The sequence below is a fragment of the Mesoplodon bidens genome, assembly GCF_964165515.1.
Source record: "Mesoplodon bidens genome assembly, chromosome: 1".
NCBI lineage: Eukaryota > Metazoa > Chordata > Mammalia > Artiodactyla > Ziphiidae > Mesoplodon > Mesoplodon bidens.
In genome coordinates, this window is record NC_138176.1 from 150,942,592 (window position 1) to 151,064,487 (window position 121,896).

At 36.8% G+C, this 121,896-nt stretch overlaps 2 protein-coding genes across 2 annotated transcripts; one reads left to right on the forward strand and one right to left on the reverse strand.

The window, feature by feature from the left end:
* Window positions 1-22,931: 22,931 nt before the first annotated feature.
* Window positions 22,932-102,444, reverse strand: DTHD1 (death domain containing 1; the record flags this gene model as incomplete). The annotated part of the gene is given in 13 exon segments (XM_081242069.1): window positions 22,932-23,293; window positions 28,338-28,395; window positions 64,222-64,466; window positions 71,421-71,466; window positions 71,468-71,644; window positions 71,648-71,711; window positions 73,415-73,579; window positions 91,268-91,512; window positions 92,586-92,765; window positions 95,384-95,714; window positions 99,605-99,947; window positions 99,950-100,219; window positions 102,174-102,444. Coding segments are annotated over 13 exon segments (2,757 nt in total).
* On the forward strand, window positions 82,752-83,898 carry LOC308621479 (zinc finger protein 740-like). The gene has a single exon (XM_081242079.1). The coding sequence runs from the start codon at window positions 83,171-83,173 to the stop codon at window positions 83,747-83,749; it is 579 nt and encodes a 192-aa protein (XP_081098205.1). The 5' UTR covers window positions 82,752-83,170; the 3' UTR covers window positions 83,750-83,898.
* Window positions 102,445-121,896: the final 19,452 nt, after the last annotated feature.

Here is a 121,896-nt window from a genome sequence, read left to right on the forward strand (position 1 = left end):
GAGATTAAGAGATTCACCTGCCTTGATCTCAGTATAAAGCAATACAAGTGATCACAGAAAAAACTCCCTGTGACAATTTTGTGATTATCGATTATCAAAATGTTAGTCACTCCAAAGGAAAATATAGCAATAATCTGGGCTTCTCAACACTTGAGATAAATTAGTGATGTAAAATTAAAGAAAAGCACAAAGAAGCATTCATCTTCATACAAATTGCTGGTATGAATAAATGCTCCATATCCATTTTGAACATTGTCATAGAGGACCCCAAGGGAATTGAATAAGCATATATGTTTTGCCCTAATGAAGTTTCCAATCAGAAAGAAAGTTATATTGTTGAGCTGTGAAAACATAAAATACCATTAAGGAACTGAGTAAAAAAATAAACCCAGGACTGAGAAATTCAGAATTTTAAAAAATAACTTGACAAAGCAATCTACAGATTCAAAGCAATCCCTGTCAAACTACCAATGACATTTTTCACAGAAGTAGAACAAAAAATTTCACAATTTATATGGAAACACAAAAGACCCTGAATAGCCAGAGCAATCTTGAGAAAGAAAAACAGAGCTGGAGGAATCAGGCTTCCTGACTTCAGACTATACTACAAAGCTACAGTAATCAAGACAATATGGTACTGTCACAAAGACAGAAATGTGGATCAGTGGTACAGGATAGAAAGCCCAGAGATAAACCCACACACATATGGTCACCTTATTAAAGGAGGCAAGAATATACAATGGAGAAAAGACAGCCTCTTCAATAAGTGGTGCTGGGAAAACTGGGCAACTACATGTAAAATAATGAAATTAGAGCAGTCCCTAACACCATACATAAAAATAAACTCCAAATGGATTAAAGACCTAAATGTAAGGCCAGACACTATAAAACTCTTAGAGAAAACATAGGCAGAACACTGTATGACATCAATCACAGCAAGATCCTTTTTGACCCACCTCCTAGAGAAATGGAAATTAAAACAAAAATAAACAAATGGGACCTAATGTAACTTAAAAGGTTTTGCACAGCAAAGGAAACCATAAACAAGACCAAAAGACAACCCTCAGAATGGGAGAAAATATTTGCAAATGAAGCAACGGACAAAGAATTAATCTCCAAAATATATAAGCAGCTCATGCAGCTCAATATCAAAAAAACAAACAACCCAATCCAATAACGGGCCAAAGACCTAAATGGACATTTGTCCAAAGAAGATATAGAGTTTGCCAACAAACACATGAAAGGATGCTCAGCATCACTAATCATTGGAGAAATGCAAATCAAAACTACAATGAGGTATCACCTCACACCAGTCAGAATGGCCATCATCAAAAAATCTACAAACAATAAATACTAGAGAGGGTATGGAGAAATGGGAACCCTCTTGCACTGTTGGTAGGAATGTAAATTGGTAGAGCCACTATGGAGAACATTATGGAGGTTCCTTGAAAAACTAAAAATAGAACTACCATACAACCCAGCAATCCCACTATGGGGCATATACCCTGAGAAAACCATAATTCAAAAAGAGTCATGTACCACAATGTTCATTGCAGCACTATTTTCAATAGCCAGGACTTGGAAACAACCTAAGTGTCCATTGACAGATGAATGGATAAAGAAGGTGTGGCACATATATACAATGGAATATTACTCAGCCATAAGAAGAAACAGAACTGAGTTATTTGTAGTGAGGTGGATGGGCCTAGAGTCTGTCATACAGAGTGAAGTAAGTCAGAAAGAGAAAAACAAATGCCGTATGCTAACACATATATGGAATCTAAAAAAAAAAAAAATTGGTTCTGAAGAACCTAGGGGCAGAACAGGAATAAATACGTAGATGTAGAGAATGGACTTGATTACACGGGGAGGGGGAAGGGTAAGCTGGGACGAAGTGAGAGACTAGCACTGACATATATACACTACCAAATGTAAAATAAATAGCTAGTGGGAAGCAGCCGCATAGCACAGGGAGATCAGCTCATGGTTTGTGACCACCTGCTACCTAGAGGGGTGGGGTAGGGAGGATGGGAGGGAGATGCAAGAGGGAGGGGCTATGAGAATATATGTATACCTATAGCTGATTCACTTTGTTATACAGCAGCAGCTAACACAACAACGTAAAACAATTATACCCCAGTAAAGATGTTTAAAAAAGCAAAAAAATAAAAATTAAGTAAATAAATTGACAAGTAACATGGCATAATAGTCACTTAACTGTTTTAAATGCAGCATTTCCCAAACCTGTTATTTCCATACGATCTTCAAATGTTTTTAATCATTTCTGCATACTACTTGTATAATTATTTAAATGAGATTTAAAATTAAATTATTGAAGTATACATTTTATTTTAGAAGAGTTTTAGATTTTTAAGAAAATTGTGAAGATAGTACAAAGAGTTCCCATATACCCCACATCCAATTTCCCCTATTTTTAACAGCATACATTACTATGATGCATTTGTTACAATTAATGAACCAATACTGTTATATTAATATTAACTGAAGGCCATGGTTTATTTGGAATTCCTTAGTTTTAACTTAATTTCTCCTTCATGTTCCAGGATCCCATCCAGGTTACCACATTATGTTTAGTCATCATATCCCCTTAACTTCCACTGTTGTGATAACAGTGACACTTCAGAGGAATATTGGTCATATATTTTGTAGAGTGTATCTCAACTTAGATTTGTCTGATGTTTCTCTTATGAGGAGTTACCGATTTTTGTGAGGAAGACCACAGTGGCAAAGTACCCATTCTGCTTGTTACTACATTGTTGCTAGTCTGATGGTAGAAGGAAGCAGGATCCACCATTGCCTTGATTCAGGTTCGGTCTTAGGTAGGCTCTGTATCACTGCATCTCAGCTCTTTTAGTGATCCTTCCCCTCCCTCAGTGGTAAAAGATATCTTATGGCCTGGGCCCGGGAGATTTCCTGCCCCTACCAAGATGTAGAGAGCTTTTTTCCTTTTCCATTTTCCAAGCCACAGTGAGTCTTGACCTGTGACCTGGATGTGGCAGGATTTGCTGCCTATCCCTCAGTAGCTCAAGGCTTTTTTTTTCCCATGGGGAGAAGCATCCAGGTGGACCTTCTGTCTTTCCCCTAGTAGTGGCCCTTCCCCTTTTCCACACCTGGACCATGAGGGAAGCTTCCTCTCTGTTCTTACCTCCTCCCAGTCTTTCTGTGGGCATCCAGTGGAGAGCTGTGGAGAAGAGCCTCTGGGTGGGTGCAAATTCCCCTTGCATCTTCAGCTCTGAGGGGTTCTATACTCTCATACTCCACTTTTAGCAGCTTTTCACTAAAATTTTTAGCTGAATTTCTCCTACCAACATGCAAGAAATCCCCATCTTCCACATGTGATCTTTCCCATGAGTCAGTGCATAAGGCCTGTATCTCCTTGAAAGTACCTGTCTTTCCTTTGCATTCAGGCTAGTTGGTGGACTTGCAACTTCGTCTCTGAGGGATTCAAGAAAATGTAGTTAATCTTTCTGTTTCTGGTTGTTAGGGTATAAGCAATGCCTTTCTCAGACTTTTATATCCTGAGCAGAAGCCAGAAGTTCCCAATGCATTTTAAAATGAATGCATAATAATTTTAGTGTTCATCCATATCCACCTGGAATCACCTAGTTTACTGCCAGCATTGTTAAGTATCAGAATTTGAAATATGCTACTATACTGATAGGTAAATGGACTGGATATCAAGAAACTTGGATCTACTCTTGCTTTGCCAATAATTAGGTGCATAGCCTATGGAAAGTTATTAAAATACCCTAAACTTTAATCTTGTCATTTGCAAAATGAAGGTGTCACATAGATCCCTAAGAGCCTTTCCAATTCCAACTTCTGTTATATTTCATATTTTTGTAAGTAAACTTATATTTTTCACTTGCTTTTAATTGTGTGCACATTGTTTATTGAATAGAGAACTGAAATTAGAACTCAGAGAGACAAACTTTCCCTAGGAGCAAACTACTTCCTGGCAGCAAGTTGGATACTTGATAAATTGCACCGAATGTTAATTGTTACTTTAATAAGTGAAGATATTAAATAGCCCACAAAAACTTCCTCTGCTTTACTAGCTGAGACCATTAATTTAAAAAATTGACTAAATATTGGCAAAATGTAGACAACAATAACTCCATAAATTGAAAAATTATAAAAAAGTGAGTTTTCTCTAAATAACTCCCATAGAATTATACCCCAGATTTCTAAGAGTTTATAATTCACTTGAAAGATTAAATTATCAAGAATCTGAATATTTTCATAAAATGTTATATGTATTTGTGTTCACTTTAGTGTTCATCATTTTATCCTAAATGAAGTATCCAAATAAATACTACTTCCAACTATCCAAAAAAAACCTTAAGTGTTATGTTTATCTGTCAAGATTTCTATTTGTCTTGACTTAAGATATAAATAAGAATTACTTGTTGAATATTTACTACAGTAGAAAAGCACAAGATTTAATATAATTTATAATAGAGGAAAATATATGCTAGCATATTTATTCTTTGGTTGTCTCCAGTAGCAATATTGAATTTTTTCTTTTTTTAATTGAAATGTAGTTGATTTACAATGTTGAGTTGGTTTCAGGTGCATAGCAAAGTGGTACTGATATATATCTATATATATATATATATATAGATAGATAGATAGATAGATAGATATAGACATATATATATTACTTTTTTAGATTCTTTTCCATTATAGGTTATTATAAGATATTGAAGACACTTCCCTGTGCTATACAGTAGGTCCTTGTTGGTTATCTATTTTATATATAGTAGTGTATATATTTTAATCCCAAACTCCTAATTTATCATTCCCCACCACTTTCCCCTTTGGTAACCATAAGTTTGCTTTCTATGTCTGTGAGTCTATATCTGTTTTGTAAAGTTCATTTTTATCATTTTTTTAGATTCCACCTATAAGCGACATCATATTATATTTGTCTTTCTCGGACTTACTTCACTTAGTATGATAATCTCTAGGTCCATCCATGTTGCTACAAATGGCATTATTTCATTCTTTATTTTTTATGGCTGAGTAGTATTCCATTTTGTGTGTGTGTGTGTGTGTGTGTGTGTGTGTGTGTGTGTGTATCTTCACATACACATCTTCTATTGATAGACATTTAGGTTGCTTGCATGTCTTAGCTATTGTAAATAGTGCTGCTGTGAACATTGGGGTGCATGTATCTTTTCAAATTATAGTTTTATGTGGATATATGCCCATGAGTGGGATTGTGGTATCATATGGTAGCTCTATTTTTAGTTTTTTTAAGGAACCTCCATACTGTTCTCCATAGTGGCTGCACTAATTTACATTCCCACCAACAGTGCAGGAGGGTTCCCTTTTCTCCACACCCTCTCCAGCATTTATTATTTGTAGATATGTTTAGTGATGGCTATTCTGATTGGTGTGAGGTGATACTTCACTGTTCTTTTGATTTGAAAATCAAAGCAATATTGAATTTTTAATCTACATTGAGTCTCTTCTTATTCTCAAACTTTATCTGATAAATGTTGGCATAGAATTTATGTGAATGTCTAATATTACATTAGAAATATTTTTTATTATGTAGCTAAAATACAGGTTTTAATCTGACCATCCCACTGACCTATCATACTGAGTATTCCCTGATTCTTGTGAGAGAGCAGTGCTCCTGACTGACCTACATGATGGTTTCCAGGTGAAATGTGAGGCACAGTTCCCTCAGTGTCTGAAAGCAAGACTCAGATTCCAGGTGAACCTCCCAGATGTGCTGGTCCCAAATCCCTACCCTTCTCCTTTGCGGTGTTGTGTCAAACCCAGTCACATTTGTTGAGTGCACGCTATGCACAAAATATCAAAAGTGATGATATAGTGAGCCTTAAATATAAGTGAGACAGTTTCTCCTTTTAATATGCTTGCAGTGTCAAGAAAAACAAAGGAAGACAGTACCCAACACTGCAAGGATGAGTGTCAAACCCAATAAAGAAAGCTCTTTAGTTTCAAATATCATACCATATATTTTTACAGTGCTTCATAGCGATGATTCTAAAACCTAACTGATAGTCAGAAAGACATAAGGGACCTATAGAATCAGGACAACCAGCTTTGATCCCAGGAATCTGAATTTTTAGAAAACTCAACAATGACTCTGATAGTCAGCCAGGATTGGCAGCCACTCTTTTAGAGTTCAGCAAAGTGAGGAACATTTTGTTTAACCAATTTTTTTTCTTCTGGTAAAATGACCACATTGGTATTGAGTGAAATGCCTTAATTAATGCTTAAGTGTAGAAAGAAGGTAAGGTTCTCACCCAAGGCTGAGGTTGATGGTACCAGAGCTTTAAGGGAGAAGAGATGATGTTCATCATAAAGATGGAGGGGTGTGTTGATCACTCTGTTCCTTGTCACCGTGAGTGTCCCAGAGCCTGGTACCCTCCTGGTCATGAGGCTCTATTGAGGATGGTCCAAATACTATGAGGTGGAGGTTTTATCATTCATTTTGGGTGAGAATCTTTCTCTTCAGAAACATGTGAAAGAATCTAGGACAGTCAGAGCTCTGTATCCTCCAGTTCCACATTCATGAATTCAACTAACAGTGACTCAAAAATATTCAGAAAAAAAATTCCAGAGAGTTTCAGAAAGGAAAACTTGAATTTACCATGCATAGACAGCTATTTATGTAGCATGTACATTGTAATTACAACTCTTTACATAACATTTACGTTGTATTAGGTATTATAAGTAATTTAGAGATAATTTGAAGTATATGGGAAGATGTTTATAGGTTATTCACAAATACTACACAATTTTATAAAAGGACCTCAGTGAGTTTTGGTATCCATGAACCAACTGGTATCCTGGAACCAATCCCTCAGGAACACTGAGGGATGACTCTATGCTACAACCATGGGTGAAGCCAGCCTGTGTATAGGACAACTCATTGACAACAATGGGTTTGAGAGAATCACTGAGAATTAGTATAAAAACTCCAAAGCCCTCCCTTTATAGGAGAGGATGCTCTAAATTTTTCCCAACTTGTACACTTAACTGACATATTCATTCTATTATCTTAACTACTTTGAGTTAAATTTTGCCTTTCTTGTACCCTAAACCAACTTAACCAGTTTATTTATTAAATATTTACTGAGCGCCAATTTTGTGTTACATATTATTCTCAACACTTGCAAAATATTAAAGAACAAAATAAAGAACCTGTCTGCATTTTGGTGACTAATTGCCCATATGTATACCATAGGTTACTATTAACTGGAAATAACTAGTTGCTTCTTTGGCGGTGGGGCTGCTATAGTGTTTGCATGTAGCCAATAAATCTAGTTCTTCGATTAGTGTGATCATTCATTCAGTAATGATTTATGGAAGCCCTATGAACTAATCATAGTAATTAATCTATAACCGTATTAATTAATCCATATTAATGTATTTTTTGGGTAATGAGCTTTCTTTCCTAAATAATAGACTATTTTAACACAGTTCAAACGCCTCTGCTTCCAGGAGGAACTTAAAATGAGAATGAAGAGGTTTACATATTTCAACTTCCTACGGAAGATTGCCTGCTGTGTATAAGAGAACAGACATTATTTTCACTCTCATCCAGGAGTTAGATTTGCGATGTTTACCCAAAACATGATTTTGAACGGGATATATGTTATATTAAATGCTACTCTTTTCCCACTGGCTGGCATTTCCTTCAGGCCCCCATTAGGTCATCTTTCTCTCTACTTTCTATCAAAGCTCCCTCTAAGGGAAGGCTTATAAATACATGTTGCCCTGGGGGAAGACTGTAGCCAAGGCCTCTTTTGCTTGGTCAGCATCGGAATGAAGTCCAGTCTAGCTGACACTCTCATATTCTCCGACACCATGAGAGCTTTGCACATCTACATTTTTTAAAAATAAATTTATTTATTTATTTTTGGCTGCGTTGGGTCTCCATTGCTGTGCGCGGGCTTTCTCTAGTTGCGGCGAGTGGGGGCTACTCTTCGTTGCAGTGCGCGGGCTTCTCATTGTGGTGGCTTTTCTTGTGGCAGAGCACAGGCTCTAGTCACACAGGCTTCAGTAGTTGTGGCACTTGGGCTCAGTAGTTGTGGCTCGCGGGCTCTAGAGCGCAGGCTCAGTAGTTATGGCGCCCGGACTTAGTTGCTCCGCGGCATGTGGGATCTTCCCGGACCAGGGATCGAACCGGTGTCCCCTGCATTGGCAGGTGGATTCTTAACCACTGCACCACCAGGTAAGTCCCTGATATTTTAATAATTATATTCTATGGGCTATAAATTGTTTAAGACAGAAAACCTTTTGGTTCATAATCCCATTCCACTTTTTAAAATGGAAGACATCAAAGTGTTTTTTTCTTGTTGGTTATATCTGGCTATAGTTACCATATTATAATTAAAACAAAGTTCATGAAATATTTATTAATTCATTTAAAAATACAATTATAAGTCCATTGTATGTTAACAGAAATAACATTTTCTTTAAAAATACTATATTTTCCAAAACAGAAAAATAATAGGGAAGAGTGGCATGGTTTAAATTTTTGCAATTTAAACAATTTACATTATGTAGTCTCTGGGAAACTCCACTGTATATTAATATAAGAATGAGAATGAAAAAGGCAAATAACATGTTAGTTATATTGCTGAGAGTTTTGACCTCATCTTCTGAGACCCTCTGACAGAGTTTCAGGGACCCCACCACTACCACCACATTTTGAGAACTGTTGCCCTAAGCGATAGTTAAGATAAAAGAAATATCAGTGTCATTTCACTGTAGTGTCATCTACAAAAGTAAAAATAACATGGGAAAGGTTAAATTTAATGTATAGTTTCACTTGTCCGGTCATGTAGCTTGATGTTTACCTGCTCGGGTTCAAAGATGAGAGAAAGGCTTCCCCCAGCACCTTCTGTTCTGTTGCTATCAGATCTTTGAACGGCGTTGGTACAATCAGAATGGTCCTGGTAGGTGAAATATGACTTGATCTCAAAGTCTTTATTATACCCATCCTTTAGGAAGAGAGTTCACGTCTCCTGTCATGAAGCCTCGGGCAGATAGGGGAAGCCTATGACTTCTATTCAGACTGGTGTTTTCCAGTTTAAAATTAAATACATAAAATTACAAAGGAAAAATTATATTGAAGTTAAGGCATCAATATATTTTTAACTGAGATAGAATAGTCTCTGTTCTTTTAGTAACTCATAAAATAACAAAAACTAATGAAGTAAAAATAACCAATGTCATGTCAAAATAGCGATATGCATAAACCTTATCTTAAGAAACTGAAATCTGAAACAATTTGAAATAATTGGAAGGTGATAATAAAATATCCCTGATTTCTATTGTGACAAGGCCAGGTGCTACTACTATTTCTGTGACGTATTGCCTATATTCAGCATTGGTTAGTAAAAACACAAATATAATTTTTTTTCAAATATAATTTTTAACCCATCTTTTTTCATGAACTGTCTGAATTCTATCCATAGATACCTTTGAGATCTATGAACTCTAAGTTAATGAATATTCTTTTAGGGAGCAGTGTTTCTCAAAATGTGATCCTCAGACCAGCAAATCACAATTACCTGGAAACTTGTTAGAAATACAGATTCATGTGTCCTACCCCAGACGTACTGAATCATTTACCGGGGTCGGGGCCCAGCAATCTGTGTTTCAACAGATGCTGATGCACACCAGTGTTTGGGAACCACTGCCCTAGCAGTCCATTCTACTCAGGAACAAAGTATGTCCTACCTTAAGGAAAGGGCAGGCAAGCAAGGCACATAGTCAAGAATTGGAGCAAAATGGGACCCTCTTTGAGGTCATGCAAACTTCCTTGTATCAAAAGGTGCAACAAGAAACATAGAACACTGGAAAAATAGAAGAAGATTTGGGAACCGTCTATTCCAGGAGTGTTATATTGTTTCGTGTTAAATGATAACTCAATGTTAGAAAGTATATTGAAAACCACTGAGTTTAAGAATGAGGATTTTGGTTGAACTTGAATGAACGATTGTATGAATTGTGTCACGATAAACTATGTGTTATGGATACATGTAGAGATGAGAGAATAACAACCCTCAAGTAGTAAATATGCTATCTCAAATATATCCAGTCCTTTCAACTTTAAGTGAAAAAAAATGAGACAAAGATATTAAGGGACTTGCCAAAAGTCAACAGTGAGTGAATTTCAGAGCCTTAACTAGAGATTCAGGACATCTGACCCATAATCTAATACTGTTACTTTCACATATGTCATAAGGCAGTAGATTGACAGCCCATACTGTGCAATTTTTACATATTCTAACCCAGACTGTTCTCCAAAAGGCAGAGTTGCTCCTCTGCAAGATTTTATAAACTAGGTAAATATAACTCCTTATTGTATTCTATTCAGTGACTAGAAGTGGCAGGTTAACTTCTTTATACATTATTCAAAACAGTGCAAGGCCCAAACAGACAAGACATGCATGAACTATTCTCTTCTAGAAAGACAACTTGAGACATTAATTGAAGCAATGTTACCGAATCCAAAGGTAATTACATTCCCAAATACATAAGAAGAACAAAGAAGAGGGGGATTGTTTTCTTGAATAGAGATACATAATTCAGTGTAATGAGTTAAAAATGAAAGAAAAGGAAATTGAACCTGGATGAAGGGCATCCTGACAGCAAATACTAATGAATAATGGAGCACACTTCAAGAGAGACACAAAGAAGATCCATTACTTAGGAAGCTTACACTACTTTCTCATGGCAAGATTTCCTTTCATAAAACTGTAGGATGGAAAACCAGTTTACTGCTTTTATGCCTTATTTTTGTATTTGGAGTAATATTTTACATAGATCTTGGAATGGGGTAGGGAGTCTCTTAAAATGAAGGTCATTTATTTTCCACGTATTTAGTTTAATGATATTTCATATAGATACATATTATGAATAGGGAAAATTGAAACTATTCATGAAGCTTTTGTTACAGAAGAATAGTAAGGTTAAATAAGAAAGGATCTTGAACAAAAATTACAGGGATTTGTCCAAAAAATTTCAAATTGCCAGTGAATATTTAACCCATGCTCGATAAATAAGAAGAAAAAACATAACTGAAGAGAAGTCAAGGTTATGGTAGAAAATACATACATTGACATAAAAGACAATAGTAATGAAAGTGCCCTTATACTTGTTCATACTATTCTCTGGGGAAAAGCTTTTGCACAGACTCCTGAGTCTCACATAAGGAAATAATGAAGAATTCTAGTCCAACTGCTGCAGAGACTTGTGTAGTCATAAGAAAGTTTTAAAAATGGAAATGTCTAAATTAAATTTTCACAGCCCTGAAAAATATCTCACATTCAAAGTTATATATTACGGTTGGACCACTACTGCCACAAACTTTTACCTAGAGTCAACGAATAACTCAGTGTATCTGGAAAAATTAATAAAATTCATAGAATAACTTTGAAAAGAAGGGACTTGAGAGGTCATGAAATCATAGAAAATATAATCATAAGCTCTGATTTAGAGGACAGCTTAGAGATCCTCTATTATATTCATTTCTCATTGCTTTTTCTTTTTCCTTATTTTGCCTTGTTCTTTATTGAACATATTTCTAAACCCTACTGTTATATTTTCCTACCTTTTCAAGCAAATAATTCTGAACATAAATTATAGTTTGATTAATGATGACTCAAAGTTATTAGCCTAAAGGAGAATTCATTAGTTTTCTCTTGCTGTGTAGCAAATTATCACAAACTTAATGACTTGAAAAATACCTATTTATATATTTATAGTTTCCATGGGTCTGGCACAGTTTAGCTAGTCCTTCACTCAAGCTTGGTCTCAGAAGCCTGAATTCAAGATGTTGGCCAGCTCTGTCCTCATTTGGAGGTATCACTAGGGAAAGATACACTTCCAAGCTTCATCAGGCTGTTGATAGAATTCATTTCCTTGTGGTTATAGGACTGATGCCCCATTGTCTTGCTAGCTGTCATCAGGGACTGCTTTCTTCTCCTAGAAGCTACACTTAGATCTTTGCCATGTGGCCCTCTTTATCTCAGGAATTGAGAACCTTCCTTATTTTGAATTCCTTTCATGCTTCAATTCTCTCTGACTTCTTCTGAGATCAGCTCATATGACTAGGTCAGGCCCAATTGAATAATCTCCTTATTTTAAAGTCAACTGTGCCATGTAACATAACCTAATTCTTGAGTTAAATCCTTAATATTCATAGTGCTGGGGATTATTCAGGTTATGTATGATAAGAGAGTGAGAAATCTTGGGGGTCATCTTAGAATTCCATCAACCACAGAGTCAGATAGAGAGGGATTTAAAGCCTAACTTCACCACCCAGTAATATAATAGGTGCTTAACAAATACTTCTTGATTGGGAATTCCCTGGTGGTCTGGTGGTTAGGACTCTGTGCTTCCGTTGCAGGAGCACTGGGTTCGATCCCTGGTCAGGGAACTAAGATCCTGCAAGCTGCACAGCATAGACCAAAACAACAACAACAACAAAACCAATACTTCTTCATTGAATAATGAGTTAGTGAATAAATGAACAAATGAAAAAGGGAATGTGTAAATGAATTAACATTTCAAGACCTCTTTCATCATCTAGGAAAGAAAAATAATAGCATTTAATTGAAGGATACTTATGAGAATAAAATGAAATGACATGTAAAAAGCTCTTGGCACACCGTCATCATTCAATAAATTGGTATCTATTACTAGTCTTTCTTCAGTGCCATAGCATTTGGACTTGTCCTACCTATAATGACTTTCACTTCCCCCCATTTACTAGAGCAGTCTGCTGTTAACACCAGCGATTCCAATCTTTGCATTTTTGCTGCCCTTCTCATCACTTTTTCTTCTTTATGCTTTCCTTATAAAGCCCATGGCTCCACTCCTTTTCTTAAAGTCTGATAGCATTGATAACCAATCATACTTTTTTCTTCCTTATGCTTGGTAAATTAATTGCATCAATCAGGAAACCAAGGAGTTACAATGAAATATATTTTTCTCACATACTTTTTATGCTGTGTGTCACAAATAGGCTATGAATCTCTTCCATACTCCAGGATCCAGGCTGATAGAACATTCTTAATTGAGACATTGCTGATCTCAAAGCAGAGAGAAAAGAAACATGATGGAACCACTCGATGGCTCATGTAGCTTCTGCTCAAATATAATACTCATATTTCACTGGGTGCTCTAAATCACATGACCAAGAGTAACAACCATGGGGCAGGAATGCATTGCTTTCCCACAAAGAGAAGTGGCAAATGTTTTAATACAATCAATCACATTTTAGTATAGTTATCCTTATATATTGACTGTTTTCAGCTCTGCTTATTTTTGCTTAATGTTCAGGGGCTGCTCTATTGCCATCACACTGTTGTTGGTTTATGTGTTTTGTGATGCTTTGTGGAGGGGTAATATTCACCTTTTTTTTCCAGAATTTAATCTCAGAAATACATTATTTTAAAATCACAACTAAAAATATTCTGAAAAATATCATATGATTATTTTTAAATAATAATCTTAATTCAGAAATCCACTTTGAATGTATGTAAGCCAATTTTACTTACTGGCAAACCATAACAACACTTTATTCAGAACATTTTAAAAGCTAGAAGGTAATTATTTAGAAATCAAATCAGTTAAATCTGTTTACTTTCTTAGAAAGTGAAGTGAGTCAAAAATACATTTATTCCATAATACGTTCAATAGTTTATACTTTTAATTTTTATTTCGAGATAATTTCAGGGAAATTGTACACAATATTTCCTATGGTCAGTAATAGACTGCAGTCTTATTTCCATTGCTTTGACTGAAGAAACATAAGATACCATGTAATAGAAAGGCCTCTAAAAATGCAGGAGTTTCTATATACTTTGTTTCTTTATATCAAATGAGAAGTAGACATTTCAGAACATTAGAGCAGAATTTAGCCAGAAAATGATGTACGATTACACTAACAATATATTGGCCATAAGTGAGGTTATGCCCCAAAATAACTTATAAAAAAATTTGTAAGCATCATGCAAAACAATCCCTTGACAACATAAAGGGATTTCTCTGTAGTGTTGAATGTTTCCTTAATGTTATCTGAGACACAGAGGCCCTCTTGTGGTGGCATCTAGGCATTTGCAGTGACTATTTTTTTAAGTTTCAACTTGTCTGGCACAGACATGGCCTTTCAGGTGGAGCAAGGCCTGGGTCACTTTCAATTTTTGAGGCCCTCAACATATATAAAAATGGACAAAAAGATGTCTACAAAGAATATAATATAGTGCATTTAAAATTTTTAGCACACCTAATACAATGAAATATAAATTTGCTCTTTAAAATTAGACAAAAGTTCAAAAATACTAATTCACAGTGTACAGTTGGGTGTGTAATCTATTAATGGGACCAAATTTAAAGGCATAGAATAATCAGCTTCCAGGGGAGTCAGTTCATCTTTGTGATTTGGGCACTACTGTTCTCATTAAGACAGATTACTAAAACTCTGTATTTAGTTCCTCTGGGTCAGATGTTCCTCCTTCCCAGTTGTCCCAGTTCCCTGCCTCAGCTCTTTATGCCACCCTGCCTAGTCTTGTGAACAAATGAATTGTCTCAAAAGAAGACTATAAACTAAGAGAAAAAAAATCTTTTATATTCAGCACAGCACAGAACCTGCTCTGTTTTTTTTTTTTTTTGCTTTCCTTCCTGTGTTACTCTTGGGTCCATGCTAATCATGAAAAGTAACAATAAAGTGCTTTGGGCAGGAAGTAAATAGAGTAGGCAACATCCTTCAATTTCTACATATGTAAACATCACTTGAGGTATTCACTGAGAATACAGATTCCTCAGGTCTACTGCCAAAGTTGCTGTCTTAGGGGGCTGAGCTGTGGTCCTGTGAAACTGAATTTTAACAGCCATTCCGGATTTTTTCAGATCCATTTGGCCAGAAGAATGATTCTTAGCCTTGGCTGCAGAATCAACTGTGGGGGATGGGGGGGCGTGCTATAAGATTCTGATTTCCGGGCTTCCCTGGTGGCGCAGTGGTTGAGAGTCCGCCTGCCGATGCAGGGGACAGGGGTTCGTGCCCCGGTCCAGGAAGATCCCACATGCCGCGGAGCGGCTGGGCCCGTGAGCCATGGCCGCTGAGCCTGTGCGTCCAGAGCCTGTGCTCTGCAACGGGAGAGGCCACAACAGTGAGAGGCCCGCGTACCGCCAAAAAAAAAAAAAAAAAAAAAAAAAAGATTCTGATTTCCGGGACTCACTCAAGATTACTTCAATCAGGATTTCTCAGGGTGGGTCCAGGAACCTCCTGCTGATTCTAACATGCAGCCATTGAAAAACTACTGGATTAGAGCACAGAAACATGGGTGTCGGAGCCCAAACAGCCTAGGACTACCAGGCACACACTTAAAGTTCAACAAAGTTGGGTTGATTGACTCATTGCAATGAGGGAGTTTACACACCAAAGGAACAGTGGTGTCTCAGTGAACAAAGGCAAAGACAGAGTTATTTTAGGTCATAGGCATAGGATGGAGCTGAGTGTTTTGACCGGCTCAAAGCAAAGCAGAGCTTGTGTAAAGGGATCAACATCAGGTCTGCACTGCAAAGTGGGCCTAGTGTTCTGTTTCCTTGGAAACACTAACATTAAGACAGATGTGCAGTGTTGTATCCAGAAATCCTTTATTTGATGCTCTGCATCCAGGTTGTCAATCAAGACTGCTTTTCTTTGTCAAAGTGACTTAAATCCTCCAGGCAAGAGAGGGATATTTCTTTCTTATGGATATGATTTCAAACAGTGAAGTTTCTGATAGTCTGTGATTTTGGAGAACAAAGTTTCTCAGCGTGTAAGAAAGCAGCAGACACTCAAAGAAAGGGACACTACAGCTGTGGTGTGTTTGGGGGAGAAAAATCGGATCCTGGTAACTTTGCAGCAGGTTTCATCTGTGTCTGTTATTCCAACCTGATGAATGACAGAGCAGATGTTTAGAGTCCAAGCTAAATTTTACCTTTTCAGACAGAATATCTGCCCACACCGTGTTGCTTCCAGAAGGAAGATGGAACAGGAAAAGAGGGTCCAAGCATGTCAGTATAGAGATGTCATTCATGCATTAATTCAACAAAGACTTATTGAGTCCCTACAATATGCTGTGACATGACAGGGTAATGGAAATTCAGTGATGAACAAAACTCAGTCTCTGCCCTCAAGAAACTTACAGGCTGGTTGGAGAAAAACACAGATAAATAGGCAACTACAACAGGGTAATAGAAGTGCTATAACTAGACTTAAGAATAGGGTGCCAAGGACAATTAACCGAGTCTTGGTTATTCAGGAAACTGGAAAAACGTTGCCCGAGGTTATGGAAGAGATAGGGCTATGGACAGGAGAGGGGCGAGGGAGTCAGGGGCAGAGTGTTGGAAACAGAGGAAAAAGGACTTTGTAAACAGAATCATCTGGGCTCTGATCCAGGCTCTACCACTGACTGGGTATCACTGTAACTCTGAGCTGCAATTTTCTCATCTGTAAAATGAGAATAACAAAACAGAGAAACATTCAGTGAGTGCCAGACAGGGTTCTAAGTAATAGGATTACATCAATGAACAAAAGGAACAAGCTCCTTGACCCTTGCATGACATACACTAAGGTGGTGATTTACAAAAATAAATAACTGTAATTGAAATATGTTATTTAGTATGTGAGGTAATAAATGCAAAGTGAAGAAAATTGAAAGTGCCAATGGAGGACACCAGGGAGAAGGGGCGAGTTGAGGATAAAGGATGTGACGTCTGTCAAAACGCCTTGACGTAGCACAGGGGCATTCTGATGAGGTTAAGGCCCAGAAGCCGGTTTAGCCAAGATACAGGGGAAACCCGAGACCTGCGTCAGCCACTCTTTCGACTTCACTCAATATTTCCCTTTTCTTCTGACCTACTACTCTTCCAAATTCTTCTAGATTCAGGGAGCCTGACTATGTACCTTAGATGAACTTCTCATTCTAAAGCACAGCTCTGGGCTATACCCCAGGGAGAACCCTCATCGGGGATATTTCTGGGCATGTCATCAGACAGCAGTTGACATTTCTTGCAAACACTGATAGCAGTGAGAGTTTAAGCTAGGACCCTCTTTTGCTCAAAAATTTCTAAATTTCCTTTAACTTATTCTTCCCCCTTTTTTTTATGCCCTGCTTCAAGCCAAAGGTTGATTAAGACTGGTTCTCAGCACCCTCTTTCAAGGTTCATGACACCCTATTTTTAAGTCCAGTGACAGTACTTGTACTCTCCTGACCCCCCTCTCCCATGCCTGGATGTATGTGGAAGGAATTTTGTTTCTCATACTTACTAGGGTCGGGCGGAGCTCTGTGTATTTGGTGGGCAGAGCTCAGGGTGCTGAATGGCTTACAATGCATGAGCCAGTTCAGGTCACTTAAAAAATATTCCATTCAGGGCTTCCATGGTGGCGCAGTGGTTGAGAATCTGCCTGCCAATGCAGGGGACACGGGTTTGAGCCCTGGTCTGGGAAGATCCCACATGCCACGGAGCAACTAGCCCCGTGAGCCACAATTACTGAGCCTGCGTGTCTGGAGCCTGTGCTCCACAACAAGAGAGGCCGCGATAGTGAGAGGCCTGCGCACCGTGATGAGGAGTGGCCCCCGCTTGCCGCAACTAGAGCAAGCCCTCACACAGAAACGAAGAGCCAACACAGCCATAAATAAATAAACAAATAAATAAATAAAATTAAAAAAATATATTCCATTCAAAATGCCAGTAACACCCCCACTGAGAAACACTGGGTTAGGAAAATAGAACTTTCCTTGCAAATTTTAGCTATTTCAAAAGTTGCATCATGATGCCCTCAAAGTCTACCTCACTTGCTTATTAAGGTATTTCTATTTTACTCTAAAATACTTCAGAATATACAATGTGATATTGTGTATGCATTCATTTAGGTTACATTTTTTAGGAATAATCAATTGTTCCAGTCATGAATTTATACCCCAGATATGGTAAGCATCTGATCAAGATAACTATGATGTAACATCACAGGTTTTGTTCCTTAGAATAATAAATGTTAGAAGTATTTTAATTTATAAAATGCGGTACTTAATGATTAGCAAAATGATGGTTGTAATGGGTTTTCATTAGTGAAATTGATATTAATAGAGCTATGTAGATCAGCTCTAAATGGTAGAAGCATTCTTACCCCTTTATGGTATAAAACAGGCATGTCGGTAATGATGCCCAAGGCTTTATTGCTAAATGGTCCTGTTTGGCAGCTGCTATTTTGAAGCACTCTTGATGTGCCTGAATAGCCAAGTTGTGGTAATGTGGCTCTACTTATTTTTATTTTTTATTATTTTTTATTATTTATTATTTTTTATTTTTTGCTTTATAACAAATTTAATCAGTTATACATATACATATGTTCCCATATCCCCTCCCTTTTGCGTCTCCCTCCCACCCTCCCTATCCCACCCCTCCAGGCAGTCACAAAGCACCGAGCTGATCTCCCTGTGCTATGCGGCTGCTTCCCACTAGCTATCTACCTTACGTTTGGTAGTGTATATATGTCCATGCCGCTCTTTCACTTTGTCACAGCTTACCCTTCCCCCTCCCCATATCCTCAAGTCCATTCTCTAGTAGGTCTGTGTCTTTATTCCTGTCTTACCCTATGTTCTTCATGACATTTTTTTTTCTTAAATTCCATATATATGTGTCAGCATAGAGTATTTGTCTTTCTCTTTCTGACTTACTTCACTCTGTATGACAGACTCTAGGTCCATCCACCTCATTACAAATAGCTCAATTTCATTTCTTTTTATGGCTGAGTAATATTCCATTGTATATATGTGCCACATCTTGGTGATTACTGATACCTACTGCAAATAGCACAGTATTTGTGCATCACCAGTTTGTGGTAGGTCAATATGCAATATGATCCTAATCAGTCAGTCTCTTAAACAAGTCTAAGAGAGCATTTTAACTGAGTTGGGACAACTATCAATGATCACAGCCCCTTCCCACCTCCCAGCCCTTCCTCCATCCCCATCCTCAAAACTAATATCTGTTTGTACTGCTGATATGAATTAGAAATACTGTTTTGCAAAATGAGAAGTAAGAATAGAGAAAGTTTAGGCAACATGATATGGTGGGAACCAAACCAACAACCTAACTTTGAGTCCTGTGTCACTCACTTGTGACCTTAAACAAGGCACTCAATCTTTCTAATCTCCAGTTTCCTCTCTTGTAAAACTGGGCTGTGGACCTACCTCATAGGACACTGGGAGAATTAAATAAGTGAATACTTGTAAAGGGCTAAGCCGAAAGAACTTGGTTCATTACAGGCAGTGAACAATATGATGATCTCATTCATTCGATCTCCCTTTACGCAGAAAGCATAACCCAGGGGACTGTCTCTTACTCATTTTTGTACTTCTGGCATTGAACAGATTGCCGATTGCCTGACCCAGTGTTTGCATTCAGTAAATATCTGTTGAATAAATGAATTTAACATTTCTTTTTTTGGAAATTAGCTATATTTGCTAAGTTCTCTGACATCCTGGAATCTGTCCATATGCTATATTACTCCTCCTTTTGATACTTTTTAAAGATGACAATGCCACTAGAATATGCTCTATTCATTAGTAGAAGAAATATTGTAAAATATTTAAACCAATATCTGTTTTTTTTCCAATAGAGCAATTGAAGACAATCCAGGCTTACCTAGGATGTAGAATTTCATGTTATGTGCCTGAAGTTGATTAATTTATGTAATTAATGTACTTAAATATACTGTTTTCCTAAGATTCCTCATAACCTGATGATTAGAATATAAAATGGCAATTTGGCAATGTGTTTCAGGAGCCTTAAAAATGTTCCTAGTAAGTAATCCCATTTCTAAAAATGTATCCTAATGAAATAATAATTTATATACATATGTAGAAAGATGATCATTGCATCGTTATTTTTATGAGAAGAAGGAAGTCATCTGAATATACAACAAGAGGGGAAAGGCTAAATGAACTATGGTAACCAATTGTAGTACTCTTTAAGTATATGTTTGGAAGAAATTAATATATATGTTCACTAAAATGTGTCTGAAGAAAGTTCGTATAAACCCCATTTGTGATAGCTCCAAACTGGAATCTACTGAAATACCTATTTACAGTGAAATGGATGTATAATATATAGTATCTACATATAATGGAATATTATTTATTAATGAGAAGGAGCAAACTATGGCCACATAAACAACATGGATGGATTTCAACAACATATATTTGAATTTGAAAGCCAGACATAAAAGAATATATACTGTATTATTTCACTTCTTAAATTTTCAAAAATAGGTAATACTAAAATTAATTATTCTGTGGCTATGAAGTGAGATATTATACAGCTATTAAAACATTTAAAGACATTGGAAAATGCCCATAATTTAATAAAATTCAATAGTATTTAAATAATAATATATGACCCCTATTCTGGAAAAAAAAAAAACAACATGTAAGTTGCTATTAGAAGTACCAGTCAGGGTCTCAATAGGAAACACATGATACACTCAAATTAGGATAATTAGAGGAGGCTTTGTCTTAAAAGGGTGGGTAGGGTATGGAGGACCACAGGGAACAGTGCAGCAATACGGCTGTCACTACCCCAGACCGGATGGGACATGAACAGAAGTGGTTCCCAATTCCAGGAGAGAGCTGCCCATAGAGGAGAGGGGCAGTGGCCTTTGGGTGAGGGATGCATCCCAGCTTCAGTGAATTCAAGGGAGGAAGAAAGGGGATCATCTAACTCACTCTTCTCCCTCCTCCCCGCCTCCTGCTGGGGCTCCCATTAACCAAGGCCACCCAGAAGCCAGAGCATCACCAATGTGGTCCCTACAGTTCAGCCCACCAGACAGAGAGCAGGATGCACAAGGGTAGAGCATGGATGTGGCACACATGCCACATATGGGACTGATAATTCCTTTGGTTACCAAAGGGAGAGGAGGTGCTGCAGAGATGATCAATTTTTTTTCTTTATATACCTTTATATTATTTTACTGCTGCCATAATACATGCATTTTTTAAAATTCTGGGGAAAAATGTATGTCAGCATGTGTGTGTGAAGGGATATGTGCCTGTGAGTGTATGGATGTAAATGAGTTTGTGTGTGTGTGTGTGTGTGTGAGAGAGAGAGAGAGTGCAGGTGTGTGAGGATGTGTGTGTATGTGAAGGTGTACAGGTAATGTGAGAGGGTGTGTGTGTGTGTGTGTGTGTCGGGGGGTATGCATGTTGACGAGTATATGTGTGCATGTGCTACAGGAGGGTGGTGTGTATGCATGGGTGAAGGCATATGTGAGGGTGTACACGTGAATCTGAGACTGTATGTTGTGTAAGGGTGTCTGTGCGGGGGAGACGTATATGAAGAAGTGTGTCTGTGTGAGGCGGCAGGAGTGCGGTGTGTGTATGTGAGAGTGTATGAATGCAGGTGAGAAGGTACAGGTGGATGAGAGTCTGTCCCTATAAGGGGCAGGAGTGTCTGTAACAGGTCTGTGGGAGGCTATGCGTGCGTCTATATGAGTGAGCGTGCTTGGGGGGTATGAGGACACAGAGAGGGGGTGTGAGGAAATGTGTGAGTGAGTGATGTGATACATCTGAAGAGATTTGCATGTATTTGTGCGTAAGTGTGTGTGCACATAGGTGTGTTTATATACATCTGCATACACAGAAGTAGAAACCTTTCCTTCCAGGAAAAAAGAAAAACTGGAGGAAAATATTTTCATAATAGTAATCTCTAGTGGCGGAATAAGAGGCAAATTTTATTTTCGTGACCTCTTTTTTACTTCGTAGTCAGAAAAACAATGAATATTTTAGTCTGTTTTCTTCATTCCAAGGTTATGTGACAAATATTGTACCTTTCTGGAAACATGTAAAAATGATAAAAATCTTGACTGCTAAAAGGTTTCTTAATAGGAACATGTTTGAAAATTGGAATTTTCTTTTTTAACATATAACAAAATAGATCTCTAAGTCTCTGGTTAATTTAATAGAAGGAAATCCTGCCTTTAAATCTGAGAACCATATACATGTTTAATTTTTCATGTAACTAATGTAAGGCCCATTCATGTCATGCTGTTACAGGAAGCTAAAGTGCTTTAGGGTTTCCGAAGCCTCAAAACATAAACATTAACAGGAATTATCAATGATGGAAGGGCTTAGGTAATTATTATCTTTTTCTTTTAGTTTTTGGTTTTTGACAGGTGGTTTTTTAAAAAAATAATGCTCCTGTAGGGCTTATGTAATAAGGTTTCTGTCAAACTGATTTAGTAGCAGGTTGTTTTCCTAAGTTGGTGCAAAAGGTCCTGAGTTCTTTCACTTACGCTCCATGGTCTCTGCGCTGCCCCATTTTACCAATAATAACATACGAGGTTTTCCCGATTCTAGGCTAAATCTTATTAATAGTTTGTGGGAGTAAATGGCTGAAGTGTTCTTCTATTTTTAATTTATTTCAACCTTAGATGTTTTCTTAAAGTGATTTGCTATCATCAGCATCAGGCGTCTGCAGCCCAATTTATTTTGTATTGTTATCTGTGGGCTCCATGGTATGCACATAATGTGAATCAGTTGCTTGGAGTCCTGGGTAACTAGTTTACTTTTATGTAGAAAACAATAAAAAAAAAAGGGATTCTGTATACCATACCTTTCCTTTACACTTAAAAAGCAACCCCAGCTATTAAAATACACACAGGGCAAACTGTATTACAAATGCTATTAAGTTTGGCTGCAGAACATGTATCACTGAACCATGAGTGAGGATTCAAACCCACAGATGTTTTTTATTGTCTGATTAGTGCTTCTTCATTTGTCTCAATAACACATCTATCAAAAAGATTCACTTCAAACAATACTTGGAAACTGCTAGTAAAATGTTGACAGAAACGGTCTTCAAACCAACTATGACCCTTTTTCTAGGGCAAAAGAAAGAGCAACGGGGCTGAACTCCGCCACATCAGACCACTGCTGGGGTTCAGTGGACACTTTATTTTCCCACTTGAATTTGAGCTCTTCTGAAAGGTCACTCCTGCCGATCTTGCGGAGATGGCGAGCCAGAAGGCGAAGTTTGTCCGTGGAATTTGGGAGTGATCTTTTCCAAAAGCAGAGAAGTTTGTGGGTCTGTTCTGTGAGATCATCAGGGTTCTTCAGTTTGATGAGCTGAACGGTGCTGCGGCGAAGGGGGAGGGATGAGGAGAGACACAGGACGTTTTCTTCTGAGAGCTCGCCTGCCAGCCAGTAGAGCAAGTTGTCCCACAGGGCTTCTGCCAGGCACACGTGGGACACTCAGTGTTAGGACCCTTTCATGGAGGGTGTGCTCATCTAACCCTCCAACTGTTCACAGGAAACTTAATCTCTGGTTTGGCCTCTGAGAAGCAGAAAGATTTGGGACCACCCAGATGGACAGTTGAGAGCCTTTGAACCCCTGCCCTTTCTGGGGTCTTCTTCTGAGGGAACCACCTATTGCAAAGGGTTAGAAATGCTTCTCAAATTTTAACTTCCCTGAGATCCAGTAGGGCTCATTAAAATGGTGTTTAGGCCCCCACTCCAGATAGTCTAATTAAGTAAGACTAGGATAGGGGCAAATCTTGGCATTTTTAACAAGTTCCCGGATGATGCTGACGCTGAGGTCCCCAATCACACTTCGAGTAGCACTATATTAGAAGACATTTTTAGATTCAAAAACTACTTCCCTTAATTTGTACTAACCTGATGCATAAATTATAGCAGCAGCTAGTCAATCCTCATGCCCCAACCCCCAACTACACACACACATACACACACACACACACACACAAACTCACCAAAATTCAATATCCAAAGAGAAATTCTGTGGAAGGTCCATTTCACCAACATTCCCCCTGGCTTCTGGATTATTTAGAGCTACACACATCTCTGAATATATCCTGTAAGTTCAGCATCTCCCTTCCCTTACCCTGTGACTCCTGGCTACCACCTAAACTCAAGATTCCAATTTTCTGTTGTTTGGTTGTTATTTATTTTATTGTGTAGTTCAAATCCATCACTCTCAGCAAACCCCTCAAGCCCTTCTCTCTCCTTGCACACATCAGCCCTAACCTGCATCACAGTCATTTTCTCCCACTCATGCAAAACTCTGCTCCATTTTCCCCAGTTTGGTGTCAGAAAAGAATTCTATGTCTGCCACCTTTTACTCTGTTCTTTCCGTCTACCTACTCACATAACTTGCACCTGCTTTTACACTCTAAATCATGCCACTTTTCTGTGAAAGCTACGCAGGAAATGGAGCCAACACATCCTTCCCCTCCACTGCCACTTTCAAACCAACAGTCTGCTTCCCCCTTGCAATATATTCATTTTAATGTCCATGCTACATGGGTAGGCTTTCCTCTCCCCATCCACATCATCTGTCTTCTGCCATTGGCAGGCAGCAGCAACAGCAACCCTGTTGATAGTCAGTCATACCTCTGACCACATGATTTCTTAATCTTGTCAACATCACTGACCTGTGTGGTGTCTCCATATTAAAAACTGACTTACATGGCCAATCCTTATGTTTCATCAGCAGCCAGAACTATTCCACTTCCATGGCTTCAGCTGCTCTATATTACTGCCCTAAACTTCCACAGCTTCTCTTCCTTTGTTCCTGCTTAATATGTTTCTTGCTCCATCACTAATACAGCAAGTCCTTTGACGCACGCAGTCATTCCATCATCTCTGCCTAATTCCATACTGCCCTAATGATCAGCTGTGTAGGTCAATAATGGTCTTGCATCCACCTTAAAATCTGTTGTCCTCTTTAGCTTTCAATGTTCTCAATTTGTCAATCACCAATTCTGTCTTACTCACATTGCAGTCAAATACAGGGATGCCCAGGGTTATGAAATGATACTGAATGTGATCAACAAGTTCTATGCTTTGTACACAATTTAAGCCTTTAGCAGCTTACAAATCCATTAAAACTCTGTTTCTTGAATTCAATTTAAACTTTTCCAGAGCAATGACATAACACTTTCCTTCCATCCTTAAGCCCCAATCTCACTCTTATTCTGTTTCACTCGGCCAGTGTCAGTCTCTCCTAACTTTCCCCAAAGCCATTTGACCTGAGTTCTCATAACCTCATTTTCATTTCAAAATCACTTTCTTACAGAATCTCACTCCTCCATGTTTGCTGGGTGCCATCCTCACAGTGTTTTTCATCTAATAATTTCCCTTCACAACTCTTCCTTAACCTCCTCATCAGGTTCTTTCCATTCTTCCCACAGGCACTCTCAGGCCTCCCCTTTCCTTGCTTCTGCTGCTGTTTCAAGCTCTCAGGCTATCTCTCCCCATCCTTTTACCATAAAATCTTTTCATGCCTATTGTAAATCTGACGCCTTAAGTCCATCACTATCAACTCACTCCTTAAGCCCTTGCTTTAGAGGTTATATAGCCTCTTTTAAAAACAATTATTTTATTAAAATATAGTTGATTTACAATGTTGTGTTAATTTCTACTGTACTGCAAAGTGATTAAGATATATATATTCTTTTTCATATTCTTTTCCATTATGGTTCATCACAAGATGTTGATATCCTCTTTTAAAACTCTATTAAAGCCTTATTTTCCAATCTTTTTAGAGCCCTCCTAAATACTACTTAGAGCAACTGATTCTCAGTCTACATCTTCTCCGACTTCCACAGAGCATTTTACTCCTTCCCTCGGGCTCCATGGCCTGCCCTGCTCTTCCTCTTCCCTCTCTTTTCCCTTTGCTGACTGTCTTCTTCCTGATTGTGCTGAATTACTGCTTCCTATCTCAGGCCCCTTCTATTTCTGTCCCCTCCCCTCAGTGAATTCACCAACTGCCTTAACTATCTCCTCTACGTGAAATATCCCATATCTACTATATCTTCAGCTTTGACTCTGTTTCCCTAAATCCTGGTACAGGCCTACCTTATTTTCTTGTATTTTGCTTTATTGCCCTTCATGGATACTGTGTTTTTTACAAATTGAAGATTTGTGGCAACCTTGCATCAAGCAAGTCTATGGGCACCATTTTTCCAATGGCATTTGCTCACTTTGTGTCTCTGTGTCACATTTTGGTAATTCTCACAGTATTTCAAACTTTTTCATTATTTTATTTGTTATGGTGATCTGTAATCAGTGATCATTGATGTTACTATTGCAAAAAGATTATGACTCACTGAAGGCTCAGATGATGGTCAGCATTTTTTAGCAATAAAGTATTTTTTTAATTAAGGTATGTACATCGATTTTTAGACAGAATGCTGCTGCACACTTAACAGACTACAGTATAATGTAAACATAATTTTATATGCACTAGGAAACCCAAAAATTCATGTGACTCGTTTTATCATGATATTTACTTTATTGTGGTGGTTTGGAACCAAACCCACAATATCTTCAAGGTATGCCTGTATACCATTTACAATATTCATCTCCTAATTATCTTTACCAGTTTATACTAGAGCCAATTCAAATTCCACATTTCTAATTTTTCTTTATTGGGGTATAGTTGCTTTACAATGTTGTGTTAGTTTCTACTGTACAGCAAAGTGGAGTTCCCTGTGCTATACGGCAGGTTCTCATTAGTTATCTATTTTATACATATTAGTGTATGTATATCAATCCCAATCTCCCAATTCATCCCACCCGCCCACCCTTTTACCCCTTGGTGTCCATACGTTCATTCTTTACATCTGTGTCTCTATTTCTGCCTTGCATTCCTCTGCACCATTTTTCTAGATTCCACATATATGCGTTAATATATGATATTTGTTTTTCTCTCTGACTTACTTCACTCTGTCTGACAGTCTCTGGTCCATCCCACACTTCTAAAATTGAAATCAACTTTTGTCTTTCCCTCTCTCCACCTGATCCTTCACTCTGTTCACTTTCTTAGTGAATGTGACCACTCAGCTGAGTATGCTAACACATGAAAGATTATTCCCATTTCTCAAAGCCTATTTCTTATCACCTGTACTCAAGTTTTACTGGTCCTAACCCTAAACATATCTTAGATATTTCCTCCAGTTTCCAGCCTTACTGACTCAATCTTAATCATGTCCTACCTCTTTTTTTCTGGAGTACTCCAAGAACCAGGGTTCTAACTCATACCCCTGCTATCAGTGTAGACTGACTTTAGTTTCCTACACAACTAATAGAGAGAAGTGTTCAAAGTCTAATCTGATCTTATTCATTCCTTGTTAATACATCTCTTGTAGCCTCCTTCATTGTCTGAACTTCTTAATTTGCATTTAAAACTTTCATAGTTTTGTCCTGCTCTAACCTCATCTACCATCATCCTGCAACAGCTCAGATGGCATTGGTCATGCAAGACCACATTGTATAACAATTTAGGACTTCCTGGTACACTTAGGAAAGATCACTATACTCTTGTGGTTGTTGACAATAATAGTGGGAGTACTTTTATTTGAACATCAAGTTCTTCAATAGTTAACAACATTATAAACTTGCTGGGCTTTCACCTACTGCTATTGTTGTTTTACTGGGTTTCTTTTCTTTGCGTTTCTGGGGTTCGGGCTTTGATATTTTATGTTTTGTTTTTGCTCTGTCACCTGCTCTCTCTTTGAAAATAATTTTATTGCCTCTGAAAGAGTGTATAACTCTAAGGTTTATTTCTAACCTACTCACTTCTAATAATTCAGCAAAGCTTGTATATTTTCTGTACAAGTCCATAAAGATAACCCCTGAATGAAATGTTAAGCCATCAGTGGTGAGACTGACACAGTAGTCAAATGCATTCAGCGATGTCTGTTGAAGACTAATAGATTATCACAGTAGTAACAATTAACATCACAAAATGAATTGTTTCAAAGGCTAAAATAGAATAAAAGTGTCAAATTCTACCCTGAAATATGCATCATTGTTATGTAATTGTATTACTTATAACCACAATCAAATTTTACATGTTTCCTATGTGGTTTCTTACCTCCATATATACCTCTATTTAAAATCTATTTTAAGATTTGAACCCTAATAATCAACATTTCAGGACAAACTGTAGTAGCCTATTTACCAAACAAAGCAATTACTAGTTATCTTAGTTCAATAATACTTAGTAGAATTCATATTTCTTGTAGATTTTAATAAAATTTTAACCACATCTACATTCAAGAATGTTTTTGTTTATATGTGCATGACTTAAAAAGGAAAACTCATTTATTAGGCTGATAATAAATGATTATTTGTTAACTTATTGTTAATTACAAAGTTCTCTATTCTTTCTTACCAAAAGATTCACATAACATATAAAATATAAGAGAAAAATAGCACCATCATAATGAAGACAGAGCAAGTATTCCTTACCTAGAGGATCTGTAGAAATTCTTTTGGTACTCTGTGGACGGTTGATTAATTTTTCATGCTTTAGGGAGAAAGGGACACAGAATAAGCAGAAGAAATCATTAATTTGTGAACAAGCTACATATAAAAGTCCATCTGAACTTCACCCCTATTTGGAAAAAGTCCTGAACTGCATGCCTTGCAAAATTAGGTTGTGTATTTGTGCATGCATGCTCAGCAATTGCTTTCCTAAGATAAGGAAACATATATTAACCCAAATCTTTCAGAGAATTTAAATTTAGGAATGCACAATTAAATATTATTTTAGCATTCACATTAACTCTCAATAAACATTTTCTAAACTAAAATTTAAAACTGTTAATACTAGCTAACAAAGATCAAGTTACCTCTATGCTACAAACACAGTATTTTGTAAAAGCTGTCATGGGCCAGGCATCTTGCCTCAACACTCAGCAACAGGCCTGGTACTTAATGGGTACTCAAACATTAGTTTTTGTGAATAAATGAGTGAATCAGGGTGAAGACATGATGCTAAAAACAATCAAATATTTAAGCAGGTATTATTCTGAAACCAAAACTTTGTCAAGGAGAAATCAAATATATAATCATTACTTTTCTACACTGTCTGCAGTTTGTTCTCATTAATATGGGATCATGAAAACAGCACAGGAGGTAAAGTAAAAACATCTGGGTTTGGAAACCTGTTCAGTGCTCTGGACAATTGATTTACCCCCTCGATCTCAGCTCTGAAATGTGATTTCTTATCATGCACACACACACATCACAAAAGTCTGTACACAAATAGTCAGAGCAACTTTATTTGTAATAGCCAAAAACTGGAAACAACTAAAATGTTCTGCAATAGGTGAATGACTAAACAAACCATGGTACATACACAAGATGGGATACTCTTCAGTAATAAAGAGGATAAATCATTGATAAATGCAACAATTTGCATGGACCTCAGGGTACTGTGCTGAATGAAAAATTGCAGTCTCCAAAGTTCACATATTCTGATTCCATTTATGTCGTTGTTGAAATTACAGAATTATAAAGTTATAGAACAGATTAGTGATTTCCAGGGGTTAGGATAGTGGTAGAAGACCATAAAAAAGTAGCACAGGGGAGGTCTTTGTAGTGCTAGAATAATTGTGTATCTTGAATGCAGTAGTTACACAAATCTACACATCTGATAAAATGTTATAGTACTATACATAAACATTGTATCAATGTTAACTTCCTGGCTTTGATATTTTGCTAAAATTATGTAAGGTGTAACCACTGAGAAAAACTGGGTCAGAATATATAGTGCCTCTCTGTACTATTTGGCAACTTCCTGTAAATCAATAATTATTTCAAAATAAAACAAAAATTTTAAAACATTTACTCATAGCAATGATACCAGAATGATGTAAGTGTTCTATGTTAATGCATAGCACACTGGTTCATAAAAAAACACTCAATACAGGTTTATTAAATCTGAATATAATATTTTGTAGGTATTCTTGTCATACACATTACATAAACATGTATATACAACTTCCATTAAGGCATATGAGCAAGATGGCAGCATAGAAGATCCTGAACCCACCTCTCCCCATGGACACAACATATCTACAACCACATATCAAATAATTCCCTCAGTAAGGGACTAAAATTGGATGAACAATGCCTCCACGACAAAGCGTAAAAGGAAAACATTGAGACAGGTAGGAGAGACAGAGATAAAAGTCTCACCAAGGAAAAATCCAAAACCCAGCCACAGTGATCAATAATCAGGAGAGATCATAAAGTACAGATCTTTTCCCTGAGAAGTGAGGGAATCGAGCTCTACATCCAGTACCCCAAACCCTAGATCCCGCACAGGAGAGATGAGCCCCCAAAACACCTGGCTTTGAAAACCAACAGGAAATATGTCCAGGAAAACAATAGAATTAAATGGAACAAAAAAACCTCTTAAAGGGCTTGTACAAAGCCTTCCTCAACTCAAAATCAAGTTTAAAACACCAGGTTAAAAAACATATGGACCATAGGTAAAGGGGGCTGACTTACCACTCTTTCAGAGAGGAAGCCACCAGTTGGGATGTTCGCTGGGGACTGAGACACTGGTAGGAGCCATTTTTGTGATCTCATGCTATCTTGTGAATGAGGGCACAGGTGGATGCCATTTTGGAATTGTCCCTCTAAACTGTTATTGCTAATGGGGGTACCCCACTGAGAACTCTGCCCATTCCTGCACCTCAGCCAGCCCTCACAGCCAGATGAACAATAGCCCCACCCACCAGTATGCACAGTAGTAGCAGGTGGGCCTTGAAGCTGGTGGGAGGCCAGTTCCACCAACCAGTGCCCTGCAGCAGCAGCAGCTGGGCCCTGCCACAACAGGAAAGGGATATCCCTCGACACTTGGCTCTGGTCGCCACATGGGATTATGTTTCTGAGTCCCACAGGACATTTCCTAAAAAAGACCATCCTTCAAGACTGGGAGAGATGGCTAATCTACCTAATACATAGAAACAAACCCAGAGAATTAGAAAAAATGAGGAGAAAGAGAAATATGTTACAATCAAAAGAACAAGACAAAACATCAGAAAAAGAATTAAATGAAATGGAAATGAGCAATCTACCTAATAAAGAGTTCTGCATAATTGCCATAAAGATGCTCACCAAACTTGGGAGAAGAATGGATGAACACAGTGAGAACTTCAACAGAGACAGAAAATATAATAAAATACTAAACGTAAGTTATAATTGAACTTAAAAATACACTTAAGGGATTCAACAGCAGACTGGATAAGGTAGAAGAACAAATCTCTGACCTGGAACACAAAGCAATAGAAAACTGAGACTGAGCAGGACAATGAAAAAAAAGAAAAAAAAGGAAAGAAAGAAAAGGAATTTTTAAAAGTAAATATACCTTAATATACCTTTAGGAAAACATCAAATGGAAAAACTTTCACATTATCAAGGTCCCAGAAAGAGAAGGAAGAGAGAAAGAGCCAGAAAAATTCTTTAAAGAAACAGTGGCTGAAAACATCCCTAATCTGAGTAAGAAAAGAGACATCAAGGTCCAAGAAGCTCAGAGATTTACAAATAAGATGAACCCAAAGAGACATACATCAAAACACATTACAATTAAAATGGTAAAAGTTAAGGATAAAGAGAGAATCCTAAAAGTAGCAAGAGAAAAACAACTTGTTACATGCAAAATAACCCCCCATAAGTCTATCAGCAGACTTTTCAGCAGAAATTTTACAGGCCTGAAGGGAAAGGCATGACATATTCAAAGTGCTGAAAAAAAATTTTTTTCCAACCAATAATTCTCTATCCAGCAAGCTTATCATTCAAAATCGAAGGAAACATCAATAGTTTCCAGATAAGCAAAAGCTAAATTCCATCACCAGTAAACCAGCCCTGCAACAAATATTAAAGGGACTTCCTTAAGCTGAAAAGAAATGGCACTAATTAATAGTAAGAAAACATACAAAAGTAAAAATCTCATTGGAAAAGGTAAATATATAATAGGGGTAGTGGATCAATCACTCATAAAGCAAGTATGAAGAGTAAAAGACAAAGGTAGAAAATTAAAATTACAATAATTAGTTAAGGAGTACATAAAATAAAAAGATGTAAAATGTGTCATCAAAAATAGAAAATGGGGGTGGGAAGTAAAAGATAAAGATTTGGAATGTGTTCAGATTTGAATAGCTACCAACTTAAAACTGGGTACTATTTACATTGAATGTTCTATGTGAGCCTCCCAATAACCACAGGAAAAAAAATAATAGTGAATACACAAAAGAAAATGAGAAAGAAATCTAAACAAAACACTAAAGAAAACTACCAAAACACAAGGGAAGAGAGAAAGATAAGAAGAACAAAAAAAAAACTATAAAAATAGCCTGAAAACAATTAACAAAATGGCAATAAGTACATACCTATCAATAATTACTTTAAATACAAATAGACCTAATGTTCCAATCAAAAGATATAGAGTGGCAGAATGGATTAAAAAAAAAAAGACCCACCTATACACTGCCTATGAAAGACTCATTTCAGAAGAAAGGACACACAGATGGAAAATGAAGGAGCAGAAAAAGATATTCCATGCAAATTGAAATGAAAAGAAAGTGGGGTAGCTATAGCCATATCAGACAAAATAGACTTTAAAACAAAGACTGCAATAAAAGACAAAGAAGTGCATTACATAATGATAACAGGATCAATCCAGTAAGAAGATATAACATTTATAAATATATATGTACCCTACAGAGAAGTACCAAAATATATAAAACAAATAATAATGGACTTAAAGTGAGAAATTTAAGCAATACAATAATACTAGGGGATTTTAACACCTCACTTACAACAATGAATAAATCATCCAGATAAAAAATCAATAAGGAAATATTGGACTTAAATGACACATTAGACCAGATGAACTTACTAGATATACACAGAACATTCTATCCAAGAGCAGCGGCATACACATTCTTTTCAAGTGCACATGGAACAATCTCCAGGATAGATCATACGCTAGGCCACAAAACAAGTCTTGATAAATTCAGGAAGACTGAAATATTATCGAAGCATCTTCTCTGACCACAATGGCATAAAACTGGAAATCAACTACAAGAAAGAAACTGGAAAACCCACAAAAATGTAAAGATTAAACAACATGCTACCAAACAAACAATGGATTATTAGGAAATCAAAGAAGAAATATGACATACTAAAATCTATGGAAAACCACCAGCAAAAGTGGTTCTAAGAGGGAAATTCTTAGAGATGCAGGCCTACTTCCAGAACAAGAAAAATCCCAAATAAACAATTTAACTTTACACCTAAAGGAACTAGTAAAAGAAGAATAAACAAGTAGAAGGAAGGAAATTAGTAGAAGGAAGGAAATAATAAACATCAATGCAGAAAAAAATGAAATAAAGACAAAAAATAGAAACAATCAATGAAACTAAGAGCTGTTTTTTTGAAAGATAAACAAAATCAACACATCTTTAACTAGACTAACCAAGAAAAAAAGAGAGAGCACTCAAATAAGTGAATTCGGTAATAAAAGATAAGTTACAACTGATACCACAGTAATAAAACAGATCACAAGAGACTATTCTAAACAAATATATGACCAAAAATGGGCAATCTGGAAGAAATGGATAAATTCCTAGAAACATACAATCTCTCAGGGCCGAATTATGAAGAAATAAATCTGAATAGACAAATTACTAGCAAGGAGATTGAAGCAGTAATCAAAAAGTTCCCAACAAACAAAAGTCCAGGACCAGATGGCTGCACAGATGAATTCTACCAAATATTCAAGAAGATTTAATACCTATCCTTCTCAAGCTCTGTCAAAAAATTGAAGAGTTGGGAACATTCCCAAACTTGTTTTACAAAGCCAGCATTACTCTGATATCAAAACCAGTCAAGGACACCAAACACACACACACACACACACACGCACACAGTCCAGACCAAATCACTTGATGAATGTAGATACAAAAATCCTCAACAAAATATTATCAAACTGAATCCAACAATGTATTAAAATAATCATATACCACAACCAAGTGGGATTTATTCCAGGAATGCAAGGATGATTCAATGAATCATTAGCCACAAATTAATGTGAAGAATCACGTTAACAAATGAAGGATAGAAATCATTTGATCATTTCAATGGATGCGGAAAAAGCATTTGACAAAATTCAGCATCCATTTATGATAAAAAAAAACTCTTAACAAAGTAGGTATAGAGGTAACATACCTCAACATAATAAAAGCCATATATGACAAACCCACAGCTAACATCATACTCACTGGTGAAAAGTTGAAAGCTTTTCCTTGAAGAACAGGAATAATACAAAGATTCTCATGATCACCACTGTTATTCAACATATTATTGTAGTCCTAGCCATAGCATTTAGGCAAGAAAAAGAAATAAAAGACATCCAAACCAAAAAAGGAAGAAGTAAAACTATCATATTTTCATGTCCATGGATTGGAACAATTAATATTATTAAAATGTCCATACAATTCAAAGCAATATACAGATTCAGTGAAATCTCCATCAAAATTCCAATGGCACATTTTACAGAACTGGAACAAATAATACTAAAAACTGTATGGAACCTCAAAAGATTTCGAATAGCCAAAATAACCTTGAAAAAAAAGAGCAAAGCTGGAGGTGTCATGCTCCCTGATTTCAAACTATACTACAAAGCTAATCAAGAGAATAGTATGGCCATAAAAACAGACACACAGATAAAGGAAACAGAATTGAGAGCCTAGAAATAAACCCACATAAATATGGACAGTTAATTTATGACAAAGGAGCAAAGAACATACAATGGTGAAAGGATAGTGTATTCAATAAATGGTGTTGATAAAACTGGACAGCCACATGCAAAAAAAAAAGAAAGAAAGAAACTAGACCACTATCTTACATAATACACAAAATTGAACTAAAAATAGATTAAAGACTTGAATGTAAGACCTGAAACCATAATAATCCTAGAGAAAACCATAGGCAATAACCTCCTTGACATCATTCTTATTTATGTTTTTGTGGCTCTGACCCAAAGACAAAGGAAACAAAAGCAAAAATAAACAAATGGGACTATATAAACTAAAACACTTCTGCAAAGTGAAGGAAAGCATCATCAAAATGAAAAGGCAACCTACTGAATTGGAGAAGATATTTGCAAATCATATATCTAATAAGGGGTTAATATCTAACATACATTTAAAAAACTCATACAACTCAATAACAAACAAATGATTTAAAAAAATGGGCAGAGAATCTGAACAGACAGTTTTACAAAGAAGACAGAGATGGCTAACAGGCACATGAAAAGATGTTCAACATTTTTAGGGAAATGCAAATCAAAATGACAATGAGATATTACCTCACACCCATGAGAATGGCTATTATTGAAAAGAGAAGAAATAACAAATGTTAGAGAGAATACAGAGAAAAGAGAACCCTAACTGTTGTGGGACTGTAAATTGGTGCAGCCATTATGGAAAACAGTATGGAGGTTCCTCAGAAAATTAAGAATAGAACTACCATATTTCCACTTCTTGATATTTATCCAAAGAACACGAAAACACAAAATTGAAAAGATAGATGCACCCCTATGTTTATTGCAGCATAGAAACAACATAAGTGTCTATTGATGGATGAATGGATAAAGAAGATGTGGTATATATATACACAATGAAATATTACTCAGCCATAAAAAATAATGAAATCCTGCCATTCGTGACAACATGGATGACCTTGAAGGTATTACGCTAAGTGAAATAGTTCAGGCAGAGAAAGACAAATACCACATGATTTCATTCATATGTCTAATCTCAAAAAACAAAACAAAGGAACAAATAAAATAAACCCAAAACAAACTCATAGATACAGATATCAGAATTGTGGTTTCCAGAGAAGAAGGGGATTGGAGGGTTAGTGAAATGGGTGAAGGAGGTAAACTGTTTGGTGATGGATGGTAACAAGACTTGTAGTGGTGATCACTGTATAGTGTATACACATGTTGAATTATAATGCTGTACACCTGAAATTTATATAATTTTTAAAAAACTTACATTAAGAAGTTTTAATGGGAGGAGGTTAAGAATCAACATAAGAACAATGTAAATTTAAGTATATTGATACTGTAGCACTGTAAAATAAGTGCATAGAATTTTTGAGATATTAACTATGTACTTAATCCTCTCAAAAAATTGAGAAATACCAACTTAAATAGTGCAGCAGATTCTATCATTCCCATCAACAGGCATATGACCTGAATTAAGTCTAGGACAAGAGGTGCACATTGGATTTTTTCTTTTCTTTGTGTAAACAATTTACCCCCCTCAGTCATTCTTTCTTCACAGATGTCTCATAGCACCTTGATGCACTGAGAGTGATTCTAGTGTTTAAGTATAAGTATTTTTTCACATACGTGAAAATTCAAGCCACATTCTTTATCTGGTGCCCAACCACAGAAGCAGTGGATTGTGGATGCACAGGAAATCTTGGGCTCTTTTACACTTCCAGGCACTGTGCTGGTCTCCCATATAGCCTCGTTATTCAGGGATTTTCAGTGCCCCCTTCCTATTCCTTCCCTTCCCTTTTCTTTTTTTTCCCCCATGTTTTTTTTCTGTGCACTATTTTTGCCTTGCATACCACCTTTTAAATTTCACTGGTACTCAGGGTCAGCTCCAAGCCAAACATGGAAGCCTCTGTTTGTCCTGGAGTGTCCCCTCCCACAGATTCTGTGTCTACATGTGGTTCCTTGGATGTCTTCATTGGCAGGACTGGCTTTAATTTTTCCCTACTTTCCTCTCTTCCCTTCTTCCAATCAAAAAGTGCTATTCTGTTGCATCTTCTGAGGATCTACTATTTGCTAAAGGAATGTTTATTATTCCTCTCAGGTAACCTGATTTTATGTTAATATTTTATATTTTATTTTGCTTAATGCAGTTTCTAAAATGTCACTGTCAACATGTTACTGCTCAGGAAGATTGTCTGGCAAATTTAAACCTGGCTCTCAAGTTCTCAGTAATACACATATACCTTGTAAAAGGGTGTAGTGGGGCTTATGTGGCAGTTTTTCTTTCACTGTAAGTCTTTCAAGGGCATCAGTATAAAAGTATAAATAACTCGGATATGTACAGATATGTCTTATTTATGCTGCAAAGCACAACAGAGATCTCATTGACTTAGAAGTGTTTTTAAAAGATTGGAACCAAAGACAGGCACTCACACCTGGAAGGGGTATGTGTCTTAAAGTTTACAGGCCACTGTTTTTTAAGACTCCTTCAATTACTGACTATTCTTTCCATCCTTCTTAAGTACAACCCTGTTATTGAATTCTTAAAACTAAGCAAACCATTTTTTAGTTCAGATCATACATGTACCAGCTTGATCTTTTGTGTGCAACCCAATAAATTGGACTTGGGCACAACCTTTATTTTACCCAACATTGTTTTCCATGGCACATCTTAAAGTTTCCTTTCGTTGTATCTTTACACCACTCCAAGAACCAGCCATGATCAGTCTTGGCTGTACTTGTTAGACTGCCATCTCTTTGAGGGCCAATAATTTATCTTGTTCCTATATTAATTCTTCACCATGCTTTACATGATATTGACATATACACATAGGGTAGTAAAAACTGTTTATATGATACCTTCTCTTGACTTGAATGATCTCCTCCTTCAAATCCTACCATATTTTCAAAGCCATTGGTCAAATTCCACCTCTTTTATCAACTACTCTAGTCCCTGGTTTCTTATTTGTGAATTTATGTGCTGCCACTCAATTTATCTCTTAACTCAATATTGTCTTGTGTTGTCATCAATGCCATTCATATATCCTTATTCGCATATGTTTGTTTTCCCTCCCCAATTAGACTTTCAGTAATTTTTATATCCTTTTATTTTCAATCAAATAAATAATTTTATTAACATAATAATTTTTTTCCTCATCATAAAGTTTTGATCTCAAATAACTGTCAGGTCTGCTACTCAAATGAATTTATAGCTGGACAATTTATGGAACCCTGAAGATACCTGTTCCCTGTCCAGGTTAGTGTCCATTGCAGATAGTTCTCACCTTCCTTCTCCAGCCCCTCAAAGGCCTTTGCAGATATCTCTTTCATTTTATGCCCAGAATCCCCTGAAATGTATCAGGGTATAACATCAACTTGTACAGAATACCAAGACCCCATCTCCTATTCTAGTTTCCCTGTCAAAAAAGCTGAGTTAGGCTATCCAAACAAACTGGCCAGACAGATTATATCAGATAGTGTGTCACACAAAATTTAAATTTTCAACAAAATACATCTTTCCTTCTTTGGTCTCACACAGAAACTAAAGTCCCAAAATACAGAAAATACCATCCTCCACCCCTTCTTCTGATTCATCAACCTTAGCCAAGTCAGCCCCATTCACACTCCCAGTAGGAGTCTGGTCCCCTGTTCAGCTTCTTTAGCAGTTGTTGCATGAAATCATCTTCCAATAATAATGCAGATCCTTTGGCACCTCCAGAGCTAGAGAACTCCATCTGTGAGTCTCATAAGCCACACACACAGACCCAACATTCCAGGGAGCTATCTGGTCACACAAGAAAGAGCAAAGTACCTCAAAATTTAGAAATAACCCAAAGCCCAGGAACAAATGTGATTACAAGATTCCTTACAAGAAGCTTGCAGCTTCTCTTACCACTGCAAGAGCCTTAGGCACTAATTCTCATATGTAAGAGCATTTCCCAAATAAAAGTTACTTCCCCAAACAAAAATTCTTGACAGTTACAACTCATATTGAGGTCATTAACCACAGACCATAGCAGAACCTTAGTGTAAGTGAGGACAGTGTGTAAACAGAGAGAAAAAGAGAAAAAAAAAGACTCTCTTGCTTCAGCTTCTTTAGGTTGTCAGCCAATCTCCATTGCTTGACCAGAATCCATTAGCTATAAACGGCTGACCCTCTTTCAAGACAATTGCTTTTCTTTATCCACTGGACTAGGTCAGCCAACATCTATCTCTGCTATCTTTGCAGTTTCCTTCGCCTTCTCCTCCACCTTTTCACACCTTTCTATCACTCTGCCCTCAATTCCATCATCTGGATTCTGAAGATGACTCAAAGTGCTTTTCTCCAAGGCTTCCACCTGGGTTTTTATTTGGATGAATATATTGTCCATGTCCTACAACTTGTTCCTATTCTGCCTATATGCTCTCCTGTGCACTCTGGTGCAAGACACAATAGTCTCCTGCATCTTGCTGATGACTGGAAACAGGAACTGCTCAAAATATTCCTCAGGCCCCAGCACTTTCACTTTCCCTGGTTCCGTCAGTTCCATGACGTCCAAAAGCTGCATTTCCCCTGCTACTTTAGAATCACAGTGTGGACCTGAGCACAGAGCGGTGGACAAGCAGTTGACCTAGAGGTCTACCAGAGCTCTGAGTGTCATGGCCCCTTTCACCACAACACTGTGCCTCTATTGAAACAAAGCTCCTTTCCAGGGTGCTACATCAGCAAACATTCATGTCCCTGTAAATGCTCTGCTTGACCAGAAAGGCAGTGTATCCAGTCAGCCAGTCCCCAAAGGCCAAGCCAGCTATGGGCCTTCTCACCCCCAACAAGAGTGACTATGTGACCCCAGCCAATCAGATATTTTCTATTTGTCTCATCCTTGTTCTTTTTCTTTATCTTATGAAAGTCTCTTGCCTTCTGCCCCATTTTGTAGTTCTCTGAAAGGAGACTGTCCACTTCATGAAGTCTTAAATAAAGTTTATTTGTATGATGTAAATTGTCTTCTTCAATCATTTTAGCACCTCTTACAGTCATGCCACTGGTAGAACCTATTGTATCATTTTCTGTGTTTTCTTTTATATCAGCACTTCTATTTGCCACAGGGTTACCACACCATACCCTCAATCAATTCCTGATAGCTTCGCAGACTCTCTGTGGATAATTATGAAGATTATTATCACCACAAATTTAAAGTCTGTAGTTTCAGCTGGGCACCAGGGCTGCTCAGCAATATTTTTATGTATCCCTGGAGATTTCTTCCACCATTCCCTACAGAAGACATTGCAACTCTTTACTACTCTTTGCAAGACCTCTACCTCACCCTTGGCTACCACTCCCACCAAGGAGTTTGGTCTTATACTCACTGAGAAAATAAGGCAGTATTCTCAAATCTTAATATTCATAAAAATGAATCTTGAGAAAAAGGCAAAAAAGTAAACCCACATTTTGATAAAATTGGTCTCAGATAAGGCCACATTTATAACATGGGTGATTCTGATAGCGAAGTATTGTGGCTCCACTTAGAAAAGCACAATCAAGTAGGAATTACATCAATTATCAAGTTGCATTCCAAAGGTATCCCAGCAAATGCATGGAAGAATGAAAGAAATATCTTTATCCAAGAAGTTATGAAGATTTTCAATATCATGTCAGCACCAAAGTGAAATTCTGATTTCACTTTAGTCCTGATGCTATAGAGAAACAGTAATAAAAATAATTTCTGATTTATAAATTGCCCCATAGGTGTCATACAGATGACCTAGCTCTGGTGCATTCCTCCTCATGCAGGAACTCCAACTCTGGCAAAGTCCTCTCCAGGTATTTCTGGCAGTCCTATGGGCTTTATTCTCTTGGTATCCACATGTTCCACCAGGTACACCACAATGCTCAGCCAGGAAATGCAGCCATCCACGCTCTTTTTGTGGGCACAACAGTTTCCCTTCCTGTGTCTATCATGGAGTCTATCATGTGCACTATCACGTAGTGCACCATGTTGGTTTCTACCCATACCACAGTTTTGCTCCCAAGGTAACACATAAGCACAGTTGTTCCACATCAGTGGTCACCACAGGTTTGTTCTGCTGCAGCCCCAGCACCGTTCTGCTGGATCCTTCTAGCAGTGATACCATTCTGACCTACTCTATATGAAGCCCATGATCTCTCCTACTTTTCTCCCAAGCAAAGCAACTCTCCATTAGTGGCCACCCTAAGTCCTCTTGGTACGTAAGTTGTATGGTAAAGTGTGATAGAACAAAGGGAGTATTTTTGTTTGTTTGTTTGTTTTTAGTAAATTTATTTATTTATTTTTGGCTGCATTGGGTCTTCGTTGCTGCGTGCGTGCTTTTCTCTATTTGCCTCGAGCAGGGGCTACTTTTAGTTGCGGTGTGCGGGCTCCTCATTGTGGTGGCTTCTCTTGTTGTGGAGCACAGGCTCTAGGTATGTGGTCTTCAGTAGTTGTGGCATGCAGGCTCAGTAGCTGTGGCTCACAGGCTCTAGAGTGCAGGCTCAGTAGTTGTGGCACACAGGCTTAGTTGCTCCATGACATGTGGAATCTTCCTGGACCAGGGCTTGAACCCATGTCCCCTGTGTTGGCAGGCAGATTCTTAACCACTGCACCACCAGGGCAGTGGTTTCCCATTCTGCACTTCATAATATGTGTGATATCATTGTTTCCCAATGGACAGTGGGAAACAATGATATTCTTGACACCTAGAGCAATATCCTATCTCTTTTTCTCTTTTACTGAAGTATAGTTGATTTACAATATGGTATTAATTTCAGGTGTACAGCACAGTTATTCAGTTATATATATATATATATATATATATATATATATATATATATATATATATATATATGGAGAGAGAGAGAGAGAAGAGTTCCCTGTGCTATACAGTAGGTCCTTGTTGTTAATATATTTTATATATAGTAATGTATATATGTTAATCCCAACCTCCTAATTTATCCCTCCCCCCATCTTTCCCTTTGGTAGCTATAAGTTTGTTTTTTATGTTTGTGGGTCTATTTCTGTTTTATAAAATAAGTTCATTTGTATTTTTTTTAATTCCACATATAAGCAATATCATATGATATTTGTCTTTCTCTGTCTGGCTTACTTCACTTAGTATGATAATCTCTAGGGCCATTCATGTTGCTGCAAATGGCATTATTTCATTCCTTTTTATGGTTAAGTAATATTCCACTTGGGCATATATTCATAGAAAATTATAATTTAAAAAGATACATGCACCCCAATGTTCATTGAAGCACTATTTACAATAGCCAAGACATGCAAGCAACCTAAATGTCCATTGACAGATGAATGGCAATATCCTATTTTAAATTGTAACTTGGGTGGTCACTAATTTCAGGGGCACCTACAAGAATATACTATTGCTATTTGATGGATATAGAAATAATAAGTGGTAGAGTTTTCTTCTTTAATTTCTACCTGCCTACTGGCTCTTGGACTCTCTACTGAAGAACCAGTTTTTGTGTAAGGTAACATGCTAAGAACTTTCTGATACTTGAAGCACCACCTAACATGGGTGCTTCACAGCCTTACAGCTAAATGTCATTGTAACATATCCAACAACAACAAAAAAATGTGATGCTAGCATTAACATTTTTATCATTTGCCCTAAGGCACTTATCCATGAAGAGATTTTTCACAGGTGATTACTATAATATCGTGTGGCAACAGCTCCTCCATCCAGCCTTAACCCCCATACTCCTCCCACCTCCACGCACTTATTGTAGATTTTTCTGATAAATAGCTCATTTATTTTGTAGTTAGAAGATATAGAAGTGAGAGTGGTATGAATAATAAACCAAGGGAATATACATAATTAGTATATTTCCATGTATCTTTACCACCGATTTTACCAGAAGACTTTACAATACCATAGCCAACCAAGTACCAGTTTTCACTGCTTACTCTGCTCTGTATTTATTTCATATAGAGGCCTCTTCACCTAAGTAATAGTTGACATTTGCTTAACTTGAGTTCATTTATTGAATCATCATAATAAACTGTAGAGTCTCAAATTTATAATGTATGACTCCTATAAGATTCTTAGTGGGTTTACATTGTAAATACATTAGAATATTGATCAAAGAAGTAATCTGATACAAAAGATTAATGTCAGCATAAAAACTCTGTGCTTCAGTTATGGGTCCAACATAATACAAATCAAACAAGAGCTTATATCAGTGTTGGGTGAGGACATACTGGCATGAAGAAGTGGGCTAGACTTTCGGTTTCCAGTCTAACATGTGAGAGGTAAGAAGTTGCCACTCTGTCCTAAAAAGTAAAAAAGCGGAACAAACTGAAAAATCAACAACTCTCTTTAAATCTATCAGAGAAGTAAGGTCACAGGGCAAACCTCTGCGCCAAATTCGAAGAGACTGATAGGCAGATACAGAGAATCCCAACTTAACGGAACAGAAACCCACAAGCAGAAACCACCATGGGAACTAGGGCCAGAGTAAGGAAACCTGAACCAAAAGTGGTAAATTGCTAGAGGCTCAGTATGGATAAGTCCAAGAATTGTAAACTCCAGGGGGACCCCATCATGGGATAATTTCCACACTTTTGTGAATTTTAACTCCAGGAGCTTAATCGGGTTCTCATAGTGAACACCTGAGAAAAATCCCCTTGTGCTTCCTGCAGGGAGAAAGGAGAGGAAGCATTCTGAAATATCCCCGAACACTCTGTTCTTCTGAGCCAGGCCTGCCCTCTGAAGAAACTATTTAACCAAAGCCTAATCTTTTGGTGTTTTATCAGAGCCTAACTGACCTGGGGAAGGGAAATACCCAACTTCAGGCCCCTCTAGCCATCCTGTCCTGCCAAAGCTGGGGGTGGGGAGGAGACTGAGACTGAGAATCAGGGAGACTGAAGTTCACAGGCTCACTGAAGACTGAGACATAGTCACAGGCCTATAGAACACTTCCCTGCCCTCACACTTACCACCACATCACAGAAGGGCTATTTACAGCAGTTCTTTTTGCCCAGTACATCGCATTCAGCTATCAAGAAAAACAATTACAAGACATACCAAATGGAAAAAAACACAGTTTGAAGAGACAGAGCAAGTGTCAAAACCAGTCTCAGATATAGCAGGGATGTTAGAATTATCAGATAAGAATTTTTTTAAACTATCATTAATATGCTAAGGGCTCTAGTGGAAAAAGTGGACAGCATACAAGAACAGATGTGCAATGTAAGCAGAGAGATGGAAATTATAAGAAAGAACCAAAGAGATATACTAGAGATCAAAAGCACCATAAGAGACATGAAGACTGTCTTTAAAAGGATTATTAGTACATGTACATAGCTGAGGAAAGAATTTGAGCTTGAGGATATCTCCAGAAACCCCAAAACTGAAAAGCAAAGAGAAAAACACAACATCCAAAAACTATGAAACAACTATGAAAACATATGGATAATAGGAATTCTAGAAGAAGAAAAAGAGAAAGAAACAGAAGTATTTGAAACAATAATGAGTGAGGGTTTCCCCCAAATTAATGTCAGACACCAAACCACAGAGCCAGGAAGCTCAGAGAATACCAGGCAGGGTAGATGCCAACAAATGAGCTAAATGTGTAACTGTATTATTTCATTCCAAACCCTTAACAGTAGTCTGAAGAATTGTCATCCCCATTTCACAGATGTAACTTCTCCAAGGTAACATGGAACTAATCTTGAAATCCAGGTCTGGCTAAAGCCCTGACTTAAATCATAAATATTATTGCCTCCAGATAATGATATCAGCTGCTATTTTAACTACTTACCATGTACCAGTAATTATTCTAATAAATGAGAATATATAATCTTGGTAGAGTCTAATACATCTATAACCTTGTGAGGTAATTGTTATACTTACTTTACAACTGAGAAAACTGAAGTTTATTTTTTTAATTGAAGTATAGCTGATTTACAATGTTGTGTTAATTTCAGCTGTACAGCCAAGTGACTCAGTTATACATATATATATATTCTTTTTTCATTTTTTTTCCATTATGGTTTATCATAGAATGTTGAATATAGTTCCCTGTGCTATATAGTAGGATCTTGTTGTTTATCCATTCTATATATACCAGTTTCCACCTGCTAATCCCAAACTCCCAATCCAACACTCTCCCAACCCCATCCCCCTTGGCAACCACTAGTCTGTTCTCCATGTCCATAAGTCTGGTTCTGTTTTGTAGACATGTTCATTTGTGTCATATTTTGGGTTCCACATATAAGTGATATCATATGGTATTTGCCTTTCTCTTTCTGAGTTACTTCACTTAGCATGATCACTTTTAGTTGTATCCATGTTGCTGCAAATGGCATTATTTCAATCTTTTTTATGGCTGAGTAGTATTCCATTGTATACATGTACCACATCTACTTTATGCATTCATCTGTCGATGAACATTTAGATTGTCTCCATGTCCTTGCTATCATGAATAGTGCTGCTATGAACAAAAGAGTGCATGTATCTTTTTGAATTATAGTTTTGTCTGGGTATATGCCCAGGAATGGGATTGCTGGATCATATGGTAATTCTATTTTTAGTTTTCTGAGGAACCTCCGTACTGTTGTTCATAGTGGCTGCACCAACTTACATTCCCACCAACAGTGTAGGAAGGTTCCCTAGAAAACTGAAGTTTAGAGAGATAAAATAGTTTGACTAAAAACATACACACTAAGTGGCAGATGTAATATTTAGCTAACATTTATAAGACTGTGGATCCTTTATTTATAACCTATAAGTTAAAACATACATAAAGTGAAGGATGTGAGGTAAGTCTTTCCCTAGGCCATTCTAGTACCTCTTGCATTATGCTCACCATTCACAAATATCATCATCACTGCTCTGGACTTAGAAGCAGTATTAGATGGAGGGAAAGAGCTCAACTCCTAATCATATTACCTTTAACCTTGTGATTTTATAGGTTTGTGCCTTGCTTGCCTCATTCATAAAATGACCATGATAATAGTATCTGCTTCATAGTGTCATTAAAGGAAACCTTTAGCCATATCATGTAACTTAGAGCAGGACACCATATGTAATAAGTACTCAAAATAATAGCTGCTACTACTTAACATTTTTCTTTAGAATTACTTTTTTACCTACACAACTACTTTTTAAAAGAAACTATATTTCAGTCATAGGCGGAAATACTATATAACATGTATAAACACACGGAAACCTTAAAAACACAGTTAAAGCAAAACTCTATTATTATATTCTCTTGCCAGTCAAGATCTCTGAGCCTGAGAGTTGTTCCCTGTTTGTTAACAGGGAAGTTTTGCAAGTGTTAGAGAGAGATAAAAACATGCAAAAACCAATCTGAGATCTACTCAGAAGATCATGGATTAAAAAGGATTAAAAATAAAATAACTGCCTCACCATGTGAATCCATTTTATTCAAAGCTGGTATGTTATTGTCCTAAAAAAAAGTACCTACAATTCCAAAATTCAGGAAAAACATGACTGAGCATTGACTTTTATTTGCCAGGAATCATATCTTTTACTGTAAACATGCATGGAAAGTATATGTGTTCTTTTAAAACCATAGAGAACATTTTGAGGGCATCTGAGTGATAGATCATCAAAAAAAGCAAGGAATGTGAAATAACCTAAGCCAGAGAAAGCTGGAGCCTTCATCATGTTAAAGGGATGGCCATTATCTCTGCTCTGAAAATGAGGAGCTATGAGCTGATGTCACTATGTGGAAAGAACAGAGGAACTTATTGGGCTGTTTAGAAGTGACTATGCATTTAAAACCAAGATGATAGAGAAAGTCTGCTTCTGCCTCAAGAGCTAAAAATTCCAAATAACAAAGGAAGCCACCATCTGAGGCTATGGTTGCTCTATTATTTTCAGCAAAACATACAAGCACTCTGGCTCTCTGGAAGATCTAGATTTGTCAAACACACTGAAGGGGGACAAACGATATGTGAGGCTATATGACAGAGTGACAAAAGTGGCAGACATAAGGAAACAAAAGACCCAGCTTGCACAAGGAATGGGGGGAAGTGGAAAAGAATGAGAGAAGAATGACTTTGAATACTGGGTCCTCACACAGCCTCTGTCCCCGTGAGGTTATACAAGTCGAGGCAAACCATCTAAAATGCTCTTGCTAAAGTCTCAGACTGCTGAAACAAAGATGATGGTTTCTGCCTCTGAAGTATGCTATGAGGCTAGATTAAGATGATGTCTGTAAAGGACGTCACCTACACTGAGAATTCAACAAGGGGTGGAGGAGACCCACAAACCAAATGCAATGTGTGGACAATTTTTAGATGTTGTTTTTGAACAAATTAACTATAAAAAGAGAAAAGTAAATCAGTAGGTGAATATAGGGCTGGGTAGTAGATGCTATTAAGTAATAACTACTAATTTTATTGGGTTTTGCAATGGTTTTGTGGTTATTTGTTTGTTTTAAAAGTCCTTACCTTTTAAAGAAACTGATAGAATTATTTACAAATAAAGTTATAGAATAGCTGTGATTTGCTTTAAAATACTTAAACAAACAAACAAACAAGAAACCCTATTACATGAAACAAGAATGGCAGAAAAATGATGAGTGATGGCTCCACATAGGTTCATTGTATAGTTCCTCTATTTTTGTGTGCCTCTGAAAATTTACACACACACACCTTTTAAAATAAATATATAGAGATTAAAATACACCAGCATCAGTTAATAAATATCCTGTTATTGTTTTCATCACAGACATTGTTTTAACTACATACTCAGTGTAGACTTCCTGTAGGTTTGGTCCACACAATAAAAGGAAGGGCTTCTACATAAAAAGATCTAAAGACCAGAATAAGCCCATGGAGAAGCAAGACTACTGTGGAAAAAAAGTAAAAACTGAGTTTAGAGCAAGAAAAACTGACCCAGAGTGGTCTCACTTGGAGATAAATCTAGGAATTAAGATTTTTGGAAATGAAATCAGGCTGTTACCAATCCCAGAAGAATGTCCATCCATATCTTTCTTTAGCTCGGATCTTTTTTAGTTTTAAAACTGTACACCTTTTACTGCAGCCAAACTTATATTTTGTTTCTTCATTATTTTTTCAATTGCTCCTTAGAAAATGACTCTTTAAGGCTTCAATTTGATTATGACTTTGTCAAGAGGAAGGGATTAAGTATCTCTCAGCCTTTGAAGGAGTCAGTCACAAAAGAAGACAGCTTTAGGAAACCCAGGAAACCAGACAGACCAATTCAAGGTACCCCAAATGATCTAAAGAGCTGGCAGAGATAGAAGGAAGGGGCCCTAGGGATGGGTGCAGGTATAAAGTAATCAAGGTCTGGATAATTCAGGAAATATATATGTAATACACATGGAACCAGTAAAGGAAAGTTGTCAAAAGCAGTCTGGAATAGGTAAACCTAATTTCTAAATTAATGTCTCCACAAAAGACCTGTATGCAGAAAATTATAAGACACTGATGAAAGAAATTAAAGATGATACAAATAGATGGAGAGATATACCATGCTCCTGGATTGGAAGAATCAATATTGTGAAAATGACTCTACTACCCAAAGCAATCTACAGATTCAATGCAATCCCTATCAAACTACCACTGGCATTTTTCACAGAACTAGAACAAAAAATTTCAAAATTTGTTTGGAAAAACAAAAGACCCCGAATAGCCAAAGCAATCTTGAGAACGAAAAACGGAGCTGGAGAAATCAGGCTCCCTGACTTCAGACTATACTACAAAGCTACAGTAATCAAGACAGTGTGGTACTGGCATAAAAACAGAAAGATAGATCAGTGGATCAGGATAGAAAGCCCAGAGATAAACCCACGCACATATGGCCAACTTATCTTTGATAAAGGAGGCAGGAATGTACAGTGGAGAAAGGACAGCCTCTTCAATAAGTGGTGCTGGGAAAACTGGACAGGGACATGTAAAAGTTTGAGATTAGATCATTCCCTAACACCATACACAAAAATAAGCTCAAAATGGATTAAAGACTTAAATGTAAGGCCAGAAACTATCAAACTCTTAGAGGAAAACATAGGTAGAACACTCTATGACATAAATCACAGCAAGATCCTTTTGGACCCACCTCCTAGAGAAATGGAAATAAAAACAAAGATAAACAAATGGGACCTAATGAAACTTCAAAGCTTTTGCACAGCAAAGGAAACCATAAACAAGACCAAAAGACAACCCTCAGAATGGGAGAAAATATTTGCAAATGAAGCAACTGACAAAGGATTAATCTCCAAAATTTATAAACAGCTCATGCAGCTCAATAGCAAAAAAACAAACAACCCAATCCAAAAATGGGCAGAAGACTTAAATAGGCATTTCTCCAAAGAAGATATACAGACTGCCAACAAACACATGAAAGAATGCTCAACATCATTAATCATTAGAGAAATGCAAATCAAAACTACAATGAGATATCATCTCACACCAGTCAGAATGGCCATCATCAAGAAATCTAGAAACAATAAATGCTGGAGAGGGTGTGGAAAAAAGGGAACACTCTTGCACTGCTGGTGGGAATGTGAATTGGTACAGCCACTATGGAGAACAGTATGGAGGTTCCTTAAAAAACTAAAAATAGAACTACCATATGACCCAGCAATCCCACTACTAGGCATATACCCTGAGAAAACCATAATTCCAAAAGAGACATGTACCAAAATGTTCATTGCAGCTCTATTCACAATAGCCCGGAGCTGGAAACAACCTAAGTGTCCATCATCAGATGAATGGATAAAGACGATGTGGCACATATATACAATGGAATATTACTCAGCCATAAAAAGAAACGAAACTGAGCTATTTGTAATGAGGTGGATAGACCTAGAGTCTGTCATACAGAGTGAAGTAAGTCAGAAAGAGAAAGACAAATACCGTATGCTAACACATATATACGGAATTTAAAAAAAAAAAAAAGTCATGAAGGACCTAGGGGCAAAACGGGAATAAAGACACAGACCTACTTGAGAATGGACTTGAGGATATGGGGAGGGGGAAGGGTAAGCTGTGACAAAGCGAAAGAGAGGCATGGACATATATACACTACCAAACGTAAGGTAGATAGATAGTGGGAAGCAGCCACAGAGCACAGGGAGATCAGCTTGGTGCTTTGTGACCGCCTGGAGGGGTGGGATGGGGAGGGTGGGAGGGAGGGAGATGCATGAGGGAAGGGATGTGGGAACAGATGTATATGTATGACTGATTCACTTTGTTATAAAGCAGAAACTAATTAAAAAATTAAAAAAAAAAAAAAAAAAAAAAGAAACATTAAAAAATAAAAAAAAATAAAAAAAAAATAAATTAATGTCTCCAGATTCATTTTTTTATCTACCAAAGGGTGAAGCAGTAGACATACTACGTGGGGTTGCAGTGAAGATTAAATGACATAATGCACAGAGAATACTTCAAACATGCCTGGCACTTACAAAGCACTATGTCAGTATTAACTATGGTGAATATGGTTAAAATTTTGCTCACTACCAAGCAGTTCTGGCCAAAGCAGATGCTTTTGATGCATAAGTGCAGCTATGTGTGAGACCATATGGATTTTAAAAGCAATTCACCAAATCAAAGATACACAGCACTATTAGAACTTGCATAAGCTTCTACCTTCTCTCTTTACTATTTCACTTATAAATTATAATCCCAACAAGTTTTTGTCAGTCATGAAGACCTGTCAAGTTTCCTGCTCAACTCTGAGCAAAATTCTTTCTAGAATATTCTAACAGATTTTTTTAAATTTCCTGATTTTTTTTTTTCTTCTAGATAGGAATAGCCTTTCTGACAGAAAGGGTGATATGAATGTGCCAGGAAAGGCCTGGATAGCTACAAACATCTTCCTCCCATATCTGGCCAGAGTGTGTGAAATCCCCACATTAATCATTCCTTTGTAGGCATGAAAAGCTACTCCTAAATGTAACTGCTAGCTGGGAAAGGATACACGTAAAGCTTTTGTCAGCTATTAAGACTCCGCCTTTAATTGTTTTATCAATTTCCCCAGCATGCATTCATTTATTCTTTAATAGTTCAACAAAACATTATTGAATGTGTACTAGAGATGGGATTACAAAATTGAATGAGCTATGCTTCCAGCCCTGAGGAACTCTATCACAAAAGAAGACACTGGGTATAGTGGTTGGGAGTGCCACCATTGGAATCAAACAAACTTGGGTTCAAACAGTAGCTTTGCCATTCTCTACTTATTTCCTCTGGAGCAAACCTCTCTGTACCTCAGTTTCTTCAACCACTGACCTTTTTAGTAAATGGCTTAATAGGTGTAAATGCTTTATCAAGTTACTATCAGGGAATAACAATAAACATTAGTTATTATTATCATTACTTTTCTTATTACATGAATTAAAATTATAACAGACCATAAGTTAGTACACATTCAAAGTGCATTGGCTGCAGATACAGTGTAGTACCTTATTCTGCCTGGGAAATTTAAGGGCTTCTTCTAAAGAGATGATAATAGAGCTAAGTGTGGAGGCAGTGCTGTCACAAGGACAGCTGTGGGAAGAGCCACGAGGCAGTTAAGACCACAATATGTAAAAGAAATGAGACCTTAAGTGGAACTAGGGCAAAAGATGTTAGTTGGGTAAATGTAATATGAAGGGTTTGTAAGGGTAAGCTGTGGGGCTTTGTGAAGGGCCTTATAGGCCAGGGTAAGTGGCTTGGACTTTGATCAAGAGATAGAAAATTCCAATTGAGAAGTTTTAGGAAAAGAGTGAAAATCATATTTGCTTTTGAGAAAAATGACTATCACTTGTATAGCCTAGAGCAGAAAAGGGGACTGGTGATAGGACTTCAAGGAGAAAGTTGCAATCATCTACTGGATGGGACAAGACTAGGGGGAATAGAGATGAAATGCAAGTTTGAACACACTTCCAAACTAAAGTCAGTGAAACACCAAGTTGTATCATAGGACAGCAGCACAAACCAGTGTCCTGGGAGCCACCCTAGGAAGCACCCACTCCACAACTTCCTCCATCTCCCAGTGCCCTCTATGTACCAACCCCCATATGTGTTTACTCTATCACCAAGTCCATTTGATCCCAAGGCCTAAATCTCTCTCCAGTTCTGATCTCTACTTGCCATCCTTACTGCTATGGTCTGAACATCAGGCCATCACCACCTCTTCCAAGGACTATGTCATTAGCCCTTTATTTCACTGTTGCTAAGCTTATCGCTTTCTAATTTATCCTTATAGGCTGTCACAGTGATATGCTAACAAAATTTGATCATGTCACCCTCCTGGTTAAAATTTTCCAATCACTTGCCTCTACCTATAGGACAAAAGATGAGCTCAATGAAAACTAACTAGATACCTACTTCTTCATCCTCAGTTATGGCCAGAGTCATTCCAAGAATACCAGTGGCTGAGAGATTTGTTGTTTATTCATATGCTAAGGATCTCTGGTTTGAATCTCTTCTTTGCACATGATCTCTATATCATGAAATCAATCACATTCTTCTGACAAATTTTGACAAAAGGATCCCCCTATAAAAATTTCACAGAGACATTTGGATGACCTAAATAAGACATTCAAGGCCCTCCATAATCTTTACCCATCTTATTTCCAATATGATTTTTCCAAATCTTTCACTCAAGCCACAATAGGTCTATTCATCGTCCTTTCTTGAAACACACCTGGTGCTTTGCTACTTCTAAGTTTCAGCTCATGGCATCCCTCTTATGTGGAACCCACTGCCTCTTTCTCTCTTCCTCTCCAGAATGTAAATATTCTCTACATGTGTCTTGCTCTGTGAAGTGTCCCCAAGTCACCTCAGCCCACCGGAACCACTCCCTTTTCTGAAGTGTCCTAGTACTTGCCATCTCGGCCACTTATTTGCAATTTATCATCAGTTCCTGTCTTGTGATATTACTGTATTTTTGTATTCAATTATTTATCTCTTGCACTGTTTTATAACTTTTAAAAAGTTTATGTTTTATTTCCTGCACCAGAGTGTAATTTCCTTGAAAGCTAGGACTTTGACATGTATTACTTTATATATATATATATATAATATATATATATATATATATATAATATATATATATCTTTTATATATATATTTTTTATATATAAAAGTGCCTCCTCCTTTTTAAGAGGGCCTAAAAAGAAATCAAACATGAGTAATATGTATATAGTAGGCACTTAATTAGTAATTAACAATTAATTAGTAATTGTTAATTGACATGGCTGATATAGCTACAGGAGAAAAAAGATTTGTAGTTCATGAACTAGAAAATAGTTTGAATTAATAAACATCATTTTTTACTTATTAAATGTTACAATTTTAACAGAATATATCCAAATACATCAATTACCTATTTTTGTTACGTTTTCCCAGACAGGAAAGAATGTATGTGCTTCCTTTATAAAAGAATTATTGAGGGCTTCCCTGATGGCGCAGTGGTTGAGAGTCCGTCTGCCAATGCAGGGGACACGGGCTTGTGCCCCGGTCCGGGAAGATCCCACATGCCGTGGAGTGGCTGGGCCCGTGAGCCATGGCCGCTGAGCCTGCGTGTCCAGAGCCTGTGCTCTGCAACGGGAGAGGCCACAACAGTGAGAGGCCTGCGTACTGCAAAAAAAAAAAAAAAAAAAAAAAAAAAGAATTATTGAAAGTCATATGACAAAACAGTGCACAGTTCTTAGTTTTGTTATACTGCCCACTGAGCAGAGAAAACCTTCCCTTTTATGGACAGAGGGTTAAGGAGGAAGGAGGAGGAGGGACAGAGATGGTGGGAGAAGAGGGGAGAATGACAAGGAAAGGGAGGGGGAAGCAGAAGAGGAAGGAGAAGGAAAAGAGAAGGGAAAGGTTCTCTTCTGATTAAATCGGTGGGCAAAGCACTTTCCAAAAAAGAATGCAGTATCCTGTGGCTGACTAAACCAGTTTTGCTCATTTTCTTCCTTTCACATGTCATGTACAATATAAAATCTATTTTTCACTGACATGGTCAAAACTGTGTCTTTGAAGGTCATTCTGATGGCTTAGAGGAAGTTTAGACTACAGGTAGGAAGGGCATGTCTAGGCAGTGCCAGGGGCGCCAGCATTGAAGCACCGGGAAGAGTGAGGAGCCTTTGAAAACTTTCCCAGGTTAAAGGAATTGACATGATAACTCTACTTACCAAGATTCTAGTGACTTTCTTCTATAACTGGTAGGGGGTGGAGTATGAAGCAACATAGTATTGTAATTAACTCTTGTACAGAAAGCATGAAACTAAGTTATCAAAAAATTTTACATTACTATTTTAAATTCACTATTGTTATTTTAAATTCACCGTTCCCCCCAACACACACAACACTGATTTCTCTTACAGGTTTTTTAAGATCCATGCTTTTTCTAATCTGCTTTCTTAATAGTTACCAATAGTGTTAAAAGTTCCATTTCATTGTTGAACCTTAATATAATTTTGTAAACTATTACAACTAAAAAGCCTGGGTAGAATTGAAGTGCCTGTGAGTGTAAACATTTTCAGTAGTGGGAAACTTCTCCTTTATTTAATCAAGGTTGTTCTCTAGTAGTTAATATCATTAGGGGAAAAAAAAATAATCAGATAGAAAAGAAAGTCAAGGGACTTCCCTGGAGGTCCAGTGGTGAAGGTCAAGACTCCACGCTTCCACTGCAGGGGGCGTGGGTTTAATTCCTGGTTGGGAACTAAGATCCCGCATGCTGCGTAGTGCGGCCAAAAAAAAGAAAGAAAAAAGAAAAGAAAGTCAACCCTGGCAGGGCAGGGATATGGCAATGAAAGTCCAAAGTGGTAAGAAAGTGGTGACTCTGAAGAACTGAATGTCACAACAGCCTCTCTTTGACACTTGCTTCCTCTCTTTGACACAGCAAGTTATTTAATGTGGTGAGAAAGTAAGTGTTGAAGCAGTATCATTATTTACTAGAAATCACATGTCAGGAGTTCAGTTTAAAAAAATAAAGGGGAAGTTCAGGCTAAGCAAAACTTGGGTCAACAGTTGGCTTACGTAAATGTGAAGGTTATGTATGACTGGGATGCTGCAGCCTCAAACAGAGTCCACAGAAGCAGCCACCTGGAGCCCTTCTCTCCTTCAAAGCAAAGCCTCTGAGCAGACAGGAAGAGTCAGCACTCAAAGGCAGCCACAACGTGAGTTGGTGCAAATAACGGAACAGCACAGACAGTCACCTATGTGACTTGATTTCAGAAGCACACACACATGCCACTTCCTGCAACCTAAAATAATCTTTGACAGTTCTCTGAAACTTGCCTTGTTTCTGCCAAAGCACAAATAGACATAATCCTCACAAGCATGAAGTAATGAACTGAATTGACTTGAATATTCTGTAAAATGAGGAAGTTTGAAGCATAACTTAGGAAAAATTTAGAGATAAATCATCCTTCTTTTCAGCCATACATTTTCACATATATTGACTATGTGATCGTTTTCAGAAGATCATATTGAAACGTGAACTATCACCAGGACCTTCTTTGTCTCTCAGACCTCATCCCTTTTCTCTGTCCCTCATGTGTGCATTCACCATGATAGTCTTCCTTCGAGTCCTTGATGAGAAGCTTATACCCATTGCAGTCTGGGTGCTTGCCATTTGCCTCCCTGGGTTCTCTCCTGGCCGCATGAGCACACAGGCCTCTTGTCACTGTAACTCCTCAGCCCAGAAGACACCTCCACAGCGAAGCCCTTACTGGCCATCCCATCTGTAAGTGTCCATTGCGAATTCTGTCTGTCCTCTGATGTTAATTTACTTTTCTTTTTGATGCTTCTTATGTTCCTCTTTAAACTTTTGGTATTTAACATGCAAGCTCTTTTTATGAATTCACCCATTTAACAAACATTTGTTGAGCACCTAACGTATGCCAGACATTATTCTAGGTCCTTGTGATTCATCAGTGAACAAAACAGATAAAGGTCCCTGCCCTCAAGGAACTTATGTCCTGATTGTGGAGTGGAGGTGCTCCTATGATAAACATAATAAATGAGGAAATACATGTTCAAAGATAAAAATGCTTTCGAGGAAAGAAAAAAATCAGAGCAATTTAAGGAGGATCAGGAGTGTCAGGTTGTGTGTGTTGCAGCTGATTGCAATAAGAAATAGAATCAAGGTGGGCCTCAGAGAGAAGATGAAATTTGATCAAAGTGAAGGAGATGAAGGTGTTAGCCATGCAGATATCTGAAACCAAGTCATTGCAGGGTTTGGAGCAGAGGCAGGAGTTGGCTGATGGTTTAAAGGCTCACTCTGCCCTCTGAGTTGAGAGTAGTCTGTAGAGAGGCAAGGGAAGAACGAGACCGTATACATAGGAACACCACTGTATACAGGCCCATGAAGACAAGAAGTGTTTGTTGAATGAATTAATATATGAATGAATGGAATATGGAGGCTGAAGAATAAGAGATCCTCACAAGCATGAAGTAATGGGTGATATGTTAACATCTTTGGGAAATAGACATAGTACATTAAGGTCACATCTTATCATTATTTGTATGTGAATATGTGCGTGTTTATATACATATATATGAATATCTACTGCTTGCCTTCTCTGTGGAAAACACTTTGAGTTTTGACAGATGCCTTCACCTAATTTATACCACGTCCATAAATGTGTGCATAATGTAGTTTTCATTAATGCTAAGCTCCGTATAATGTGACTACTTCCATTTCCTGAAAAATAGCACATCTTAATAGTGCGTAGCTGAGATGCCTTTTTTTAAAATTCTGAACTTTATGGAAGAAGTCTGTTCTCATAAAAACAGAGGTCATGGTTTCAATTCTCATTTAGGAATGTTAGTTTTAAATGAGGAAAAAAATTTCTCCAGTCACAGATTCTTTCTCAATGCCAAAAAGTTACTTGTGAAAACTTAGTTTAGGCATGAGAAAGGGCCAAAAGAATGAATCTGGAAAGCCCTATACAAACAAATTTGGAGAAAAAACAAACAAACAGGTGGCATACTGGCTATAGATTAATATATGAGAGGCAGCAGACATTTAAAATGTAATGTTTTTTAAAAATGCCAATATAGTTTCAAGATGATAAATTTCAAGGTTGGACAATTTTAAGGTTTGAAAAATTGTCTCATTTATCTAATAATGTGCAAATAATTATCAAACGTGTACTATGCCTGGCACTGACAATACAAATTGAGCACGACACTGGATGTGTTTGTATGGTTGATTGCACTAATTCCCAACCAAGGTAACATCACTCTCAAGCAGAGAAAATTTGCTCTTGGGCAAGACAAAAAAGCTTAAACTTTTAACGTATAAAACATAGATATACATACAATGCATAAACAGACATACAATCTAAAGATCCCTTAGGAAGGCAAAAACAAACAAAAAAAGGTTGAGAAACACTTGTCTATTGGAAAGCTAGGGATTCTGATAAAATAAGATAACTGCACTGATAGGAAAAGTATAGAATGTTGTGGAAACACATACCAGGAACACCTAACTTGGTATGAAGGGGAGGTGGGGAAAGGCTTCCAGGGAGAAGTCACACTTCAGCAGAGCTGTACGGGATGACCAGTAGGGACTGCTCAGGCAAGCAGGTGGAGAGTGTTGTTCTAGAATCAAAGCAGAGGAAGAGTTCATGCAAAAGATATGGACAATCACTAGCACAGACTTTCCTTGAGGAAAACCTATATAAACCCCTTAATTATATAAGCTTGGCTAAGTTGCTAATTAACTCACAATGTCAGATAGGCCACAGAGAAAACACTGCAAACTGAAAGTTGAATTTAGGTCACATTTTGTACCTCAAGTGTGTCCTCTCTCACATAGGAGTCTTTCTTTCCATTGTCCACCATCATCACAGTGAGACTTTCACCACTTCCTACCAGAGAATTCCAACAGCCCCCCTTACTTGTCTCCCTCTGCTCACCCCATACATCAGAACAACACAGCGATCTTAGGAAGTAAAGTGCTAAATCAAGCCACCAAGAGATCACCCCTGATGTATCCTTTCTCTGCTCTCAAATCTTCATGTTGATCCAAATCAGCTCCTTGGCCTGCCAGCTAAGTGTTTGAATAGCCAGGCTCTAAACCACTGACGTGAGAGAACTCAAGTATTCCTTTAAGTCAACAGTTCCTAAACTTTTAGAATCTAATGAACTCTATAGACCTCCCTGCATTCATCCAGTCACAAATATTTAGAGTGCCTACAACATGCCCAACACTGTTCTAATTACTGACGCTAGAGCCAGAATAGGGTAGACAAAGTCCTTAACTCATGGGACTTGCTCTCTCAAGGAGGAAAGTCAAGTCGAAATTAAATAAACAAATAAATAAATCTAATAATTTCAATTGATGATAAGCATTATGAAGGAAGTTTTAAAAGGGTCAGGAGTTAAAGAGTGACTTGAGATAAGGAGATGGAGGAATAAGGATAAGGAGGTGATTGTTGAGCTGAGACCTGACTAATGAGAACCAGTTACATTACTATCTGAGGGAAGAGACCCCCAAACATAGGGTACAGAAAGGGCAAAGGCCCTAAGATGGAAATGAAAACTCTCAGAGGAAAAACCGATAGTGGGTATACACTGCCCTAGCTATACCATTCTTAAAATATAATTTTCACTATCAGTCATTTACTAGACTATGCTACCCTACACATGCCTCCCAAGAACTCCAGGATCTCCCCAAAACCAGCAAGTAAAGGGTTAATGTCTCTAGGGCCCTTCTCAAATGGCTACTTTCAATGTGAATGATGAGAACCCATGTCCTATTATTTGTGAAATAATTTTAATATCACCTCTACACTAAAGCATGGTATACATGAAATTGTCATACAACTTCCTGGGAGAACCCGAATGTCCTAAAATCCATCCTGTATCCTTGACTAAGAATCCTAGTGTTATCTGCTAAAGAGGAAATAGCACACAGTGGTTGCCTATGTGTGAAGCAGATTTTCTGGGTATGAATCCCACTTCTGACACTTACTTAGTTACGGGTCCATGGGCAAGTTGCCTAAAATTTCTATGCCTCAGTTTCCTATAAAATGAGAAGAGTGATAATGCTTCATATGATTTTTGTGAGGATTTAATGATACAGTGCATGGAAAGCATTTGAAAGATCTTTGGCACATTAGAAATTATTTTAATGTTGGTTATACGAATTCTGAATTCCTGCCTACCATCCCCGGTCAGACTCATTCCATTTCCTCAGCCTAACATACTTTTTTCTTCATTCCCAATGGCCAAATTTCTACAAACTTACAAAGCACAGATAAAATGCCACAACCACCATGAAACTTCTATTGATTTCAGCTTCCAGAAAAACAATTTCCCTCCTCTGAATAACTATTCATACACTGTTTATACCATTAGTCTAATTATTCACAATCTTACAAGGTGAGTTTGTATACATGTTTTGCATACTCTGCTAGATTGTAAACAATTTTGAGCAATGATGTCCTATAGAAATATAGTTTGAAACACATAATTTCAACTATTCTAGTTAACCACATAAAAACTTTTTAAGTATATGAGATTAATTTTAATAATATATTTTTGTTTAACTCCATAACCAAAATATTATAACTTACTATGAAATCATTATGAGCAAAATAATGAAATATTTTCTATCTTTTTGTACTAACTCTTTGAAATCCAGTGTGTATTTGACACTTGCAGTACATCTAAATTTGGACTAGCCATATTTCAAGTGCTCCATAGACACATGTGGATAGTGGCTGAATCCAGGACAACATAGCTTTAGGGCATGTATTATCCTATATAGCTCTGTATTTATCAGAATGCCTCGCATAGCACATTTCCTATTTCAGAAGTTCAGTTAATATTTGTCAAATTAATGACTTACTTTACTAATTTATTCAAAATCAGTACAAGATCTTATCCCATAGAAAACATGTTTCTGCTATTCATAACACAAGTAAAACCATGTAAAACTACTTCTGGCTTTCTTTAAATGATAAGAAGTTTGTTCTTCCTCTGGAGTGATAAATTTTTCAGTTATATTTCTCAGTAGAATGTAATTTAGAAGTACAAGTCCTGGATCACTGAAAGAAATAGTACATACAACAATAAAATTATTTACTTTTTGTTTCACGTGTTGAGAGAATTCATTCCTACACTCCTGATAAGAATAAGAATTTTAGAAAAAAGTGTTTAACTATTTTAAAAAAGTGAGGTAAAATTTGTATGTTATCAATACATTATATACGATTCAGGTGTACATTACAATTTGATATCTGTATACACTACAAAGTGAACAACACCAAAAATCTAGTTACCAATCATCACCATACAACTGACATCTTCAACCATTTTGTCCCCCAAACCCCCCTCCTCTCTGGTTGGTAATCACCAATCTGTTATCTCTATCTATGAGTTTGTTTTTGTTTTGGTTTGTTTGATCATTTTTTTGTATTTTAGATTCCACAGATGAGTGAAATCACATGGTATTAGTCTTTCTCTGTCTGACTTATTTCACTTAGCATTGTACCATAAAAGTCCAGCCATGTTATTGCACATCGCAAGATTTCATTCTTTCTATTGCTGAGTTGTATGCCATTGTGTATATATACCACATCTTCCTTATCCATTCATCCATCAATGGACACTTAGGTTGTTTCCATAGCTTGGCTATTGTAAATAATACCGCAATGAAGATAGGGTGCATATATCTTTTCAAATTAGTATTTTTGTATTCTTTGGAGAAATACCCAGAAGAGGAAGAGCTGAATCATATGGTAGTTGTATTTTTAATTTTTGAAGAATCTTCATACTGTTTTTCATAGTGGCTGGATCTATTTACATTCCCACCAATTTACATTCCCACCAACCCCAAAGTGTATAAGGGTTCCCTTTTCTCCACATCCTCTCCAATACTTGCTATTTCTTGTCTTTTTGATAATAGCTATTCTATACAAGAGGTTTGAGATGATATCTCATTTTGGTGCTGATTCTCATTTCCCTAATACCTAGTGATGTTGAATATCTTTTCATATGCCTATCAACCACCTGTATGTTTTCTTTGGAAAAGTGTCTATCTGGTTTCTCTGCCCACTGTCTAATTGAGTTGCTTCTGTATTTGTTGTTGTATTATATGCATTCTTTATATATTTTGGATATTAACCCCTTCTCAGATATATGATTTGTAAATATTTTTTCTCATTCAGTAGGTTCAACTTTTATTTGGATGATGATTTCATTCACTATGAAGAAGCATTTTAGTTTGATGTAGTTGAATTTATTTTCATTTTTGTTTCCTGTGCCTTTGGAGTCAGATCTACAAAGACATTGCTAAGACCAATGTCACAGAGGTTATGCCTATGTTTTCCTCTAGGATTTTCCTGGTCTTACATGCAAGCCTTTAATACATTGTGAGTTAATTTTTAGGCATTGTGTAAGATACTGGTCCAGTTTCAGTCTTTTGCATGTGGATGTCCAGTTTTCCCAACATGATCTATGGAGGAGACTATCCTTTCTTTGTAGTATGTTCTTGACTCCAATGTCATAATTTAATTGTCTATATGTATGGGTTTATTTCTGGCTTCTCAATTCTGTTCCATTGATCTGTGTGTCTATCCTTATACCAATACCGTACTGTTTTGATTACAATAGCCTTGTAATATAGTTTGAATCAAGGTGCTTGATCCCTCCAGCTTTGTTTTCATTCTCAAGATTGCTTTCAGGGCTTCCCTGGTGGTGCAGTGGTTGAGAGTCCTCCTGCCAATGCAGGGGACCCAGGTTCATGCCCCAGTCCAGAAGGATCCCACATGCCATGGAGTGGCTAGGCCTGTGAGCCATGGCTGCTGAGCCTGCAGGTCTGGAGCCTGTGCTCTGCAATGGGAGAGGCCACAACAGTGAGAGGCCCATGTACCACACACACACACACAAAAAAAAAAAAAAAAAAAAAAAAAAAAGATTGCTTTGGCTATTTGGGATCTTTTGTGTTTCCACACAAATTTTAAAATCATTTGTTCTATGTCTGTGAAAAATGCCTTTGGAATTTTGATAGGGATTGCATTAAATCTGTAGATTGCTTTAGTTAGTATGAACATTTTGACTAATTTAATTCTTCCAATCCATGAGCACAGGGTATTTTTCCATTTATTTGTATCTTCTCCAATTTCTTTTATCAATGTCTTACAATTTTTACTGTATAGGCCTTTCATCTCCTTGGTTAAATTTATTACTGGCTTTTTTAAATACAATTGTAAATGGGATTGTTTTCTTAAATTCTCTTTCTGATAGTTCATTAGTAGTGTATAGAAATGCCACAGATTTATTTATATATTGATTTTGTATCCTGCAACTTTACTGAATTGATGAATTAGTTCTCATAGCTTTTGGTAGTGTCTTTAGGGTTTTCTATATATATTATTATACCATCTGCAAATAGTGACAATTTTACTTTTTTTAAAAATTTGGATTCCTTTTACTTATTTTTCTTGTCTAACTACTGTAGATAAGACCTTTAGTACTAAATTAAATAAAAGTGGCAAGAGTGGGCATCCTTGTCATGTTCCTGATCTTAGTGTAAATGCTTTCAGCTTTTCACCATTGAGTATGATGTTTGCTGTAGGTTTGTCATGTATGGCATTTATTATGTTGAGGTAACTTTTCTCTATACCTGCTTTGTTGATAATTTTTATTATAAATGGATGTTGAATTTTGTCAAAATTTTTTTCTGCTTCTATTGAGATGATCATATGATTCTTATCCTTTATTTTGTTAATGTGGTATAACACATTGATTGATTTGCAGATGTTGAACTATCCTTGCATCCCTGGGATAAATCCCACTTGATCCCGGTGTATGATTCTTTTAATGTATTGTTGGATTCACTTTGCTAACATCTTGTTGAGGATTTTTGCATCTACGTTCATCAAGGATATTGGCCTGTAATTTTCTCTTTTTCGTGGCGTCCTTGTTTGGTTTTGGTATCAGGGTAATATTGGCTTCATAAAAAAATTTTGGAAGCATTCCCTCCTTTTCAATATTTTGGAAGAGTTTGAGAAGGATAGATAGTAAATATTCTTTTGAGTGTTTGTTAGAATTCATCCATGAAGCTGTCTGGTCCTGGACTTTTGTTTGCTGGGAAGTTTTTGATAATTGTTTCAATCTCCTAAAAAGAAACCAGTCTATTCAGATTTTCTATTTCTTCATGACTGAATCTTAGAAAATTTTTTTGTTTCTAGGGATTTATCCATTTCTTGTAGGTTGCCTAATTTGTTGGTATATAATTGTTTGTAGTAGTTTCTTATGATCTTTTTTATTTTTGTGATATCAGTTGTAACTTCTCCTCTAGATGTAACATTTATAAATATATATGCAGACAGTATAGGAGCACCAAAATAAATAAAGCAAATATTAACTGACCTAAAGGGAGAAATTGACAACAATATAGTAATAATAAGGAACATTAATATTCCACTTACATCAATGATAGATCATCCATACAGAAAATTAATAAGCAAACATCAACTTTAAACAACACATTAAACCAAATGAACCTAATAGATATATATAGAGAAAGAACATTTCATCTAAAAGCAGCAGAATACACATTTTTCTCAAGTGCATGTGGACCATTCTCCAAATAGGTCACGTGTTAGGTCACAAAATAAGTCTCCATAAATTCAAGGAGATTGTAATCATGTCAAGCATCTTCTCCAAACAACAGTGACATGAAACTAGTAATCAACTACAAGAAGAAACTGAGAAATTCACAAAAATGTGGAGATTAATCAACATGCTACTGAATAACCAATGAGTCATTAAGAATTCGAAGACAAAATCAAAAACTACATAGACAAATGAAAACAGAAACAGGACATACCAGTATCTATGCTAAAGCAGTTCTAAGGGGAAAGTTCATGACGATACAGGCTTATTTCAAGAAACAAGAAAAATTGCAAATAAGCTAACTTTACACCTGAAAGAACTAGAAAAAGAAGAACAAAAAAGTCCAAATTAATTGAGGAAGGAAATAATAAAGATTAGAGTAGAAATAAATGAAATAGAGTCTGAAAAGACAGTATAAATGATCAATGAAACTAAGAGTTCGTTCTTTGAAAAGATAAACAAAATTAACAAAACTTTAACTAGACTAACCAAAAACCAAAAAGAAAAAAAAAAGAACTCAAAATCAGAAATGAAAGAGTAATTAACTCTTAAAATTAACTCTTAAAACAAACGTGCAGGATTTGGTAAGTCTCACTGAAAATATTTTGATGTCATTTTCCTTGTCACCACAGGATTTTTCAAAAATTGTTGTATTCTGAAAGGTATTCTATGTTTTTATAAATGATTTTTTTTTTAGGTACTCAGAATCAGTTACAGAAAATGAATGACATTTTTGCAATAGTCATTAACAACATACTGTCAGGACCAGACCAACTTGAACTGTTCCTATTACAAAGTTGATATGGAAGAAAGTAGAAATCCTGACATGAATTCTATCACTCTTGTAGCTTATCCTTCCTTATCAACATTATTCCTATCTCTCCTTTCAACCATAAGTATCTGTATTTATGCAATATTGAATTTGGTAGAGAATTATAGAGAATTAACAAAATACAGTAATTAGGGAAGTAAAATGACTCACCTTTGGCAATTTCAATGGTAATTTGCAAATTGGCAACTGATAATTGTTTTCATTAAGTATAAGAGATTGAACCAAGTTGTGGACTATCTTTTCTTTAGGTACTTTATAAACTATAATGGTACCCTTATAATGAGGGCAGCTATAGTTTCCAAATTCATCCACCTCTTTGATTAGGAGTTCCAGTCTAGGTTTCCTTTGTAAATGAAAAATAAGCTTGTAGTCTTTTCCATAATCCTTCCCATTGCCTAAATAGAAGTAAAATGCATTTGTTACTATTAATATATACTACATTTTTTACTTATTTTTTAAAAATCCATATAATCATTCATTTTAAAAAATTTGTCTTTTTTTGTGTCAATACTTCTTGTCAAAACATAACCTAATAAAGCAGCACTAGGCTGAGACTGTATAAATTACTAAAATGATTCTCATCTATACTTGGACCAGGTGCTGTCTGGCTGCTTCTAGATCTAATAATCTTTGATTTTCTTTTTCTTTTTTTATGCATTTGTGGGAGTCATCATTGATCTGATTTTCTTTTTCTATTCCATTTTGCTACAACAAGAAACCATTGGAAATACTCATCTCTTTCTCTACTTAGAAAATTATTTTCACTTTTTAAGAATGATATTTTTCCTTTCACTTAACTATTCATATCATGTTGCACACTATCACGACCTCACAACAGACATTCTAGAACAGTGCTCTCCTATACGGTAGCCACTAGCAAAATGTGGCTTTTAAAATTAAAGTTAAAACTAATTAAGATAAAAAATTCAGTTCCTTAGGTGCTCTAGCCACATTTCGAATGTTCAATAACCACATCTGTCTAGTAGCTACCATGTGGGAGAGTACATATATAAAACATTTTCACCATGCAGAAATACAGTGCTGTTCTAGAACTTCCAAATGGAATAGTTTCTAGATTTGTTACTGAAATTTCTATTAAAACCTGGTGAATTCTCTCCAAACAAGCATATGTAAAAGTCTTCTCAACTGTCCACTGAAAATAATGGAGCTTTAGTGAACATAACATTTCACTCTTGGGGGTTTTACCATGACAGGATATTTCACATTCTCATTGCAACAGTAAAACAGACACTACGATATTCGTAAGGCAAGTGTGCATTACCCTTAGCAAAATTTAAAAGTAAGCTGTAACGTAGCGGTTATAATATGTTTCTGACATAAAGATCTAGATCCATGTTCAGCCTCTAATATTTACCTACGCCATAATATTTAACCAGTTCTTGCACATCTCTGAACTTCTTGGAGCCTTAACTTCCTTACCTTTAAAACGAGAAATAAAACTTACCTACTAGGATTGTTCTGGGAATGAAATGAGGTAGTATGGATAGAATGATTGGCACAGGGCCTGGCACATAATAAAGGCTCAGTAAATAATAGCAATGACAGCAAATGAGAAGAACGAAGATGGATTCTTACATTGTTTTGAATTTGTATGACAAAAGAAACCCACTTAAATTTTTTAAAAAACTATCAATATGAAGCTTTTATATCTAAGTTGCAACTTTCTGCTGCTCTCAGAGGCCTGAAAGTTGACTGCCCAGAGCTTTCTCTTTCTCTCTCTCTCTCTCTCAAGGGAAGCTTTCCCTCTTGCATTCTGTGAGAGATGTAGATGACACTAATACTTTTCTCCTTGTTGTGACTGCTAGAGGTCATTTTGGTGAATTTCTAAAGCACAATTAAATCTACAATTAGAATAACTCAAGGTTATGGAAGGTATAGGAGTATGTCCCTTTGCTTAAGTCTACATTTTAGAGGCAACCTGGCTCCTTGAATAAAACAGATTCCTAGGACATCCTAGGACAGGCATGACTAGCCAGGGTTTGCTTTAAAAGTTTCATTCTGGTAAGAAAGAAAAAGAAAGGGAAAGAGAAAAAAAAGATAAATTATTTGGAGTCACTGAAATGTCATCTAGCAAATAGTAAATTAGAGTTTCTAGATCACTGTGGGAACACTTAGCAAACTTCTACTTCCATGCCACTAGAGTACTACCAAGAAAAATGTTGCTACTTTTGTCCCAACAGAATATAATTTAGTAAATTTCTCCTTCCACCCCTTGAATCATACTCCCTGCCAGGTATACAATTACTCATAAGGGATAATGTATATCAGTATATAAAGATTGGAGGATGAGGCATAGTCACATTGGTTCTACCTATTTCTGAAACCTATCTACCTTGTATTGCCAGTTAATTAAAAAAAATAAAGATTTGTAATGTAAATCTCTAAGAATCGCATTTATATATGAAATAAGGATGAAATTATTGAGGATTTACTGATAATAAATAGCATGATCTTAGTGTTATCAAAGAAAGTATTATGTAGACTTAAGTTGGAGTTTCATTGTTGCTAAGATGTAACACTATATTTTGAAGACTCTTTGTCACAGAAAAAATAGAACCAAAAAAAGAACAAATAGCACAAAGAAATTGCATTATTTTATTTTTTTCTCTCACTCTGGCATATTTAGAGAAGTAAAACCAAAAGTCACTCATTACATACCAAAATTATGAAAACAGTCATTAGTTGACACTTTGAGAACCTCTTTCTCGTCAACATATTATGTACATAGTTCCTAGTACGGATAGTAGGATAGGAGCTATACGATAAATATTTGTCATTTAAAGAACTAAAGAATTTATTTATTTATTTCTCTTTTGTGAGTTACTAGATATTTTTTATAGCAATGTATTTTCTTCTCAATAATGTATATTGGAATATTTTTCATTAAAGACATAGAAAGTACAAACATAGACCTATATGCTTTTGCTTAGAAAAGTCACATGAAGAAGTGACATGCTACCAACACACAGAACCAGAAGACTCTTATGAGAACCACTGGCTCAGGATATTTCTGTGTCCTAACACATCTCCACCAGTTCTAGGTACTTTCATCATAAGCATCTTTGCTGTAGACATCTTTGCCACAAGCCTTTTTTCCACCACATTTTTGCCATATAACTATCTGGCCATAAGGCAATTTTTCTGTAAAAGATAAAATAACTGGTTAACAGTTTGGTTTGACATATACAACAAAAAAATCATGACAGATGACGATGTTTTACCCCAAGAATTTGTTTCTTATTTTGAAACACACTACACTGGGGGAGAAAGAGGCTGAGACTGAGAGCCTGGCAGGCCCAGAGTTGAACCCACATTTCCCATAGAACTTTGGAACATCTGTCAACAAACATGTGACAATATGCAAAGGACAAACAGTGTAGAAGGTTTTGCAATGCAACACAAAGCTCAGTTACAAATATGCATCCTAGTATATGGAAACCGATACCTCTCTCAGTGAAGGATGAAGTTTTAGTGAATAAGAAAAAGTGCGATGCCAAACAGAAAGACAAATAAACAAGTTAAAAAAATGTATAAAATACTATGAACAAAAGACTTGGAAGACAAGTGCTTAGGTACAACCCACAAAATAAAATCAGTTATCTGTGCAGCATTGTCATGAATCTACACACATTTTAATTGTATTTAAATATTTTGTGTCACAGTAAAGTCTTTATAATTTTGTTATTCATTTTTCATGTTTCATTATGTGCTTTTAAATGTCCCTCTTTTATTTTTTGCCATTATACCTCTTATAGCAAAATTGTCTTATGGCTAATTAGTTATGCAGTAAAAATACTTGTGGCAAAAATGTCTATGGCAAAGATACTTATGGCAAAAATACCAGAAACAATTTCTAATACCTTTGCCTCTAAGCCTCCATCATCCCTTGCTTGATTCATTGCAATGGCTCATTAACCTGTCTCCCTGCTACTACACTTGCCTTATACCATCTAATCTCAACACAGATATAATCTGACCCAGATCATGTGACGCCCTTGTTGAAAACCCTTCTTGGCTCCCCACTTCATTTAGAATAAAAAGCAAAGTCCTTGAAATGGCCTTCAAGGCATGACCAGTACCTACCTCATCTCCTCCAACTCTCCTCTCCCTCCCTCTCATCCAGCCATCCCAGCCTCCTTGCTCTGCCTGGGACAAATTCTCCTGGGATAGGATTATGGCTTGCTCTCTCATCTTCAAGTCTCTGCTGAAATGGCACTTTCTCTGATGAGTCTATTTAAAATTGCAAATCTGCCACTCTCTCTGAGACTTTCTATTTCCTTTCCTTTATTCTTCTGTAAGGAACTTTCCACCTCATTAAGCTATACATTTTATTATTTATTTGCTTCTTCTCTGTGTCTCTCCAGTAAAATATAATGTACATAAGGACAGGGAATCTTTGTTAAATGAGTAAAAGGAAGGTCATTCTGACATTCTAACACATGTGTCTAGGAAAACTATTTCTCTGGGCCAAAGGGCATTTGGGGCAACTTGGACACACACAGACCTCTTTGGGGCATTACGTGATGTTATGAGTGGTGCTAAGGTGTCATTATATAAAATTCTGTCTGCCCGTTTCCTAGCACTTTATGGATTTTCTGAGCACTGGGGGCTTAGATGTGATGCAATAGAAAGCTTAAGTGCTGAATCAACAGCTCTAACCTAGAGAGAGAAAGAAGATTCTAGTTGTGTCCAGAAGAATGCCAAAGGCCAACATAAAAACCAAAGGAATATTTATCTTATTTTCTCTTAGAAGTAGAAATTATCTCCATGTCCCAAGGTCCTCAGTCAAAAGAATCATCTGTATTCTATATAAGGAATATAGAGATTTTGATATTTCTCAGAGGGCAGTCATCTAAATTTATTAATTAAAGTTTTAAATACTTTTAATCACATAATACTATAATATTAAGTTTGTTCCAAAGCTTTTGTCTTCATTCTTCAAACAAATACTTCTTCTAGCTTTTAGGCACCCCCCTAAAATAAAGCAGGCCCACCAATAAAACAGGCCCTCCTTTCATGGCACTGTAGTCAGAGACACTGACATTGATCAAGCAATTAAAAAATAAATAGAAGATTATATCTATGACCATGTGCACTAAGAGAATTACATAAGGATCTGAATAAGTAAAATAAGAACAGATGTAATCAGGAAAGATAGGAAAAGCTTCTCCAAACGTGATCATTATAAGTGAGATAGGAAAATACAGTAGGAGATGACTAGAGAAGAGGGTGGGGATGGATTGAGGGGAGGACCTCCAGGCAGACAACCTCTGGCAGTTTGTATCTGAGATTCACAGAGGCTACCACAGGCCCTGCTGGAAGGATCAGGTATCAATTCTTTACTGAGGGTCTTGCTCCTCTTAGATGGAGAAAATCCAGTGAAGCTCCAGATCTGGCCATGAGTCTCTAGAAAAGGCAAAGGAGAAAGAATCCTGGCATCCTGACTGACTCATTTTCTTTGAGTGAAGAGGAGTTCTTCATTCCTATATGGGGGGACCACACACATGCTGCCTGTCTCCAGGCACTCTTATTTTAGCATATACTCCCTATTCCCCATTATAGGCAATAGTACACTCAACCATTGCCTATGAGAAGCACAGTAACTCTCTCCTGTTTGGAGCAGGAGGTAATCACAGCTGCTGTCCCAAGTACTACAGGAAGTCATTTGCATCACTAGTTTGGGTGGGACACTTCCAGGTTTTGACTCTCTCTTCTTAGAGGGATTATCCTAGCGTAGTTTCTACTCCGGAAGCCAAGTAGGAAGGGATATCTTCCACCCTTCCTTCCTCTCCTCCTCTCCTTTCCCTTCCCCTTTTTCTGACATTCTGTCACTCACTCCATAGGTCCCATCAGCTGGCTCAGATGGCTGAGACTCTGCATGCAAATGTGGAAGACATACTTCAAATTGGGACATTTTGAATCTCACTTATTTCTGAGATACCAAAAACAGGGCAGCCTCAGCTTTAAGCCACATCGTTTTTGAAGCCACAGAGAACAAAGAGCCAGTGGAGCTTAATTTCCAGAATTAGAGAGAAAATAGGCACCATTTAAGAATCAATGAGATCTATATTAATTTATAAGTAAACAGAGACTCTTACTTCAAGTCAAGTCTATCACAGGACTCCTGGGCCAGAAATTCCCACAAAACCCATTCCTGAATTTCCCCCACACCTCATCTTTACATGCATGCTGTTCAATATTATTCTGCCTCAAGGAAAGGAGTTAGAAAGGAAAAGGGGTTGAATCAATATAAAAGAAATTGCTGTGATGGCAACTCCCCCAAAGCTCTTTTTCTCTCTTCTTTCACACAGCTGTTTTCTCTCTGTGTTCTTCGTCTTCCTTTTCTCTTTCCCTCATAGTCACTCACCCTGTTTGTCTTCCTCAGCATCATCATATATTCATTCATTCACTACATATTTATTGAAAGCCCTTGATATACCAGGCACTATTCTAGGCTCAAGGGTACACAGCAAGAAAGACACAGTCACTGCCCTAATGGAATTTACATTCCAGTGAAGAACATAAATATAGGAATGAAAAGTATATAAGCAAATAAATAAGTAAAGTAATTTCAAGTTGTGATAAGATTTATAATGGAAATAAAAGATCACTAGATAAATATAAAGATAAGAGGTAAGCAGGGGTGTGTCATCTGGATCTGAGGTTCTTAACCACTTTTGTGCTATGGTCTCTTTTGGACTTTGGTGAAGCTTATTGATTCCTTCCCAGCGTAGTCTTTTAAATATATAAAATAGAATAATTGGAATTATAAATAATACAGTTATGCTGGAATATAGTCTATCCACACATCTCTTGGGAGTCCACTGACCTCATGTTAGATTCTTTGTAGGACAACATAGAGTTTGGGTATTATTTAAAGTGGAATAGGAGGTAATTACAAAGTTTTAATCAGGGGAGTAATAAAGTATGACTCATATTTTTAAAAGATCACTGTTGTTACTCTATGGAAATATTGATACATTCCATTTCACATGGCTAATAGTGAAAACAGAGGAATATTTATGAGACAATGACACTGACACTAGGAAAGAGATGATCCTAGCTTGAACTCAGCTATACAAATTATGGAGAAGATTATTTCTAAAAGTGTCACTTAGGGTCTGCCCATTAAGGAATGTGCATGCCCTAAAAAGAGAAGAAGCAGACTGGAAAGAAAGAAGTAAATAAGTCCTTTTTCTCTTCCTACTTTTCCAAAGCTTCCCCTCAGTTCTTTGAAGATTTCCTTAGTAAAACCTGTTTAGTGGACTCCTTCTGAAGCTTGTGGCTGATAGCCCATAGCATATGCAAAAAGATTTCTTGATACTTATTTGAAGCAAATATGTTTCCAGTAAACCTTAAAAGGAGTCGTTCTCCATTCTTTCACTTGGAAATGGCGAGATGGCTCTGGAGGACCACTAGACGCTTCCAAGCGCAAGTCCCTAAGCACCTGATGTAAATCTTTAGAAGGCACCACTAAAATAACGATTCTAGGTGGGTTGTGTTTCTGGTGATAAAGTACAATGCAAACAGTGATGCTGAGCATGGCTTCCTCCTAAAACTTCACAAAAGAAACCAAATGGCTATTGTCCACAATGGAAGATGGGTGAAGCACTATAAACCTGCATGGAAGAAAGAAGGAGTAACCTGAGGGAAACAGCCAGTTTCAAAAATATCAAGAATAACTAATAACACCCCCAAAAAGCTATTATTAACCAAACCTCCTTTAAAAATCAAGCATTCTGATGACTAATTGATTAAATTCATGAATGACTTGAATGAAACTCTTGGCAGTCAGGAAACCAGCTTAAACAAATCAAGTTCTAAAACAGATTCCCATAAACAAAGAAGTCATCCAGCCTCAGCTTAGCTCTAAATATGGCAGCATATTTTAAATTATATTTTAACTAGCATTACCAAAGAGTATTACTTCAAAAAGAGAAAGATGATCCAGATAATCTGTTTACTATCAATAGGACACAAAATATATGTCATTATTAAGTGGGGATTGAAATATTCATCTCTGTCACTGTGTGATAAGAGTTGTTATGGTGGACCCTGTATGGGTTGAATTGTGTCCCCTCCACCCAAATCCTGTGTTGGAGGCCAAATCCCCAGTACCTTGGAATGCAACCTTATTTGAAGAGATGGTCTTTACAGAGGTAATCAAATCAGTGTGAGGTCATTAGAGTACATCCTAATCCAGTATGACTGGTGTCATAAAAAATAAATTTGGACACAAATATGCATACAGAGAGAATGCCATGTGAACATGAAATGAGCCATCTATAAGCCAAGGAAAGAAGCTTGGGACAGATCCCTCAGAGTCCTCAGAAGGAATAAACCTTGCTAACACCTTGATTTTGGACTTCTAGCATCCAGAAATGTAAGACAATACATTTCTATTGTTTAAGCCACCGTGTTTGTGATACTTTATGATGGCAGCCTAGCAAACTAATTCAAATCCCTCTTCCTGGTTTGGCCCACCTGTTGCCCAACTGTTCTCCAGAAAATTGCTCTATAAGAGCCCCCTCCCCCAGAACAGCACCACATCCACAGACAAAGACTAACTGATGCAAAAGTGTAAAGCCAGCCTCCTTGGAACTCACACTTCAGAGCTCCTCTGAGGTATCAGGCTGAGGTAAAACTTAAGCTCAAGCCATAATTTCTCCCATTTCTTCCCTTACCCTCCGTGCTTTCTTTCATCACTCTACAGGAGTCCTCTGAGAGCCCTCTCTCAAAGAATTACTTGCATTCTCATCTTAGACTCTTTTTCTAGGGAACTGACCCAAGACAATTATAGATGTAAGCTCTTCCTTTATGAGATAAAGGCTATCTTTGGACATGTGATTGCCCTCTCTTTATGAGTGTCTACTTCTCAGGAACCTTAACACGTCTAACTCTTCTCATAATGAGCTGTCTAGAAAACATGGAAATGAGAAAGCAAAATGAGGACACTGGAATAACAAATTCAGTTTATATATACATAGGAGATAAGCATAATATGAATGGTTAATTACTATCTCCATGAAACTTCAGAAATGAAGGTGCTATTTTAAAACTATTTTGGAGTTAGAAGAAAGGTGTAAAAATAAATTTAAGTTAAGAGTGGTTTACAACAGCACCTATTAAACTATCATGAATGAAATTACAGATAACGTATTCATGTCAGGCCTAGTTTGCATTTTAAGCACACCCTAAAGGACTACTTATATTTCTATTTGAGAAATAAAAGGTTTAATCCTATGATTCTACTTCTGTAAACATCAATTACGAACCATCAGGATATAATATCATCAATATTTATTGTTTACTGTTGTATTACCTCTCCAAATGTTCACGCAATTCAAATGATATCAAGCCACTTTGCACGGTTCTCACTACCACACCATCAAGCACAAACCAACCACTGTCTTGGCTTCTGAATCCCAATAATTTCAAAGATTCACAAGTATTGTTCCCAGGTTTTCTTATGGAAGTGCTTTTTGTCCTATAATCCGGAAGCAGAAGAGAAACTGGTAAACTTTGTGTAGCATAAATCATATTTAATGCATTCATTCTTTCATTAAGTGAATAATCCAATAACAATTCATTAAGTATATATTATGTGCCAGTAATTATGCTGTGCACCATGAACACAAAGATAAGGTGTATATTGCCCTTGCTCGATAGAAGCTCACAGTATTACAGTATTAAACAATCACAGGACACAGTGATCTGTGTGGTAATGAAGAGAATGTACAGGGTGGTTTAACAGCAGAAAGAAGGTGTTCAGGAAAGCTTGCAAAGTGAAAATGCTAGTATTGAAGATGAGCTTTGGAGAATGAGAAACATTTTACTACTGGCAAAAGAGTTAAGGGAATATCCCAAGTCAATAAATTCACTGATGTAAACTGATGCTCTAGGATAACCAAGTCTCGTGGTATAGCAACCATAGACTCTGGAGCAATACTGCCTACTTCCAAATTCTGAGTGGCTCTGCCTCTTACTAACTGTATGACCATGAACAAGTTATTTGACCTCCCTATATTTCAGTCTTCTTATCTGTAATATGAGTGTAATAATACTATCCACCTCATAGGATTAAATGAGTTAAAATTTATAAAGCACTTAAAATTGTAGTAAGGATAAATGGTATTGATATTCTCATCCTAATTCCTACAGCAGACATGGCCAATTAGCTTTCTTTTACAATTCTCCTTGCTAACCTGCCCCACCCCAAAGCCTTAAAAGAGGCAGCTGTATATACTATATGATACTTTCCCCCAACCAGAGCTGATTTCGCTAACAGTAGATCAACTTCCAACACACAGCCAATTTGATTTCTTTCTTTGAAATTTGACTAAGAAAAAGGCCCAGAGATTGTAACTTATTGTCCTTTGGCCGTAGTACCTTGGGCTATGAATATGAATAAGCAGAGAGATTATTAAGAAAGGAAAAACAGAGCAGATGCTAAGAGAGAAAAGGAAAAAACCAAGGTGAAATAATTAGGGTAATTTTAGAGATGGAGAAAGCAGAGAGTACCTATTGTAGCCTTACAATAAACTCTTCTTAAATTCACTTAAATGGGTATCTTAAATGGGTATTCACTTAAAAGCTACAGAAAGAAAAATACTTGATACTGAACATCTTACTGGAAAAAGGAAAACAAAACCTGGTCTAATGCTGCTGAAACCCACAACGGGGACAGAACCATTCTAGCTAGGTACTAAAGAATGAAGATGTAAGTGTGAATCCCACATCTTTATTTGTGAATAGAATTAGTTACGGGTTTAAAACCACTTTAGTTTCACAGGTTTAGCTGTCCTATAAATCATAAATTAGGAACTGAACTAGATTTAAAATGTCTACTTTGAAAACTTTAGACTGTGTTGATCAACCAGGTTAAAATCAAGAGGATAGGGGAAAATATAACAGTTTTTGGCTTTTGGTTTATAACCAAAAATATGGTAAAATTTTTAAAACTTGGAAGTTAATAATCTATTAACACAGGAAGATATACTCATACTGAATCTAGAACTTTGGTCATTTACTAGAAATTGACTTAATTATATGTAATATATATTTTTTTCTGATAATAACTCCTACTTTTTTCCTAATAATAGTCTGTTTTCTGTGAAAACCTACATGTTTTCAGCTGCAGTGGGGCTGACCCTACTCCCAGGTCTAGGTGGGTATATGACCTGAGCCAATTATTACATTTGGCATTCATCAGTGTTGTTTTCAAAATACCCAATTTCCCCCTACCATTCTGAGCACATGATACAGTTTCACTTCCTTGTCCCCTATGGTTGAGTTGGGCCATGTGACTTGTTCTGGTTAATGAAGAGTGAACAATGTCATTTTGTCATTTCCAGGCTAAGCATTTAATTACTAGTGTGGGTCTATCCAAAGGTCTTTCTTCTGCCACCATGACAGCAACCAAAACAGTGGCTGCCCTTCAGCTTAAGTCTAGGAGTGGGACGACCAAGCCTGTCTTTGATGAATCAGGTTTGTGTTACCATGCCATAAACTAGGCTAGCCTGCCTTGTACAGCACATCTTCCTTTTGGTTTTAGTGATCTGTTCAGTGATGGGCTTGTGACAGATTTGGAGTAAGAATAAGAGCCAGGGCTTTTATGTATACTCATGGGGAAAAGAAGTTTCCTCTTTTCTGCTGAACTTGGAGTTTTGAAGACATAGCAATAGTACCAGCATGAGGAATAAGCATGTTGGAGGATGGAAGTGGCACAGAGGAAGCAGAAAGAGAAGAGAGACTGGGTTTTTCCTGGTCCAAGAGAAATATTAAAATAAAAATATCCCCAGATTTGTAATTTATGTGGACCAAAGAATTCTTTTTTTCTTAAGCACTTTGGGTTTGTTTTTCTGTCACTTAAAATCAAAAAAGTCCTTAATGATATTAAGGTCAAATTTAAACTATTGTTTTTCCAGTTGAGATATAATTGACATGTAACTTTGTGCAAGTTTAATATGTACAATGTGATGATTTGATCCTTGTATATATTGAAAATTATTACCACAGTTAGGTTAGTTAGCACATCTATCACCTAAAATTTAGACTTTAATATGATAATAGATACAACTCATATTGAAATTAAATAATTTAGTGGCATCCTTATTTATCCCAGCTGTTCTTAACAGCACTGCAACTAAACACTTTTTTTAAAATACATATTATTAGCAAACTTTGACAACTAGTATCGCCAGGCAGTGAATAGCCCTTGATTATACTCCACAAAAGATGACACTTTGATGTACTAATAGTTCTGTAAAACATAATCAACCTTTATTAAATCAACTTGTTTATTCAAGAATAACTGACTTTACTCTTTCTTGAGTTCAAGGCTCTTTCAATGTCCAAAATTCCAAGCATTAAGGGAATTATGATTGGCCCATTTGGGGTCAAATATTCAAATATAATGAACAGGGACATTGAAGAAGATGGAAGCTCCTTTAGATCCACTAGGATAGAACATATAATTTCCGGAATTTCTGGTATAATTACCCAGAAATAAAATAGCAGTATAGACAAACCAGCAAGTGTCTTCCCCAGGCCGCCTTTTTCAAGTCTAAGAGTGTCCTGATGCATCATTCCCAGGTACAGGCCATAGTGCCACACAATTAAGATTTTTCCCTGAGATAAAATAGATTGTTCCAAGGTACCTCAATATTTTGTCTCTGCAAGTAGAAGTAGACATTACAGGGAATTTTTCAAGGATCGTTTCTTTTCTTGTTTTTTAGACTATATATTATTAAAATTTTTATTGGAGTATAGTTGCTTTATAATGTTATGTTAGTTTCTACTGTACAGCAAAGTGAATCAGCTGTACGTATACATATATCCCCTCTTTTTTGGATTTCCTTCCCATTTAGGTCACCACAGAGCATTCAGTAGAGTTCCCTGTGCTATAGAGTAGGCTCTCATTAGTTATCTATTTTATACATGGTATCAGTAGTGTATACATGTCAATCCAAATCTCCCGATTCATCCTACACCCCCTTCCCCCTTGGTATCCATACATTTGTGCTCTACGTCTGTGTCTCTATTTCTGCTTTGTAAATAGGATCTCTGTACCTTCCCCTCAATTTTGCTGTGAACCTAAAACTGCACTAAAAATATAGTCTAAACAACTAATCCATCTCACTGATGACATATGATGTGGACCATCTTTTCAAATGCTTATCTGCCAACTGTACATCTTCTTTGGTGAGGTATCTGTTAAGGTTTTTGGCCTATTTTTGAATCAGGTCTTTGTTTTTTTATTGTCAAGTCTTAGGAGTTCTTTGTAAATTTTGGATGAGTCCTTTATCAGATGTGCCTTTTGCAAATATTTTCTCCCAGTTTGTGGCTCACCTTCTCATTCTCTTGACATTGTCTTTCCCGGAGCAGAAGTTTCTAATTTTATGAAGTCCAGCATATCAATTATTTCTTTCATGGACTACACCTTTGATGTTGTATCTAAAAAGTCATTGCCATACCCAAGATCATTTAGATTTTCACCTGTGTTATCTTCTAGGAGTTTTATAGTTTTCTGTTTTACATTTATGTCTATATTCTACTTTGAGTTAACTTTTGTGAAGGGTATAAGATTTGTGTATAGATTCTTTTTTTTTTTTTTTTTTTGCATGTGGATGTTCACTTGTTCCACTGTCTTTGCTCCATTGTATTGCCTTTTCTCCTTTGTCAAAGATCAGTTGACTATATTATGTGGATCTATTTATGGACTATTTATTCTGTTCCATTGATCTATGTGTCTATTCTTTTGTCATCAATACCACACTGTCTTGATTACCGTAGTTTTATAGTAAGTCTTGAAGTCACGTAGTGTCAGTCCTCCAGTGTTGGTCTTCTCCTTCAATATTCTGTTGGCTATTCTGAGTAATAGTTTCTTTTTGATTTGGAAATTAAATTAAATTCTTCCTCACTTGGCTTTCCAATCCACAGGTAATATTATACGTTCTTAAGTATAAAAGTATATAATAAATTAAAAATATTTCTAGTATACTACCTCCAAATTTAATAAATGTGAAAAATCATATTTGCTCAGTAAGCACTTACCTCAAAATTTTGCTGAAATCATTTCATTCTATTAAATGAGATTAACCTGTGTCGACAACATTGTACTGGCTGATCAGTACAGAGAAAAATATGGCATGTGTGGTTTTACTTTTTATAAAATTACCATTTCTTAATGTAAAACATGGTGATTATAGTTGATAACACTGTTATATAGTTGAAATTTGCTAAGAGAAGAGAGCAGAATTTAAATGTTCTCACCAAAAATTTTTTAAAAAGATTAATATGTGAGGTGATGAATGTGTAAATTAGCTAGATGGGAGGAATCTTCACAGTGTATCCATATATAAAATCTCCATGATGTATGCTTTAAATATTTTACAATTTTCTTTGTTAATTATACCTCAGTAAAACTAAAAAGTAAATAAATAAAATGACTTTTTTGGGTGGAATCTTTTAAATATTATAAATTAAATATACAAGACACAAGATTATAAATAACAAATTGACACTAAGTAATCTAAGTTCTCTATCTCCCTAAGGCTAAACAACTAAATCCTGATAAATATGCTTTCTAATGTGTTTATTTTTTGGCTTGCAATAAGCAGGAGGAATCTTAAGGGAATGTCCCAAATTCCCCTCCAAAACATCTGTGAAGCCAGGGTCAAATATCAGGGGGCAAACAGCCAGGAATTATGGGATTACTATGAGGACAAATTCCCTTCCAATAACTTAGATACAGGAGAATAAAACTGTAAGTGATAATCAAGTGAGCAAAACAAGGAGCTGTGATCCTTGAGATCTTCACCATAAAAGGTGAACTTGAGAACTTGACCAAGACTCTCAAAGAGGTTGAAGTAGTCCCAGGTAAGTAGCACCTGGTTCTCAGCATAGACAGAAATAAATGCCATCTGGAGGAAAGCAGCTCCATTTACACCTGTAGAAATCTCATATATACATAATCAAAAACAAAAGTCCCCAAACATATAAAGAGATAAATACCATGAATGACAGCCAGCAGAAGTAACAGGCAACACCCTCAAAAACTGCAGGTATCAGAATTAGTAGTTACAGAATGAAAAAACTATATATGAAAAGTTTATAAGATAAAGGACAGTATCATAAAAATAAGCAGTCAGCAAGAGACTATTGAGAATGATGAGGGAAATCTGAATATGAGCTAAATAGAACCTTAAGATATAAAAATATAATTGCTGAAAACAAAAAGTCGATGATAGATTAAAAGTATATTTTAAAGTATATAATATTTGTGGCAATTGAACTGAAATGTGAAAAAATTACATGGAATATAGCATACAGAGACAGGAAGATGGAAAATGTAAAAGAGAAGAAAAGAAATATGGAATTTAGAAAGATATGGCCTAATATACATCTCACTGGAAATCCAGAAGAATGGAGTACATAAAATGGAGGTGAGGCAATATTTGATTAGAAAACATATAAGAATTTTTCAGAAGTGTGAAAATGCTGTATGATAGCATTTATATGTGGAATCTAAAAAATACAACAAACTAGTGAATAAAACAAAAAAGAAGCAGACTAACAGATATAGAGAAGAAACCAGTGGGGAGAGGGAAGGAGGGAGGGACAAAGTAGGCATAGGGGAAAAAAGGGTTATTATGGGATTATATGAAATCATGTGTGTGAAACTTTCTAAAATTGTAAAGCACTATAGAATTTTTAAAAATCTTTCATTTAAATAAGTAAATAAAGTCCTTCAAAAACACAAATGAATAAGTAGTTACAAGAAGGTCTAAAAGCAATAAAATTTATTTTTTAAATCTAAAAAAAAGATGTAAATCCACTTATTCAGAAAGCATAATGTATTGTATTCAGAAAAAGTGTTTAAAATTTACATCTAGATACATCATAGAAAAATTCAGAAATCCAAGTACAAAGAAAAGATATTAAAAGCAGCCAGCAAGATAAAGCAGATCACCCAAAATGTTATGAAAATAAAATTCACTGAGATCTTCACGGCATCGATAATTAAGTCCATGAACAATGGCATAATATCCCCAAAGAAATTAGGAAAAAATCAATATAAATCAAGGATCTTAAGCCAGATCGGTAGCTGGTGTCCAGAGATACTAACCATACCTCTCAATATTCATGTCACTGTGTAGCACTCTCCCACAATGAACTAGAGACAGTTCTGAGACTGGCTTCAATCAATAGAATATTTCAGAAATGGTGATCTGATAACTCCGGGCTTAAAAATTAAGAAAGCCTGGTAGTGTCTACTTTTGTACTTTTGAAAACCCTGACCCTCCATGTCAGTAGTCCAGCTATTCTTCTGGAAAGAGCCCATGACAGAAAGAGGCCATAAGGAGAGGTCAGGTGGAAAGAAACAGACCCTGAGACTACCTGGAGACAGAATGAGGCCCAGCCATTTCAGCATACCAGCAGAGTCCAGGCTTCCAGCTACCACTGCCAGGGCTCCAGACGTGAATAAACCCATCTTGGACTTCCCAGCTTCAGCACCATCTTACTGCAATGCATAACAGACCCTAAGCAAGATAAACCAAAGAACAGTCCAACTGAGACCCCAAACAACCCACAGAATCAGGAGAACTAGTAAAATGGCTGTTGTTTGGAATAGTTTGATATGAAGAAATAGATAACTGAAACACACAGCAAAATTCTATTTCAAGAAAAACAATATACAAACAAATGCTCGTGGATTGGAATAATTAATATTCCATACTACCCAAGGTGATCTATAGATTCAATACAATCCCTATCAAAATCCCAATGGTACTCTTTATAGAAATAGAAAAAAACTTTCTAGAATTCATATAGAACCAAAAAAGACCCTGAGTAAGAAATATTGAGTAAGAACAAAGCTGGGGGCATCACATGTCCTGATTTCAAAATATATCACAAAGCTACAGTAACAACAGTATGGTACTGGCATAAAAACAAACATAAAGACCAATGGAACAGAGTAGAGAACCTAGAAATAAATCCACACATCTATAGCCAACTGATCTTCTACAAGAATACCAAGAACACACAATGGGGAAAGGCTACCCTATTCAATAAATGGTTTGGGGAAAACTGGATATTCATATGCAGAATGAAATTGGACTTATCTCACACCACATGCAAAAATTAACTCAAAATGGATTAAATACATAAACATTCTGACTGGAAGGAAAAACAAAACGTTCATTGTTTAAAGTCGATGCAAGAGAGTTTACATAGAAAACTTGAAGGAATTCTCGAAAACAAATATTAGAAATAATGAGAAGGTTTAGAAAGGCGGCTGGCTTCAATACCACTGTAGAAAAATCTAATGCATTCATATATAAATATTTATATGAGAAAACAAAAATTTTGCATATCATTTATAATAGCAGTTTAAACTATAAGGTATCTAGGAATAAGCCTAGCAAAGCATGTGTAGTACATATGTGGGACTTTGATAACACTTCATTGAAAGACATTATAAAACTACACAAATTGAAGCATATATTATAGGTAACAGATTTAAAGACTTAATATGCTAAAGATGTCATTTTTCTCCAAATTGACCCATACGTCAGAGGAAATTACTAGCAAAATCCCAACAGAGTTCGTTCTTGCGGACCTTAACAAACTGATTCTTTTTTTTTTTTTTTTTTTTTTGCGGTACGCAGGCCTCTCACTGCTGTGGCCTCTCCCGTTGTGGAGCACAGGCTCCAGACGCGCAGGCTCAGCGACCATGGCTCACGGGCCCAGCCGCTCCATGGCATGTGGGATCTTCCCGGACCAGGGCACGAACCCGTGTGCCCTGCATTGGCAGGCGGACTCTCAACCACTGCGCCACCAGGGAAGCCCAAACTGATTCTATTTTATATGAATGGGAAAGTTTCAATAAAAAGAGTTTGAATAAAAAGAATATGATATGGCTTACCTATCAGATATCGACTTTTTAATTATAAAGCCTTAATAACTATGACGGTGTTAGATTGGCTCAGAACTATGTAAAAAGACTGACCAATGGGACAACTCAGAAGAAGAAAACTTGTTATGTGACAGAGGAGGCTTTGCAGATTGTTAGGAAAAGAAAGAATCATTCAATAAATCATGCTGGTAAAATGTTATCCACATGCAAAAAAGAGAATTCCTACCTCACACTGTATGTAAAAGTCAATATCAGATGGATTGAAGACTTCCTTGAAATTCAAACTTTAAAATTATAAGATAATAAAGAGGACCATTTTTATAATTTAGGAGATATAAGTATTTTAGGACTGGGCAAAAAGCACTGATCATAAAAGTAAAACATGATAAATCTGTCACATAAATATAAAAATACAGGCCACAGACTGGCAAAGGATTAACATTGAGACCATAAACAATCCTACAAATCAATGTAAAAAGTTCAAAACTGAGCAAAGAAATTAAGATACTTCACATATAAGAAAACACAATGTCTAACAAAAGCCATTATGAAAGATGTCACATCCACTCGCCAGCTACACTCCCTCGGTGAGCCCTCAGCCTCACCCCCTTTCTGTCGGCCCCCGCCCGTCCAGGGTCGCGAGCCCGGAAGTGGATAATGCTGTTCAGGGGGGAGAGGACGAGGGGGGAAGGGGAAGTGCTTCCGGGGAAACGGGTCCCGGGTTGGTGTTTGTAAACTTGCCTCTGTTCCGGCGGGGGCAGTGGTGGCCACGGGGTTGGCACGGCGTGCTGCGGCCTGGAGGAGGGGCCGCGCGGCGGGGGAGACAGCAGGAGGCCGCACCTGGCAGGTTTCTGAAACAGATCGTGAACTTCATCTAGAGAATTCAGCTGGATAACCAAGACTGGAAGACTCTTTTTCTTCAGACAGTAGGCAGGAGCCAGGCAGAGACCAGGGATTCTTGGAACATCTATCTTCCTTTTGGAGGACACTAAGTTCTTTTTGAAGACAAAGACAGTTCAGTATGGCAGCAGGACTGAAGGGACACGAAGGAGTTGTTACAGTGATTTGGTGACAGTTCTTCAAACAACAGTGTCTTAAGGAGAGGTGGATCGAGAAACTCCTAAACTTTTGGGTTGCATTAAGTGAGAAATCAGCATGGCTCAGGCAAGTCTCCTGGCTTGTGAAGGCCTAGCAGGTGTGAGTTTGGTTCCCACTGCAGCCAGCAAGAAGATGATGCTGAGCCAGATTGCCAGCAAGCAGGCGGAGAATGGAGAGCGGGCAGGTAGCCCTGATATGCTGAGGTGCTTGAGTCAGAGCCACCAAAAAGACAGCGATAAGTCCCGGAGCCGCAAAGACGATGACAGCTTGGCTGAGGCCTCTCATTCAAAAAAGACTGTTAAAAAGGTGGTGGTAGTGGAACAAAATGGTTCTTTTCAAGTAAAGATTCCCAAAAATTTTGTTTGTGAACACTGCTTTGGAGCCTTTAGGAGCAGTTACCACAAGAGGCACATCCTTATTCATACTGGTGAGAAGCCATTTGAGTGTGACATATGTGATATGCGCTTCATCCAGAAGTACCACCTGGAGCGTCACAAGCGTGTACACAGTGGGGAAAAGCCTTACCAGTGTGAACGGTGTCATCAGTGTTTTTCTCGGACAGATCGATTACTCAAACACAAACGGATGTGCCAAGGGTGCCAGTCCAAGACTTCCGACGGGCAGTTTTCTCTATAGGCGCAAGGGGCCCCGGGTGGTGGGAGTGATCAGAAGATTCTACCGAAGAGCGCACCCCTCTGGTCTGATGGTCCCACCACCACCCCGTCTGTACCTGTCCCCCTCCTGGAGGAGTGGACCCAGGAGACCAGAAGAGTGCATCGGGGACAGCGGACCCCAGAGCTTCAGCTCTGTAAATAATCTGAGACTATGAGTATCTCGGGGAAGTTCCTTCAGCATTCCTGGGTAGGGAAGCTAGTCCCTGGACCCTTGTCTGAGGTCATAGGTGGGGACTAAAGGTACAGGACCAAGACTGAAGTGTGGCTTCCACAACCTTGGACTCCAGCTGGCAGCTGAAGTGGAAAAGATCGGGGAGAGGGATTTGTTTGTTCTGTTCTTGTTTTTGTTTATCGAAAAACAATTTCAGCAGGTGCACTGTGGAAACAGGTAATATGGAGGTATAGAGTCCTGGTCAAAGTAGGGACTGTGGCTGGTCCAGCCCTCCCCCAAAATTGAGTTTGTAGTTGCAGTTGATCCTCAATGTTCCACAGCCCTGTACCTCATCTCCTGTTTGAAGGAGAATAGGATCAGGGATGGCAGCTGAGCTTACTTTGGTCTCCTTATACACTGTAGGGACAAAAGGAAGAACAGTGACAGGAGCAGACAAGGGCTGGATCCAAGAAGAGTGGACAGGTACCTCTCATTTCCTTCAGGGAAGAGCAAGAGTTGTGGCCATGGCTGTTGTAATGGCCCATGCCACACTGGTACCTAATGGGGTCAGCTCAAGTGCCTTCTGGAGGAAACTTGGGTGAGAGTGGCCCATGAAGCCCCTTTCCTTTCTCTCTTTGGGCAGTTGGTCTTGGAGATAGTTTTTGGCTACCTCGCTGATATTGACTCCTAAGCCAGACCGATGTTGAGCAGGAAGTCATGGATGTCAAAGTGGGTTCTTTCTCCTTGTGCCCTCTTAGGAGCAACCCAAGACTAGCCCCAAGTTGGGTAATAGCTGTTGAAGAAGCGAAAGGAATTTGGTGTCCCCTGACATGACTGTTGAGCAGTGTGAGCTCTTCTCCCTGCCCAAGTCCTATCACTGTATTCAGGTAGAGGAGATAGGGGTCTGGCCTTCAGTCCCAAAGAACAAGGTCTTGGCTTCCTTCTTGACGGCTGTCCCTACCCAACCAAGAATTGCGGTGGGTGGGGATGCTGCGGAGAAAAAACTGAGGAGGAAACCTAACGTAGGTTTTACACTTAACTGTACTCTTTGCTCCTCTCTGCTCCGACCCCACACCCTGTCCAGCCCAAAAAAGCGATCAGGGGTTGTGTGGGTGTGTGTGTGTGTGGTATGTGAGTGAGTGTTTTTGTATGCTTGGAGATGGCATATTATTGAGCCAAACCCTTCTCTAGCCCTCAGCTCAGGGGAGGATGAGCATAAAACAGCCTCTCCTGACCACCTCCCCCACCCCAACAAATCTGAAGGGTGCTTGAGGTCCCAAGAGAAGCTGAAGAACTCAACTTAGGGGACTGGAGGGCTTTGTTTTGGAGGGGTTTTTTAAGATTGATTCAACAGCCTGGTGGTTAGGATGTTTCTAACCCAAACCAGGGCTTGTGAATATGAATTTTCTAAAGTGAAATAAAAACCCTCTTCCTGTTAAGGAAAGGATCCTTATAGGAGGTTCTGGGTTTGGTTGACTCCCCCCCAAAAAAAGAAAGATGTCACCTTCATTGTAATCACAGCATTGCATATTAAAACCACATGAGATCCATTTTACACCTATTAAAATTTTCAAATTACAAAATCTGACAATATGCAAGGCTAGAAAATATAAAAAGCAATAGTGGGAGCATGAAATTTAGTTCTACCAGTTCGTAAAACTTGTAAAATTGTACATGTGTGTACCCTATGACTGAACATGACTTCTAGGTAGATACTCTAAAGAAGTGCTTACACAAATACACTTTGAGTGAAGAATAATCATAATAGTACTATTCGTTTTAGCAAAAAAATTGAAACTACCCAAATGTCCATCAGTAAGAACACTGATAAATAAAATACAAAGTTATTCAATAGAATATTATATAGAAGTGAAAATGAAGTTTACACAATTATAAATGGAAAAGCAAGACTATAAGACTATGCACAGTAGGGTACCACTTTTACAAACGGTAAGCACAAAGAAAACCAAACAAGGTATTGTATAGTGATGAATAAAAATATATTGATAAAACTAAAAAATAAAAGCAAAGGAATGATTCATAATTTCCTAGTAGTGGTTAACTTTGGTGAGGATGAAGAGCAATTAGGGTAGCGAGGTAAGGGATGGGATGGGGAGAGAGAAGTAAGGAGATGTAATTGTATTGATAATATCTAATTTCTTAAGTTATGTGGTAGCTTTACCAGTTTCTCCATTTTATTATTTTTTGTGATATGATGCATATATTGTACAAATATTCTTGTGTATGACTCACATATTACATTTTAATAAGATGATCTTAAAACCAAAGCATTATATAGAAATGGCATTTTTCATGCAAAATTTTCCCATCGAACTCTCTAAAATATTTCTTGCATAATATGGAATAAGTTTCTATTTAAGAAATTAATTTCTCCTTTCATTACTGTCAAAAAATCTTTTCTGGATCATAATTAACTAATTCTCATCTTTTCCCCAGAAATCATTCACACATGAAGGAATGAACTGCAACAAAGACCTTTTATTCTTTATATTCAAACTATGTTTTGGCCTCAAATCGTTTTTGTCTTTTTAATCTTCTGAGGTATGGATCGCTTCATTGTGTTTCTATTTCCACAGAAAGTGTTCAACTGGCTTTCACCCTTTGATGAAAGAATGTTAAATAAATAGTTCACATAGGTTCTCATTTAATTGTTTTATGATACACTGGATGGGGAAAATGCACCGCCCATGTCTAGCTCTAATAGCAACAGAGCATATTGTAACTTATCAATTTAGTATTGCCAGAAAGTATAGAAAATTAAAGACACAATTTACTTTTCCACAAATTTACTCATTAATTTATTTAATTCACCTAATTCAACATAGCACCGACTATGTTATAATTATGCTGAGGGATGATAAATGGAAAAGGGAATTTAATAACACTATGGTGTGATTTAGGACATACAAAAGAATAGGGCTGGCACAAAGAGAGGAGTGTTCAATCACTCCTGGAGATCAGAGACTGTCTTGACAGTTAAGGAAAGAGCTGAGCTTCAGCTTATAGAATAAATGAGAGTTCTTCAGCTAAACATGGTAGAAAAAGCGAAGAGATCATGTACCAAGGCAAAGAAGTGGAGAAGAAAAAAGAAATTGACACTGGCGAGTTGAATTGATGACAAATGGCAATCTTAGAATGCTGGATGAAATGTCACACACACACACACACACACACACACACACACACAAGTTGGAGGAACTCAAAAGCTGGAAAGAAAATCCCCTAGATCTGGGGGAAAAAATCTCCAAAAGCTAGAATCCTCTTTCCTCCCTTGGGAACATGAGGGACTGATTCTGTGAATCCTCCCACCCTCATCAGCCTGCTACCCCCAACCAACCATGCACACACACCAGATGTGTGCAGTCTAGAGTCTAACCTGTACTCAGGCACATTAGATACAGCCTCCAGCTGTCAGCTGGAACTAACTCAGTCAAAAAACTGGAATCCCTAAAGGGCAACACTGGTTATGAAATGAGAAACAACAAAATCAACCAAAATCCCTTTGAACACTAGCTCAAGAAAGCAACAAAGAAGCACACAGAAGCTGCTCTGGGTGGAAGGGATGGGGAGAAGAAAAGCTGATCTGATCAAAAATTATAATCAATAATCAGAAATAAATTTCTAAGGCTAAGAGTCATAGAATGGAATTAGTATGATAGTTTACTAGATTAAGCATGATAATAGATAACATAGTTAATATCATGCTCATAGGTGATAGAATAATCTGAATGAAACTTTAAAAAAAAGTGTTTACAATGATTAAAGAAATAAAAGAAGAAATAGGAAGCATAATGAAACAAAAGAGTAGCTTGGGAAAAGTTTTCTTAAGACCTTTAAAATATAGCAATAGCCTTCTAGAAATGAGAATTTTAATTAATAAAATGAACAGCTTAAACAATTGACAGTAAAATTGGTAATATATATAATAAATCTAAGGAAACCTCTGCAAATACAGCATATAAAGTATTAAAAAATATTTAACATTAAGGTGGACAACAGAATAAATTATGTTTAGCCCATTTATATTTATTTAATATAACTGATGATTTTATTTATATGATATTTTCTCTTTAATGTCACCATGCTGTTTTCTTGTTTTCTTTCTGTTGCCACTTTGCCATATGAATTTTTACTTTTTCTTTTGCTTTTATATTACTTATATTCAATACCAGATATTTGAAAATAAGAATTACTCTCCTATTCTTGATTTCTTAAATTTTATTTTATCCTTAGCTCATTAATTTTATCTATTTATTTATTTTGCTAAGAATAAGTGAGTAGTACATTTTGTGAGCCCTTATATTAAAAAACAGAAAAAAACTTGTTTGTTAGGTGAAAACCCTAATTCCACAACATCTTCCCTTCAAATCTTTGAAAGCTTTAGTCCATTTTTCCTTGATATTTCATGCTGCAAAGAATGAGCCTAGGTCTAGACTAATTTTATTCCTTCTTAATCTGTTCGTGCTGAATGGATGCTTTTAGAATTATGTTTTATTTAAATGTACATTTCAATTTGGTATGTTTTATCTAAGTATAGGTTTCTTTTTCGTAAATTTTGAAATCAACACTTTCTAACTCAAGGTTTTAATCAACATCAGAAAATCACATTTTCATGCCTTTGATTGTTGCTTCTTGTATGATTGTTTTGGTCTCTTTCAATGGTACTTATAATTATTAGATTACATCACTTCTGATGAGTCCTTATCATACCTTGGTGACTTTTCATCTGAGCTTTTTATCTTTGTATCTCATCCTGTTGTTCTTCATTCTTTTCCTGGTCTATCCTGATAGCTTTCTGTTTCTTAGAAATTTTGCTTATTGAATACTACTTAAACTTACAAAATAGGTTTCTATAAAATCCTCCAGGTAACTGTAATTCTCATTATTCAAATTACTGTGAAATATCAGGATGATATTCTCTTTCCTTATTTCTATAGTTTGTTTTTTGTTATTTTTGTTCTTCTTTTGAAATCTTGGTACTGATTGGTATTGTTTTTTCTTTCCTTAAGACATCATGGAGGACTTGGATTTTTTCTTATCCTTGAAAACATTTTTCTGCCCACTTTCAATTTGGTCACTGTTTGAATCTCTTTCTTAGATCTAGAGGGCAGATCCATATGCATAATTTCTAAACCAGTTTTCAGTGTCTAGTCGTTTTTACTGAGTATAATTTCTCTGGATGAAGGTGTAACCTACTCCTATCTGTGCTGATTGGATTTACAATGCTTTGAGTTGACTAAGTGTATGAAAATGTGCCACACTCCGAATGCATATCTTTTAGAGATCTTATCGCCTCTACCATTATCCCTATACTTTTGGCAATTTCATTTTTGACAATGCAATACGCTGCCTCTAATTTCTTTCCACATTCTGCCCTGTTGTTTCTGAGGGATATGGAAATAAAGCAAAGGAGAGACAAAGAAACACTGATCTAGTCACTTCCACAAATGATATCTGTGTATTACAGGGATACATTTTTATTCTCATTGGTATATATAGACTATGGGATCAACAATCAGGGACAGGCAAATTGGTTTTCTATTATCTTTCTGTCAAATAGAGCTGCTTTGTTTTATGATGCAAAGTACATGTCAGGCACAAATTATTTTTATTAATCCTTTGCAATCTACTCTATAGACAGTAGAAATACTAGATTCTAGCAATAGGTTACCAGTCAGAATCAATTTTTAGAGTAAAGCTCTCATCTTTAATATATATATATGTATATATACATATAAAATGTATATGTATATGAAGTACATATTTCTATATATTTTAGGGGCTTTTGAAAGAGAATGTCTTAATCTGTTAGACTAATACATTTAAATAGGGAGCTCCAGGATATTTCTTCTTTTAAATCTTACCTTACCATGATATACAGGAACATGGATTAACTCAGTGCCAATTGGGAGAGATATATATATATATCCCAAGTAGCGGAAGCAGGTACAAATGGATCGTGTTTATATTTCTATGTTCTCTCTCACTTACCTAATACTAGGGAAAGTTTAATTTCATCTCCTAGCCACAACACAATGTTCTTCTATTGTCAGCTTCCTAAATTAGAAACAGTGGTAAAGAGCAAATAATCCACTTCTCTATTTCTAGTCTTGCAGCCTCAAACTAAATAGATGATGGCTACATAGAGCCATGATTAGGAATAGAGATACGTTGAGTCCAGACCAAGCTTGCACACTTCTCACGTACAGTCCTTCCTTGGTATCCAGATGCAAGAGATTGATTCTAGGACCCCCAGAGGTACCAAAATCTGTGGATGATCAAGTCTCTTATGTAAAATGGTGTAGTCTTTGCATATAACCTACACACATCTTCCCATATACTTTAATCATCTCAAGATTACTTACAATACTTAATACAACGTAAATGGTATGTAAATAGTTGCCAGTGCATGGCAAATTCAAGTTTTGCTTTCAGGAACTTGCTAGAATTTTTAAAAAATATCAACCCACAGTAGGTTGAATCCTCAGATGTGGAACCTGGGGATAACTGTACAAGTTCTTAATCTCATTGAGTTTCAGACTTCTCACTGATAAAATGAAGGTAGGGTGGTGGGGAGATTGGATGCAATAATGTACATAAGGAACCTGGCAAATAGTAACTTTTTAATAATAGTTTTTATTTCTTTCTGAACTTGTTTCTCCCTCTGATGTTTTTTCAAAGAAAAAAATTTCCCTTCAGAACCAAAGAATAGAAAGGTCCCCTTCTTTTTTTTTTTTCCTTATTAGGAAAAAAAAAGTAAGTATTAAATGAAAGGACAGAAAATAAGATCAGGGTTACTATTATTCAGTGTATCCTATTTGTTGTTAGCATTTCATTTCTGATTTCATTTCTGGCTGGTAACTCAATATGTATATTAGTCTTATTTGTGGGGATTTTTTTGAATTATAAAAATTAGGAGAGAAAGGAAACTGCCTATATGGCAAATATAGACTCAAATTTAATTTATTTTTAAAAAGATCAGGTTAATCTTTTCCCACATCAACGGAATGCTCTTAAACATAGAAATTACAATCATCATATCACATCTTTGTATTTAACCATATCATAAATTTTTTGAAAACAAGGATTAATTTTATCTCTTTTGTGTCAATCTTTTCACATAGCATACTTGTGAAACCATTACAGCTAAAATAATTACCCTTCTGGATCCACAATATTTTATTTCCATATTAAAAATATTTCATCATATTTCAATACTGATATTTAAATACATCTGATTACACTTTTAATCATTTAAGTTTCTTTGTTTACCATCAAGTCAACTAGAGACATTAGGGTCTAACTCACCAGTTGAGGTATAAAGGTATGATTCTGTTTGTTGTGACACTAGCTGTTCTTTTATGATCTATCTCAGACCCAAGATTTTTTTTATCAGGGTGTGGAGAACAAGGTAGGAATACAGTGACTGGCTTCTGGAAAAGATGTGTTGATGGGTGCTGAACATGAATCAGAGGGCTTGTGGATAGTACTGAGTAGGAAGTATCTTGCTGAGTTTTTAAATATGCCACCAGAGATGGGTCAATTGGTTGGACCTATACAAAGAAAAAATAGATATATATTCCTATATTTTAATAGCAGAAGATACAAAGTATCAGCACATTTCTAAGTCAATTTCCTGAGAATTTAATAGAGCATAGTTTTATACATTTTTCTCTACATTGTTGGTTGGAATCTACACTATATTAATTTTTAAAAGATCACAGGATTTGGTCTTCTTTTTACAGAGTCTTTCTGAAATCTAGGTTCCTTGCTCTATGTTATAAATAACTGAGAAACACTCTTAATTGTACGCAAAAAAATGACCTAGAAAACAAAATAGACATTTTATATAATTTCTAATTAGAACTATTGTTAGATCAAGTGATCTTCAGAAACTAGAAAAACAAGACTATATTTATTTGTTTCCTCTCACATAAGAATGGCTGATAAAAATAGCTAGCATGATTCCAAAATTTCAAAGTTTATGGAAAATATTCATGAATAAATTGTATATAATATGATTTCTTCCTAACTTTTCTTCTATGCTTACCACTTATGGTAACAAATGGGAGAAATTAGGAGAGCATGAGGGAGAGTTAGGCTAGAAGGAAATATTGAGGAAATATGTCTTCTAAAATGTACATTGATATGTCATTGTACACCTTGTAAATGATGTTTGTATGTATTAAATTCTCATCCCAGAAAAGTACTGTTTAATAATTAAATATAACCAAATATTTACAATCATAAGTATTTTCATTGATTAGCCTCTCTTTTAACCATCCTCTCAGGTGGAAATCTTGAAGCATATGAAAGTCCCAATGTCTGGCATTAATTCTATCATAGATACTCAACATTTGTTTTTGTCAACAAATATCATAAATAAAACAACACAAAAAATTAGCTAGAAAAAGCTTTAAAATAAGGCAGGGATTTATTTTGGAATGAGATTTAATATGCTCCAAATCCTCACTATATCAATGATGACACTGTAAGTTAGGTCATTAAAAGTATAAGAATTCATTTACTGTTATATTAAATATTTGTATCTTCTCCAACCTTTTCAGATGATGTTTGATGACCCACAAAATCTAGGAGAAGAAACTCACCAGTTTTTAATATTTACCTTTAGTTGTACGAGTACTGATGAGCTGAAAACTCCTGGAGGGTAATTTAAGGATATTTGAGAATCTATGCTTGGCTTAAGAGTAAGGCCTTTCTTTGTTACTGTAAAGGACTCTTTCTTTAAACAAGACACAACAGAAAAGATACCCAACTTATAAACTTTCACTTCAGCACAGGTGACCTGTGTGGATTTAAGGACATTAAGACAATGACATTAAAGGACATTAATAGTACATTGCTCTGGAAGTACATGCTGTACATATTCTCTGGCTGTGGGAAAAAACAACAACAACAACAACTATATGCTGTCCTTGTAATCTCCCACAATTGAGAATTACTTCATTAACCCCAAATGGATGGTCCTTTCATGAGATGAAGTAGAAGTAGAAGTAGATACTAGGAGTTTCTCAAATTTGAACTACACGATAGAAAATAAATAAATAAATGTATTTTTAAATTTAAATTATTCCCCCCAAAAGGTAAACAGATAATGGGCAATCAAATTTAGTGTTTTCACAAATATTAATTATATCTGGAATCCTATCCTCCTTTACCAGAATGGACTTGGAGTTTAAATATTGGCCTTTATCCAGAAGATTTAACAATGTTTTAGGAATTCCAAGGACTGAAAAATTTCATCATTTGGGTAGTTTACACAAATCCTACAGCACCTGTACTATCAGCAAATTCTTCCTGCTGACAATTCACTATCTCTTGATAAAGTCATTTTCTCTATTTCTCTCTTCCATGCAGGGGGAGCAGATGATTGCAAAGAGACACATTTGTGTTTCTTTTTTATATAGTGACATTTAAATTTGGAATGCATATATGCAGGGACATATTCAAGCTTTCTTATCACAAAAAAAGGAATTGAGTACATAAATGAAAACAAAATTATCTACTCATATAATCACAAAAGCTTAAAACGAAGAGGAAGACTTAGAAGTAATCTGGTCTATTCATGCTTCCCTAAACACCAGCTGGGCTCCACCCAGGCATGAGAGGATAATCATGCAGACACACACAAAAACATTTCAGGGACAGTAACAATGGAAAATAATCTATCATTTGAAAACTGACTAAGGAAGAGATTTCACAATATCATGTCATGAATCCATTGTTGGGAAAATTCAGGGCATGATGGATGTTCTTAATCGGCTGGAGAGAAAATGGTGAGAGGTAAGAAAGAAAGGTTTTCTGGGAACTCATTATGGTTGCCATGCAGTTAGAGTACATTTGGTAGGTTCTGGGGAAATGGAAGGGTTTTTAAGCAGGGGAGTGTCAAGAGCAGAACTCTGATGATGGTTTATCTGACTCCAGAATTAGAATTCTTAAATGTTGTATGAACCACATAAAAATTTGGAAGGAACCTAGAGTTTAAATTTTCTTGAGCTAAATATAGGGATAACAACCATTAGAAAACTATAAAAGAAAAGTATATGCTTTTATTTTTTTCAGTAGACAATGGCTCTCTTATTTTTTTCTTTTGCATTTTCTATTTACTAATCATCTTGCCTACCCATTTGGTGAAAAGCATATGTGCTATGAACTGTTTTTGTTTTTATTATGATAGTCACACAGACGGGTCAATATTAAAAAGCCACACATAAGGGCAATGATAACTAGACTATTATACTTACAGACTTCCTAGACTAAATATAAAATGTTTTAGTTGCATGAATTGGCATAAATAATTAGAACAGGCTTAGTTTTCATATTCAACTGTATAACTTTGTTTGGAACTCAGAAAAGACCCAAATCAGAAGAGATAAATTAAAAATAATTGTTTACATGTGTGGCATTTTCTTTACATTTATTCCCTGCTCTCTTCCTCAAATAATGATAGCTTATATAAAGATGAAAAGACAAATATTTTAATTATTTAAAAATAAGTTCAGTGATCCACAGAAGAACCTTAAACTTTAACTCCCATCAACTCTATGCTAAGTTTAATAATTATGTATATATTCTTTCTTCAAAACATATGAATTTGTCACCATGGATGGCTTGAGAGTAATTATAAGAAAGTTTACCATGAAAATGATAATTTATTAACTACTAACATGTGTTTATAGACTTCCTTTTATCTTCTTAAGTGTATTTTCTCATTTAATCCTTATTACTCTCTCTGTTAGACACTATTATTGTATTCATTCTTTAGATGAAAAAAATTAAGTCATATCAAGGTTACATAATTTACTCAAGTTCACATAGCAGGAAAGTGTAGGAACCAAACTTCAGACCCAGCCAATCTTCTGCGACAACCCACATCCTAACTACCACATATACTCTTTTCCACGTACAGACTAATAACTAGACTTAATAACTATCTCAAGGCATACACATATACACACACACAAATTGTTTAGTTTTTACATGTTTTCCCAACCCATGAATGATAAAAATAAAGCTAATGTCATCTGGGGATTCTAGAATTCTTAAATTTAGACAGAGGTCCATCCCATTAGAAATGTTAGTCTAAATCTAGTCTAAGGTGTGAAGCTAATTAAACCATGATGTTGGCTTTGCTTCCCAGGCAAAAACTATAACACTTGCTGGGTCTTAGACTCAAGTTCTTCACTCCCAAATTTGACCAATAAGCTCTGCTCTTTTATCTTTATGGATAGCAAAACAAAACAAAACAAAACAAAACAAAAACACATGAATTCACCAGCATAAATCTTAACAACCCTTCCATTTTATACCAATGGAGTAATTGTATCTGTACTATGATCTGGTAGTCTGAGTAATAGTTAGAAGTCAAACAGCAAATGTATGTGTAGTCAAGGATTTACCAACCTTGTAACTTCCTCTCATTCCTTCCAGTGAATTTGGAGTCAGGTGACTTGATTGAAGGTCTACATCAGACACTTTCACCATGATGTCTCTGTAATTTCCCCTGTAATGTGCAGTAAATGGAATGGCAATGCATAGTGGAAATGGAATTCTCTTTTCCATATCTGAGCACTCTACAGTGATAACATTGCTGACCAATTCTTCATTATCACTCACTATTAAGGAACTCATGTTATTAATTATCCAGCATTCTAGATGTTGTAGAACATAGGATGGTGCTGTAATATAACAAGACACTTGGGTGACAGTATCATCACTCAGCACATCAAGATACCTGCAGGGGAAAAAAGGACATCATTTTTTCAAATATTTGATTTATAGACTGTATAGTGAAATGCCTAAGAGCACAAGCTCTAGAGACACGTTGTCATGGTATGAATCCCTGCTCTCCCACTTAGTAACTCTGTGACCTTGGGCAAGATTCTTAACCTCTCTATGCCTCAGTTTCCTCAACTGTAAAATAATGATAAAATAATGCCTATCTCATAGGAAGACTGAGAATTAAATGAACTATTATACAGTAAGTAATTAAAAAGCTGTGCCTGGCACATAGAAAGTACTATATATATTAAGCTATTGTTACTATTGTTATTACTATTATTATTTAAGCAGACAATTCATTCCCATTTTGTTCACTTCAAATATAAATCTGAAGATTGCTGAAGCTTCTTGATAAACCAAGTACTAGTGCCTGAATAGTCTTCTAAATTTTGAGGAAAGGTATAGATATGGTACTGGAATTGTTTATTACATATTTAAGAAAAATAGAGAAAGGTACAAAAGTACTGTGAATGTATGTTTAATCAAAGTAAATACAAACCGAATATTTACAGTTCTCAAAGAATCAATACAAAAACTGATTTTGACAATTGGTTTTACTCTTGCTTTTTGTACCATCACCTTTGCCTAAGATTTTAGAGTCTTATAAATTTGAATTCAATTTTGAGATCAGTCACTTACTATTTGTTTGACCTTTAACATCAACTATTATTATTATTATTATTTTTTTTTGCGGTATGTGGGCCTCTCATTGTTGTGGTCTCTCCCGTTGCGAAGCACAGGCTCCGGACGCGCAGGCTCAGCAGCCATGGCTCACGGGCCCAGCCGCTCTGCGGCATGTGGGATCTTCCCGGACTGGGGCACGAACCCGTGTCCCCTGCATCGGCAGGCGGACTCTCAACCACTGCGCCACCAGGGAAGCCCTAACATCAACTATTATTATTAAAATAGCTAATATTTTAGATCTTTCTATGTACCAGGTTTTAGGCTATACATTATTTCTTTCAAATCCTCACACCATGGGTATGAGGTACTACTCACCCATGGGCAGGTACTACTGTCATTACTATTTTACAGATAAAGAAACTGAAGTTTAGAAATTTTAACTTGCTGAGGATCACACAGATGGTAAGTTGTAGAATCAATAAATGAGTCCATTTATCTTTAACACAAAAGCCCAAACTTTCTAATATAATATCATACTTCCTCAAATCATTCCAAAACACTGGTTACTTTATCCATTACAAACTGAAACGAATACCAGATCCACAATAATGTGAGGGTTGAATGAGATAAAATATTTCAACTTCTTATAATTGTGGGTTAACATAAAAGAGTGTTCAATAAATGTTAGCTCTCTATATTACAACTACCAGCTTGCATTTCCTCTCTTCTCACTATTTCTCACTTCATACCAGTGAAATGATTGAAATATAAACAATGTCAAAGAGAAATAAGAGGATCTTTATAAAATGCAGCATTAATATCAAGTTCTAGAATAATCAGCTTTCAACTATTTTTCAATTAGTAAATTGAATGTTATAGTGCCCCTTAACACAGAAATCTAGAAAATATGTTGAGATTTCAGAGAGGGTTATTTATTTATATTTACAATTCTGAACCCATAAAGTTAGAAGGAATAGAAAATTATCCAGCACATGGGTCTGTTTGAGTCTTCTCTGATCATGGTGATAATGGTATTTCAGAAAATTAGATACATTGTTTAATATAGGATACAATGTTCCAGTCTTTTTTTAAATCATCATAGCATTACTTTATTCATAAATTAATTTGTTTTTAATACCATAAAATAGACAGTGTTCAAATTTCCCATTGTTGTTTTTAGTTTCTTTTATCTGGATCCAAATAAAAGCCACAAATTGCAGTCAGTAGAACGGGTGTTTACGTCTTTTGCATTATATATGTTTCCCCTCAATTTCTTCTGTCCTTCCTTCCTCCCTCCCTCTCTCCCTCCCTTCCTTCCTGCCTTTTGGTCTTACTATCACTCTCTTGGTCTCTTGCTCTCAGGCTGGGGGAATACTACAGATCCAGTCTTGTATAATTTCAAAAATGACTCTCTTTTGTGCCCTGGAAACCCAATTCAATACACTCTTCTTGCAAAAGACTGACAGACGAAGTAGGGCAAGGGGCCCTGTAAATGCTTCCATTTCCCCTAGACCTAATCAAATAGATCTAGTCCAGCCACTATTCTAGTGTCGTTTCCCTTTGTATACACTAAGACAACTACCCTGGAAGAGATAGGCTTTTTTCAAAACACTCTCCAGGGAGGAATCACAACAGATTGTGAGCTAGATTTGTTTATGACTCTCATCTTTCTTGTGGCATGATGGCTTCCTAGCCTGAGGAACTGCAATGAGTAGTCATCTTCTGAAACATGCAAGCCAAACAAAATTGGTTTTCATGCCACAAAGAGGAAATCACTAACTAGGAAACACCTAAAGGAGGTGTTAGAGGGAGTGGTTCAGCAATGACTCATTAGTTGATGCTTTGAGTCATTTCTGAATGTGAGGATACGAAGTGTTAATATTTTTCTCAAGTGAAATGGGCAACCGCATATTGACTATTTTCATAGTTGTTTTGCAGGAGCAGTAAGCCTTTCACACCAAGGGGGTCTTTCATGGGTTAAATATTACTCCTATGACACCTATAGAATTCATTAGATTTTCAGAGATGCAGGGAAACTTTCAGCTAAACCAGCTCAACCTCTTCATTTTATAGATGAGACAACTAAGGTCAAAGCGAGCAAAATGACGTGCCTGAGATCATAGACTCATTCATTGTGTTGTCCTGGAAATGGTATTGTATTCTGAAAGAGCAGACACGGGATAAGTGAAGTTTGGTGGTGTGTGGGAGTGGAGAAAGTGAGGGTTGTTGGGGGTGAAATAAATCAACATACTAATATTTAGCTGAGAGTGAACATCTGCCAAGCAACAAGGTGCTAGGCCCTTTAGGTGATTTTCTCATTTGACCTTACCAAATAATCCCAGCAATAATTTCTATAAATAAGAAAATGGGGCTAAGAAATGGAACAAGTTGCCCAGGGTCACAGAACTAGTAAGTAATAAAACAGGAGATAAATTTAAGTCTTTCTGTCTCCCAAACCAATGATTTTTTTTATTCCCCATTAACTTCTAAGGGTCTTAATTTTACTGTGAAAATATGGCTTGTGAATATTTTAATTTATTTGGACAATTATGGATTATTATCCCCTTGTATAGGGGAGATAATTCACAAAATAGATCAGAGAGTTTCAACATATTTTTTCGAAGTCATGGGCTCTTTGAGAATCTGGTGAAAGCTCTGGACCATCTCCAAGGAGATAAAGTAGGTGTGAAAATATACATTCAATTTTAAGAACCTCCTGAAGCTTATCCATGAGCCCTCCCAGAGTTCTACAGACACGGGTTAAGAATTTATGATGATTTATAAATAAGATAAATGTGAGAATTCATTTGAGGATATAAATAAAATAAATCTGAGGCTTGGAAATTCTCTTCTAATATTTGAACTCTGCAGTCTCCTAGTTTTTTCTTATGATAATCTAAAGAGTAGTGATTTAGGAATGTGTCCATGTTCTTGACAATTGTTCATTTTAAATACTTTCTTATACAGTCAATTCTTTCTTCCTTTAAAGAAACCTTTAATATTTTTCCTGAAACTATAAGAAACAAACAATATTAGTAATAGCAGCCATAAACATTTTTATGGGAGTAATTTAAACTGAATTATTGATTTGTAATATCCTTTGGAGATCTGAAATGTAGATATAAAATTTTATTCATGTATAAATATTGTTTTATATACAAGTAGAAACACACATATAAGCAGGAATATACAAGCACCTCTCACATTGCATTTACTTAGTCCTTTTCCGTGATGTTATGCTTTTGCTTTAGACTCTCTGAATCACTGGGAAGAGGACTATTCCCATATTTACTGGAGATATCACATGATATTGAGGATGTGGTAATCTCTTCACTTTGGCTTTCTGAGGTCTCTTGAATTTCTCTTTCTCTTGTCTGGATTATGTCATGCATCTCTCCCCTGTTGCCATTCATGTTCTCAACAGTCATGTGTTCTATTTGTTTATCATCTTCATTTTCTGCATTATCTGGGAACATTTTGTTCTGTGGCTCTTCTTGCTCTGTTACATCTCCCTTCAATGATGTATTATTTTCTTTTCCCACTAGTTCTGAACTCCTATGTTTTTTTTTTTTTTAAACTGGACCTGGTTTGTGTAATGACTTTCCTCTCCATTTGTGGGAGAAACAGTAGCTGTTTCTATGACACTTTGTTCCCCTCTTGCAGCAATGTCTGTTGCTTTGATATCTTGAATGGCGGACATTGTCTGCAGTGGAGTACATTCATCATGCATGCTGCATAAATTACACATCTTCTTTTCTTCTTTCTTTAGAAATGTAGCAGTGCTCCCCAAATATTCACTTCTTTTCATGAGGCAATCTATGAATGCAATGATTTCTACACACATATACACACAGAGACACATTAAAAAGAGTAAATACAAAACTAAACCAAATTATGTTTCTCAACTGACATGTAATGAAATATGGAGAAATCACCCTAGAAATCTACAAAGACCCTTACTAGGCTTTTAAGCCTACCTCCCTTCTGAAGAAGTCATTTGCACAACTTTAATTCTTTTAACACATCTAGAAGTTGGGGATAAATTGCTTTTTAACATAGTAGAAAAGACTAAATCTAATCCCTCTTGCTTGTGAAAATGCTTTGAATATTTTCAGAAAGATATCATGACCCCCCTCCATAAGATGCCATTCAACTGAAGTCAATATCTCCCTCAGTCATTCCTCATTTGGTATGATTCTGAGAATTGTTTTTCTTCTTTGGATGTACTATGCAGTTTATCAATGATCCACATATAATTATTCACCTAAAGTTTAGCAGAGCTCTCCAGATGAGACTTGGGTAGTAGGCATACCATAGCTACATTATTTCTGCTGATGCAGATGCTGTATTTTATTGGGTATTTTATTTGTTTGTATTTTATTTGTTTGCTATTATGATTGGATTAGGTTTATACTACTTCTCCTGCTGGACTTGTGATGACCGGAAATTTTCAAATGAGTCTTTCAAAAATAGCTCTAATTATATCAATTCTCTGATTAGAACCTGGCTACTCAAGGACTAATAAACCAAGTGGAGCCTCTTTGCTCTGGTGTAAACCCTTACCATGATCTGATCTGATATAATCTCTCACTCCATCCCCATTTCTTATTATTTTCCTATTTGTTCATTCCTCCTCTCCTCACAGCTGGGGTCACCTGATGGCTTCTTACAGGCTTAGCAACTCTGCAATCTTTAGAATTCAATTCTGAACTCAAGAATATGTAACTTAAGGCCCTATAGCTCAGTGTTTTCAAAATCAACAGTAAATCATCCTTTAACTAGTCTAGCCTTATCATTGGGCTCCAGTTCTGACAAGTTGTTTTTTTTTTTTGTCGTGTATCTGAGACCCTGTCTTTATTTTGAACTCCTATTCCGGTAGCTGAGTCATCATCATTTTCCATGAATGATCATTTGTGTTGCCTAGGACCACATTCAGTTCTCTCCAGAGATTCCATTCCTGGCTATGAGATCCAGCTGATGGTCTCTAGGTCATGCTGCCTTTGGACAGGTTTCCTTCATGTCCACAATCTGCCCTCTAGACTGAATTTCTTAACGTTATCTGGATTCCTGATTGATGATACCTACATGCTTGCCTTGACACTACATTATTTAGAGTTAGATTTGATGATGCCACCTATCTCCTTATCTAGAGTAACTTGTTGTTGTCTGACATCATAGACATCAGATACCATGTTCTTCCTGCCATGCTGTATTTCGCATCCATAACTGGCCCTATTCCCAAGAACCTGCACCCCACTTCGTGTGTGTGCGGGTCTAATTTCATATCTCATTCCATCCCATTCTTCCCAGTGTTTTTTCAATTAACAGGTTCAAGTTCAAATAAGTCTAAAAATAGAGTATCATACTCCAATATGAAAAAACTGCTTGTCCTGCCTCACACTAATCCTATATTTTCCTACTTCTAAGTGTTGGGTCCTACTAATAATATCTCTGCTGGAATGCTCTTTAAGGCGCCCAGTTTCTGGCTGCATAAATTCATTCCTTAAGCTTCAGATTAGGTACTGCATTTGTGCTAGTGAAATTCCCCACTCTAAAAATGGAACCTCACCTATTTCTGAAGACTTAACGCATTTCATTTTTATGTCTCTAATGGAATTAGCCTCAACGTCCCTTGCATTATTGTGCAATTGCCTTAACTGATTTCCCATGTTAAATTGTTAGTCCCTTGTGGACAGAGACTCTATTCTGGTTTTTGTATGCTCCTTAGCGCTCTCACAGTGGCTACTCAATCAATATTTCTTAGAGAAAGAATAAAGGAAATACTTGCCTTGTCTCCAGGTACAATGATTCTCTTTGTCAAGCAGTACATACAGCTGCTGGCAGGTGGAGCGCAGAGTCCCTGCAGTGTGTTCCAAGAGTTGGTGAAGGGCCTCACTGAGTTCTTGACCCAGAAAGACCACTGTGGCTATCCAAGTGGCCCCGCCAACCCCTTGACAATGGTCTTCACCCAGGAGCGCCTGCTTTAGCATCAGGTTTTGTCTCCAAATCTGCTTCAATATTTGGCCTAGTTTACCTGAGCCTATGTCTTCTGTATCCATTTTATGCTCCACAGGTGGGATGTTTCCTAACAGCAAAGCCTAAAGGTTTAGCAAATTCAAGCTTGGCTGTGGTTTTTTTCTTCTAAAATCTAGGAGATGATCCAAGTCAGCTAGCCAAGTGCTTTCCTGCAACATAATAGTTTATTCAGCTTCTTGTTGACCAGGGAAGTTACTAGGTGACCAAAGGAGGGACATTCCTGCACTGTGGGTACTGTGTACAGAATAGATTAACCACAGGGATGGAGTTAGCTCACACAATCCCACTTTACATGTAAGTTTTACACTTTCGATATACTATGGAAGCCTCATATACTTTTCAAGTTTTGAGGCAACATAATATGAATTCTGTGGTAGGATGAGGAGTATATAATCAAAGGTGAACTCTTTTAAAAATACTGCTAATAATAACTCTATATGAAACTCAAAAATACTTATGAATAAACTAATATGTTGTCTGAATTGCTTCAAAATAAGCTGGGAGTGTGGGAGCAGTGTATAGATGAAATAAGATTGGCTGTAAGTGAATAATTGTTGAAGTTGGATATGGTTACATGTGGGGGTCTTTACAATTCTCTCTAGTTAGCATAGAACATTTTTATAATAAAGAATTTTAAAAATATAACTCTGCTGGAGCAGAGTCTATTACCACTCTGCTCTGTTAGGTTAGTCAGTACCTTCTATGACAGGTCTGCAGTGAGATCGAGATAGGTACTTGGCCTCTTTCCTCTCTGATCATTTATCTCTAATTGGATAAAATGCTCCTCCATGAACAGAAAGCAAACCTGAAGAGTGGCCTTCTCTGAACTAGCAAGGAATCTTCACCATGTGTAATTAAAATTCAGTCACAGCACGTTCTCACTGCTGCTGGCCCCTTCGTCAGCACATTGTATGTGACACGATGGCGTCACAGGACCTGATACCAGGCGGAGACCCGGGGTCCGCGGAGGAACCCAGAGCAGCCTGCTTCTTCCTCTGCAATCCCCTCCTCTCATAAGGGAGAACACGGCACTGGAGGGAGAGGGCGGTGCATTCCGGAAGGGCTCATGTTCTCTCGGGGGCACTGGAATGAAAGGAAAGCTCCCCAAACACAGCCCGAATCCCTCCTGCCCACAGCCATCACCTTATCTCATCTTAAGCACTGGGCCTCTTAGAGCCACACTCAAGAAAAAGGAGCCACACCGGGGAAACAGAAACCCAGTGAATAAGGAATAGAAAACGAATGCCACCACAGGCGTAAATACTGCCCAAGCTGCTTGTGGTCTGCAGAGGCTGAAGGAAAAGGAAAGGAGCAGCGGTACGAAGAGGGTTGGTGAGGGTGAGGTTCGGGGTGCGGCCTCATTCTCTACTGGAAATCTTATTTTTCAGTGAACTCTGTTCCTTTAACGCCTGAAATATATGTGTAATTCGCATTATGATGCATACGTGGCTTTAATTTGATGCCGATTGTGAAAACTTTCTGTAGCATGTGCTGTGGGCCAGGCACTCTCTACCTGCTGGGAACTTCAGAGAGACTTCGGAGAGAGGCAGGCACCTGAAAAGATGACTAAAATCAGCTCAGACTGTGTTGAGAGCTAGAACAGAAGTATGAATTAAGAGTATCACCAAAGCTTTGAGGAGTAAAAGTTTCATTCGGATTGGAGGACTGGGAGATGTTTAAATTAGGAGCTAAGTGATGAGCAGGATTTGAGCAGGCTTGACAACAGAGGGAAGGAACATTCCAGATAGGAAATAATATCATCAAGGGCAGGGAGGCAGGAAATGGCACGGTGTGATCAAAAAGGGAAAAGGATGGCTCTAGAAGAGGGTTTATAAGTCTGGGAAGTGGCAAGAGAAATAATTATGGAGAGTCAGGAGGAGAAGCTGGAATTTTGTTTTGCAGACAAAAGAGAGAAATTAAATATTTTTGAACCAAGTAAATATATAGCCAAATCTATGCTATAGGAATGCAGATGGTTTAAATGGTAGAGACACAAGAATTAAGTGACTTGAGGGCCCATATTAGAGCAACAACAGTGCAGGCAGGGGAAGGGGATGCTTTGAGAGGGGATTTGAAGTAGAGTAACCAGAACTTGCTAAATCATCAGTTAGAGGAAAAGGAATAGAAAGCACTGAAAATCCATTCATTTATTTATTTGAGAAATATTTATTGGCTGCTGGTATAGAACTGTGCTTGGTAATGGAGTATAACTAAAAATTTTGGCTTAGGTGATTGAACAGATGGTAAACCAACTGAGTTGAGGAATTTAGAAAAAAAAAAACATTCAGCTTGATTGGTAGGTAATTTGACTAATTTTGTATTTGTTGTGTTTGAGATACACAGGACAATTCTTTGGAATATGTTAGAAATTTAGAAGTCAGAATAATATTGGCACATTTGAATATCATTAGTCAATAGATAGTGAATGTATCCCTATCTGGAAATAGAAGAGATCGATGGGGAATTTACACCATGTACATTTTAAGTATTGAATGAAACTGATAATGAAATGCTGAATCACTGGACCAATATACATTTATTCCCTTCTACAGATGTGGGAAAATTCTTTCTCAGGTCAGGGGAAAAAAAAACCCAAACATTTTTCCTCAGCCTCACTGACATTTGCTATCCTCAAGTCTAAACTTGTTCTCTGTCTGGCTTCCCCAAAATATGTAATATTTGCAAAGTGAGACCTACCACAGGCCACGCTGCGTTTACTCATTAAAACAAGCATCTGCATGTTCCTGCATCTTGTTTTCAATTAATTGATGTCACTAACCACGGAAAGAACTGACATTTGCAATCAAGATTTGTGACACCCACAGAAGTTAACTACAAAAAAATTCATCTTGATGGGTTTAACGTTGGATTAGCATCTTCATTATGGATACTCATTATTATGACTACTAATACTTTCTTTTACTTTCTTTACTGAGAATTCTCTGCTTCCACTGACATTAAAGGAATTAGTATGCAGCCTTGAATTCACACAAAATATTATGTGGTTGAAAAGACAGCAGTTCTTCATAGTAAAGCATCAAAGTGAGTAGAAAGAAAATTCCAGTAAGTAGGATAATCACTCTTTTACCAGCTGAAGAAATAAAACTTTGCAATAGACTGAACAACCTATTGATGAGAGTCAGGAGGGAAGGACAATAAAGTTTTTAAGTGTAAGGAACTGGGCTACTTTCCATGGAGTTTATGGTGGGGAGCAGTGGATAAGTCAGATGTTAGCAACATTATTAGTTCTGTTACCTGATCTTGTTATTTTCTTTGAGTTCCTTGTAGTTTCCGACACCAGACTTTGGTGCAGTCAGCCCAGATTAATTTTTCTCCATTTGGTAACTCTCTTATTGAATGTCTTTTATCTGTTTAGAGCAAGCTCACACAACTGGATGATGAGTAGACAGAGAATACAAAATGGTTGTTTTGTTTTTGTTTTCCCCAATAACTTATCGCACTGGGAAAATATAAATTAAATATCAGAATTCTCAATGTGCATATCAATTTAAAAATGTTTTTACATTTAACTAGACAGTATAAATAAAAGTTTGTAACAGATGAATAAAGAATAAAAAATAAAAATGTTTTTATAAAGCAGGTGGTCAAAATCAAAGTTAAGACTTTTGGCTAAACAGTGTAGATTAAATACATATTCTATTTCTGCTTCCTCCTAAAACACCACTGAAGAAGATAAAACAATATATAAACCACAAAGGACAAAGAAAATGGGTGATAATATGATGGAGAAAAGATGTCAACAAACTTTTGGAAGATCAAAAGCAGATGGACAAGTTGTAAATGACCTGAGTAAAGAGAGTCCCTCTATGGTGGAAAATAGGCTGGTTCTTGCCATGGAATTTCAGGAGGGCCTAGGAATTAGAGACAACCAGTAGCTCTGGAAGTGAGAATGAAGTTGGCACTGTAAACAAATTTTGTTCCAATTCAGTTTTGGGAGCAGGTAGATACCGAAATCCCTCTCCTCTGCCCCCAAATAGCCAGGCAACAGTCTCTTTCCCACCCATTGGAAGCTAGAGATGTTCTCTATGAAAAAACTGCAGCAGAGGCAGGAGGCCTGGGCTGAGCAGAAAACCAGAAGGAAGTGCCACTGTACACATAAGGGTTAAGTGAAATTCTACAATATTAAAAAGTGAGGTCCCACTCTATTCTTCTGCTCAGCCCCAAGAACAGGGGTAAGGAAGTGAAACCTCGCAGGCAGAAGATTAGAAGTTTGTTCTCTAGAGTAACTGAATACCCCAAGAAAAAAAATTCATAGTGAAACTTTTAGGGTCCCTCCCCCTTCTCCCCACCCTCAATAGATTACCCTGCTCTTGTCAGATCATCAATAATGAAGCACCCAATCAGAAGCCCTATCTACGTATGTAAAGCTTCCAAAAAATGCCCCTAATGCTTCATTTTTCAGTATCGAATAATAGTCAAGGGGGTTAGGCATTTGAAATAAGCCTCTTATATAATGCTGAAGACTAAAGCAAAAACAAATAAAGAACTTGAAAAAAATAGAGCCAATACAGGAAAGAGAAGAAAATATCAAATAAGTCTATAATTAACACTCTTAAAGTCTGGGATATGAGAAGATAATGAACCCACACAATAAGAAAAGGTTTTCCTAAAAAAGGGAGCATTCAGAAAATGAGAAAGACCTCATAGAAAATAAAATATAACAGGAAATTTTTAAGCTTGTATATGGGTAGAATGAAGCAGTTGAGGAAGTATCCCAGAGTTAAACAAAAAACAAAGAGACAATAGGGGGAAGAAAAAAGGAGGTTAAGAAATTTAATAGTTCAATCTAGGTGGTTCAATTAATATGAGTTCTAGAAAAAGAAAACAAAGAAATTATCAAAGAAATAATATAAAAATATTTCCCAAACGAAAGGCTTCATATTCCACACTGAAAAAGATCAAAACTATAGATTAAAAAAAGAAGAAATCATAACTGGTCATATTATCATGAACAGTCAAAGCACCAAGGACAAAGATCCTAATAGCCTCCAAAGAAGGAAAAATGTTCACATTTCAATGAGAAGGCATTGGAATTTTTTTAAACATTTTTATTGGAGTATAATTGCTTTACATTGTTATGTTAGTTGCTGCTGTATAACAAAGTGAATCAGCTATACGTATACATATATCCCCATATCCCCTCCCTCTTGCGTCTCCCTCCCACCCTCCCTATCCCACCCCTCTAGGTGGTCACAAAGCACTGAGCTGATCTCCCTGTGCTATACGGATGCTTCCCACTAGCTATCTATTTTACATTTGGTACTGTATATATGTCAATGCCATTCTCTCACTTCATCTCAGCTTACCCTTCCCCCTCCTCGTGTCCTCAACTCCATTCTCTACATCTGCATCTTTATTCCTGTCCTGCCCCTAAGTTCATCAGAAACATTTTTTTTTTTTAGATTCCATATATATGTGTTAGCATACGGTATTTGTTTTTCTCTTTCTGACTTACGTCACTCTGTATGACAGACTCTAGATCTATCCAGCTCACAAATAACGCAGTTTTGTTTCTTTTTATGGCTGAGTAATATTCCATTGTATATATGTGCCACGCCTTCTTTATCCATTCATCTGTCAGTGGAAACTTAGGTTGCTTCCAAGTCCTGGCTATTGAAAATAGTGCTGCAATGAACATTGTGGTACATGACTCTTTCTGAATTATGGTTTTCTCATGCTTTACGCCCAGTAGTGGGATTGCTGGATCATATGGTAGTTCTATTTGTAGTTTTTTAAGGAACCTCCATACCGTTCTCCATAGTGGCTGTATCAATATACATTCCCACCAACAGTGCAGGAGGGTTCCCTTTTCTCCACACCCTCTCCAGCATTTATTGTTTGTAGATTTTTTTTTTTTTTTTAAGGTATGCGGGCCTCTCACTGTTGTGGCCTCTCCCATTGCGGAGCACAGGCTCTGGATGCGCAGGCTCAGCAGCCATGGCTCAGAGGCCCAGCCGCTCCGCAGCATGTGAGATCTTCCCGGAATGGGGCATGAACCCGTGTCCCCTGCACCGGCAGGCAGACCCTCAACCACTGTGCCACCAGGGATGCCCTATTGTTTGTAGCTTTTTTGATGATAGCAGTGCTGATTGGTGTGAGATGATACCTCATTGTAGTTTTGATTTGCATTTCTCTAATGATTAGCGAGCGATGTTGAGCATCCTTTCATGTGTTTGTTGGCAATCTGTATATCTTCTTTGGAGAAATTTCTATTTAGATCTTCTGCCCATTTTTGGATTGGGTTGTTTGATTTTTTTTGATATTGAGCTGCATGAGCTGCTTGTATATTTTGGAGATTAATCCTTTTTCAGTTGCTCCATTTGCAAATATATTCTCCCATTCTAAAGGCTGTCTCTTCATCTTGTTTAGGGTTTCCTTTGCTGTGCAAAACCTTTTAAGTTTCATTAGGTCCCATTTGGTTATTTCTGTTTTTATTTCCATTTCTAGGAGGTGGGTCTAAAAGGATCTTGCTGTGATTTATGTCATAGAGTGTTCTGCCTGTGTTTTGCTCTAAGATTTTTATAGTGTCTGGCATTACATTTAGGTCTTTAATCCATTTTGAGTTTATTTTTGTGTGTGGTGTTAGGGAGTGTTCTAATTTCATTCTTTTACATGTAGCTGCCAGTTTTCCCAGAACCACTTATTGAAAAGGCGGTCTTTTCTCCATTATATACTATTGCCTCCTTTACCAAAGATAAGGTGACCATATGTGCTTGGTTTATCTCTGGGCTTTCTATCCTATTCCATTGATCTATACTTCTGTTTTTGTGCCAGTACCATACTGTCTTGATTACTTCAGCTTTGTTGTATAGTCTGAAGTCAGGAACCCTGATTCCTCCAGCTCCATTTTTCTTCCTCAAGATTGCTTTGGCTATTCAGGTTCTTTTATGTTTCCATACAAATTGTGAAACTTTTTGTCCTAGTTCTGTGAAAAATGCCATTGGTAATTTGATAGGGATTGCATTGAATCTGTAGATTGCTTTGGGTAGTAGAGTCATTTTCACAATGTTGTTTCTTCCAATCCCAGAACATGGTTTATCTCTCCATCTATTTGTATCATCTTTAATTTCTTTCATCAGTGTCTTATAATTTTCTGCATACAGGTCTTTTGTCTGCTTAGGTAGGTTTATTCATAGATATTTTATTCTTTTCGTTGCAATGGTAAATGGGAGTGTTTCCTTGATTTCACTTTCAGATTTTTCATCATTAGTGTATAGGAAAGCAAGAGATTTCTGTGCATTAATTTTGTATCCTACTACTTTACCAAATCCATTGATTAGCTCTAGGAGTTTTCTGGTAGCATCTTTAGGAATCTCTATGTATAGTATCATGTCATCTGCAAACCGTAACAGCTTTATTTCTTCTTTGCTGATTTGGATTCATTTTATTTCTTTTTCTTCTCTGATTGTTGTGGCTAAAATTTCCAAAACTGTTGGATAATAATGGTTAGAGTGAACAACCTTGTCTTGTTCCTGATCTTAGAGGAAATGGTTTCAGTGTTTCACCATTGAAAACAATGGTGGCTGTGGGTTTGTCATATATGGCTTTTATTACGTTGAGGTAAGTTCCTTCTATGCCTACTTTCTGGAGGGTTTTTATCATAAATCGGTGTTGAATTTTGTCAAAAGCTTTTTCTGCATCTTTTGAGATGATCATATGGTTTTTATCTTTCAGTTTGTTAATATGGTGTATCACATTGATTGATTTGCATATATTGAAGAATCCTTGCATTCCTGGAATAAACCCTACTTGATCATGGTGTATGATCCTTTTAATGTGCTGTTGGATTCTCTTTGCTAGTATTTTGTTGAAGATTTTTGCATCAACATTAATCAGTGATATTGGCCTGTAGTTTTCTTTTTTTATAACAACTTTGTCTTGTTTTGGTATCAGGGTGATGGTGGACTTGTAGAATGAGTTTGGGAGTGTTCCTCCCTCTGCTATATTTTGGAAGAGTTTGAGAAGGATAGGTGTTAACTCTTCTCTAAACGTTTGAGAGAATTCGCCTCTCGAGCCATCTGGTCTTGGCCTTTTTTTTGTTGGACGATTTTTAATCACAGTTTCAATTTCAGTGCTTGTGATTGGTCTGTTTATATTTCCTATTTCTTCCTGGTTCAGTCTCGGAAGGTTGTGTTTTTCTAAGAATTTGTCCACATCTTCCAGATGTTCATTTTATTGGCATATAGCTGCTTGTAGTAGTCTCTCATGATCCTCTGTATTTCTGCAGTGTTAGTTGTTCTCCTTTTTTCATTTCTAATTCTGTTGATTTGAGTCTTTTTCATTTTTTTCTTGCTGAGCCTGGCTAATGGTTTACCAATTATATTTATCTTTTCAAAGAATCAGCTTTTAGTTTGATTGATATTTGCTATCATTTCCTTCATTTCTTTTTCATTTATTTCTGATCTAATCCTTATGATTTCTTTCCTTCTGCTAACTTCGGGATTTTTTTGTTCTTCTTTCTCTGATTGCTTTAGGTGTAAGGTTAGGTTGTTTATTTGAGATGTTTCTTGTTTCTTGAGGTAGGATTGTGTTGCTCTACACTTCCCTCTTAGAACTGCTTTTGCTGAAGGGTGCAGGTTCGTAGTTCCCGTTGTTTTTGCTGTCTTCCCCCAGTAAGGTTAATTCAGTGGATTTTGTAGGCTTCATGGTGGAGGGGACTGGTGCCTGTGTTCTGGTAGATGAGGCTGGATCTTTTCTTTCTGGTGGGCAGAACCACATCCAGTGGTGTGTTTTGGGGTGTCTGTGAACTTAATATGATTTTAGGCAACCTGTGTGCTAATGGGTGGGGTTGTTTTCCTGGTTTACAAGTTGTTTGTCATGGGGTCTCCAGCACTGGAACTTGCTGGTCATTGAATGGAGCTCGGTTTTAGCATTGAGAAGGAGATCTCTGGGAGAGCTCTTGCCGATTGATACTACATGGGGCCCAGAGGTCTCTGGTGGTCTAATGTCCTGAACTCAGCTCTCCCACCTTAGAGGCTCAGGCCTGACACCCAGCTGGAGCATAAATACCCTGTCAGCCACATGGCTCAACTTGGTGTGAGGGATGCTTTCCAGTGAATTAAGGTGTGAAAAAGACACAAGGCATAAATACCAAAGGTGTTGCATGTGCTGCCAACTCTCTGGTTCCATGGAGTCTGAGCCTGTGGCACTGGCATTGAACTTCTTAAAAGTAACACTCAGGCCTAGAAAATAATAGAGTTGTGACATCAGTATTCTGAGATTTCCCTCTTTCTAATTCAGAATTCTGTTTTCCCCAAAGTATCATTCGAGTGTGCAGGGACAGAAAAAAGAAATGGTAATTATGTGATGTGATGGAGGTATTAGCTAAGGATATGGTGGTAATCATATCACAATATAAGAGTATATCAAATCAACACATTGTATACCTTAAACTTACACAATGTTATATGTCAATTATATTTCAGTAAGCTGAGAAAAAAAGAGTAAGATATTATTTTTAAAAGGGTGCAGGGAGAGAAAGGGCATTTTCAGGTATGGAAATATCAAAAAATTTTGTCTCCTATGTATCTTTTCTTGGGAAGCTACTAAGGGATCTAGCTTTTCCAAAAGTAGTGCAGTAACACAAGAAAAAAGTCAGAAAATAGAAAATCCAGCAAAGGAGAGAAGTAAATCAATGCATAAAATGTAGTCCAGACTACAGCCATCATCTGAGCAGTCCAGGAAGCTTCCTGAAGTGACAGATGTGGAGCTGAAGAATTATCTGATGTTTTAACCATTTTGAGAAGTTTTACAACTCTTAGAGAATTTGGGGGAGGAATTATTGATAAAGAGCAAATGAAAAAAAGAGACAATCAATAAAAGTAAATTCTAAAAAAATGGATATATAACCAGAGTGAACTGCTTAGCTCTGCTACGAATAATATTTACATAGCCATAATACATAAAATATCTATAATTAATTTAATTAAAACTGGTGATATAAATACATTACCAGGATAGGTACAGAAGGCATGGATGTGGAGAATGAGTATTGTAGGGTGGATATGAGAGCAAAAGGCTTATGTCTACAGGAGGAAGTCAGTATTTTAAAATAAATCAAATATTTCAATATAAAAGGAAATTAAAATTCAGGAATCTGAAGGTAAGTTCCAAGAAGAAACTGCTAAAAAAGAATTGAATATGATTGCCTCTAGGAAAAGATGTGGAAAAGAGAAAAGCAACTCCTGACCTGTAGGATCAAGGCCAGCACTACCAGCGAGGCCTTGGTGTTGCTGTGGGCTGGCCTGACACACAGCTAAGCCTTAGTGTTTTCCTGTTGAACAAAAGAATTTCACAGAACATCAATACCAGGCAAGGTTACTCTGTGACTATGAAGGATCAAGGCAAAATAAAGACCATTCTATTATCAGGTCTAAACCCAGATAAGACATGAGTATTATGCAAGCCACAAAATACTAAACATCTCCAGATTCCAACTAATATGAGTGAGGTCTGCTTCTTACCAACTCTAATTTGAGCATGTTTCTAGTCTTCCATCCCTATAGGTAAGATTTATTGAGATACTCAATCATAGCATTGTCCTCACGTTTAAACAGCATCTAATCTAGGGCAGGAAACTTTCCCAAAATCCCACCAGCAAAGCCCAATCCTATAATAAATCCCTTTTAACACCCTTTAACTGAGATTCCCCATGGTGTGAGTTCTCCCTCACTGAAATGAGTAATAAGCCCTACCTGTTCAATTACTGGTGTGCTCCTGGTGGCCTTTGGCTGGAGGGCATTGGCAGATCCTTGGGTACTTGGGTTGGAAGGAGGGCAAGGGGCAAGGATATGTTGCTTCTCCTCAAAGTGTTGTCATATTATTTTATTTTTTTAAAATCTATATATATATGTGTGTATTACATTGAGATAAACTAAATTCACATATTTAAAAAGAACTGAGGCCAAATGTTACCTTTACTACAGGTCCTCTGGCAGTGATGTTAAAGTTGACATAACATAGTCATATCAAATGGGTTACTTCAGAACAGCTAACACATATTCTATTGACTTTATAATTAGTAATGTATCATTGAAAATGCCTGGAATTCAGTAGCAAGTGTTCAAGAATGAACTTAGGTTAGAAGCAGTCAAATGGGCTGGGCCTGATATTCAAACAGCGGTGGAATAATTATCACCTGGTAATGGCCCGATACCAAATACTTCATCTAGAGCACAGCACTCCTTATATTTGATGACTAAGATAATGATGAAATGTAATAAAATGTAATAAAATGTAATAAATGTAATAAACAACCCACAAGTTCTTCTTTAAAAATCATCATAGGGACTTACCTGGTGGCACAATGGTTAGGAATCTGCCTGCCAATGCAGGGGACACAGGTTCAATCCCTGGTCCGGGAAAATCCTACATGCTGCAGAGCAACTAAGCCCATGTGTCACAACTGCTGAGTCTGCACTCTAGAGCATGCATGCCACAACTACTGAAGCCCATGCAGCTAGAGCCCATGCTCCGCAACAAGAGAAGCCACCGCAATGAGAAGCCCATGCACCACAATGAAGAGTAGCCCCTTCTCGCCGCAACTAGAAAAAGCCCACGTGCAGCAACAAAGACCCAACACAGCCAAAAATAAATAAAAAATTAAATCTTAAAAAAAATCATAATAATATTCTCCTAAAAAAGTAATAAAAATATTCCTTACTATCATCAAATACTTGATCGGGATTCAAAGTTCCAGTGGTCTTAAAAGTTACAAATGCTTTATTTTTTTGCACAAATTTTAAAAATTGAGCTCCAAGTAGGGTCCACATAGGCAACTAACTCCTTGTTAATGGTTTACATACAAATTAAAATAACTGAAAAACTCATTTAAAAATTATGTCAGCAAAAATGGTGATGGAGCGAGCAGTTTACTCATAGATTTGAGACTTATCTTTCATTTTTGCCATTTTTATGTCTTAATGAGAAGTAGAAGTAAAGGAGTTGATTGAAACTAAGTCACCAGATTTGAAAACTATAGTAGACATATTTGCAGAGATAGTGTCATTCCTTTGTGTTTAAGCAAATTCCCAATCTTTACCAATAGATTATGGTAATTATTGATTTTGATATGTTTGGTCATACCTGAAAGTTTAGTTTTGAAAGTTCTTATTGGCAAGTTCTACAGTCACTATATAACAAAAATGGTTTGTTAAGGGTGTCAGGAACTGTGTTAGTGAATTATTTGGATAGCAGAAGCTCCCTTTTTAACAACATTAGTGGCCTCTGAAATTACTATCAGTGTTTGGATTATAGTTTGCAACCCTTCTCTATTGAGTCACTGTTGTGTTTATGAAAACTATGACTCTTTATACAGTCATGGACCTATGACATGAAACCAGTGAAGTAAATTTTCGTGTGAAATGAAAACTAGACAGTCGTCTTCTCTGCCAAAATTTTCAGAGACAGATTTTCAAATGAGGGTGTGCCAGATGCATTGCTACTGTGTACTGCATGGTATCCCAGCATTGAGAATGTGTTTCTATACCTTCCTCATAGCTTGACCTCTACCAGGGTGTGATTAGAAATTTGAAGCATAGTTCTGGCAAAGAGAAAGAAGAAATAGGTGAAAAAAAAATATTTTTTTTTTTAAAAAAGGAGAAAGAAAAAAGTAAAAGGGTCTGATAATGTTTTGACACTACATGTACCTTTAAGTTCACCTCCAGTTTCCCTCCTTTCCTCTGGACAGTCACAAGGAAATCCACCAAAGGAAGAGGACTGTGCTATTTTAGACCTCACCTCCACAGAATGTCTTTCTACCCACACTCTGATGTCTCTTAGAGTCCTTATTCCTGGACATATCATACCAAGACTCATCTCTTTGAAAGTTGAATTATGATCAGAAGTCTTATTCCTCACACTGCAAAAATAAATTTGCAAGAAACAAATTCTTCAGCATGAACTGTACCCTGAGCATGATGGACGCTCTTTTATAAAGTGGGGAAATGATGCTGAGTGGTGCCCAATTTGCTGCTTTTCAGAAGTAACTGAACCCTTCTAACTAAATATGGATGAGCTGAGACCACCTCAGGATCTCCCCCCACCAGTGTCCATCATTACTCAGAGAAAGATATTGTACACATTGAATCCTCATGTGTCTTTGTTGCTCAGAAGTAAAATTCATTACAAATGGAGAGTATCGAGTTCCTTAGAACCACAACTTTCTCTCCTCTTAGACCATTGTTATCTTGACACATTTGATCTTACGCTATCAGCTGCTGTGTTAAATTATTTGTATCCACTACAGATATTAACCTGGTCTGATATCTGAAAACGGTTATCAACCTTTCTTTTTTGCTTCACTTCCCCTCCTCATTGCTCTCATCAGCAGGTTCAGGGCACCCTAGCATCTCAGTAAGTGGCAGATGGTGGGAGGAACAACCATAGTTGGCCCTAGGCAAGCACTTTTATTATGAAATAATCACTGGCATCTCCTTTCTGGCCCTGCTTCCCACCCACCTCTCCCTTTAAGCATATCTTCCATGTTGTTGTTTTTCGTTTGCTGCCTTGAATCGGCTGCCAACAATCACTTGGATAAACCCATTTATGCTAGAGTCTTGGCAGGTGTGTGTTTCCTCACCAGGAAATTTTTAAAGAATGAATCTGTGATGGTAAAGTTGAAGCTTCTATGGATTGCCTTTCCAGGTACCTCTCAGCCTATGCATTAGGTCTACACAGTGAAGTGCTATCATCGGGAACAGTTTTATCTGTTTTTCTGAGCACTGCCAGAAATGCATCATTTTGCTTTTTATTGGTTTATTTCTTAATTTATAACTAGCTTTAAAATGTTAAGGAAACTTCATTTGATTTAAAAAAAAAATTGAGAACAAAAATGAATTCATTTCTACTCCCAAGAAGGGCTCAGTATTTGTTAGGGCACAGGTGATCCAGGATTTTGTCACCTTTTAAAGATGCTGTTACAGTTGCTGGTAGACCCAGATAATGGCCCCAATGTAATTAATCCCAGGCTCCCATATTGAATTAAGTCTGCTTTGGGTTATTTAGGTCACATACTGAATAAATGCCCTCTCTGTGTCATTTCTCTGTAAAGAGTGAGTGTATTTCACTTTTCTCTATAATATACATTTATTTTTGGAGCTCATTAAACAGGTTAGGAAATTTAAATAGGTCTAACCAGTAGACAGAAGCTAAAGCTGAAGTTAGAAATACTCTCCGTGGTATTATGTAACACAAGATGAGGGTTGTTTTTTAACTCTTGGCTGCTACCTATGAAGACACTAAAAGTGCTGTTTGAAAAGCAGGTCTTAAAATCAGGTCTATACTTTTTAATATATTTAGATATTGCTTCAGAATATTAGTTTTTGTTTAAAAGTAAAACTCATAATGGGTAATGAATGCTATATATCATTTTGTCCAGGTGGAGATGGGGGTAAGAAAACTCTAATTTATATAGTATAGTCCAATTTGTCCTCCCCACCACCTCTCTCAAACTCCCTTTTGCTGCAAATACATGGTTGTGATCTCTCCTTAGTCTTAAATTGGTTTACACTTTTCTAAAGTCTAAGTTTGCTCCTAGAAAATAAACCAGGTGCTTGGGGGTTAATGATTTAATTGCATTTCAGTAAAGATGCTATATGAATTCATTTGATTATACAGAATGGTACAGTAAATCAGTGCCTCTGTATGGGAAGTGGCTTCCTTGTGTTTTGAAGAAGTTAGTCCCTCAGTGCCTTATTCATGTCCTAAGAGGGACTGGTGGTACTAGGAGAAATATGCCAAAATGATCAAGACCAGAGGACTTCTTTTATTTCATTGTACAAGAGAAGTAATGTATTCATCCATTGAAGAACTGAGTCCTCTGTATGGGTACTTTTAAAAACCACAATTTCATCTGTTAAAACTTCAAAATGTTAATGATAGCTTAAAATAGTAAAAATGGAGCAATTTCTAAAGAATTGAGAATTACTAATCCAATAACTGGAAGTACAGGGGCCCTCAGAGTTTAGCTTGTTGAGATAAGCTGGAAGAATTTTTTTTTTTTTTTTTTGCGGTACACGGGCCTCTCACTGTTGTGGCCTCTCCCGTTGCAGAGCACAGGCTCCGGATGCGCAGGCTCAGCGTCCATGGCTCACGGGCCCAGCTGCTCCGCGGCATGTGGGATCTTCCTAGACCGGGGCACGAACCCATGTCCCCTGCATCGGCAGGCGGACTCTCAACCACTGCGCCACCTGGGAAGCCCACTCCTAAATATTTTATTGTACTTCACTTAATCTCATTTCAGCAACAAGCTGTCATCTTAAAACCTGGAGAACAACCTTATTCTTAAGAACTCAGAAAGTGGAGTGCTTCAAGGAGAGATAGCAGGGGACGTGCTAGGAATTTTTTTAAAAGGATAGAAACTATCTTTAATATGCTTTTTGGAGAGGAAGAGGTGATCCATGGTAGGGCTATTTTTGAGTATACAGGGGATTTTTGCAGAAGTTGAAAACTTATCCTTGTCCAAAGGAAGAAACAGTAGTGTATTTGCATGACCTTGAAAACTGATGTTTTCAGCCATTACTTACTCCAGCAGCTGTGGCAATGCCCTTTTGTATGATACAAAATAAAGAAGCAGAATATAATAGGGAAAGTGAATTCTTGAGAAAGTTTGCTATGTGGATACAGCTTCAGCTTCCCTACAAACTTAACTATTTCAATGTGGTAGTGGTGATACCCTCCCTACAATTTTGCTGTGAAATTTGGGTCAATAATAGATATTGTGACCCATTTGGGGACAACCTTAATCAGCATCACTTGTGAGCCATGACTAGCACAAGCAGCAAGACAAGATCAGTGATAATCTACTGGATAGAAACCAGGTATTTATGACCAAATCTCTGTTGAATAAATATAAGGACAATTGACCTGTACATCTACATATTACAGAGAAAGGAACACTGGTGTGAGACATTTGCCCACCCATCGATTAATATTATGGGTTTATGATATGCTAAGCATTGTCCTAATCCTCTGGGTGGCTTAAAAGACAGCTCTTGTTCCTGTGGATCTTAAAAATCTAGTAGGAGTGACTAAACATTGCATTTGATAAGGATCAAAGGAAACCATAAATTTAAAGAGCAAACTAGCCATGTATTAAACAGGGTTTTAAAAGAGTGTGTGCTATGGATTAGACAAGGAAAGCAAAGGGAAAACACAGCAAATAGCACAGGCAGGCAAGTGGAATGGTGGATGTTAAATATAAATAACTTGAGACATCCTCAGATGCAACATCAAAACTGTTTGCAAAATCCCCAACTTGTAGAAAGAACAGTGGAAACACAGGTGAACCAAGAGTGCAGAAGTCAGGAGAACTGCCTGGTGAAACCATCCCCAGGGATGCAGCTGCAGCAACAGGAGGTCGTTGTTTCACTCACCATCTAGTGAGACCAAGCACATCCTGTTTCCGTGGGGATAAGAATTGTGAAGCAGCTGTCTTGAACTTAAAAAAAATAAAATCCTCTAGGTTATATATCAACTTATTTTTAGCAATGACGTTCTTCTGCTCAATTCTTGAAACTTTCAGGCTGGTGGATAACTGAACTTGGTTGGCCCAGAGAAAACTTTGCAGTTGTGAGTTTGAATGAAAATTTAAGCATTCTGACCTACAACATGCAAGGCACTGAAAGAAATAGTTTTTCTCACACGGGCTTCTTCTCTTAGGGATCCTGGGATTTCTACTACTCTATGTTAATGGCCAACATGACAGTTTTCCCCTGTTTACTCTCAAATGATTTTCTTGGACACAAAAATGGTATACAATATCAGGTAATTACTTCTAGCCCCTTTCAGCTGAAGTTTCAGATGCAAAGCCTTTGGAGCTCTCATAAATCTTCAGAGAAACGCTGCTTTTGTGCTGTGACTGATTGTGTCTGCTATGTAAAATAGTGTTTCCTTTTGAGGTTTTGAGAGGTATGTTCTTTGGAGAGCCTCAATATCAAGATTAAGTAGAGCTTATAGCACTTTGTAAGCTCACACCCAAGGGATTTCTGAGAGTTCATTTTTAGTATTTTAGAAGAAAACAACAGCAACCACCTTGACTGTGTACTAGACCGGAAATATCACTGACATCTAAATATACATATATAATAACACACACATTCTAAAATGTGTTCCATGTATTGTGGATAAATAAAATCCATCCATTTTTGTGAGTGCTAATTACTTCAATTCTAAACCTTAAATTGAGCAAGATAACTTACAAACATATTCATTCATTTAACAAATGTTTACTAAGCATCTATTGTGTGTTGGGTCTTCTTTTTAGGCACTGGGAGACACAAGTCCCATCCCTCATGTAGCTGATGTTAAAGTGTGTGACTTATATCCTGTTCATGTAGCTTAGATTACTAGGAGAGGCTAGCTGGCAAACTTTTTAAGATAAACTTAAATAAATAATTTCTAATACTATATAATCTGCCTTTATTATATATTTTTGTTTGGAGTTTATCTTCATGCTACAGGTAAAAGACCAGTTCCCCACCTGTTGCAGCATGTAAAGACTATCTGATATTTCACAATAAATTTAATACCAAATTCTTTCCAATCTGATAGCTTTGTTTATCTTGACTGCTAGAATAAAGTAATTGCTAACAGTTATGCTTGAAACAAAACAGATTCCTCTAGTTCCAAATAAAAACTAAGAGTATTCTCCATTGTTGATAGTATCTGTTTTATATAATGTATTTTAAAAAAGTATTTTTTAAACTGGTTATAGTTTCACACAACTACTATAATGACTAAGATATTTGTAGGTCTTTTTAGCATCATTTTTTTTTTCCCATAACGAATTAGCTCTTTTTGACTGGTGAAGGATTCATTTTCATGATGTCAGACCACTGGATGGAATTTTGAGTTCTGGGAGCTTTAAAAGGCTCATTATGTGATATATAACATTCAAATCTAATTTGAGAGAAAATGCTTGACTAGGGTCCATTTCCTGAGCGTGTTTTTGTAAATAGATGCACATTTGGAATATATACGGTATTTAAAATTTTATAGCCTATGTATTTCCCTCCCCACCAAAATCCAAATATTTGAGGGTACTTAACATAACCTCATGAATATATGATCATTACAAATAAAACCAGAAAAAATAGAAATCATTCAAGGAAAAAAAGAAAAGAAATTACTATCAAAGAGATAAGATCATTCCTAAGCATTGAACTTAACGTTGAGCTTCCTGACCACCAAGGCCATGGCAGGATGAAACCTACTTTTCTCATTTTTAGATGAAAGAAGGTAGAAAACACTTCTAATACTGAATCCTAGATGATTTTAACATATATATATATATATATATATATATATATATATTTATGTAAAGAGGAATAAAATAATGAACAAGTTCTCCAAAAGAGGATTTGAAGAATTTTCAAAATTTCTTCATGGTTCTTGTATCAAATTTAGTGGAAGTATTGGAACATTATATTATGGGAAAAGAATTGACTTTAGGACAATTAAGTATTTACTTAGATATGCATATCACTGATAACCTCTGTTGAAGCAGGAATACAGGTTAAAGCAGTTGAAGAAATGAGGATTAGCTTATCTCTGTTAAATTAAAGAAGGAGGCCAATAGATTGAGGGGGCTCTAATGCCATGGCAGCTACATAAGCCAACCCAAATCTAAGTCTGGAAATGCCTCAAGTTTATGAAATCAAAAATCTAAGGACAACCAATCACAACTAGCCAACTTAGTTTTAAACTATAGCCAATCGAATAATTTCCTTTCTTTGCTTCTGCACTTTCTTTACATAAGTCTTTCCCTGGCTATTGTTTATGGAGTGCTCCTAACCACTTGTGATTTGACACCCCCTGACTTCAGTCAATTTTTGCCCACATAAACTCTTAAAATTTTTAATATGCCTCAGTTTATCTTTTAACATCCCCTACAGTATTATTCAAATATTATATCAGCTGTGCTTTGGACTAGAATAGATGCCTGTCCATTGAATGCTACATTGTAACCAGCAGGAGCAAATGTCTCACTACCCACTTGGATTCCTGGGACCTGGGAAAGGCTGATAGCCTTCACAGGATACTCTCCAAGCGATAGCTTCATTCCAGCCAAAAGCCCAGTGGATGTGAACAAGAAGGTAGGGAGACATGAAATGGGAGTGACTTCTCTGGGTCTTCATCAGTGTGGTTTCAGGAAAAGAGAATTTTCCCCTTCCAATTAGAGGACTCCCCATCACAGCCTGGCTTCTGTGAGGAAGGGCATGGTATATGAACTATATAAACTATGTGTAAAAAAAAAAAAAAAAAAAAAAAAAAACCAACTTTTATCTTGAAACTCTGTAAACAAGGCAGTCTAGAATTAATACCCAGGCAGGTTTTTTTTTTTTTTTTTTTGGTGGTGTAATAAAATTATGAAAGTCAGCTTTTCTAAATTAATCATCTGTTTATTAATTTTTCCTTTTTTCACTTTTTGGTGCTAGATATTATTTTCTTAGGGT

What these genes read in the sequence shown, in the direction of transcription:
- LOC308621479 (XM_081242079.1), top strand. Translation starts at nt 83,171, where the DNA reads ATGGCTCAGGCAAGTCTCCTGGCTTGTGAAGGCCTAGCAGGTGTGAGT.